This window comes from Lytechinus pictus, chromosome 4 (assembly GCF_037042905.1).
Source record: "Lytechinus pictus isolate F3 Inbred chromosome 4, Lp3.0, whole genome shotgun sequence".
Classification (NCBI taxonomy): domain Eukaryota; kingdom Metazoa; phylum Echinodermata; class Echinoidea; order Temnopleuroida; family Toxopneustidae; genus Lytechinus; species Lytechinus pictus.
In genome coordinates this window covers 28,560,163-28,704,341 of record NC_087248.1, presented here as the reverse complement: position 1 = coordinate 28,704,341, position 144,179 = coordinate 28,560,163, and the positions used below count along the sequence as shown (strand labels likewise).

Sequence of the window (144,179 nt, the reverse complement as noted above, 5' to 3'; positions counted from 1 at the left end):
ACATGTATCTTCAACTGACTAGTCCGTCGGAAAATTATTTTACAAGTAATCTCATGCTTGCCAGGTCTCATTTAAGTCCTACATAAAATGTACATAGTGTACAAAATATAAAGCCTGAAATCAGGAGAAAAAAACCCTGAAGACTGGCAACTCTGAAGAAAATTGATTTCTCTGTACTGCTCTTGGTGACTACCGTATACTTAACTGCAAGGTGAGGTACCACTGTACAGTGAAAAAAGGAAGGCATGCATGTCTAAATAGACCCCTAGTAATAAATCTGCTATTCTCTTCGCTCAAATCAATAGGCCTACCGTCTTCTACTTCTATCCCAACCCCGATTTTGAGGCAGACAATGTATACAAATCGTCTCGTGTTGACGCAAGAGCCGACCATGCTAGGACCGCAGGAGGACCCAATAAATTATCGGCCCACGCGATTCATTAAGAAAGAAGTGCTTCCGGATGCAGTTTAGGGGATGATGAGGCCGGAGCGCAATGAAGCAGTAGCACCGTTAAATAGGATCCTGTAATGGTTGATTGCTTGGCGATAGTTATTTGTAATAGAAGCACATATTGCATTACTTAATGGAAAAACAGTGGCGAGGCAGCAGCGGCCTGCCTTTAGAAACAAATCATGATGAAGGTTCGATTGGACTCTAGGTCAAAATCCAAGCAGCAGAAGCAAAGGAATCCTGCTTTGGAAAGGGTGAAATGTGCGATCACCTCCAGATACCGGCATAAACTTATTGTAGGTTTTGTTCTTGCTACTGACTGAAGTTGAGTGTCTCGAGATTATTTTGAATATTTACTATTAAAAATCTGTTAAATATTGTGAAGGGAAAATACATTAGAATTTGTCAATTAGTGTCATTGAAGATTTAGAAAAAAGATGACTTCTTTATTTTTCTTTTTCTAACACTCTGTTCTACTTACCTCCAAACATGTTTAGTGCTTAATAATTTCCAAAGGGTGGATATGCCCCAGCATTGTCTGTACTCTTTAGAACATTTTCATCCTAATGCATAATTACATTAAGGTTGTGTTCTTGTCAAGGAGATTGATTCGTGTACTAATAGATGTTCTCAACAGGCGCTCTTGGGCTATCTAATTTCTACATGCATAGCTACGTGTACATACATATTCGTACATGTAGGCCTAGATACATACTGCTGTACCAGGCCTGCCAACATTTGAATATGAAAAAAAAGGAGTCCTAATCGCACGGTACGAATTTTTCTGCTCGATATCGGGGGTTTCTCCCTGACTTTTTAAAATTTAAGACAGGTTTAGCATATATTTAAACATTTTGAAGTTACAAGGGTTGAAAAACTTTATTACTCTTACAACCATACGCAAACCCCACCGCACATGTATGGGCTGATTAATTTTTTATCAAAAATAACTGAAAAAACGGAGTGCTACTTTTTTTATTGATAAAAAATCCTTAAAATGGGGTAACTCTTGGAAAAAAAGGAGTAGTTTGCAGGCCTGCTGTACATATTAAAGTTTATCAATAATTCAAATTTACCAATATGCCATTAATTCAAAATATAAACCCTTCACCACTTCTGTAGGTTTCAACTTTTTCCAACTTTTTTTTTTTTTTTTTTTGGGGGGGGGGGCAGTGAGAAACCAAGTGCTTATAACATTTGGAAAGGTGGAATGCCCCAGCATTAACTGTAGAACTGTACGCGAACCCTTTACCATAAATCACAGCATAAGAAATTAATAACATATTCAACTTTGAATGGTGTGATCCAGTCACCTCAATAAAAACAATTAGGATTATTATGACCAACCGTTATTTGCTTGTGGAAAATTACCAGCCCGGCCCCTGGGTATATATATCGGGACCTGGATTGAGAGAGCCAGGAAGTTGTTTCCAATCCCTTCGCTCATTGTGGAAGCCAGAAAAATAAACAGGGACAGATGAGGAGTACTAGGTCTACTGGTAAACAAACTAAACAAAGTTGAATTCTAATAATTCAAGGCTTTACATAAATCTGCATTTAATTGTAGACAGGGATGTTTACAGTGTATGCATGTGCACATGTCAGGCTTTCTCCTTTCCAATACTGATGTTTAAAGAATTTCCAGAATTTGCAATTTAGGATTTTATACTTCAGTTTTGAAAGGAGGGGGGGGGGGGGGGGTTTAAGTGACTTATTAATTCATCATCATCAACCCCCCCCCCCCCCGTACTGACAGTTTAAAAATACAAATTCTGCATGCTTATTCAAGTTTCAGATTTGCGAAAAGAGATTTTCTATTTGCATGGAAAAAACAAAAAAAAAGTTTGTTGCCTTTTTGGAAGTACTTGTACATTTATAGGACGGTAGACCAAGGAGACCTCCTTGGGTCGACCAATGACAGAACTTTGACAGTACCATGATTATTAAGCATGACAAAGCAAGAAATGAGGCAAATAACTCCAACCAACATTGTCAAATACAAACATGAAAGCAACAAAGTAGACAAACTAATGACTATTGCAAATGGACTTTTCTTTCCTGTTTATAACAGGCATGCTTGGACCACCTGGCCAAGAAACCTTGGTTATTTTCCCCCCTTGGAAAACATAAAGACATCAGGACATTGTGATAAGAATGAAACAATAGCATCTTACATCCTCCAGTTGATATCTTGTCTCAGTGTTGCTATTGTTACACGTCACATGAGTGCAATATTCTGTTTATAGATCCATGGCCCTATTGGATAAAAGTCACTGATGTATAGTTACTTTGCCATCCAATGGTAACTCCGGAGATAATACACAGTGATTCTCAATAGCCAATCAAAATCAAGTACATGTATCCTTGAATGCACTGAGCACTGGAAAAATCTAGCTTCAGCTAGAGTCAGGGTAATAATAATAGCGAGTCCTGGAATAGGTTACTTCTACATAGATAGATGGCACTACAAGAAAAAAATGCCTACGATTGAAATTATTTCATGGAAGTCACCATTGAAGGGAAGGTTATCATTTTTAACCAACGGGGCAGGGTAGGTAATAATTTAATTTTTTTTAGGGGCTATCTTTATTTCACATTGGGGCGATTGCGAAATTTTTGTGGCTATTTCTATCAATACTTTGTAGGGGTAACAAGCAATTATTATTAACTATTCCGGTATGGATTTTTAATATTGATTTTTAATAATCTTGGGATATTTTTTGTCACAGATCTTGGGGCGGCTCTAGAAAGAAAGGTCGCCCCAAAGCATGCATTTTTGAGGAATTTTAGGGGCCAAATTATTTGAGCTGTTAAGAGGGCAAAATCGCACGTAGCCCCAATGTATTTCCTAGGGTGCATGGGCTAATAACGTTCACTGTACATTATATTTCTCTTATATTATGCCATACTGGGAAACAAAATTTCAGGTGATGTCACCCGTCATGGCTACCCTGCATGTCTTTGGAATCGTAGCCATATCATTAATGACATAATGTTGTTAATAATAGTTCAACCTATTTTGGTCAACATCATTTTTACTGATATGTTCAGACACATGCCTTTTATAATTCAGCAAATACATGTAGACACAACACATTTATTTCCTCACATTCTCTCAATATTAAAGATGTTAATTTTAATTGTATCCATGTATCTTTTATTCTGTCTTGCCAAATTTAGACACCTACATGTACTTTACTTCCAGGACACCATGGAAACGCACCCATCTCCCAAAAAATAATTGAATAACTCAGAATTTGTTCTTTGCTCAACTGAAGCAATCCAACATCGGCAGGCCTACTGGTCACAGCATAGGAGTCCATTCAGATTTCGAATGCATGAAGTCCTCAAATTTTTATACTGCATCACTTTATAAAACAGGTACAATACATGTGCAATATCACCCGCAAACGAAAACGAATTGCTGTTTTGATCATAAATTGTTTATGGCCCATCCCACTTCACCCACACATTTTTCCACATAAAATTACACATCTTTCCAGAATTCCAGGTACTCGACGCTTCTTTTCCATCGGGGGCCTACCGACTCGTAACATGAGGGATTGGTTAAGTGTCTCCTAAATCCGTCCCATTTCCAATAATATCCTGAATTGATTAGAGCATGCAAACAACATCCCTAACTAGCACAGGGCTTTCCGCATCAATATTTATGTTTCATCCCACTAAAAACTTCTTTATAAAGTGCATCCATACATGTATGTTGAAGAGCGATGTAGAACATTCAAATTTGACCCCCCCCCCCTCACCCCAAAAAAAATCTTTGGAGAGTTTAATATAGCAACTGTCAAGAGGAGTAAAATAAACTTGTTCTTTTCAGAATTCCCTTATTTTGGACATTTAATTTACATAATGTTGTTTTTCAAGATCTTTGGTTTTGATACCCAGTAAAACTCACAAACCTTTCAGCATTCATTATACACTTCTCATTCAAATAATTTCCTTCAATATTACTCCTGACTCAACTGAGCGAGTCTCGACAATAGGTGAGCGAAAATATATCAGTTACTTGGAGCAATTTTGATTGTACAAGACTGGCGCTTCATATGAAAGGAACTTTGTATTTCCTAGAATAATGTCAACTCATTATCACGTTTAGATTTGACATTTAAGGCTTTGCCTTTTAATAGTGGTTATTTTTTTATCGACTAATGAAGAGCTTGATTAAAAAAGGGCTATTTTTGACCAAACTTGATTTTTTTTCATATAAATATATGTATCTAAGAAGTGGGAATCAAATGCACCTATAATAAAGCATTTGAAAAAAAAATGGAAAGGTTGGTAAAAATTGATTGCAGATTTGAGTTTTATTCCAAAAGGAGCTAAATCAACTAATACAATTTTTTAAGTTTGCTACTTAAAGTTATGCATTCAATTTTTAGGTACCTGTTGTGGATACAAGTTCACACTTATCAGTGCAAAGTTTGAGGAAAATTACAGAATTTTACTATTCTAATGAATATTTTTTGGAATTAGATATCGAAAAGTCACTGACCTTTATAAGAAAGATGAAAAAATAGATATTTTTTTGTTGTTGTAATTTCCAAACATAAAAAAAAAGATGGGAAATGTACTCTTCTAGCAATATTTATGTTTTGTGTTCAATTTCCAATATCAAAAATATTTAAATTGGCAAAAATGAACATTCTACTCAGGTTTTGTTCTAAAAGGAGCTACATCCATGAAAAATAAAATTTTCAAAGATTCTTAGAAATTGATGATGAATGCTAGATTTTTGGAAACATCATTTAATTAAATCTAAAAGATGATAGCACTATCATATACTTGTACATGTATATCAAAATAAAACAGCAGTGGATAAAAAAGGTAAAGGAAAAGCTATATGCCCTTCTTCCCTTACCCCTTTTGCTCTTCCTTTTCTCTTTCCACCCTTCTTTTTCCTTTTTGAGGGCATTTATTGGAGGGAGGGCGACCGACCCCACCGCCCCATTTGCAATGCTCCTGCATAAGATCTGCATCCAAGTTCCCTTCCTTATTTGGACTGGCATCATTTAGGGAAAGGTTAAATTTATTTCCCCCTACCTCTCTCACTCCAGGAAATTCTGAAGAATTCAGGCTACTATTTGTGCCCTCATATTTATGAAATCCAGGATTAATGATACATTTCAGAGTTCAGTGAACCCTCGTCAAATCAAATCGGAAGTGGAATGTCATTTCATTCACAACCAATGTCACATGATGAATGTTTCTCGGAAAAATTGAATAGAGGATGCAGTGAATATGAGATGTTATTCGCTACCACACTAGAAAGTACAAGAGTTTTCCTGGAAGCACATCTTGTTTTGCTGTTCTATAATTCTATAATACTTGGTATGATTTTTTTACTACTGCATACATATCCTTTTTCAACATTAATTCATCTCCTGAATAAAATCATCATTAGAATTGGGGAGAAGTACCCCCAATAATTTGTATGCAGAATTGCCCTCCCCACCCCCCCCCTTCATTTTTAAAACATATACTTAAAACTGTAACGCATTTTGGATGGATTATGTTATTTGCCCACCTATTAAAAACTGTGATGGAAATATAGCACATTGGATATCAGCTGCAAATTGAATACGCATATCTAGTTATACAGTACCTTCATCCCCGAATTCACTTCAAAATTGTGGTATGCATATTTTCAGGTCAACCACTTCCAAAACCAATTGCATATTGCCTTCTCCTGAAATCATCAAATTTCCCATGTTACTGTGATAAGAGAAACTATTTCCAATACTTTTGCAACCATTTCCTGCTCCCTTTAAAAAGACAAGGGATTGGGTACAAACTCTTTGGGGAACTGGAAAGTTTGTTTGTATTTTTTTTTTTTTTTGAAGGACGAAAATAAAAGCTACATACCTCTGAGTTGGGAATGAATGCACTGGGCCCAGTACCACATTGTCTGGGAATCTTTCCTCCTTGTTCCTGTGAGGAGAGATAGAGAGGGAAAAAACATTACGTTTTATAGCATCAATCTTGAAAAAGTATCATACAGTGCATATCTCTTGGGAACAAATAAATCTGTTTGAATTTAGGCAAAATTCAACTTTATATTGGATAATACACATAATGCATATTCTGGTCTGAAATACATTATGCATAGAGCTATTACAGTATTATAGCTCTATGCATTATGTTTCAAGTTTCATACATGTAGGCGTTTTACTAGACTTGTAATGCATGGAAGGTCGACTATAAATATGCATTGCAACATGTTACATTTACTGGCAATTACATGTAAATGTACATACATGTAGGAGAACCTCTATCTGGGAAGAAATACATACAAGAAAGAAATTAAAGTAATAGATGATTTCAATCATTGATAGTAATCTTTGTAGTAAAAACGAGTTAAAATCCACTTTCAATTCAGAGGACACGCAGTTCGTGTGAATGTCACCACTCAATACTCATTGAGTAAAAATTAGACAAAACCCATTAACGTTTTGTTTTTGTTGTTTTTCAGGGAAAATCCACTTTCAATTCAGAGGACACTCAGTTCATAGGACTGTGAATGTCACCACTCATTAGTCAAAACATAACGTGTTTTTTTTTTTTCGGGGAGAGGTGGAGAGAATGGAATGGGGGAGATTGAACAATGAAGGGCGATTGAGGCTCGGGCCAGTTTTAGCAAAACCAACTCATAGCAGACCTAGAGGTATTTAAGGTTTTCAATCAAGTTTGCAAAAATCCATTCAAATGTAAACACCAAAAAAAGGGAGACCACATTTGTCAAGATTTTCCAATTTTAATATTCCATTGCAATGGACCCCATCGAGTCGAAAAAACGGTGCCTACTGCTCTGCTATGCGAGACAAAAATACAGCAAAGACTCACCGGAATGAAGCTGAAACACACACACAAAGAGTACATAAATATTAATAGTCAGTTTGAAAAGCAAATAAAGTTTATTTGGACTACATGTATATCATAATTGTGACATATCAAAATAGCATATTATTATTGACAGGGTATAATTTTCCTGGTATCACATCGCAATTTGCTCCACATTTTTGAAAGACTGCTATGCATTAGTCTTTTGTATAGCATATTTTTCCATACATGTAGGACTGTACAATACTTTATAGTTGAGACTGAAAGCTTTTCTCTTTATGACCAGAAATGCTATTCAAATTTGTAAAGCAAAATTATTCACTGATTGATGCATTTAATCAGCAATTTATATTAGTATAGCCTGTCTCCATGAATGTATTAAAGAATCTATCAATTTCAGCATGATAAGGATGTGAAATTGCGAAGGTTGCATTATCATGCTTGCAATGCAATGACAGGCATGATTACGTGATAGGGTCTCCATTCTAAATGGCGGAATGAACAAATTTAATAATGAATGACTTGTCTAGCTCATGTTTTAGTCTGTGATAACCAGACACAAACAATGTGTATTAATGTAAAGGTTATTTTCTTTGCTTCGTAAATTCGTTATTTGGGGAAACGGGCTGGATTACCAGTGCCCCCTCCCTACGTTTTTTAGAGCCTATGTACCAACCCCTTAAAAATAATTCTATCAAAAGGAATTGCATGGGGGTTGGGGGTGATTTAGCCCCCTAAAATGCTTGAACGCGCCCCAGAAACTCCCCCATTCACTAATAATAAAAAGCATGTAGGCAGCCAGTTGTGGAAAGCCCACAAAAATTAAAAATTGATTTTTTTTTTTTTGCCTGCATTCTATAGTTGTCAAGGATATTGCACATCTTTATTTTTGTATTCAATTTTGATAAATCTACCAAACCTGTCCATGGGGCAGATGAAAACCACAAAGTTTTGACAGTTGTGTGAAATGTTGACAATAGGAAACAGAGCCTAGAGGTGGCTCACCCCACACATCCTATGAATAATAACAATTTTGATTCCATAAACTTTGCATAACTGTCCAAGTTGGGAATTATTAGTGAGAGGATATTAAAGAGCAGATTATTGTCATCCTCTGATATTTTCTTATCAGTTTTCTTCAATTAGACTCCTTTATATTCAGTGAGAATCAAGACCACATCAGATCCAGCTAACCAAGATTACTTGATTATAATGGAGTGACATTGCCAAAAAAACAGAAAAGATTTACATCAAAGTTTTCCAAATTGCAAAACAGTGTGTACATGTAAATGAGGAAGCCAATGATGAAAAACTTTGCTCATTGCTGATAAGTATTTCTGCAATTAGCAGCACTCAAAGTGCTTTCAAGTTTCAAGTCACATTTCCAACACAGGGGCGGATCCAGGATTTTCCAAAAGGGGGGGGGCCGGGGGGGCAAATTCTTCGGAGGATATTTTTACAAGCCCCCCCCCAAAAAATAGTTTTTCAACCACAAATTAAGGATATTTCGTACCCAAAAAAATTTGAGAAGCAAAAAAAAAGAAAGGTCTTCAATTTCAAAAGAGGGGGCACACCTCGGTTTCAATGGCATGTTTACACATTTCTTACAGTCAAATGTATTGCTGTACACACGCGTGGCCAAATTATTTCCAAACACCCCCTAAACGAGTTTTTCTCTGTATGCAAAATAACCCCTATACAAGTTTTTCGCGGGCTTTATTTACACATTTTGGCCCCTAAAAAAGTTGTCGCCAGAATATGACCCCGGGGAAAAAGCTTGGGAAAAAAAACATGTATACCCCAAACATGTTTGGCTAGTCTTAAAAAAAAGCTTTGGAAAAAAAACCATACCCTAAAATACCTTTGGCCCTGCAATTGACCATCGACAAGTCTTTCAAAACTACCCCTTTTTTTTTAATTGGTGTCTTTGATACCCTTAACGAGCGCACGCGTGGCCCGCGTCGAAAACTGGGATGTAGGCCTAAACACCAACTATGTACAGGTTCAGGTATACTGCTATTACAGTAGGCCTACAGTAGTCTGCTATGCAGACTCTGAATGGCTCGTATGGTGGGATCTCAGCGCACGCTGATGCTGGTTTGCGAAACAAACCAGCCTGAAAGGGCGAGCAAAGCGAGCCATTTGCAGACTCGTTGAATCAGCTGTGGTACACTACACACACTGCAGATATGTGGGTCTACATTTGTAGACTAGGCCTACAGTACTTCAAGACATCTGAAAGAGATAAAGAACACAATACCAAAGATACATGTACATACACTGTACATGTACACAGTGTACAGTATAATCAATTCTCAACCACAGCCAAGGACCAAAGATCAGGGACATGGACAATGACCAAGGAACATGTGATAAGACCACATATCATGGTCAAGTCATAATGGACAAGAGTCCAGCTTGCACATCAGTCAATCAAGTCCTTGTTTTCACACTCAAGAAATGTCTAGGCCTTCATGAATTCATTACCTTTACCATTTCAAAGGGAATAGGATTATAATAACAAAACAAGAATTCATTCAAGGGGGATACACGTAGATCTACATGTACATGTACTGTAGTCCCGTTTATTTGTTGTTTTTATATGTACCGGTATTCATAAAAAAGCTATAAAAAACTCTGTCAATGGTGCACATGTACACATGTATAAAGCATACTCTATTGAACATGAATGAGCAATGCAAATGTTCATAAATAATTTGCAACAAATAATCACAAGGGGCCTTGCGGTCTGCACACCCCAACAGAGTTTAGAGTGAATGCTTTCAATACAAATAATTTTTCAAGAAAGTTTGATAGATAGGTGTACATGTACATGAAGATGTACATGAAGGCCTACATGTACATGTACATGTATTAGTACTGCACTACTGCAATCCGTAAAGATTTTAAACTCTCCAGAAAATAATGCTGTTCATGATGTGCATACAAACGTCAAACAGTCCATATCATAAATATGTACAAATCAATATTCAAACATCCAAATACTAGATCTAATCATTGAATTTGGTTTTGGCCTACAGTACTTGTTGACCAATGAAATAGGCATACATGTAACTCACAGCAGAGTTACAAGCCAAGGTTACACAGTGACCATCAAAAGTTTGCAATAGTGGGCTTCAAGCCAAGATTCTTCTCTGAGGGGAAAAGGCCTCTTTTTCTATACCCACTGACCTGTGAGGATGCCGATGATCTAACACGTTTTCCTGTCATTTTGGTTTCTGGCGCCGTTTCTTCCGTAACCAACTCCTCCCCAATTTTCCCCTCCATCTCCTGGACGGAGGAGTGCAATTCATTCCTCACACAGTCGAGACTGGCGTGTTTCCCCATCGTATCACCGTCACCAAATTCGGCAGGGGCACAGTAATTCAAGCCACAAGCATCCGCAGAGGAATTGTAACAGTTTGATACACCAAGCATTTGGGTGTTTTGTTTTGGTTCCATGGGCTAGAGAATGGCCTTGGTAGTTTAATGGCTTATGCAATACCAAATGGATATCAACACAAAATCGCAGCAATCATGCACCTATAGACACACTGCTGTAGTCCATGATCAAGTGTGCATGCAGCAACCTTTCCAGGATATTGCATCACACTGAACCAGCTGCTCTTTGTTATGAATATGCATGATCTTCATTCAAAGACACACACACAAAATACACAGTAGGATTCATGCATAGTGGAGCGCACAGCAAGCAAAGGCATGTAAGACACACAAGCACACACAAAGTCAGACCATGGCCAATCTTTGCCATGATTGGCTGAAGGCTGGGGGTAAGTTGGAGGTGTGTCCCATCATGAATATGTATAACATCTCCTTTCTCCAAGTGTAGTCTCCTCTCTCAGACAATGTTGGTTTATTGTAATGTTTTGTCTTTCATACTGTGCAAGCACTATCATCAACCCATATGAAAACAAAACCTCTCGGAGTGCATTATTTGCTACATGATACAGTGCACATGCAATTCAAGGAAGTGTATTCCTGTGAAATATACAAGTATATTCCCTGAATATTTATCAATTACAAGTAGTTTCATAGAATATTCATCAAATCATGGTAGGGTCCGGTCCATGATCAAATCAAATCTAAAGCACAGCAATTCATCTCAGGAGACTATCCCATTACCCTGAAAAGTCACCTTTGGTGGATGTAAACACTGGCTGGTTGGTGACGTCTTGTTGGCCAGAATCCCAACAACACAAGAGAGTTTTAATATGGGAGCATCACTTGAACTTGATCAATGATTTACATGTAAACATGTAGCACATACCAGGCCTGGTCACGAGCCGAGTGTTTGCGTCAGAGTGATTTCAGTATGAAGTATGGTACACACTTGAAACAGCAATTGACATACTGATAAACTTCAGCCATTGTCAGTTATTTCTAGCACATTCTCATTCCTCCCATACAAAGATAAATGATATCAAAGGAATTCAGTTAAAAACAAACATACTGCACAGCTGCACACTGTACATGTATAATACACGGAAATATACATCTACATGTAGGCCTACACTATTAAAGGTCAAGTCCACCTCAGAAAAATGTTGATTTGAATCAATAAAGAAAAATCAGACAAGCACAATGCTGAAAATTTCATCAAAATCGGATGTAAAATAAGAAAACTATGGCATTTCAAAGTTTCGCTATTTTTAACAAAATAGTTATATGAACGAGCCAGTTACATCCAAATGAGAGAGTCAATGATGTCAATCACTCACTATTTCTTTTGTGTTTTATTGTTTGAATTATATAATATTTCAATTTTTATGAATTTGATGATTAGGACCTCCTTGCCTGAAGCACAAAATGTTAAAATAATGGAATTCCACGTGTTCAGGGAGGAATGAAACTTCATTTCACATGAAAATGATGAGAAAATCAAAATATTTCATATTTCATATAATAAAATACAAACGAAATAGTGAGTGAGTGATGTCATCAGTTCCCTCATTTGCATATCGACCGAGATGTGCATATAACTGTTTTGTGAAATGAAGCAAAACTTTAAAATGTCATAACTTTCTTATTTTACATCCGATTTTGATGAAATTTTCAGTGTTATGCTTGTTGAATTTTTCTCTTTTTATTCAAATCAAGTTTTTGTTGGGGTGGACTTGTCCTTAGGGATCGCAAACTTATTATTTTTGGCGTCCCGACGCGGCGGGTCGACGTGTTGCGGGAGGGACGATCCGGTTTTTTTCCTGTTCAAAAGTTGACGAGGAAAAAAATTAATATCGCGTCCCGCCGCGGTTGGGGCGATTGACGGCCCGCCGCGGTTGGGATGATACTCGCGAGCTGCAGCTGCTGGCGCTGGCGCTGGCCGGTCCCTCGTCTGATTTGAGCTCACATGAAAGCAATGCCATACCACGCTCAGTCTCGCCACTGCCCGTGTGGAAAAGATGGTATCAGAAAAATTATTGTTCGATCTCTAATATTGATCGAACAACACCCTGACCTACAAAAATCCGCAGACTATCAAATTAAAATACGATAACGTCGCTTTACCTTTGAAATTGAGGTTAGAATCGCCCGATATTTTCCACTTGAAATACGTCTTGAAACCTGCCTGATAGCACGGTGCGCGCTGTCATTTTGAATTGTGGAAGCGAGGAAACTTCAACACAGCTGTCTGTACATACATGTACGTACTGCATGCTCGGCCGAGCAGTTCGCCCCTTTACAAATTCAGACTCAAGTTTTCGACTTCGACGACCACGAAAAAACTATCGGATGGTATAATACCACATGGTCTACTTATCAGTTCGCCCAACTTTACATAGATCTAGTCTAAACCCATTTCGTCTGCAACCAGTTCCTCTGAAGTAATATCCAATTCGTCTAATTCTCACTTGGTCTAATAACCAATTCGTCTAATTTCCACTTGGGCTAATCAAATTCATCTAATGAGCATTTGGCTGAAAGCCATTTAGTCTCATTTTCAGTTGGTCTAACACCACTTGGTCTAATTTCCACTTCAACTAACGTTCACTTGGTCTAATTGTCATATATGGTATTATGACCGTTTGGTCTAATTTCCACTTGGTCTAATATTCAATTGGTCTAATGACCACAATAGCCAATTGATCTAATGAACACTTGGTCTAATAGTCAGTCTAATGACCACTTGGTCTAATGCCCATTTGGGCAAATGTTGTCACTTGGTCTTTTTTTCATTTGGTCTAATTGCCATTTCGTCTCATGTATTTAATTGTCATTTGGTCTAATTGCATTTGGTCTAATACCAGTTTGTCTAAATAGTCGGTTGGTCTAATACTAGTTGTTCTAATCCTCACTTGGTCCATTATTTATTTGTCTATATTGCAGTTGTTCTAATGTGCAGTTGGTCTAATCCTCACTTGTATATCAACAAGTAGGTGTAGCCCGAATGTTGCTAGCCCATCTGATGATTAGACCACTAGCGTACCTATGGGGGGGGGGGCAGACTGCCCCCCCCCCCCCTGACGAGTCACAACCCATGCAAGGAATGTATACATGCCATCCAACCCTTACCAGCCGCCAATGGCCCCTCTGAAGTTTAATTTTTTTTCTGGTGCGAAATGTCCTTTATATCCTGTTGAGGACCTTTCATATATTTTTTTGATTTATTTTTTATTTTTTTTTATATTTTTGCTTGTCTATTTTTTTCCTGGTACGAAATCTTTATTTGTGGTTGAAGACTTTTTTTTTCCTCTTAAAATTTTTTGGCGGACGATTTTGCCCCCCCCCCCCCTGTGGAAAATCCTAGGTACGCTACTGGATTAGACCAAGTGATATTCGACCAACCGTCAGTAAACCCTTCTACATGGGTTCGCTTTGGTTTTATAAAGCGCTAATTTGGATTGTTGGATTACTTTCGCTCCTAAATTATGTCTCAGAATTTATTTAATTTTGTCTTTATTGTGAGATCATGATTCGTTGAGGTTTTTTTATTGTGAATTGTTGATATTGGAATGAATATACAATTTTGTATGTTGACCCTGTAGGCCTATACCACCACCCCCAAGAAAAAAACCCTCCTTACAGCCGACGTTAAGGGGACTTGAAATTTGTTCATTCTGGTAATTTAAGGGTCAAGCAAGAGGAATGCGAAGAGAGTAAGAATAAATGTGGCTTTACTTTTGGTAGAGAGGAATGGATCTTGCTTCCCAATTCTACAGTTTGCATGTCACGTTTGCGACATCCCCATCCTGATCTGACTGGCCCTCATTGTGAGCCCGCCATTTTTTGGTGGGGGGGGGGGTTCCTGTCCATGCTAACACACCCCCATCCTGATCTGACTGGCCCTCACCCGCTTTGGAGGGTCCCATTTTAAATATTCAAACCAGTTGGGACGGATCGAATAAAGTCTGTTCATACGAAACAGTCTGTACATCATTTAGATTTTAGTCATGCTTAAGGTTATTGTAACGAATCTATGTGGATTAGGCCTACAAATGACTTTTCTGTCTTTTTGGTTTTCTCTGTATTGTTTTCAAATACGTACCGATTGTATCTCCATGATTGCTCTTTATACTCAATTTCCTACCACTCTTTGTTTTTTGTAGAAAATACGGGATCAGCCTATATAGACTGGTCTTTGGCCCTTGTTTTCTCACATCCACTGCATTAATTCTGTGTGTTCATTTATCATTAATAGGACCAATATGTTTCAGTATGTGCACTTTATACATTTGGACACTTTTGCCTCTTTTACTGCATGTGAAGAAAATTGATTTTGAGTTTGAATTGATCGTTTATTAAATCAGGAATGTTGCATGAACATCAGCCATCTGCATTTTAAAAACGGATGTAAAATAAGAAAGTTGTCATTTTAAACTTTCGCTTATTTATCACAAAATATATGCACAACTCAGTGAGTCATGCGAATGAGACGGTGTTATATTGTTTAAATAATACACTATTTCATTTTTTTTTTACAAATAGGGATAAAAAATATTGACTGAACCATACAGTATTATCAATGTTCAGGGAGGAATTCATTGTTGTTTCACTTGATAATGAGGAGAAAATTAAACATTTCATATTTCATATAATAAAATATAAAAGAAATATTGATGTCATCAGTCTCCTCAATTTGCATACCGATCAGGATGTGGATATAACGGTTTTGTGCAAATCAAGCAAACTTATAAATGTCATGACTTTCTTATTGATTTTTATGAAATTTTCAGTGTTATGCTTGTTGGATTTTTCTCTTTTTATTCAAATCGATGTTTTTGTTGGGGTAGACTGTCTTGTCCATTGTCACTCCTATACTTCCTATACGTCAATGATGGTTACATGTAGTTGTCATTTTGATGGAACCTTTAAGGACAACCCATATAATAATAGATGGAGGCATCATTGGTCTGAAAAAGTCTGAACATTTTTATCTGTTCTATTATTCCATTAGTATTTACTTACCTTAACCTGTTTCTTGCTCGTATTGATTTTACTTTATTTTCGATTTTTGTGAGTTTTCATTTCATACCATTTTCAGTGTTGCATGCATTTTTGTTATTATGCACGATTTCATCATTGGTCTTCACTAAGACCCTACAATGGATCATCGGTCTGCACTCAGACCCTACGATGGATCTTTGGCCTCAACTATTGACCCGACGATCGAACATAGGCTTAACTAATCCCGCAGTAACATTTCCCTTACGGCGGCCGTAAGGCGAGTCTAAAAACAGTCGTTTTAACATTTTGAACCAGATTCTAGCTATCATGGTTTGAATAAAAATAAATAAACCTGCATGCTGTTGTCGACTAGCATTACGGCGCCATAGGGGGAATGTGACTGCGGCATGAGGCCAGACGAAGGATCAGATTTGCCTTGATAAGGTAAGGTATCCGATGACCGGGGTGTCAGATACATAATGAGACTTCAATTTCAAAGGGGAGCAGACCCCCCCCCCCCCCCTCCCCGGCAGCAGACATATGGCATTAAGGGCAAGATCTACAAAAAGCTTTGAGCGTGCGATAATCACGATCATCGCCCCTCCTCATCATGATCATATTTTATTGTGATTCATCATAAATAGGCCTAATATTACGACCGACCTTAAATTATTGGCTGGATATAACACAGACCACCCCCCACATAAGATTGGAGGGTCGCCAGTCATAAGATGGTCGCTATACGCGAGTCATTTAATATTATGTAAGACATGTATTAAGCTGAGGGTCGCTATAAAGTAGCAAAGGATTGTAAATATATATAGGCCTAGTCATAATAGAGAAAGAGGATCGCTATTCATAATCAAAGAGGGTTGCTAGCATGGTCAGTCCAATTATGTGGAAAAGCGTAGGGTTCAATATTCAGAAGGGTCGTCAGTAGTTGAAGAGGGTCGTTATTTATAATGAGAAGAGGCTATACTCATGACGGTTGCTCGTCAGGGTCGCTTGTCATAATAGCAGAAAAGTCGCTAATCATAAAAAATAGCAGATGGTCACAAAAGCAGAGGAGGGTCACAAGTCATATTCTGAGAGGGGGGGGGGGGGTAACGGAAAATATATTCATCCACATTTCCCCCAACAAGATATCTTTAAGTCTAATTTGATAATGCAAAGTCGAAGCTTGAGTTAAAATTTTTGATAAAATTTTCATGTATTTAAACCTGAAAATGTGAATATTCCAATTCTAATCCATACTGTTTTTTTTAAATGTATCTTACCTATTAATGCAAGGCGCGAGCTGCAAATTCTTATTCTCCCACATAAAAACTGATATTCTTTTGTAATCGTGAAGAGAATAAGGACAAGTCCACCCCAATGAAAAATTGATTAGAATAAAAGGAGAAAAATCCATTGAGGATATAACACTGAAAATTTCATCAAAATAGGATGTAAAATAAAAAAAGGTATGACATTTTAAAGTTTTTTTCTTTTCTCAAAACAGTTATAATTATGCACATCCCAGTCGGTATGCAAATGAGGAGAACGATGATATCATCCACTAATTATTATATGAAATATTCTAATTTTCTCATCGAGTGAAACAAAATTTAATTCCTCCCTGAACATGTGGAATTAGCATTATATGGTTCAGTAAGGTTGGCCCTTATTGTCAAATCTGTAAAATATGAAATATTGTATGATTCAAACAATAATATACAAAAGAAATAGTGAGGGACATCATACTGTCTCATTTGCCATTTGCAAGTTACTGAGTTGTGCATAACTGTTTTGTGAAAAATAGGCAAAACTTTAGAATGTCAACTTTCCAATTTTACATCCGATTTTGATGACATTTTTATAGCATTGTGGTAGTTTGATTTTTTCTCTCTATTTATTCAAATCAATTTTTTTTCTGGGGTGGACTCGACCTTTAATAATGAGCGCGAAGAATAATTAGAAGAATTAATTGCTCTTGATATTGCAACTTTCAAATCAGCATATTATTTTTTTTTTGGGGGGGGGGTGTTATAGTATGTTGTTTACTTAAAAATCTCAGTTTGTCATATCACAGAAAATACAAAAATCGGCTTGATCATTTACTTCGCACCTGCACAACAAGGGCCTTTTTATCATTGCAAAATAATGTGCATAGAATTTCCTGTTTCGGGGTCTAAATCTTAGAGAATGAGCTCCCGCTTCGCGCTCGTATTAATTAGATGCATGCCGTTCAGCATGTTCAGAATGTCCGGTTCTGTCAAGACATTAAATATGAAAAAACGAATAATTTCATGCTTCATTGCAATATTGTTTGATCGATCAGATACCCATCCTGTTCACAAAAAGGAATTAGTGTCCAGTTTTCAAATGGGGAAAATAAAATATATCCGCTCGCATCACTGTGAAGATATAGGCATACTTTACCTCCCTATTGGAAAAATTGGATCCGCCCATAGCGACCCTCTTCTTATAAGGTCATAATATAGGCCTACGTACCCTTATATTATGAATAGCGATACGACAAGCAGACCCCCCCCCCCGTATTAATAGCAGCTCTCTTTGTTGATTATTACTGGCAGGTCTTTTTTCACGATTGATGGCTATTGCCAATTGCGGTCGATGATATTGTGACTTTTGGTGCCGACTCGTGACCCCCTTTCCCTTTTATGACTAACGAACGTTTGCAACTTAGTGGTCCCTTTGACTAGCGGTCCTTATGACTAGTGGACCCCGTAATAGAGAGTTGAAAGTATAACCTTATGTGCACTCAGTGTACCCCCCCCCCCCCCTCCGGTCAGGATGAAACGAGTGTTATTGGGATGGTGAAAGCGGTAAACATTACGTGCGTCTCTTTTGGATTGTATCGCGAGTATTAAACTTGGAGAAGTTTCAAGGCGCTAGTTTTTATTTCATCTTCCAGTCGTATATAGAAAAAAAATCACAGAATCATTAATGACTTACAAGATGCTCAGTGTAAAAATTGAATAAATCCATTAAAGGTGAAGTCCACCCCAGGTAAATGTTGATTTGAATAAGAGAAAAGTCAAACTAGCATAAAAATTTCATCAAGATCGAATGTAAAATAAGTTAAGACATTTCAAATTTTCACTTATTTTTATGCGATATGCACAACTCGGTGACATGCAAATGAGACATTCGATGAGCTCCCCAACTCTCTAATTCTTTTGTTATTTATTGTTCGAATATAATACAATGTTTCTTTTTCAGGGTTCCCATAGTCATGGAAAATCCTGGAAAAATTTATGGTCATGGAAAATGTCGGGGAATTTGGAAAATTGTGAAAAGTCATGCCCTCTTGGCTATGGCAGCTTTCCAGTTTGTCGTGTCTCGCAACTCTCATTTCTCTGTCATGTCTGTGATCATACTCTGCTATTATAATATTGGTGTTCGTGATTCCCATTTTCTCCCAGTGTTGTGACATCTCAAATTCTACATAACTCCCGGGACGTCACTGGAAGCCATGGAAAGCAGCAATTTAGTCATGGAAAGTCATGGAATTCTGTTTTCAAATTTCTGTGGGAACCCTGTTTTTAACAAAATTTGATAAGGATCAACTTGACTGAGCCAAATGAAACAATGCTAATTCCACATATTCAGGGAGGAATAATTGTTCACTTAATGAGGAAATAATATTTCATATTTCATTTAATAAAATACAAAATATATAGTGGATGACGTCATCAGTCTCATTTGCACGCCGACCAGGATGTGCATATAACGGCATATAACCTTTTGTGAAGATAAGTGTAGCTTTGAAATGTCATAACTTATTTTGCTCCCGATTTGATGAAATTTTCAGTGTTATGCTTATTGTTTGATTTTTTTAATTCAACTTTTGGTTGGGTTAGACTTGTCCTTTAAGTTCTTTGTTTTCTGAAAGGGAATTTCATGAGAAATTCAAATATGACAAGTAAAAGCTTGAGGGGCAAATGAAAATTGATATTGACGTTTGAAATCAAGTATTCCGGGGGTCTTAAAATGCAAATAATTTCACTCACTATACATGTAAGATGTGAGCAGTTTATCCTACCCCTAGTGCCATTATTAGAATTCTCATAAACTTTCCTTGCAGAAAAGTAATTTGGTATGGATAGGGCTAACATCAAAGTAATGATCATTAACCGATATGTGCTCTATCATTAGATTTGGGAGACCTAACAAGAAACATGACAAGGAGCATGACCACAAGCTTCGATATATATTTTCTCATATGAATTAAGCTAATTAGAAGTGGCGAAATTGACGTCAAAACATGCCAAATGTAGACTCTATATGGTTTATCGAAATCCATTTTGCATCGATTTGGGTTGTTATATTTACACTGATTCTGAAGAGAAAGTTATAAAATATTCGGACAACGCAGATATTATGTAGTTTAAGGATTTTGAAGGAGTGGGTGCTCAATGTTGAATAAGGGCATTTCGTCTCCCGAAAACTTAACATGCAAATGAAAAAAAAAATGTTCAACAAAAATGAAGGGTTTGCCTGAATTTCGTTTCCTTAAAACAAAGCTGACAAGCAAAACATATAGGCGAGGGAGGGGGGGGGGCAACGTCATGAGTCCTAAGACAAAACAGTTCAGCACTTGAATGGGGAATACTTTTTTCTTCAAATTTAATTTGCCTGCAATGGCAAATAGGGAATTTGTTATCTGGGGCAAAAAAAAGAAATGTAGCCATAAGACCGAATAATAAAAAGTGCCCGTGTGAGCTGCTCAATATACCTATACGTGATGATTCCGATTTTATTTTAAATGTTTTTAATATATGGAAATGATGCACTTTGTTTTCCTTTTTTATGCCAAAAATTCCCTGTAAGCTTGCATGAAAAGTATCAGCGTGCATGGCCGCGGTAGGATTTTTAAAATTATTTTAGGGGGAACCTACCTTAGACTGTCCAATGGAGTCTGTTTGGAGGTGCAGTCATCATCGTCGAACTCTGGCTTAATGATCCATCGTTGGGCCCGAGTTCAAGCCATTTGTAGTTCATTTTATAGTTCATTCGCAAACTCTAAACACTGAAATGCTCCCCATATACGAAATTATTTTTCATTTGGCATACTCCTATTGTCTTGTACGGCAAATGGACTTTACAAAATGAACATTTTATTCACCAACAGTTAATCTAATATTGGCTAAGAGATGTGAAATTTTAGAAGAAAATTTGAAGGTATCCGACGAAATGGGTATACATGATTGTACATAATTATATGTAGCCTTAATTCTGCATGGATTTCAGTAATGATCAAAATGTGTTGTATTCAAAGTCCAAGATGTAAATAATTATTACCGAATACTACCGATTGTGGGCGAATTATGATTAGAATCTAAACCATACCAGGAACGGGAGGTTCTGATAGACAACGTTGGAGTACACCAAGTGGCAATTTCTCTTGAAAACCGCTTCTGGTAAAAAAAAAAACCAAGCATAAACTACATATATGTAGTTTATGCTTGGGGTTTTACCAGAAGCAGTTTTCAAGAGAAATTGCCACTTGGTGTACTCCAACGTGTAAAAAGAGACTGAGGGAAAGAGAGAGCTAGGGACCGGGTGGATGACTGAGGCAAATTAAATGAGGAACAACGCAATAGTTTTAGTATTTCATTTTCATTCACGAATAAAAAAAAAATCACGAGACCTGGCAGTTTGTTAAAGAAAAAAAAACAGCAGTCTTTAAAGCGACTACTTCAGTCCATTGATTACCTGATGCAATTGAGGGAACTTGTCATATAAATTGTACATTTGCGTGCAAATCTGCGAATCTTTTATCATACATTTTTTAAATATTTGTGTTGTTTTGTAATAGTATTTATCAAAATCATTCAGTTCAGAATCATACAAGTAATAGTACATCAACAAAACATTGTTCACAAAGTAATTATTCATAATACACAAAATTGTACCAAAAAATACAGAATATAACATTCAAATCATCTAGAACAAAGTAAATACTTATAGTCTGTAGACAAAAAAATACAAATATAAAAAAAAAATTATAAAGGCGCAATTGAACTGAATGAGAATTAGAAGTAAAACACCCTTCCATCCCTGTTATACATGTATTTATTAATGAATTATTGTTTCTTTATTTTCGAGGGAGGGATGTCGAAACCGGGGATCGAAAGAGGGAAAAGGGAAAATGCATATGATTTTTATAATCATATACGATAAATTCTTAATTGGTCTAAAACCAATCTAGTTGGTCAGTATACAGTCTCGACCCATTACCTAGCTAGGCCTAATAGCATTTTGTCTACCAAACAATGTATGAAATGGTGTCCCTGGACTGGAGCTCAGAATATTTTTGCTCCATCTTCATTACCACCACTACCATTACCTCTCGTTTATATTTTTTAAATCATGAATTATAAAGTTATGAAAATAATATAGTATTCTGCATATCAATCATATTCTCTGCTTATGATGATATTCCCACTAGCTTTGCTCAAAAACAGAACATGAAGATTGTTCGCAAAATCCAGATATCCTTTTAACGTTAGAAATAAAAGAACACACAAAACAGGCGTCAATTTGAATAAAGAAAAGATGAATTAGATATGAAAGTTGATAAACGCAATTCTGGGGAAAAGAAGAGATTGAGGTACAAACAACTTAAGAATCAACTTGACGTATTATCACTCAGTTTTATACCACTATCATGACTATAGCAAAAGTTAATTACGGCATCCCACCAAAAAAAAATTATAACGACGTAATTGAACTGAATGAGTATTACTCAAATAAAACACCCTCCCAATCTCCCATCCCAACTGCTCCCCCCCCCCCCCCCCCCCCCCCCCCATATCCCATCTAAGCCCAGGAAGCGCGGCCTAGCTGCTTCCCTCCCCTAAACCCCGGCTACCCTCCATCTGCCTTCTGTACGTGTACTGTAATATAATACCAGATCGCGGCGCGGCTATCGCATCAGGAAACTGTGCATGTGTACGTGTGTATTGTGTATGTTCGTACATGTGGTGTGTGCATGTGCTGCTCGATTTACTTATACGCGCTCGACCTATCATCTAAAAATAGAAAATATGAATACATAATTAGGTACAAGTCTAACGTAACCGAGTCTACATAATACACGTACTGTACTATAGCTAGCTCAGTAGCTGCGCGTGCATGCCGGTTTGGTATATAAAGCACAACGTGTGTATTGCATAGCCAGCTAGCTAGACCTATACTAGTACTTTGTCTTTATACATGTATGTATTAATGAATTATTGTTTCTTTCTTTTCGAGGGAGAGTGGTCGAAACCGGGGATAGAAAGAGGGAAAAGGAAAAATGCATATGATTTTTATAATCATATACGATAAATTCTTAATTGGTCTAAAACCAGTCTAGTTGGTCAGTACAGTCTCGACCCATTACCTAGGCCTAATAGCATTTTTTTCTACCAAACAATGTATGAAATGGTGTCCCTGGATTAAAGCTCAGAATATTTCTGCTCCATCGTCATTACCACCACTACCATTAACCTCTCTTTTATATTTTTTAAATCATGAATTATAAAGTTATGAAAATAATATTGTATTATGCATATCAATCATATTCTCTGCTTATGATATTCCCACTAGCTTTGCTCAAAAACAGAACATGAAGATTGTTCGCAAAATCAAAGTATCCTTTTTACGTACGTTAGAAATAAAAGAACACACAAAACAGGCGTCAATTTGAATAAAGAAAAGATGAATTAGATATGAAAGTTAATAAACGCAATTATGGGGAAGGAAAAGAAGAGAGGTACAAACAACTTAAGAATCAACTTGACGTATTATCACTCAGTTTTCTACCACTATCATGACTATAGCAAAAGTTAATTACGGCATCCCCCCCAAAAAAAATTAAATAAATAAATAATAGCACGGGCCGGGCGTACGTACGTGTGAGGAAATTGATACTGGCCCAAAATCACAAATTTTGAGGATAACCGGAGGATGGACACGGCCCGGGACACGGAGTGAAATACGGGTGTAGAGTAAGATATTAAGTTATTTATCTGTCTCGTTATATTTTTTTTCTTTAATTTTCACAATAAACATGATTTCCATCCCACCTTTGTGACTCGGAATATCCGATCGAGTTCACTGTCCCGAAGTTCGGGTAGGTGGAGTGTAGTGTAGCGGTAGTGAAGTGGAGTGGAGCCTGCACGAACTTCGCCCGATATATATCGAGGTAGGTAGCTGTGACGTAATTTCGTCCAACCTGCGGGTCGGACGAAGGGCCAGTGCTGGCCTCTGACGTAATTTCGTCCCACCGTACCCGCGGCGGGATGAATCTCGTATAAGGCTACGGCTGATATTGCAGAGCTCTTGGATCTGTCGTCCCGGGCGCGGCGGGATGAATAGCGGTGCGCCGCGTCCGGGGCGCGCTAGGAGAAAAAGGTGCTCGCTGAATAACCGAATCGTCCCGGACGGTGGGATTTCGTCCGAGGCGCGGCGACCCGCAACCGATAATAAGTTTGCTGCGCCTAAATACATGTACAAAAAAAAAACAATGTTGACTCCAATACTGACTGCTGAGTCCCATTTGCATGAACTTTCTGGATGTTTCACGTCATAACTGAAGAAAATATCATATTGAAACTGTACATTTTTAAATAACTTTGAATCAAAATCATACGTCTTCCAGTATGGAATTCTACAATGTACCAAGCAGGTTTTTATAATGAAACCCTCTGTTGAGTGTTAATATTACATGAACGACAACAAAGCTGAGATAAATCAGACAAGCACCCCCCACCAAAAAATAATAATAAAATAATAATGATAATAATATTAATAATAATAATGATGATAATAATCAATATTAAAGGTCAAGTCCACCCCAGCAAAATGTTGATTTGAATTAATAGAGAAAAATCAAGCTAGCATAACATTGAAAATTTCATCAAAATCGGATGTAAAATAAGAAAGTTATGGCATTTTAAAGTTTCGCTTATTTTTCACAAAACAGTGTTATGCACAACTCAGTGACATGCAAATGAGTCAGTCAATGGATCCATCACTCACTAGTCCTTTTGTTTTTTATTGTTTGAATTATACAATATTTCAATTTTTACTGATTTGACCATAGGGACAGACTCAACTGACTCATATACATGTAGTAGTAAACAATGCTAATTCCACATATTCAGGGAGGAATTAATCACTGTTTCACTTGACAATGAAGAGAAAATGAGAATATTTCATATTTCATATAATAAAATACAAAAGAAATAGTGAGTGGATGACGTCATCGGTCTCCTCATTTGCATACCAACCAGGATGTGCATACATGTATAACTGTTTTGTGAAATTAAGCGAAAATTCAAAATGTTAAAAACTTTCTTATTTTACATCCGATTTTGATGAAATTTTCAGCGTTATGCTTATTGGATTTTTTTCTTTTTATTCAAATCAATTTTTTGTTGAGGTGGACTTGTCCTTTAATAATAGTAATTATGTCATGTAAAAATATTAAGATAAAATAATATTTTTTTTAATGAGAAAGTTGAGTGGCGACATGTCACAAACTCATTATTTGGAATTTGCATTATAATAAAATACATGTACATGTACATGTGCTTCACTATACATGTAATCGCCACCAAATAGTTACATGTATGTTTAAATTTCCATAAGGAATCAAATTCTGAAGGTTGTAAAACACTGTCTGTCTACTTTATTATAAACCCTTCCAGTTCCACCTCATCCAGGATGCAACATACATCATGTAGGTCAGTACATGCCAACATGCTGTCTAATAATACAGTGTACATTGCAGCCCCCCCCCCCCAACATGATTGCAGAGCCTACATGGAAACCAAAGTGTGTGGGGTTTTTTTTAATGAAAATAAACTTCTTTAAAAAATAATGCTTGAATTCACCCTTATAAAGGAGAAGTTCACCCTCAAGAAGAAAAGTTAGTTTTAAAAATAGCAGATAAAATAAAAAAATATTGGTGACAGTTTGAGGAAAATAAAGATCATAAACTAAAAGAAAGTTATTACGATTTTAAATTTTGATTTGTGACCTAATATACAAGCAGCTGCCCCATATGTTATGTAATATAAAATGCACAAATAAAAAAAAAAAATGTCATCACAAACTATTAAAACATTGTTTTAATAGTTTGTGATGACTTTTTTTTTTCTTTTTAGGAACAGGTGTGAAATGACTTGTCTATTGATAATATACTGAAGGTACAATAAAAAACATTTTCATTTTTCTAAGAAAATGATAATTCATTGATGTTTATACTCATACAATATGTACGAAAGCTGCTTGCATACAACGTCACAAAACAAGGCAAACATTCTATAATAACTTTCTTTAATATTCTTTGATGGATTTTCCTCAAACCTTTGGCAATATTATTTTAATATTATTTTTCTATGTTTGCAATATCCATTTGTCAGGGTGAACTTCCCCTTTAAAATGGGGAGGTATATGCAGTGTACGCCTGCATAGTGTCCATCCATGGATTCGACATTGAAGACCTAGTGGGACGATCCAGTGTCTGGACACCACAGTAGATGGGTAGGCCTACATGTATATGGATTAAAGGACAGAAGTACAGATAGGGCATTTAACCTGATCTTCAGAGGAGCACAAGTTGCCAAAACTTGTTCCGAGAGACTGGTATTGCTATACATGTACACATGTACATGTAGGCATCATGTGTACGTTAGAAGGGCTATTAAAGGCTCTTCAACTTGCATGTAATTGATGGACCATAGTGATACACTGTATGTACATGTGTTCATGCATGCTTTCATCACATGACAAAAGCATGGAAGACTCAAAGTTGTCAAAAACTGTCAACATCACAAAGTTTTTTACCCCATTCCCTTTGTGGTAACTACAACACATTCCCTTTCATGTCACCTCCAGGCACAGACCCTAATTGAAACTTTGATCATCCAGTAGGTCTTCATACAAGCCTAGCAAAAATACGGTAAATTGCCAATTCGTCTACTGCCAACTCGTCCACTCACCACATGGTATACCTTCATTTAGTCTAAAATGCCATTCTGTCCATAAACATTTTGTGTAACAACCATTTGGTCCAATCATCACTTCATCTAATCACCAGTTCATCTATGACCATTTCGTCTAATAACCAGTTGGTCTGATACCCATTTTCTTTTTATTCATTAATAGCCCAAAACACTTTTCCAATTAGACCAAATGGTTTATGGACTAAAAATGGCTATTGGACCAACTGGTTATTAGACGAAAAAGGAATTAGACCATGTGGGCAATTGACGAATTGATGATAGACCAAATGATAGTAGATGAGTTGGTAATTGGACGAATTGGCATAATCGACCAATTGGAAATTAACCAAAATACAAATGGCTGATGAGGGGATGACACGACATGACGACATCTGCTCCGGTGACAATTGCTCCGGGCTTTATTTTGTCTAAAAATAAAGGGTTAGGGTTAAGAGTTGTAATAGGGTTTTACTGGTATGTACATGTATAATAGATTTAGGGTTGGGTTTGGGATAGGGCATAGAGTTAATTATCCAGGGTTAAAGTTGGCCATTCCTTCTTGTGTATGGAATTTTAACAGCGGAGCAAATGCCATGGAACTGATGAGCGGGACCTTCTGTATTTTTATGCCATACATGTACACTGTATTCAGACCACTTTTCTTGAGTGAATGAGTGAAGGTTTTGCACAGCAACCTACATCATCCATGTATGTACCTTGCATATGCACAGGAAGTGTTGTTGTTTTTTTTTCTTTTTACTTTACACTCTACAGTATCCTACTGTATCTCCCTAAAACAGTCGCTGCCTGACAAAATAAACCCAAGGGGTCAGGATGATATCATGGCCCTGGGAAGCGGGAGTACCCCAAGATTTTCCCAGGGGGTGCTGCGGGTATTATTTTCCGTAGGCAGCACCCCCTAAAATTCTGGTATACATGTACAGTGTGTAAAATTTGAGAAATGTATGTAAAAAGACAAACATTTTGTGTTGAAAACTTTTTTGGGGGGCTTGTTTAAAATTTTTGGGACCAAAACGACCTTCAATTTTTAGTGAAAATCTTTTTTTTTTTTTTTTGCTTGTCAAATAAACACCAATAAAATCATACCCAGACCCAGGGCCCTGGATGATATTAATAATTTAACCAATTCCTTTTGCTGCAACTACAAACCAAAGTTCTACTATTGATTATGGTTTGATAAGATATTGATTTCATTCTTTTGAATAAAACCTTCAATACCTGCACAGCTGATCCATCTATTCATAGGCTATATAGACATCTTTCCTCACTATCCCTTCCTTTATTCCTTTGTCTTCTATTGTGGAAAATCCTTTTATTTTGAGGAGCAAGAGCCTGGATTCATGTAGTCTTTCATCCAGGTAAAATACACATTTACAGGTCTGTACATGTATTGAGGCTGGAAATCTCACTACCAAGCAAAAAAAAAAAAAAAAAAAAAAAAAAACAGGCTTATTGCCTACTGTATGAATGCAGAGCAAATCCCAAGTTTAAGTTCATCACAGACTACATGAAGGTGTAAACTTCAGCAGCTTATGAAAATAAAAAAAATAGTATTTAAAAAAATCTTTTTTTTTTAATTTGCACATTGATGTACATGTGGGCTTTAATAATTCCCAAATTAATGGCTATTTATTGGGAAAATCATTTCTAATCATTCCTTTTTTTTTTAATTGTCTGGCTCACTTGTCACTTTTTTTCTTTCTTTTTTTAAACAAATTACCGCACACTTCATTTTCATTCCCATCCCAGTTCCTTGAAGGCCTACATGTACATGTACGTGGAAAGTGTATTGAACAGATAATACTACCATGTGACTTCAAAGTAAGACTACTGCTGACAATTGAACAGTGGAGCCTTTTGTGAAGTACCAGTAACGCTGTCAAGCAAATACATCATGTATTAATAGTTGATGGAATGATGATGCAATAATTATCCCCAAACGTCAACTGAAGCCCCACCTCCCCATGGATGGCTAGACCTTCACATGTACACATGTACATGTATGGAGCTCTACAAGTACATTTTTGTATGTACATGTACATGTAGACCCTACATTTGAAAGATTGAATGTTGTACATTACAGTGTACACTCTTAATTTTAAATATAGACCAAAATGCATGAATTTGGAAGAATTTAGGCCTACTATACTTACCAGGGAAATTGCTTGTCCAGATGTACATGTAGGCCTACATAATGTACATTGATATGGACAAGTTATAACAAACATGCCTTTGCGTATTTCCATTCAATAACTTTTTACTTAAAGGACAAGTCCACCCTAACAAAAAGTTAAATTGAGTAAAAAGAGAAAAATCTAACTAGCATGATGCTAAAAAATTTCATCAAAATCAATCTTTGGTGGATACAAAAACTCCGGTCAGCTGCATTACACCTTGTCCGGCACTAACAATTTTATATTACCCTTCCCGCAACTTCTATTTGAAAATTTTCTTCTGATATGATGTAAAATGATGAACTTCATATTATTCAATTGAAAATTTTACAATTCTTCCTAAATACATGTAAACAATAGTTTCAGTAAAAATGGAATAAAATAAAATATATGGTGCCATAAATATGTTTAAATGGTTTTGATTCTCCTATATAAAGGAGATGCATAAGAAAAAACATTGAGGCTAATTATGATATTTGTATTTATGAACTTCCAAATGAGTTTTTAAATTTTGATCCAGATTTGAAAAAGAGCCAATATAAATTTTTTGAAAATGTTCGGATTTGCTTGGAATCGCCCTTTAAAGGTCAAGTCCACCTCAGAAAAAAGTCGATTTGGATCCATAGGGAAAAATCAGACAAGCATAATGTTGAAAATTCCATCAAAATAGGATGTAAAATAGGAAAGTTATGACACTTAAAAGTTTCACTTATTTTTCACAAAATGGTTATATGCACAATTTTAGTCACATGCAAATGAAAGAATCGATGATGTCCCTCACTCACTATTTCTTTTGTTTTTTATTGTTTTCAGATTTGACAACAAGGACCAACTTGACTGAACCATAAAATGTTAAACAACATTTGGTAATTCTACAAGTTCAGGGAGAAACAAAACTTTGTTTCACAGGACAATGAGGAGAAAATTAGAATATTTCATATAATAAATATAATAAAATACAAAAGAAATAGTGAGTGATATTATCAGTTCCCTCATTCGCATACCGACCAGGATGTGCATATATATAAACTGTTAAAAACAGTGTTATGTGAAATTTAAAGCGAAACTTTAAAATGTCATAACTTTCTTATTATACATCCGATTTTAATGAAATTTTCAGTGTTATGTTTGTTGGATTTTTGCTCTTTATTTAAATCAACTTTTTTTTGGATGGACTTGTCCTTTAACATTATGATGAATCCTTTTCAGGGCTCCTTTTTCTAGTATCCATGGCTCTTTTGAGCATTCTGGGGGCTAAACTGCCCCCAATCCCCATTTTATTTTTTTCCCTGCAATACTTTGTATCATGATAAATCCCTTCAATTTCTTCTTTTTATTTCCTCTGATTTTTTTTTTTAAATAGGAACAAAGCTACAATGTATGCGGTGAGCAAGGCTCCATACTGACATACAAGAAAGCACCCCCGACATGAAATAATGGAAAATTCCACTGTGACACACCACTACATTTCAACCAATCAATGTACTGGATCGGAACAATGTACATGAACATGTGCATACGTGCCATTGAACATGGAGCAAATTTTACTGGGCAACTTTACAGACAAGAGAATGCAAGAGATGAAGGTGTATTCAGAACTGAGCTTGGTTCAATAAACTGGGGGGGGGGGGCAACAACAAGACCTGGACAGAGAAGGAAAGTAGAAGAGTCAAGAGACCCTGAAATGGATCAAACTTTTACAAACAGTATGATGGCCTACAGTAAAGTAGCTCATGAACTAAAAATAAAATATAATGATTAAAGATGTGCTGTACATACAATGTACATGCAAAGTTGTAGGCCTACATACTGTATACTATTGATGTCTTGACAAAATTTAAACCCCTTGGAAAGTACAGGTAGGCCTACATGTACATGTACATCTAATTTTTATTGAAAATCAACAACACTTTCATGATCTGTTGCTGAAAAGTCATTCCAGAGACATACCTGTACCTGTCACAGTATAGAAATGTACCTTGTAGAATATTATCCAAGTATCAAGCTTGTATTTGCCTGGCTACATCAACTACAATGTATCAGGGACTCAGTTTTATTTAAAAAATATGAGATGAGCAATAAAGAGCTCTCCTGAAACTTCTAAGAAGAGTCCTACATACATAGTACATGTAGGGGAGAGCTGAAAAAAGCTCTTCTTTGACATACAAAGGGAGCTTTTTGTTCCGATTACAAAATGGATGGGGGAATGTAAAGGTACAACTCACAACCAAAGGAGACAAAAAATCAGACGCCCTGAATATATGCAATATTTATCTCATTTTAAATGTGTGTTATTGCTTGTGTAATGTGTGTTATTTATAAAACCTTGACTGAGAATGAGATTTTCAAGGTTGGCCCTAACACTATGATCATTCATTGACTGACACTCGTTCTACGTTAAGTGATGTCAGAATAGAGATTACATGTATATACAAATACAATATAAAATGTTGTAGAAACAATACAAAAGTGTACGATGTTGCTTGATTTCTAGTTTTTCTGCATTCCAGTATTTATCATTTTATGTCACAAAAATCCATTTCGCGAATTAGGCAAGCGATAAATCGCTCTACCTGAAATGGATCAAGGCGAGCGGTAGCGAGTGATCACTCTCGCTCCCCTTAAAACCGAGTTCCTGCTGTACATCTACCCAACTCTCCCTGACATCGTATGCAATTAATTATTTTAATAGAACAGGGATAAATCACATCATCAGCTCTCATCTGGGACACTGTATTTTATATTACCCTTTTCTTAATATTGAAAAGAAAATATATATTACATGCCACTGTTTTTTAAAGTTGTATACATGTGTAGGCCTTTCATGTATCCACATTTCAAAACCAAATAATGTGATGGTGGACAGGACTTTTAATGAGTCGACTGAGTCCCACACCAGAATAACAGTGAAATCTACAGGTACCTGAACTTATTTACACTATGTACAACTACATACATGTACATGTATAGGCTACACACTACATGTATCCAGGCCCACTACAGGCTGCAACAATTTGAATGTGACTCAGCTCAACAGAGCAACAATGAAAATATTCCGGGCTCTCCACAACACCAATCCTGTTCAAATTTATTCAAAGCACTACCGGTAAATGAACATGTATTTATGGAAATGAAAAACACTGTACTTGTCAGCACATTTTGTAATGACTTCAAGCATGAATAAAATGACCTAAATGGGTGCTAAATGAATATCTTCTGCTCTATAAAATGCATTTGTGATACGAATGAGCGCACCTATTGTTGGGAACTACAATGTGTGTTCAAACGCTTTACGAGCCTGATCTGAAAGCAGTATTTTCATGGAAAAAAGTAGATCAGGTAAATTGCAAGATTTCAAAATTTAAAAATAAGTATAAAAAGTAAATTTGTTGATTACCAGTTGGTGTCTGGAGCTGATCAGACTGATCAACCTACCTTTAACACAAAACATTGGTTTATCAATGGTAAACCATTATTGCAATCTCAGTACCAGCATTTAGTTCATTGTCATGAATGTTTAGTGCTTAGATTTCCAAAAACAAATCTAAGAAGAAAAAAACACTAAATGACGATGTGGTAATAAAAAAGAAAAAAAAAGAATCTTTAAAACATACCTTCACTCCTTGCAGTACTGCTTTACATCGCTCCCTTACATCACTGAAAGGGCACTGGATAGCCAGCCTTAAGATATTAGCTAGAAAGCGGGTGGAAGTCACATTCTTGCCTAATGCCGATTCAATAATCGTCCCATCAGCACTGGGGTCATTGCTGCCAATTTGCATACCATCCCCCGTGCCATTGGGTGATCCGTTGGGCACAAGTTCGCTGCTTGTTATTTCAAGATCGGCCAAAGCAAGATTGCGTTCACTCGTATCACGCGTTGCTAAACGACTGAATAACCATCTCAGCTCTGCCTCGGAAGTACGACTCTCCTCCATTACCCGTATTGCTGGTCCGACGGGTTTGAAACCAAACTCTCTTTCACCTTCTATCAAGCCAAGATTTCATTGGTTTGAGACTAAAAGCACCAAACTCCGTAATGTAAGACTGGGGTCACTGGAAAGGAAACCAAAGAAGCAAATTCTAATACTGTAGATGAAAAAAGTAAATGAAAATAGTTCACCCTGATTATGAGAAATTGGTTTTGATAAAATTAAAAAGCAGAAAAATTCTGAAGAGAAAATAATAATTATTTAAAATATATTTATAATCAAGTTCCAAATTTTACTATTTTGTTAAATAATAATTTTTATCAATAAATTGTTCTTCAAAACGGCATTTTGTAACATCGCTTATCAAAGCTACGTACATGTACGTCATAACGAAGGGTCAAGCTAACCCAGGGAGCTCAGGCCCGCTTTGCGGGCCGGAGCCCAGGAGTCCACCGTGCATTTAGACATAGACACGGGACTGGGGTAGATTGGGGTCTCAATAACTTACTAAGAAAAATGTGAAAACAAAAATTTTGCACTTACCACGATTATATGGATGAAGGTCTATCGTGTGACAGCATCCTGACATCGAGGCACAGACTGGAACCTCAAAAAAACGAAAAGTTCTGTCGCAATACCTCTCCTTCTACCCCAGTCTCGATCGGCCATTTTGTTATGAATTTTGAAAGAATTAGGAGAGGTATCGCGACAGAACTTTTTGTTTTATTGAGGTTCCAGTCTGTGCCTCAATGTCAGGATGCTGTCACACGATAGACCTTCATCCATATATAATAAAGTGCATAATTTCTGTTTTCACATTTTTTTTAGTATTAAAGTTATTGAGACCCCAATCTACTCAAGTCCCGTGTCTATGTCTAAATGCACGGTGGACTCATGGGCTCCGGCCCGCTTTGCGGGCCGGAGCTCCCTGGGTTAGCTTGACCCTTGAACCGCTTCGTCCGGTCAAGCTCATTGTTCATGTATGTGCGGTGTATACGAATGGATCGAGGGATCTACACAAGATCGGTCTGGTAAGAATCCTCATAATTTTTCACCTTTTTGTTAACTGATTTTTGCACCTTCATACACATTAGGTGCAAGAAGGTGTATACATGTAGATAACTTAAAGGAGAATGAAACTCTTGGAGCAAGTTAGCTTTTGTGAAAGCAGAAAAATCAAAGAATAAGATCAACAAAAGTTCGAGTAAAATAGGACTAGCAATAGAAGAGTTATGAGCATTTGAATGTCGAGATCACTAATGCTATGGAGATCCTCCCATTGGCAATGCGACCAAGATCTATGATGTCACAGATGAACAACTCTCCCCTTTTGGACACTGAAAATATACCCCAAAACATCTCTTTTTGCGAATTCTAATCATATGACAAACGATTCATCAATGATATAATGTTGTGAAACCTCTGTACTTGTCCTCTCATAAAGAGAATACCTCACCTTGTGATAGACTCTATAAAAGTGAGAATATAAGTGAAATAAGTACTAAAGTAATGAGGGAGTTGTACGTGTGTGACATCACAGATCTTGGTCGCAGGCCAAAACAGAATAATAATCTTTATTTTGGTATAGTTTTTTATTATAGGTCTAGGTCTATTTATGAAATAAAGACAAAAATCAATGAGCCCCGTCGGGGGATTTTGCATTGTTAACCCCCTAATGGTGGCTGCAAGATAGCGAGCCGTCTGTGACTGTGTATCGTAGTGTGACCTTAATTCGCGCGTTACCTAATTTTGCGCACGGGCGAATACCTCAATATCTAATCAATATTTTGAAAAACTGATATTACCAAAAGAAAGAGCGACTTAAAATTACCCAGTATAGTAATTTTCTTGAAGGTAAGGTCTCTATTTATGAAAATATTGGCAAAACATTGGCAAATTTTGTTACCGTTTGCGTCCGCTCCGAGAAAACCGACCTTCTCGACAAGCATCAAGAATTCGCCAGTTTGCAAGCGGAGGTCTCCAAATAAGTAAGTAAAATGTGTTACCAACCGAATGTATGGCATTTTAACCTCCATCTGATACAATTTCATTATCTTACCTTTAAGTTTAGTTTGTTTGCTTGATTTCTTTTCTAAAGCCTTGCAAAACGATCATGCGCAAATTAAGGTCACACTTTTTTATGACAATTTTTCAGCCGAGCGCGCAGTATACAAATAGCGAATAGGCATGAGTGCGATGGTGCGAGATTTCGCATGAGGTGAAAGAAAGATGCTCTATTCAACGAGGCGTTTGCCGAGTTGAATAGAGTGTTTCTTTCTTTCACCGAATGCGAAATCTTGCACCATTGCACGAATAAGAATATTCGCTATTTGTGTTGTACAACGCCTCGGAGTTTAGCGAATTTATGAAAAAACAAAGAGTTTTTCCTGCAGTAATCTATGAAAAGGGAGCAAAAATATGGAAAGCGAAAAGCAAAATCCCACAAGCGAACACCTCGGGCAGCATTGCGCATTTAGCCAGCAGGCTATACGCGTATTGCACCTGCATTTTTACTGAGCGCAATGAATTGAATCGTATTGTGACGTCACCTCCTAAAGCCGTGCAACGGTACATTTTGGACGGTACATTTTGGATGGTACGTCTTTTGTGCAACGGTACGAATGTTTGACATTCAGCCTCCCATTTGCTCGCGTACAACAAGCTAAGTAGGCGTTGTACAATAGTCGATTGCCGTGGAATTTCGAGATCACGATACCAGCGAAACCCTGGCTTGACCTACTTTGTATTCCGTCAAGCGAATTCGACTTTAGTTTAGGATCTTGCCTTCCGTTTGGTATTCATGATTTTGATTAATTTTGTGTGAGCTGTGTCCCTGTGAGAAATTTTTGATTGAAATATGAAAATCAACTTCATGTTGATGTTTAAAATGTGGGCAAATTATTGTCACCCACTCACCCCATCATATTAGTACAACTACACAAGGAAAAATTTAAATAAAAAAAAATTTAAAATGTTTTAAAAAACTCCTCGGGCATGTCGGGGGCGAAGCCGAAAGTTTCAGGTTTTTTGGCGGTACGGTACCGTACCGTACACGCAGATGAATGGGAAGGAATCCCTGGCTTCATTGAGAGTAAGCATACGTTAGTACCTGTAAATGATTTTTACTCTCTAACTTAGACTAAGTCTTAGAATTGTTGTTGATGTTGTTGTTGTTAAGTCTTAGACTTAGAAGCCTTATTCCTGGCCCCTGGCCTGAACCGGCCGCCAGATTACTGAGCGAAACTTCGCGCGAGCGGTAACGGGACGAGAGGCGATGGATGGGCCGGGTAAACAAGGCGCAGCCGCTGACACGACGACCGCCGCGGACAGCGTGGTGTCATGTTAGTTGGTCAAAAAGTAAAGGGCAGTGTTAAAAGTCAAACGATTGTTCATAAGAAAATGATCAACAATTCCTCATAACAGCAGTAAAATGAAAAAAACTTCCATATATCTTGTTATACTTACAAATAAAGCATTTTTCCTCAGCTCAAGTTACACAAGCGTCGGAGAAATGTAAGAAGATTTTCGACTTACATCGATTATCGATAGCATGCAATAATCGATTAAGAATAACCTTAATCAGTATTTTTATAAAATAAAATAAATTTCAGAGGTAATTAATAAATCATCCAAGATCACTTTATAAATTAAGTCTAATTTAGGGGGAAAATAAACAAGAATTAATGCATATAAATTTAAATTATCACAATCTCCGCATGACCAGGCTTACTTTGATTTGGCATGATATCGCACAGACTGGTGTAAAGTCTAGCTACGAGTATGGCTATTTTTTATTATTAATTTTCCTTTTTTTCATTTTCAATTATTTACCTTTAAAATATCCATGAAAGAGTTTTATATCACGAACTTCGCTTGGTGTAAATAATGTTCAACACTTGATGTAGATGTTGTTTAACTCACAAACTAGATCTAATTGTAATTCAATAATATGCAATCGGGAACGGCCTGAATTCCCTATTGATTTTATGAATATTCATATTACCTACAGTTTTGACCAATCAATTCATCCTGTGGATTGTGGAAATTTCCACTCCAACAAGGGGCCAGGGTTATACGTGATTTTCGCGTTCATGTCAATCTTAAATCAATTTAAAAATATTTGAAAAAAGGCAAAAATAAAAGAAGAGGAAAAGTGAAGACAAAAAAAAAAATACAATGAGAAGGGGGAAAGGAAGAAACAATATTAAGGGCCGGCGGAACTTAATTGTTACAAAAATGCTTACAATGTCTAATTTTCTGGTTGAAATATCACAAATTTTCAGCTCGCGCATTGCGCTCAGGTTATTTCCTTAGTTAGATAGGCCTAGGCCTACATATCATTTTCATGATTAGCCTATTAATTTTCATGTCTTATTGACATTTCCAAAAGTAGTTGAGCTCGCAATTCGCGCTCGCAAGGATGCCCCTCTTAATATGAGCGGAATGAGCGCCATATTGACCAAAAAGCAAGTTTTACAACTACAGAATTGAAAATTTCCCAAACCTCTCGTTCACTATATGCTCTCGCGGAAAAAAATACCCAACAGTATATTATGTAGGCCTATCTTAAAACGAGTAGTAAACATATAAAAATGACAATAAAAAGATACAATATTGGAATTGGGTGGTCATAAAAACCTAACAGGGTTTGTCGAGATAACCACCCTTATAAAATAAAATAAGCCACACTGTGAAATTACAAATTTAGTAAAATGCTAATTTAAAATTAAATTCAATAATTGAAATCCTTTGATATTACATGTACAATTAATACTATAAACATATATAAGTTGAAACGTGATTACAAATAGTGCATACAACTTCCCTTTTTGGTTAAATTTGGTCTAAAAATTAAAAAACAGCTCTCGCTTCGCGCTCGCATAATTTATTGAGCATACCCTTCCTCTTATACAAAAAAAAATTAATTGAGATAGGCCTACATACGTATCTCCTTCTTTGTCTGAAAACACGTGCTTAGAATGACCAGTTGAAATACATCAACAAACGATACTCATAATAAACCCAAGCTTAACCTGTACGCCCAGATCGCCACTAAATGTTGATTTTTGTTGCTTTTTGAGGGGTTAGTCATAAATAAAGACAGAAGTTCTAAGTAGGCCTGCACCTTAACTTTAATCTTACAAACACAATAAGGTAAATAAATAAAACTAGCGCGAAACGCGAGCTCATTTTATTTTAACGTTTCATGTATTCAAACCTGAAATTGAACATTAATTCTGAGCATTCTTTGTGATCATGATCAATATCTAACGAGCGCGAAGCAAGAGCTGATTTTTTAAAAGTAAGCCTATACGGACCGAAAAAATTGATCTTTTAGGACAGTCATGACGACTCACCAATCGAAATAATCATGATGTGAGCGAAAAGCGCAAGCTGAAAATATGTTATTCCGACCTAAAAACCTGACATCGTAAGCACTTTTTGTAACCATGCTGGACATAATATTTTAATACTTAAAAAAAAGACAAGATAAGCATCTCAAGCATCAATAAACAATGAAACTTCTTGAGATTTAGACCTAAAAGTGGGACATTCCTTTCGCTTCTTCATGTTCTTGGAATCATGTAAACGATGGGTATCTTTCCCTCAATTATGTAAATGATGTGAGCGCGAGCAGGACATTTTGGATATTCTAATCTGAAAACTGAATATTTCAAGCACTTAGTTATTTTTAACAGGATGCGTATCTAATTTTACAATATTATTGATATTCCGAAAAAACCGGACCGTTTAAACACGCTCTAAGGAACGTACTCAATAAACAATTGAGTATATGAATATAAAAAAGGCCCAAGTCCATTCGCGGTCATTTCGCGAAAATCGAGAAAAAAATTGATATTTTTTAAATTTGGGCAATTAAGTATAAATGGCCAAGAGACATCAGAGAACATCATAAAACGAATTTAAGTGTAAATTTTAATGAACAGTAATATTCACATTACTTGTGGGCGGGGCCTTTTGTCAGGTGGACTTGGTTCGTTTTTAGAATCATATGGACTGTCATTCTTACATTCATATATATATATAATTATACATGGTTGGTAGAATTCTGTAGTAAGTAGTAGAAGTAAATGAGAGAGGGCGCTATGATATGAATGTAAGAAAAACCAATTTCTGAGATGATTCCAGATTTATCATTTATACACAAGATGAGTCATTGTATAAGGAACCATTTCCCTTATTTAACTCAATTTCGCCAAAAATTTGACTTGGGCCGTTTTTATGTACTCGGGCTCAATTTTTCATTTTTGTTTACTAGGAGGTTTTGGTAAAAAAAAAAGTGGGGGCCGCGGGGCTGAAACTTTGTTCCCCCCGCGGCCCCTGATAAGTGATGCGAGCTCGAAGCTCGAGCTGATTTTTTTTTTTGTGTGTGTGATTTAGACCTAAACACAAGATTAATCTAATTAAGTACCTATCCTGGAGAGGATGCGTATATAAACAATGATATTGGTGGGAATGTTAGACACTAGAAGTAATTGATATCTGCCTACTGACGTACCTTACGATGGGACATCTGAAGCCTTCAATGACTGTTTGTGGGAATTCATGATGAGTATTTGTCTGTCGCTTATAAAATAATGCGAGCGCGTAGCGCCAGCTGGATTTTTTTATTTTTATTTAGCGGGATTTTTGCACTCATGAACAGGATGCGTGGGATGCGTATAACTATATTTTCCCTGAAACAAAATTATAATCATAAGTTGAATAGCAAGCAGAATAATGAATGAAAATTACTTGAAAAAGAACTATTTTAGGGCCTATGTCTCATATAATTATCCTCAAGAGCAGATTCAAGGCAATACAAGCCTGGAGCGGGAGCAAAATATTTCCTTTTAGATTTATATCATGACATGAAAATTTGTTTTACTTTTCAATTATTCCCCTCCCCACGTTTTATTCACTCTTTTGTTCTCCCTTTCTTGTCTACTCTTTAATTAGAGGGCCCTATCCCCTCTACCGCCTGTCGACGTCAATGAGCAGATTGATAATTAAGCGCTGAATAATCTGTACATCACCTTAAGGGATGGTCCAGGCTGGAAATATTTTTTATCTCGATAAAAAGAGTAAAATTTACAGAGCAAAATGCTGAAAATTTGATCAAAATCGGATAACAAAGTGATTGAATTTAAAAGATTTGCATTATTCCGGTGGAACAATTCTAGGCATGTCTTTATGAATATTCATTAGGTGGGCTAATGATAACATGAAAATTTTCAGCATTTTGCTTTGTGAATTTTACTCTATTTATTTAGAACGATTCCAAAATAAACCTGAAATAGATTTGTGTTATTCACTGAACATTTCTTGACATTCCTGAATTGTCCATCGATCATGAATAATATTTTCATGACTCATTAATTTTCAATTTTTCAAATTGAACAAGATATTAAATGAATAAGGTGTGTGAAAAGTGAAAATTTATGAGCCGTCAAGTATTTGTTGCGATATAAATCACTTTGAAGTAAACAACAAAGGCACATGAGAAGCTTTATTTTCAATAATCACCTCAATCAAGGGCATGATTCATTTTGATTTGCCGAATGATTAAAAAAAAAATCTATTCCAAGAGAGTTGAGATAACATTTATTTTATTTTCTTTGTAAGAAGTTATTACAAATAATGAAAATTGATTTGATTAAATTTTCAATGGATTTTTTTTTCTCTGAAAAAGGGACTTTTGATAAAGAGGGAGATAGAGAGGGGGGGGGGGAGGGGTAGAAGAAAATGAAAGAGATAGGGAGAGAAAGAAATAGAAGAAATAAGTTTTAACAAAATGAGATAGAGTGCATTGGTGGGAGGACAAACAAATCCAGTACCAAGTCATTGGCATTGTATTCACCCGTTATATAAGCATAATTATTACCTCCTTTCTTTTTTTTTCTTACCAGAAATTTATTGAGAGAATTTGACCCATTTTTCTGGATATTTCTAATTTTTTTAAACTGAACATCCCCCTACTCCATGATCATGATTATCAGTAGAGGAAAATTTTCTAAATATTCATCAACAAAAAAGATAAGCACAATGAATTCATTTTTTTTTACTCCTGTTTGGACGGTACTTTATTTCACAAGAGATAAAGGTGACAAATATTTACATATTAGAAGCGACACATTTCTTTTTTTATTTTATAATACAAGTGGGCAAGCTCACACACACAACTTGATGATTTAAATACATTTATATTAAAGTTAGTTCTGCTACAATATAGTACTCAAAGCATTTCCATGTCAAGTAGTGAAAATGTAAATTTAAGGGATGGCGAAAGCCTAATCTTCTTTTTTTTTTTTTTTAAATAGACTTATAAGATTATTTTTGATAGGTCATGTGCTTTTAGATACGAAAACATGCATGTATTTGTAAGAGCAGCCATTGCATACAGTGCCACCTGTTTCAAGCCCACCCTAAGAAGATGAAAAAAAAGTGGTCTTCACGAGCGGGTGGCTTCTAAAGGAGGGTTCCTTAGTTTGCTGATGGCATTACTAAAGGAAAATTAGTCATTGTACTCTACTTTAGAGGACCAGGATTTAAGATTAAGAGGGATTATCCACCTATTAATCCTTATAACCCTATCTTTTGAAATGTAAACCTAAATTATCTTGTGTATCTTCCTTACATGGGTAATGGTCTAAGAGGGTCAACATGGCTTGTATATTAGCGAGGTGAGCTGGAGTAGACCATTATTGGCAATTGCTTGAAGGGAAAGTTCACCATGAAGAAAAGTTTTTTGCACAATGTCAAATATGTTCCATAAAAATGCATCCGTACACTGTTACCCAACAAGGCAACGACAATATTATCATCTCCCATTAACAAGAACTCTATTTGCAAAGAATTCATTTGTCTTTTCCGGGCCTGCCTACTGGAACTCTCTGCCTCAAGATTTTAAAGAATCCCCTAATATAAATATTTTTAAACGCAAACTGAAAAAAATGTTAATATTGCAATACTCGTTGCAAGCAGATCATGCTGAATAACTGAATATTATTTGTTATTACTGTTTTCTTCTTAAAATTGCAACTAGCCAAAGTACCTGCTCCTGCTGCCCGCTTTCTTTCTATGTTATGTACCCCGCACTTCTCTGTCCCTCCTCTCTTCTCCCCCTCTCTCCCTAATGCAATTTTTTTTTGTAATGTAACTAAGTTTATTTAGGGGCTTGCCTTTTGTACAAGCTTTGCTTTTTTCGGCAAGACCCTCCGTTTTACTTTAAAATACAATTGTCATACAAGGTAATTTTATTGATTGAATTGTGTTCCTTAAATCTAAGATTATGTTATGTATATTTTATTACGTCTTGCATTATTTTCGACCTTGTTTTGTTATACTTATCATGCTTATGTTGTGAAACGGAAATCAATAAATCAAATCAAATCAAATGTCCTTGGGAAACCAAGAGAAGCATACTGAATTTTTCAAGAAAACTATGAATGTATGAATATACATCCTACCTAGAAAATATTTTGAACAGGCATATTAAATGTTGACGTTGCTGGCTGTCCATAGTTGTGGTTGATTGGCCCGGGGGGGGGGGGGGGGGAGCCACTTACATTGACGAGTGGATACCATGCGCGACCAAAAAAACATGTAAAAACATGTTTCAAGATAGGGCACGTTACGTACGTAACGTAATAAGGGTGTCAAAAACACTAAAATAATGAAAAAAGGGTATCAAATTCGATAGAAAAGCTACGTTTTTAGGATCCAATTTTCGGGGGTATAAAAAATTAAGACTAAAATGTTTTATAAAGGATGTACTTTTTGCCCCAAGAGTCAACACTACGTGTTTAGAGTACAATTTGCGCGAGGTGTTGTGAGGTGGGGCTGTACTAAACCCAATGCCTGGTGTAGGCAAAACCGACGACCGACGTCGTCCGTGGCATAACAATTGAAATATCACTGTACTTGTTTAGCTCTAGGGGTTCAATTCAGGGAATAATTGCCAAGAGCATCGTTTTGTTTCCAATACTTTTCAAGGGTAGGGTTTCACACGCCAATACTTGTTAAGGGGTGCATTTTCAGAATATGGAAAATACGTGTTTAGGGTGCTTTTCGAGACCCCATGGTCGTGCATGGTATCCACACGTCAATGGAAGTGGCCCCCCCCCCCCGGGTTGATTGGATCAATAGTAACTCTTTGTAAGACAGGGCCCATGACATCTTTTCATATGAAACAGCAAGGCAGGGAAGAATCATCTCAGGAAGGAGCTGTATATAGTGGGTCAAGATGTACATCCTCATTTTGGAATTACAATAATAATATTATAATAATAATTGTACATTTATATTGCGCAATTTCTTCATGTATATTCTCTACTGCACATTACAATAATGTTATTATTATCATTATCCCGGGTATATAGCCGTGCTGCTTACAGGTGCTCTGGCATTTGAGGAATTTCTTCCTGCCGGGTACCCATTCACCTCACCTGGGTTGAGTGCAGCACAATATTGGCAAATTTCTTGCTGAAGGAAAACACGCCATGACTGGGAATCGAACCCACATCCCTCAGATTGAAAGACGAGGATCATAACCACTAGACCACGACATCCCCCCACCATTTGATTCTCCTCTACAGATGAGCTCAAACATTACATAGGGGCCTACGGATATTACAATGAAAAGACATTCCTACAGGTGTCTGAAGAAACTAAACTGCAATCAATTGTACAAATCAAATTTCATTTGCATATGACATATCAATAACTTTGATCACAATTCCATGTAATTTGAGACAACAGACCAGCGATCAACCAAATCAACCTCCACGTTTTCGGCTCGCTTGCTTCCCATCTATCATGTTTCAGAAAAAAAATCATTGTAGTTAATTTTCACCCTTATATGCCGCTGGTGACCGATTTATCAAGGTGATTGATTATAACACTGAGATAGTTCAATGTATCCAAACAGGAAAAAAAAAAAAACATTGGGGCGCAGGGTGATTTCGCCCCCCCCCCAATTTCCCATTCACTGCAATGTTTAAAGCTTATCCATCGGCTGTGAAAAGTAGCCCCTGAAAAAAAAATTGCCTGGTATCCAACAAGGTATTTCATCAAGTTAGTTCATCATATACTTAACAAGCTCTGAAGCAGAGACTAAAGCATTTGAAATGGATTCTAGAAATCTGTACAATAAATACGCTTGCAAGAATATCTTTTAGTTTTTCACTCTATCAAAACGTTTCATAAAATGTTAGAACAAACTGCTTTTATATATTTATCAAGCCATTGCACACCGTAATAAAATTCATATTCACAAGCCTTTATAACAGGTGGTCTATTAATATATACAAGCATGAATTTGGTAATCACGTACTTATCTGTGGGATCTACATGTACAGTAGATGAAATATACATCTAATATAATACTAAATTCTAATACCAAAGATACTACAAAGGGGAGATCGGACAGTGCACAGAGCGTGCAATGGAACGCTCCGGAAGAGCGCCCTACAGTGTTGAGTACTTGAGTAAATAACAACCTTTTTTTACCTTTGCATATCGCAATATGGTTGTGTACAAAACCTATGAGAGAAATGGTGGAGGGGTGAAGGAATAGACTATTTGTACATTTTAAGAATTTGTTTCTTCAATTTTTTTCCCCATAAAATTATAAATCAATATATTTGAGAGGTTTCTGGGATTGAAAAAGCTGAAATAATCCACATGCGTTGCCCATGAGCCCTCTCCCAAATCCACTCTCTCATTTCCCCCAAATGTTTTATACACAGCAGCGTGCCGATGTGCGATGGTTTACTTACTCAACGCTAGTGGGCACCCTTCCCCATGAGCATTAATCGAGCGTTTCAAAAAATTGCTGAAGTGTCCGATCTTCCCCTTGTAGTATCTTTGCTAATACCCAATGTGTGGCTTTCTAGGAACTTCAAATCACTTCCAATTAAAATTCATCATGGTGTGTGAAATGTGAGTGCACATCATTTGGATGATGTGAACATTTCAATAAAGCTTTAAGTAATTGACTAATATCAATTCAGAGACAATGCTACGTGACAAAAAGTGATGATACTAATGAATTTCAGGAAAGCTTACACAAGCATTTCAATCATATCTCTGTATCTTGACATGAGGGGGATTCACAATAATCAAGAGGACATTGTAAGTTTGTAAAGAGAATTGTCAAAAGCCATTTTCCTGTGCTTAATGGCTTCAAGTTATCACATGTGCTAATTCAACCAAATGCACTCAGAACCATACGTTATTTGTACGCTGTTGAAAAGAGCTAACCAGCAAATTACAGTAAATCAGCCATTAGCCGAGAGAGATAAGCTCTGATTATTGAACCCGATTTTATGGGGTTTTTTCTTTGCAATTTGAGAGGTCTACTTTTGGTATTTTGGAAGGCTATTATTTCTGGCGATGTCATATTTTTACCGTCAAAACGCTTTGGAATAACAATATATTTTTCGAGACTGGTAAATTCTGAGACCTCAAAATACAAGAATATCTGTAGAAGAGTGATAATGAAAAAAAAATCCAGCATATGTGATACAAAGAAAGCTCTTACATATCTTTGTATATCATTTTACGATAGGCAGGATATCAACACAAATCAGCATTTCATTCATGACAGATATCAAACAGACTTAATACTGCTAAGTCAAGACTTGGAAGGACACATTTTTTTAATGCCCGATATGATACCTTTTTTTTGCACTAAATAAACAAAGATATTGGAATAAATACCACTTCAATCAATCAATTTCTCTGAGGCAAATAAAATGAAAGAATCCTTCAAAAGATTTCACATAATGAGTATTTTCATGAAACAGGGAGAAGCGATGAAGATCACAGCCAGATCATAGCCATTATCTGTAGCCTCAACGACCCCCTGATGAGTTCTACATCCCCTAAATAGGAACTTTGCCCATACCCGAGTGAGTCAGCGACTGTCTCCCATTCCCAGACCCCCAAGCGACACATGCACCAAAGAGTCTGTGTGGGTCTGGAGACATCTGTATCAAGGCACATGGATCTTATTCTATTCAGAAAGCCTGCATTTGGCAATCAGCATCTCCTGGGCACTACTGGGTTCTTCTAACTTCCCGCAGACTTCATAAATTGTCCACCAAGTTTTTTTGGGGGTATATTCATGCAGTGTGAGTTCTTTCTGGGTGTTTCCTGATCAAAGACAGTTTGTGACGATCTTGAAAAAGGTTCCCCAACCTTGTACAGTCAAACCTGTCTTAGCGGCCACCTCTCTATAGCAGCCAACCTGTCTATAGTGGCCACTAAAATGATTCCCTCAGAGACAAATCATGTGTTAAACAACCTGTCCATAGCAGCCACCTGTCTACAAAGGTCACATTTTTCGTTTCCCTTGGGTGGCCACTATAGACAGGTTTTACTGTACTTTGACTTAACATGCAACTGTTGGATCTGCTGATGTGATTCTATGCCCTCTGTAAACACTATAGACAGTTTTTTTCGTTTCCCTTAGGTGGCCACTATAGACAGGTTTTACTGTACTTTGACTTAACATGCAACTGTTGGATCTGCTGATGTGATTCTATGCCCTCTGTAAACGTCAGGATTGGCTTGGTCAGCCATCTGTGGACCCTACAAGCTTAATTAATCCAAATCCCAGGATGATTAGACGGTCCTCGTCGCATGGACGGAAGAACAAGGACAATAGTCCTGGGTGCTGAGACTAGTAACAACTGATCTTGAGCTATCACCAACCGTAACAGGATAATTCACCAAGAAGACAAGCGCCCCTCATGCAATTCACACAGGACCATTCTTCTGGAACGCTTCTCTTGGAGAGGCTAGCTCTCCTGAAGTCAAATCTCCTTGAAGAACATCTTACCTAAATACCAATTCCTTCAAGGACATCTTGCAAAGCATCAGGGGAACTCTCCTAGAACCATCCATAACATGATTAGTATCATATTTATCAGAACCCATGCTGGGTATCCTAGTTCACACTATCAAGACCCAAACCAAAACCACACCTGAAATCATCAAACAAAGGACCCTCAAGATGAAGCCATAGTGACGTTGGTTGGTGAGTCTATCGTAACCAAGTCAGAGTGGTGGTGTTCTATCCGGTCCAGGAGCTGCGACGCTACGGGACAGAACTCTGTCTTCCAGTAGGACTTCATGAGCTGCTGGGTCTCTGCATCCCAGTCTGCATCCTCAGGAACCTCCAGGGCCACTTCCTCATCTGAAATTAAAGACAGATTTAGGAAACATAATGTTGGTGGGCTGTTAAAACCTCATATCTTAAGATTTACACATTTCAGTGTGAGAAAATACCACAGGACAACACATTAAACTGAAACTTATGAAAATCTGTATTTTTCATGAAACCATCAGTATTCTTCTAATTTTTATTGAGGATGATTTCCAACAATTTCAGTAAATCATTACTACTTAGCAGTTCTGGGGCCTGCGATCAAGAGTTGCGATCAAACGCAACTAATAAAATTCTTGCGCAACTTGATTTTCAGCCAATGAAGCACCAACATTCGGGACTTGCGCTTGATATTTAGACTTGCGTTTAAACGCAACTCTTTCTGCAGCGGTAGCAACCTCATATTGTCTGAAAACAGTCTCCCAGTTCCTGCGGAGATCTCGTTTTGGGCAAGTTAAAGAAGGTTTCCACTTTAAAATGTCACACCTCTAAAACAGAACTTTTTGTGAGATTTCCTTTAGAAAAATCCTAAGTTTTGAAATACAAGGCTTTCACTGTCTAAAGTCAAAGGTTCACCCCACCACTGCAAGATCTAAATATACAGTCAACTTCTTAAGTTGCAAACACTTTCATTTATACTCCCAATCAGATCATCTCTCCCATATCCATGAATCAAATTTTAAATCAATTCTTTTTCAATGACCAAGTAAGTTCTTGCAGAAATGGGTCAGTTTTTTTTATTGAACTCTCTCTATACCCTTTGACTTTTGTCAGAAAAATCTTACAAAGATTTGCACACTGCCACTGCATCATAAAACAAATTTGTACACTTTAAAACAGAGCCCATTTTTTAAGTTCATCAAATCTGAATTTGTAATAACATGTATCTTGCTAATATTTATCTCTCCTTTCAAACGGCCCATCTTATTATCAGAATGGACTTCTGGGCCCTGCAAGACACAAGCCTTCGCAATTAATTGCACAATAATCATCAATGTAATCAATTATAAATATATTGAGTGCTAAGGGCTCTGTCACGTTGTTCCGTGCAAGCCTTGCGGGTGACTTTTTAGGCTACCTCCAGGTTGCCCGCATTGACAGAACTCTGCATGTATCTTGCACGCAGCTGCCCAAAGGAGCGCATGCAAGTCTGATTTGCCCACAGAAAAGATCTAAACATGCTCAAAACTTGTTGCAGGTGAGTTGCGTGCGGGTGATTGCCCCGCATCTCACCAGCAATGCTTCTACGGAAAGATGTGACATGGCCTTGATAAGCTCGATGTAACAGGTCCCTGGTGCACATTTTATGAAGACTTATAACTAGAGCTACTATGTATGCCATTATTGCAAAAGACAAGAAAATCTTGGATTACGGTTGGCTGCAGAGCCCCGTTACCATAGCAGTTGTCAAACAGTACTTAATGAAACAGGCCCCTGGACTTCCCCTTCAAATGTAAACAGAACTGCCCAGGCTCGTGGTGACTCCCCCCCCCCCCCCCCCCAATGCTCGAAAGAGCTCTGGAAATTAATTTTAAAAAACCTCAGAAAATCCCCAATCAGTGGAGTGTTAAAGCTTATCAAATGTAGGAGATTCAGGGAGTTGGTTATGAAAATAGCCCCCCAAAATAAATATAAAATAACTTTTTTTTATTATCCTTTTTTGGCTAGTACTGTCTTACCCAGGTAGTCCACAAGCAGTTCTGTAAATTCGCCGGTCTCTTGCTCTCCAAAGGTCTCATTGGAGTTGACGATGTTCTCACTGTAGTTCCACAGCGTCATACAAACCATACCAGCAAGCTGCCAATCACTGCGTCCAAAGTCACGTAATACATCTATCAATCTGAAAAACAACAACATTTTGAAGATTTACATGTAACTCAAGTTATGGATATGATTACTATCATTTTCAAACAGAAAATGGTCAAGTGTTACATTTAATATTTGGTTCTTAGAAAATGCATATTATCATATAAATAATCTCCACTTTCCAGTAAGGCAAATACACATGCTTCTAGATGGATACGAATAAGAAGAATACCATGTGACGAATGCTTCGGATAGAGAGAATGAATAACCTAAAAATATGCTATTTGTAATATTCAGAATTGTGATGCACATAAAGCTACAACAGAGACGTGATTAAGCTGATCAACGTTGAATATGGAAATAAATCAATGTCAAAATTCTTCATAGAGGAAATGTTAATACCACATCTTTGGAAATAAAAGGAGCACATTTGTCAAGATAACGTTGCATGCAAGAATATAGATCATATTAAAAACAAGACAATTTGAATGGATGGATGCATTGCTGGCTTTCCATTTGTGCGATTGATCTGATCGATTGCAACTCATTTGTAGGGTGGGACCAAGGGTAAATTGCCAATTCGTCTATTGCCAACTGGTCCACTCATCACACGGTCTACCTTCATTTAGTCTAATGCCATTCCGTCCATCAACATTTCATCTAACAACCATTTTGGTCCAATCATCAGTTCGTCTAATCACCAATTCATCTATGATCATTTCGTCCCATAACCACTTGGTCTAATATCCACTTTATTTTCAATCATTTAGCCAAAATAACACGTAGTCCAATTAGACCAAATGGTATATGGACTAAATGGCTATTGGACAAACTGGTTATTAGATGAAATGGCAATTAGACCATGTGGATAGTGGACGAACTGATGGTAGACCAAATGATAGTAGACGAGTTGGTAATTAGACAAATTGGCATTGACCAAATGATAGTAGACGAGTTGGTAATTGGACCAACTGGCATATTGACCAAAAGATAGTAGACGAGTTGGTAATTGAACGAAATGGCATTGACCAAATGATAGTAGATGAGTTGGTAATTGGACGAAATGGCATTGACCAAATGATAGTAGACGAGTTGGTAATTGGACGAATTGGCATTGACCAAATGATAGTAGACGAGTTGGTAATTGGACGAATTGGCATTGACCAAATGATAGTAGACGAGTTGGTAATGGGACGAATTGGCATTGGACCAGTTGGAAATAATCTGGACCAAGGACTTACTTGCTGACACCACCCTCTCTCTTGAGCATTGGTCTCCTCTCCTGATCTGCCATCAGGTTTATAAGCACACCACAAGACGTATAGACAAACTCTCTATTACCAGAGTCCAGTAGAGTCACCATCATCTCATCCACTGTTTGAAAGAGATCATAGCAGATATAACCAATGACATATAATACAAATAATGCACAGGATTGGGGTCATTAGTGAGAATTATGCACATAAGGTACCGTGGTCCTGAAAAGTTAGTGAACCCCAACACAACATGAAGTTTATTTCAAGTGTTCAAGTTTTGTCATGTTTTTTTTAGATATTTAATTGTGAAGTCAGGTGATGAAACAAAATTACATTCAATAAAGTTTGTTTCTCTGGGCTCGCTGAACATTGTTGTCTACATTTAATGCATGTAGGAGTGCATTTTGTGGTGGGGTTCACAAACTTTACCTTCGGAAAATTGCCATCCACTGACAAAAGGAAGCAACTCTGTGGAATGAGTTTCTCAGTAAATGAGGCAAATGTGTCATCGTTTTATGTGGGATCATATAGAGTTACATGCTTCAGAAAGATCTGCATTTCAGAAATTGGAGGCTTAGTGAGTCAAATTCCTCAAACATCATGTAGAGCATACGGAAAACAGCCCAAAACACGAATAAAGTTAATTTTGTAAAAGAAAAAATCAAAGTTGCTTTCTTTTGTCAGTGGACAGCAGTTCTCACACACCAGGGGAATTAATGAGGTCATTTGGACTGTTCCCAAAGGAGTTTCAAATTGTAAAACAAGATATGGAGTTTCAAATTTTAAAGTGTATCTGACCGAGCAAGATTCAGAATGTTCCTCCAACTAAAAATACATCTCAGCACAATCCAGCACATGGATTCTTCAAACAGGTCTTAATAATCAATATCAATAAATACAGCTATAACATTCCAATTCATTCTCCCCCCCAGACCTGCCAGCCTCTGGGAATGAAAAACTGTATTCTGTGATTAAAAAAAATGTATTTTTCCAAAAAAAAGTGTATTTCCTAATAAAATGCTTGGCGCACTCGCTCATCGCGGCGCTCAAGCTGCATGCAAGCTAAAATGCGCACTGCTCTTGCAGATGAAAAAAAAAACATTAAAACATGTGTATATCTTCACCCTGGTTTGAACAAAATGAATGAAAAAAAAAACAAGTTACCTGAAATTATATTGATCTTATAACCATATTTGTGCACGTTTTATGAAATAGAGACATATAGAGATTTTTTTTCTCAATAAATTACGATTTAGTTTAAAAAAAAAAAATAATAATAAATTATTTTTTATTTTTTTTATTTTTATTTTCTTTTTTTTACAAAAAACATATTTTTCAAAGAAAAAACGTACTGCCGTATTTTGGTTACAAAAACGTACTAAATACGGCTAAAACGTACTGGTTGGCAGGTCTGCCCCCCCCCCCATTAGCTCACCAGACTACATCTGTTTTACAGATGTATGCCGGTTCCAAGGTGGCTGGGTAAACGAGATTAGATTATAGAAATAAGACATGCCTATATATCTACTTAACTTTTCATTCTGCAGGGTAAAAATTAACACTAGAAGTCGGGTTTAACTTAGACCATGGTCTAACTCTGTGCTAAAATTATGGGAAGCCAAACATTTCAAAATTTTGTTTACAGTGAATGCTTCTCATGTTTACTGTGCTCTTTCCTAATTCTTTAATGGTGAAGACAAACTATCATACTTATCCTTCGCGGGCATGTAATAATGTTTGGAGAGTCAAATGAGCTGATACATTGAACATCTACTGTTAGAAATTTATGAAACAACTTGCTTTCCATAGTTAAACCACAACTTAAAACCAGAGTTCAAATTAAACCGACTCCAGAATACGGGCCATTGGCTTCAGCCTGTGCCTAGATTACAGGCTACAATGGCACATACATGATCACTACTCACCCTTTTTGGCCGTCAAAAAGTTGCGTATATCGACTGATCTTGAGAGGTTTCCAAAGACCCTAGATGCTTCTATCATCCCTTCTTTATGATCAGTAACTAGTTGCTTCAGTAATACTGAAAACAAGATAGAATGCAAAAGAAATATCAAATTCAAAGTTTACATAATGTGCATAATTGTAAAATACCTTGTAATTGCATGATTTACAAATTGAAAAATCAGTGATATCGCGGAATGAAAATCAAAATATGATTCAATCCAAAAGCCATTTGATATAGCCCATTTTCCTTTTGATTACAACGAAAATGATGAAATGAAAATCCAGAATTTATTGTTCAAAATAGACATGAAATGAAATTTTCCGAAAATTTGCTTTGCCTAATTGATCGTGGGCCCGGCAGCTGCTGTGCAGCGCCAGATCAACAAGGCTCTATCCCTTTAAATCGTTGAACGCCAAACAGGGTAGCAGCAACTCCCATCTTTTAACGTCTTTTGGTCTGACGTGGCCGGGGTTTGAACCCCCGACCTCCCGGTTGTGAGACGGACGCTCTACCAACTGAACCAACACACTGAACACACACTACTCCATGCTTGGGACACTTTAATGATAATTCAACACTTAAGAATGATCAGCTTCGTCCAAGGAATTCATTGCTCTCTTCTTAAAATCGATGCACAAGTGTGCCAATTTACAGAATTATAAAGGTCGTACAGGGCATTTACATAACGATTTAGGCCCGACTCCCTACATATGGGTTCGTCCTACAGAGATTTGTCACTCTTGTCTAGTTCACATGAAAAGTTGTAATGCTTTAAAGTTAACATGGTTGGGGCAGTTCATGGTATGAAGTTAGAATGGAGTAAAAATTGGGGTTGGAGGTAAACAAATATGGTTGATTAATTACTACATTGCCCTATTTTATACATCCTACGAAACGGGATGTCCGACACTCAATTTCATAGCTGTACAGAATACCCCGAGGCCCGTTTCATGAAATGGTTTGTAAAGTTGCTCATGAATATATATCAGGGGTGTGAGTGGTCACAAATAAAAAGATCTGAAAAAAGCTGAAGAGTGTTGAAAAAGTCTGAAATAGAAAGAGCTCCCATACTTTTTGTACAGAGGAAAGCCACAAATAAGCTGCAATTAAGCTGAAAATCAAAACAAAAAAAAATCTGAAATCTGATAAAAATCTGAACTCTCACACCCTTGATATATATGACAGGAATACGAAGCGGCAAAATATGAGTCAAAAGTTTCCATGAAAATTTAGGAATTGTATTTCTAAAAATTGACTGAAATGATGGCAAATACATGTACGTCAAATGACATGGAGTAATTTGATATAGAAAAAGGAAAAATACTTTTAAAAAAGGGGGCAGTAGGCATCTCTGTGGAATGCTTTGGAATTTTTGACCTTATAATAATAATAAATAATATTAGATTTGTATTTGCACGTATCCACCTTGCTAGGTACTCAAGACGCTCCTATATTACCCCGGCTAAGCTAGTCTACCGATTCCAGTGCGCACAGCTTTTTGAGGAATTACTTCCTGCCAGTACCCATTCACCTCGCCTGGGTCGAGTGCAGCAGTGTGGATAAATTTTGTGCTGAAGGAAAACATGCCATGGCTAGGATTCGAACCCACGACCCTCTGTTTGAAAGGCGAGAGTCAGACCCACTAGACCACGACGTGCCCACATCTTATTACAAAATGCAGAATTTTGCCTCCGACGAAGATTCTGCTAGGATCGAAAGCTTAGGCCCCTTTTGACTTTCTAATAAATAAAAACAAAATAATGGATTGCTATACTCACATCTCGCTATCTGTACCTGCCTCTCCACAATTGCACTATTGATGATGTCATAGAAAGATAGATTATTGATGGTGATTAGAGCATTGAGGACCAGCTCTTCATTCTGACTAATATCTTTTGATTCTGTAGAAAGAAAAAAAAAGAAACAACTAAATGATATAGACCTTATACATGGACTTCATTGTGCTGCCATCCTAGAGGCTGAAGCCATTGCACTTGCATGCATTGGTGATCAACACACCTGGCGCATCTCTGACAACTCAATTTACACATATTCCTATATCCTCTGAGGGAGGGCGCTATGAGATTATGATGTCACATACATAAATTCTATTGAAGATAAGACAGGAAAACTCTGAAATTTGAAACATAACCCATAATGCAACAGCTAGAGATGTATTGTAATATAGGCCCAATGGAATGATAACGCACTAATTCTAAAGCTTGAGAAAAGATATTCATGTCTTGATGTGTATAAGTTTTTCTTTGCTAATTGAGTGATTTTCCAGTGTTTTCATGGAATTTTTTGCCACCCTCCCTGCCAACACAAGTAATGAATCTATGTAAATTTGTCTGAAGGAGAGCAGTAATGGACATCTCTACTTTGATCGATGAACAGGCTCATTGTTGGAGTATTGAAAGTAACGTAAAGTAAAGTTAGTTACTACTCAATACATTTGTAGCGACCTAAATAATTTGATTAACTTTATTTCTAGTTTTGTCTAATTAAAGACCCACTAGTTTATTTTGCCGCCGTTTTTTAGATACGTCACAGTCTTTACAAATCGTATTACTTATAATTTCCTCCGCTGACTAAGTAGTCCAGCAATAACATATTTCTTTTATTTCTTAAAAATAACAGTTAATAATTGTATATATTAAAAATAAGATTACATATAACAATTGTTTTAATATACTTATTTATTACCTTCCTTTTCATTCGGAAGTCCCGATTTATTTTTATTAAAATAGTTCGATAACTCATGTCGGGCAAGCCCTTACGGGAAGGCGCGTTTAGCGTCACTTGCGGGAAATAAGTCATCGAGAAAGGTGCCCAGACCGTACGTCTTCTTATAATCGATTTTCTGTGTATACGTGGCAAGGCAGTTTTTAATTACGTTAATCAGCCAAGGTACGTTATTTAATATTGAACGATTAAATGATGATCTTAATGTATGTTGAAGTATGATGTTTTATGGCAGTTAATTATTCAATTCCGAGTTATATTTGATTTACTTTGATTTACCTGATATGTGATCCATCGACCGTCTTTACATTTTAGGGCGTGGCACTGAGCTAGTGCCTGGTATTATTTATTGTCGATTATTATGTAACTGGAATCATTACTATCGATCGTAACGAAAATGAAAGTTGTACCGTAATGATGTTTAATTTACCTGTTGCATATATCGTAAAACTTTGATAAGATTGAGAAGATTTATAATTATGTCAATTTTGACCAAATCGAAGCGGCAGAACGATCAATTTATTGTCAGGCCGTACTCGGTATATTTAGGGTACTTTCAGATATCTGAACCTTTCTGAATTTGTTGATTTATAAAATAAAACTCGTGTATTTCATAATTCATGTAATTTATTTGTATTTTTAGCCACGTACTGCAAATGCGGTTCGCCACCCGGGTTTTGAGCTACCTTCTGCACCTTTCATGTAATTCATAATTTCACCGCCCCATGACCAGGGTGAGTGTAGCTTACTTAATTGATAAAGTGAAGTATTTTTTATGTGATTCAATTAAGACCCAAATAATCATATCGATAGTTATTTCATCTGTCATTATGATCGATTATATATATATTTTAATCGATTGGTATATCGATTCAGTTATGCTTAAAAAATATATTTATATAAAATATCGTTTCATTATAATATCAATTATACAATTTAATTGATTGATAATATTTGTTGCATATGGTGAAATTTTATATCCATGAACTAGTTATTCAATTCTGATTCATTAATTGAATATCAACTTCGAATTTATCTGTTGAACTGCATTCTCTACAGAAATATCTTACCTTTTTATAAATGCCATTCATACTGTTATTTAATTCAACATGTTAGTAATTATATGAATCGGTACTTATTGTATTTCTGTTTGTATTTCTTTACAATGCAGGGGTTTTCTTTCTCCTCCATTAAAAGCAGTCACCAATCTAAAACTTGACTACGGTATTGTTTTCTGTCGGGTGTACATCTCAAACGAGGAACCTGCCCGGTTCCTTCATTGGTGATCCCGACGTGATCTGCACCCGATGTGATCGATGCCAGCGAGATCGGACTCCGACCTTACCTAAGCCCCGCCGAAGCCAGAAGTGATACTTGGCCGATGTGATCTGAAGCCCGAGTGACCCGAAGTCCGACGCAACCAGAAACTTGCAATGACGCAGAGCCCGTCGTCGTCGTGACCTGCTGCTCAGCTCGACATAACTCAAGCACTGGCATTTTCTACCGTCGGACGTCGACCTTCTAATGGACATTTCAGATCCGACAGTCAATCGTCAAGTCGGGACGTGATCATTAAACGTCTCGGGACATTTTTAGGTTACTCAATAATTATTGAATGTAATTTATATTGTATTGAATGTATGTATAATTCGCTTCAATATGCTAAGTGATAATGAAGCTGGTCCTGATGGAGCACCACCCGTCCCCGCATTTGCAAACCATGTACAAGCGGTAGCGATTAAGCTCCCACCCTTTTGGAGAAGTGACCCTCTGGTCTGGTTCGCTCAAGCCGAGGCGCAGTTCGCGACACGCGCCATAACTCAAGAAGCGACGAAATATGCGCATGTCATCGCCGCTCTTCCGCAAGATGTAGCACAGGAAATCCGAGACATTTTGGTAAATCCTCCGGCAACTGACCAATATTCAACCTTAAAGAAAAGCCTAATAGCGCGTGTTAGTGCTTCTGAACAGCGTAGAGTTCAGCTTCTTCTAACTGAAGAAGAATTAGGTGATCGCAAGCCCTCGCAGCTTCTTAGACGCATGGAACAACTTCTAGGCGAGCAGAAGTTAGAGAAAGGAATATTCAAGCAACTATTCCTCCAAAGATTGCCCGTTAATGTCCGGCAGATTTTAGCATCTACTAGTGAAGCCTTACCGCTCAGCGAATTGGCTGCGTTGGCTGATCGTATTGTTGAGACACAGCCATACACGCCTGGCACTATTTCAGCCATTGCGCACGGAAATGCGGAAGCTACTCCGAAAGCTACTCCAAAAGCTAGTAGCGATCTCGAAAGTCAGGTTTCCGAACTCACCAGGCTGGTTCGCAATCTCACAACTGTTGTGGGAGATATCCAGCGCAGCCGTAGTCGAAGCCGTAGCAGGAAGCGTGATAATAGACAGGTCAGACGCGACACGTCAACAGATGCTTCGTCCGATGAGCTATGTTGGTACCATCACAAATTTGGTGACAACGCGCACCGTTGTCGACCACCGTGCGCACGACATAATGCTAGTCTTTCGGAAAACTAGCAGGCCAGCGGGTTAACGGGGCGACAAACCCTTCTGGTCAGCCCGAAAATATTGATAGTCGCCTATTCTATGTCAGAGACATAGAGACAAGAGCAAAATTTCTTGTCGACACCGGTGCGGCCGTTTCTGTATTTCCGCCTACTAAGCAGCAGCGGATGCGCAAGTCCGACATCACGCTTAGAGCTGCCAATGAGTCAATTATACATACTTACGGTCAACGCTCGCTTACATTGAATTTTGGTCTCCGGCGCACGTTTAGATGGCTATTCATTATCGCCGACGTATCTACTGGAATACTCGGTGCAGATTTCCTACACAATTTCCGTTTATTAGTAGATGTGAACAGACGTAAGCTACTGGACTGTTTGACAGGTCTCAGTGTAACGGGTAGTCCTGCGAACTGTCCACGCATTAGTCCTATGTTCAATACGACGGATAACCCTCATCCGGTTTACGAGATGTTGCGCGCGGAGTATGGTGAGATCACCGTACCCACATATAAAGCGCAAGCCTTGAAGCATAATGTGGTCCACTACATTGAGACTCGCGGTCCTCCGGTACACGCAAAACCTCGCAGGCTAGCGCCAGACAAGCTTAAGATTGCTCGCGACGAATTTCAGCACATGCTCGAACTCAAAATCATCCGTCCGTCCAATAGCCAATGGTCTTCCCCATTACATATGGTCCCGAAGAAGACAGCAGGAGATTGGCGACCCTGTGGCGATTACCGAGCTTTGAACCGTGCAACAATCCCAGATCGATATCCGGTCCCGCACATCCATGATTTTGCTGGTCACCTACATGGGATGAAGGTATTCTCAAAGATTGATCTGGTACGCGCTTACCATCAAATACCGGTTGCGCCTGAGGATATCGGAAAAACCGCCATTAGCACACCCTTTGGACTCTACGAGTTTGAAAGGATGCCGTTTGGTTTGAGAAACGCTGCCCAAACATTTCAAAGGTTTATCGATCAGGTGACTCGCGGACTTGATTTCGTTTATGCGTACATCGACGACCTCCTTGTGGCTAGCGCCACAAAGGAAAAACACGAGGAAGACCTTCGACTACTCTTCAGCCGGTTGCAAGAGTATGGCGTGGTGATAAATCCAAAAAAATGTGAGTTTGGAGTGCCCGAATTGGATTTCCTTGGTCACCGCATCACTAGTGAGGGAATCGGCCCTCTGCCAGATAAGGTCAGCGCGATCCGCGACGCCAAGGCGCCTACAACCCTCAAGAACTTGCGAAGTTTCTTAGGCCTCGTGAACTTTTACCGAAGGTTCATTCCGGGCTGCGCAAACATCCTGATGCCACTTACAGATTTGTTGGGGAATAAACGAGGCAAGCGCGGCAAGCGATCTCGCAAGGCGCTGGAGTGGACTCCGGCATGCGATATAGCTTTCCGTGAAATCAAGGAGGCACTGGCAAGAGTCGCTTTGCTCACCCACCCGGACGTGGATGCCCCATTGAGCCTCATGGTTGATGCGTCAAACCATGCCGTCGGCGGAGTTGTACAACAACTCAAAGGTGATGCTTGGCAACCGATTGCCTTCTTTTCGCACAAACTACAACCAGCGGAAACTCGTTACAGCACGTTTGGACGCGAGCTTTTGGCAGTGTTTTTGACAATCAAGCATTTCCGCTACATGCTTGATGGACGGCCATTTTGCGTTTTCACGGATCATAAGCCGTTGATCTATTCTTTCCATGCCAAACCTGATCGATATAATCCGAGAGAGATTAGACAGCTTGACTACATTGCTCAATTCACAACCGACTTGCGTCATGTGAAAGGAGATGACAATGCAGTCGCTGATGCGCTATCACGCCCCGAAGTCAATGCCTTGCACACTGACACACGCGTCGATTTTAAGCTCATTGCGCAGACTCAGAAGTCTGACCCCGAATTGCAAGCGATTCTGAACGCGGAAACCGAGAGCAGCATGGCACTTCAAAGCGTACCATTGATCGATACTGGAGAAAAGATCGTATGCGATATGTCACACAACCTTGTGCGCCCGTTCGTGCCGGAAGAACACAGGAGAGCTGTTTTCAATGCGATACACGGCCTGTCTCATCCTGGTGTTCGTGCGACTCAAAAAGCCCTTACTGCCCGTTTCGTTTGGCCAGGTGTCAATAAGACAGTTCGACATTGGGCACAATCATGTCTTCACTGCCAGCGGTCAAAGGTTAACCGGCACGTCAAAGCACCCTTCGGTACTTTCAGTGCACCGGATGCACGTTTCGGGCACGTGCATATTGATCTCGTTGGTCCGCTCCCTCCGTCTAATGGGAATACGTACCTCCTCACTTGCGTAGATAGGTACACCCGGTGGCCAGAGGCCATTCCGATTCCTGATATGACAGCAGAAACAGTCGCACGAGCTTTTATAGAGCGATGGATTTCGGTGTTCGGCGCACCAGACTGCATTACTACCGACCGCGGGAGGCAATTTGAGTCTCGTTTATTTGCGGAGCTATCCAAACTGCTCGGAACCACAAGAGTTCGTACGACGTCGTACCATCCGGCTGCTAACGGATTGGTCGAAAGATTTCACAGGCAGCTGAAGTCGGCTCTGAAAGCTCAGGACGACCCGCAACACTGGCACGAGTACTTGCCTATAGTACTCCTCGGCATACGCACTACCGTTAAAGAAGACCTAACATGCTCACCTGCCGAGCTGGTATTCGGTACCACTCTGCGTCTGCCAGGTCAGTTTATTGCTCCGGAACGCACCGTAGTTGATCCCAGCGATTATGTCTCGCGATTAAAGCAACACATGAGTGATTGCACCGTAACTCCTACGCGAGTTAAACAAGGAGCTACTTATGTTCCGAAGGATTTGTTTAACAGCTCATATGTATTCGTTAGGGTAGACGCTGTACGCAAGCCCTTGCAACAACCGTACAACGGTCCCTTCAAAGTCTTGAAGAAGAATAGCAAATTCTTCACCCTCGACATAGGGGGCAAGCGCGAAACGGTCAGTGTTAACCGGTTGAAAGTCGCGTATGTAGAAGAGCGAGCTGATGGCGATGCACTTATTTCTGAGAAAGCGCCAGCGAACTACGCCGCAGCTCCGAAAACCAGTCCGTCAACTGCTAAAACGTTGCCGGTACAGCGCACCAACACAACTCCACCCGTCAGGATTACTAGGTATGGTCGCCATGTTCATTGGCCTAAACGATACATGGCAGTTGGTTAGTTCACGATTTGTAATTGTGATAATATATCTACATGCAATGTGTACTTCATTGTGATTCGTAATGTAGTTGTAATTCGTAATTGTAACCTTTTTTTGTATATATATTCCCTGTGTGTGAAAACGTTTACAACTTCATTACTAAGGGGGGATTTTTTGTAGCGACCTAAATAATTTGATTAACTTTATTTCTAGTTTTGTCTAATTAAAGACCCACTAGTTTATTTTGCCGCCGTTTTTTAGATACGTCACAGTCTTTACAAATCGTATTACTTATAATTTCCTCCGCTGACTAAGTAGTCCAGCAATAACATATTTCTTTTATTTCTTAAAAATAACAGTTAATAATTGTATATATTAAAAATAAGATTACATATAACAATTGTTTTAATATACTTATTTATTACCTTCCTTTTCATTCGGAAGTCCCGATTTATTTTTATTAAAATAGTTCGATAACTCATGTCGGGCAAGCCCTTACGGGAAGGCGCGTTTAGCGTCACTTGCGGGAAATAAGTCATCGAGAAAGGTGCCCAGACCGTACGTCTTCTTATAATCGATTTTCTGTGTATACGTGGCAAGGCAGTTTTTAATTACGTTAATCAGCCAAGGTACGTTATTTAATATTGAACGATTAAATGATGATCTTAATGTATGTTGAAGTATGATGTTTTATGGCAGTTAATTATTCAATTCCGAGTTATATTTGATTTACTTTGATTTACCTGATATGTGATCCATCGACCGTCTTTACATTTTAGGGCGTGGCACTGAGCTAGTGCCTGGTATTATTTATTGTCGATTATTATGTAACTGGAATCATTACTATCGATCGTAACGAAAATGAAAGTTGTACCGTAATGATGTTTAATTTACCTGTTGCATATATCGTAAAACTTTGATAAGATTGAGAAGATTTATAATTATGTCAATTTTGACCAAATCGAAGCGGCAGAACGATCAATTTATTGTCAGGCCGTACTCGGTATATTTAGGGTACTTTCAGATATCTGAACCTTTCTGAATTTGTTGATTTATAAAATAAAACTCGTGTATTTCATAATTCATGTAATTTATTTGTATTTTTAGCCACGTACTGCAAATGCGGTTCGCCACCCGGGTTTTGAGCTACCTTCTGCACCTTTCATGTAATTCATAATTTCACCGCCCCATGACCAAGGTGAGTGTAGCTTACTTTAATAATTGATAAAGTGAAGTATTTTTTATGTGATTCAATTAAGACCCAAATAATCATATCGATAGTTATTTCATCTGTCATTATGATCGATTATATATATATTTTAATCGATTGGTATATCGATTCAGTTATGCTTAAAAAATATATTTATATAAAATATCGTTTCATTATAATATCAATTATACAATTTAATTGATTGATAATATTTGTTGCATATGGTGAAATTTTATATCCATGAACTAGTTATTCAATTCTGATTCATTAATTGAATATCAACTTCGAATTTATCTGTTGAACTGCATTCTCTACAGAAATATCTTACCTTTTTATAAATGCCATTCATACTGTTATTTAATTCAACATGTTAGTAATTATATGAATCGGTACTTATTGTATTTCTGTTTGTATTTCTTTACAATGCAGGGGTTTTCTTTCTCCTCCATTAAAAGCAGTCACCAATCTAAAACTTGACTACGGTATTGTTTTCTGTCGGGTGTACATCTCAAACGAGGAACCTGCCCGGTTCCTTCATTGGTGATCCCGACGTGATCTGCACCCGATGTGATCGATGCCAGCGAGATCGGACTCCGACCTTACCTAAGCCCCGCCGAAGCCAGAAGTGATACTTGGCCGATGTGATCTGAAGCCCGAGTGACCCGAAGTCCGACGCAACCAGAAACTTGCAATGACGCAGAGCCCGTCGTCGTCGTGACCTGCTGCTCAGCTCGACATAACTCAAGCACTGGCATTTTCTACCGTCGGACGTCGACCTTCTAATGGACATTTCAGATCCGACAGTCAATCGTCAAGTCGGGACGTGATCATTAAACGTCTCGGGACATTTTTAGGTTACTCAATAATTATTGAATGTAATTTATATTGTATTGAATGTATGTATAATTCGCTTCAATATGCTAAGTGATAATGAAGCTGGTCCTGATGGAGCACCACCCGTCCCCGCATTTGCAAACCATGTACAAGCGGTAGCGATTAAGCTCCCACCCTTTTGGAGAAGTGACCCTCTGGTCTGGTTCGCTCAAGCCGAGGCGCAGTTCGCGACACGCGCCATAACTCAAGAAGCGACGAAATATGCGCATGTCATCGCCGCTCTTCCGCAAGATGTAGCACAGGAAATCCGAGACATTTTGGTAAATCCTCCGGCAACTGACCAATATTCAACCTTAAAGAAAAGCCTAATAGCGCGTGTTAGTGCTTCTGAACAGCGTAGAGTTCAGCTTCTTCTAACTGAAGAAGAATTAGGTGATCGCAAGCCCTCGCAGCTTCTTAGACGCATGGAACAACTTCTAGGCGAGCAGAAGTTAGAGAAAGGAATATTCAAGCAACTATTCCTCCAAAGATTGCCCGTTAATGTCCGGCAGATTTTAGCATCTACTAGTGAAGCCTTACCGCTCAGCGAATTGGCTGCGTTGGCTGATCGTATTGTTGAGACACAGCCATACACGCCTGGCACTATTTCAGCCATTGCGCACGGAAATGCGGAAGCTACTCCGAAAGCTACTCCAAAAGCTAGTAGCGATCTCGAAAGTCAGGTTTCCGAACTCACCAGGCTGGTTCGCAATCTCACAACTGTTGTGGGAGATATCCAGCGCAGCCGTAGTCGAAGCCGTAGCAGGAAGCGTGATAATAGACAGGTCAGACGCGACACGTCAACAGATGCTTCGTCCGATGAGCTATGTTGGTACCATCACAAATTTGGTGACAACGCGCACCGTTGTCGACCACCGTGCGCACGACATAATGCTAGTCTTTCGGAAAACTAGCAGGCCAGCGGGTTAACGGGGCGACAAACCCTTCTGGTCAGCCCGAAAATATTGATAGTCGCCTATTCTATGTCAGAGACATAGAGACAAGAGCAAAATTTCTTGTCGACACCGGTGCGGCCGTTTCTGTATTTCCGCCTACTAAGCAGCAGCGGATGCGCAAGTCCGACATCACGCTTAGAGCTGCCAATGAGTCAATTATACATACTTACGGTCAACGCTCGCTTACATTGAATTTTGGTCTCCGGCGCACGTTTAGATGGCTATTCATTATCGCCGACGTATCTACTGGAATACTCGGTGCAGATTTCCTACACAATTTCCGTTTATTAGTAGATGTGAACAGACGTAAGCTACTGGACTGTTTGACAGGTCTCAGTGTAACGGGTAGTCCTGCGAACTGTCCACGCATTAGTCCTATGTTCAATACGACGGATAACCCTCATCCGGTTTACGAGATGTTGCGCGCGGAGTATGGTGAGATCACCGTACCCACATATAAAGCGCAAGCCTTGAAGCATAATGTGGTCCACTACATTGAGACTCGCGGTCCTCCGGTACACGCAAAACCTCGCAGGCTAGCGCCAGACAAGCTTAAGATTGCTCGCGACGAATTTCAGCACATGCTCGAACTCAAAATCATCCGTCCGTCCAATAGCCAATGGTCTTCCCCATTACATATGGTCCCGAAGAAGACAGCAGGAGATTGGCGACCCTGTGGCGATTACCGAGCTTTGAACCGTGCAACAATCCCAGATCGATATCCGGTCCCGCACATCCATGATTTTGCTGGTCACCTACATGGGATGAAGGTATTCTCAAAGATTGATCTGGTACGCGCTTACCATCAAATACCGGTTGCGCCTGAGGATATCGGAAAAACCGCCATTAGCACACCCTTTGGACTCTACGAGTTTGAAAGGATGCCGTTTGGTTTGAGAAACGCTGCCCAAACATTTCAAAGGTTTATCGATCAGGTGACTCGCGGACTTGATTTCGTTTATGCGTACATCGACGACCTCCTTGTGGCTAGCGCCACAAAGGAAAAACACGAGGAAGACCTTCGACTACTCTTCAGCCGGTTGCAAGAGTATGGCGTGGTGATAAATCCAAAAAAATGTGAGTTTGGAGTGCCCGAATTGGATTTCCTTGGTCACCGCATCACTAGTGAGGGAATCGGCCCTCTGCCAGATAAGGTCAGCGCGATCCGCGACGCCAAGGCGCCTACAACCCTCAAGAACTTGCGAAGTTTCTTAGGCCTCGTGAACTTTTACCGAAGGTTCATTCCGGGCTGCGCAAACATCCTGATGCCACTTACAGATTTGTTGGGGAATAAACGAGGCAAGCGCGGCAAGCGATCTCGCAAGGCGCTGGAGTGGACTCCGGCATGCGATATAGCTTTCCGTGAAATCAAGGAGGCACTGGCAAGAGTCGCTTTGCTCACCCACCCGGACGTGGATGCCCCATTGAGCCTCATGGTTGATGCGTCAAACCATGCCGTCGGCGGAGTTGTACAACAACTCAAAGGTGATGCTTGGCAACCAATTGCCTTCTTTTCGCACAAACTACAACCAGCGGAAACTCGTTACAGCACGTTTGGACGCGAGCTTTTGGCAGTGTTTTTGACAATCAAGCATTTCCGCTACATGCTTGATGGACGGCCATTTTGCGTTTTCACGGATCATAAGCCGTTGATCTATTCTTTCCATGCCAAACCTGATCGATATAATCCGAGAGAGATTAGACAGCTTGACTACATTGCTCAATTCACAACCGACTTGCGTCATGTGAAAGGAGATGACAATGCAGTCGCTGATGCGCTATCACGCCCCGAAGTCAATGCCTTGCACACTGACACACGCGTCGATTTTAAGCTCATTGCGCAGACTCAGAAGTCTGACCCCGAATTGCAAGCGATTCTGAACGCGGAAACCGAGAGCAGCATGGCACTTCAAAGCGTACCATTGATCGATACTGGAGAAAAGATCGTATGCGATATGTCACACAACCTTGTGCGCCCGTTCGTGCCGGAAGAACACAGGAGAGCTGTTTTCAATGCGATACACGGCCTGTCTCATCCTGGTGTTCGTGCGACTCAAAAAGCCCTTACTGCCCGTTTCGTTTGGCCAGGTGTCAATAAGACAGTTCGACATTGGGCACAATCATGTCTTCACTGCCAGCGGTCAAAGGTTAACCGGCACGTCAAAGCACCCTTCGGTACTTTCAGTGCACCGGATGCACGTTTCGGGCACGTGCATATTGATCTCGTTGGTCCGCTCCCTCCGTCTAATGGGAATACGTACCTCCTCACTTGCGTAGATAGGTACACCCGGTGGCCAGAGGCCATTCCGATTCCTGATATGACAGCAGAAACAGTCGCACGAGCTTTTATAGAGCGATGGATTTCGGTGTTCGGCGCACCAGACTGCATTACTACCGACCGCGGGAGGCAATTTGAGTCTCGTTTATTTGCGGAGCTATCCAAACTGCTCGGAACCACAAGAGTTCGTACGACGTCGTACCATCCGGCTGCTAACGGATTGGTCGAAAGATTTCACAGGCAGCTGAAGTCGGCTCTGAAAGCTCAGGACGACCCGCAACACTGGCACGAGTACTTGCCTATAGTACTCCTCGGCATACGCACTACCGTTAAAGAAGACCTAACATGCTCACCTGCCGAGCTGGTATTCGGTACCACTCTGCGTCTGCCAGGTCAGTTTATTGCTCCGGAACGCACCGTAGTTGATCCCAGCGATTATGTCTCGCGATTAAAGCAACACATGAGTGATTGCACCGTAACTCCTACGCGAGTTAAACAAGGAGCTACTTATGTTCCGAAGGATTTGTTTAACAGCTCATATGTATTCGTTAGGGTAGACGCTGTACGCAAGCCCTTGCAACAACCGTACAACGGTCCCTTCAAAGTCTTGAAGAAGAATAGCAAATTCTTCACCCTCGACATAGGGGGCAAGCGCGAAACGGTCAGTGTTAACCGGTTGAAAGTCGCGTATGTAGAAGAGCGAGCTGATGGCGATGCACTTATTTCTGAGAAAGCGCCAGCGAACTACGCCGCAGCTCCGAAAACCAGTCCGTCAACTGCTAAAACGTTGCCGGTACAGCGCACCAACACAACTCCACCCGTCAGGATTACTAGGTATGGTCGCCATGTTCATTGGCCTAAACGATACATGGCAGTTGGTTAGTTCACGATTTGTAATTGTGATAATATATCTACATGCAATGTGTACTTCATTGTGATTCGTAATGTAGTTGTAATTCGTAATTGTAACCTTTTTTTGTATATATATTCCCTGTGTGTGAAAACGTTTACAACTTCATTACTAAGGGGGGATTTTTTGTAGCGACCTAAATAATTTGATTAACTTTATTTCTAGTTTTGTCTAATTAAAGACCCACTAGTTTATTTTGCCGCCGTTTTTTAGATACGTCACAGTCTTTACAAATCGTATTACTTATAATTTCCTCCGCTGACTAAGTAGTCCAGCAATAACATATTTCTTTTATTTCTTAAAAATAACAGTTAATAATTGTATATATTAAAAATAAGATTACATATAACAATTGTTTTAATATACTTATTTATTACCTTCCTTTTCATTCGGAAGTCCCGATTTATTTTTATTAAAATAGTTCGATAACTCATGTCGGGCAAGCCCTTACGGGAAGGCGCGTTTAGCGTCACTTGCGGGAAATAAGTCATCGAGAAAGGTGCCCAGACCGTACGTCTTCTTATAATCGATTTTCTGTGTATACGTGGCAAGGCAGTTTTTAATTACGTTAATCAGCCAAGGTACGTTATTTAATATTGAACGATTAAATGATGATCTTAATGTATGTTGAAGTATGATGTTTTATGGCAGTTAATTATTCAATTCCGAGTTATATTTGATTTACTTTGATTTACCTGATATGTGATCCATCGACCGTCTTTACATTTTAGGGCGTGGCACTGAGCTAGTGCCTGGTATTATTTATTGTCGATTATTATGTAACTGGAATCATTACTATCGATCGTAACGAAAATGAAAGTTGTACCGTAATGATGTTTAATTTACCTGTTGCATATATCGTAAAACTTTGATAAGATTGAGAAGATTTATAATTATGTCAATTTTGACCAAATCGAAGCGGCAGAACGATCAATTTATTGTCAGGCCGTACTCGGTATATTTAGGGTACTTTCAGATATCTGAACCTTTCTGAATTTGTTGATTTATAAAATAAAACTCGTGTATTTCATAATTCATGTAATTTATTTGTATTTTTAGCCACGTACTGCAAATGCGGTTCGCCACCCGGGTTTTGAGCTACCTTCTGCACCTTTCATGTAATTCATAATTTCACCGCCCCATGACCAGGGTGAGTGTAGCTTACTTAATTGATAAAGTGAAGTATTTTTTATGTGATTCAATTAAGACCCAAATAATCATATCGATAGTTATTTCATCTGTCATTATGATCGATTATATATATATTTTAATCGATTGGTATATCGATTCAGTTATGCTTAAAAAATATATTTATATAAAATATCGTTTCATTATAATATCAATTATACAATTTAATTGATTGATAATATTTGTTGCATATGGTGAAATTTTATATCCATGAACTAGTTATTCAATTCTGATTCATTAATTGAATATCAACTTCGAATTTATCTGTTGAACTGCATTCTCTACAGAAATATCTTACCTTTTTATAAATGCCATTCATACTGTTATTTAATTCAACATGTTAGTAATTATATGAATCGGTACTTATTGTATTTCTGTTTGTATTTCTTTACAATGCAGGGGTTTTCTTTCTCCTCCATTAAAAGCAGTCACCAATCTAAAACTTGACTACGGTATTGTTTTCTGTCGGGTGTACATCTCAAACGAGGAACCTGCCCGGTTCCTTCACATTCATACCACAATAATTGTACTCCGAAATAGCAAAACAAGTATGTTTCACCTCAAAGCACTGTGAGAAATATGGCACCTATTGCAGAGCGGCCAACCTTAAAAAGTAAAAATTATTAATCCAGAAGCTCAAGTTATGCGCCACACAGTATTACAAATTTCTTTGAAGATTTCAAAGAAAGAACAGATTCCTTAAAAAGAAACAAATCCTCTTTCTTTTAAATGGCTCAGATTCAGAATCATTTCTGGTAAATCCATGATATATCCATGATAAATCCAAGAGGAAAAACCCCACAAGATCGAGTCAGTATTTAAGCATGTGATGATAACACTCAGAGCGATGTAAACAAAGATACCGATCATGCGAATAATGAGCATTATTCATTGGCCACCTTCAGATGAGTTTGCCACTGACCAAATGTATTACTATATAGTATTAAATGTTAACACACTTTATTTGTCCTCAAAAGTGTAATAATTAAGGTCAAGAGCATAATGGCATAATTTGACATGAAAATCGCAATAATGATTTTTTCTTAATAGTTGGCAGCTCTGCCTATGTCTTGCTTCTGCTATACTGGCGAGACGAGAAGAAAAAAAAATCTACTAGAATCTCACCTAGAACTTGCATAAGGAGATCCACACATGTCTCATTGGCTGCTATAAGAGGCCCAATGTCTGGATTGATGGAGAGGTTTGCTACGACACGGATCAGCTTGATCAATACATCCTCTATCGTGCCGTCTTGCTTTGCATCCCCAGAGTCTTTCATACTCTCCTAGAGATAATCGTATCATCAGAAAAATAATGGCACAAATGAAAGTTGTCGGATAGATGGAAGTAATCATTGTGAGCTTTTCAATTCTTTAGATGATATACAGCCTGCCCCAAAAATGAAAACCAGGATTCCCATGTCTTTTTTTCTTCAAAGACAAATGTGATATTTCATTTACATCACCACAAAATCCAGATATTTCTTTACATTTTGATACCTAAATGAGACAAACACTTCACACATTAATTAGCAAAACGAATGTGAAATTTTAAGGTAAAAATTAGGTTGCACAGAAAAATTGCACAAGATTGGTCAACGATACCTGACCGTGCTTATTCATCGACTGACTCACTAGCATTTTTTTTATAAGTTACTGTCACGGATCTCTAAAATGAGAGTAGATTCCGATTCAGACAGGAGTTTCTGCACAAATTGTTTCTGACATGCATCAATAATTATTGTTTGTTTATCTGAATAATTTGCTTAGCATTTGGTCTCAAATTCAAGAAGAAATTCCACTTTTAGCATAAGTGTCATATTTATCGTAAAAAGATATTTAACAATTGTGAAATCTATCTCTAAAAACAGGTTTCCTTTTCTGTGGGATGCACTGTATAAGAAGAATATAATGAAAGATGATCTTAACCTTAGGTTAAGATTTTGATGTTGATTCCCCCAACATGGTCTAAGTTCATTGACCCTAAATGACCTTTGACCTTGGTCATGTGACCTGAAACTTAGGCAGGATGTTAAAGGAGAATGAAACTCTTGGAGCAAGTTAGCTTTTGTGAAAGCAGAAAAATCAAAGAATAAGATCAACAAAACTTTGAGTAAAATAGGACTAGCAATAAAAGAGTTATGAGCATTTGAATGTCGAGATCACTAATGCTATGGAAATCCTCCCATTGGCAATGCGACCAAGATCTGTGATGTCACACACGTACAACTCTCCCATTTGGACACTGAAAATATACCCCAAAACATCTCTTTTTGCTCATTCTAATCATATGACAAACGATTCATCAATTATATAATGATGTGAAACCTCTGTACTTGTCATCTCATAAAGAGAACACCTCACCTTGTGATAGACTCTATAAAAGTGAGAATATAAGTGAAATAAGTACTAAAGTAATGAGGGAGTTGTACGTGTGTGATATCACAGATCTTGGTCGCATTGCCGTTGGGAGGATCTACATGGCACTAGTGATCTCAATTTTCGAATGCTCATAACTTTCTTATTATTCATTCAATCTTCCTCAAACTTTCAACAATATGTTTCTTTGATTTTTCTCTTTGATATGGATTCAGCTGGTTTCAAGGGTTTCATTCTCCTTTAAGTAATACTTGATTAACCTTATGGCTAAGTTTCATGAACTAGGTCCATATACTTTCTAAGTTATGCTATCATTTAAAAAAATTGAGCTTCGGTTAAGATTTGGTGTTGACGCCGCCGCAGTCGAAAAAGCGGCGCCTATAGTCTCACTCCGCTTCGCAGGTGAGACAAAAATGAAATATGGAATGGATTCTTTTATACTGAGTGTTTAACAATCCCTTTGGAGACACTTCCCTCCTTGCTGAAATCATGCGATACCTCTATCCAAAATATGTAAAACAGCAACACTGTGTCCCAGGTACATGCATTGCTAAAAAAAAATTGTGCTAGAATATCACTATGCCAAGATGACTACTCAGGAAGAAACACCTTGGCAGGTATCACCCAATGAAATGTTGGAATACATGTAAATCCATACAGGAAACTTAACATATTGGTTAAGTGTCCAAAGTACAACTTAATTGTTGTCGAAGCTGTGCTAGGATTACCAAAGAACAGTACTCACCCTGAGATCTTTAGCCATGTATCTCCTGATGGATCCCTGAAGGACCTCCATGGCTCCGTCCGTGTTGAAAAGGCAATAGCGACAGTCATCGTTCCTTGCCGTCAGGTTCCCTAAGACAAAGCCAACTCTGACGACCAGGTCATTCCTATCAGGGTGTTTGTTGATGAGGGCTAGGAGCGACTGGAAAGCGGTTGGGTGCTCAGCGAGGACTGCAGTACAGTCATTGTTCAGGGTCAGTTTGCTGTAATAATAATAATGTATAGTATTCATGAGGCACCGATTTATCTAGTTGCCTATTCAACGGCGCACTATATATTACCCTGTCAGTAGCTCTAGCTGCTAATGGCGCTCAGTGCATTCAAGGAATTCATCCTGCTGCGTACCCTTTCACCTCACCTAGGTCGAGTGCAGCAGTGTGGATTAATTTCTTGCTGAAGGAAAACACGCCATGGCTAGGATTCGAACCCACGACCCTTTGTTTGAAAGGCGAGAGTCAGAACCACTAGACCGTGACGCGCCCTGTACAGGATTAGGAACAAATGAGAATACGAAATACCATGAAGGTAGTTCTTTCATCCAAATGTTCAAATTTATAAATTAAAAATATTCAAATACTACTAATAGATATGATTCATAATGTGCAAAATCAACTTGGTAGAGTGCTCAAAGAACAATGAAAGGAAAAGAGTGAGAGTGAGAAAAAAAAGGAGAATTCAAAGACATCAATAAATCAAGGTAGGAGTCAATGACAATTAAAAATAGGAAGCATTGCAAGAGTGTGTGAACAAGAAATGCTTAATGTATTACCAGAAGTACATTATTGGATAACCAGAGAGAGAGAGACAGATCATTCCAGAGAACTGAACCAGTGTGTGCAAAAGTCTGTACATGTACCCCCCCCCCAAAAAAAAGACATTGTACACTTGGGAATTACTCTGAAACAAGAGTTTAATATAGTGCACGAGAACGTGGGCTGAGAGTGACTGGAAAGCTGCTGGTGTTCTACAATAACCGGGTACTTCAAGGAGCCATTATTCAAGGTTAGTTTACTGCAAAGGAACGGGAAAATTCTTATAATATCAATTTGGCAGAACACAACCTGCCAAGGTTGCCGATGAGTGAACATGCCACATTCAAAATCCTTTTTACTGGTATATCACTGAGTTCATTGCTCTGCTCCACAGTACAACTCTGCTCTCATTCACACCTACACACCATATAGGCTTCTACGCTCCAGTGACTCTGTTCTTCTTACTGTTCCAAAATGTAAAACAAAGTGGGGGGGGGGGGAAGGGCATTCATCCATGCAGGGCCCTTGCTATGGAATTCCCTCCAATGAGAGATCCGAGATAGCAAGAGTGTCAAAACATTTAAGATTAAGCTTAAAACATACCTTTTACACTCATCAATGATTTTCTGTTACTTTTAATTTTGTTTGCCCCCCCTTCACTTGTGCGCCATGAGCATCTCTTACGAGATGGATGCGGCGCCTAACAAATTGCATAAAAATATCATTACTATGGAAACCCTGATTGTGATCGGCTGCTGAGCCCTGGTACCATGGACTTTACCATATTTCAAACTCTTGACAAAACAGGACCCTTTCACACTCATTCCTACCTCAATATCCTTGATACGTGCATCATGAGATCACCGTCTGATGTGAACAGCTCCATGATACCACACAGATGGTTGATTACTTTGTTTGCTAAGAAGTCATGTCTGTTCTCACCCCTGTCGGCCAGGTGCCGAAGAGTGCCCACGATCTGGAGGAGTAGGTTGGACACATTCTTGCTCCGCGACTCTGACGATGTCTGCAAACAAGATATTTGACAAAGCCGATAAAAAGTATTACATGTAGGCCAGTATTCTGAGCTCAGGATGTCCTTAAAGGCAATATTCAGCATAATAAAATAATAATATAGGATTTGTATAGCGCACGTATCCACCTTGCTACGTGCTCAAGGCGCTCCTATATTACCCCAGCTAAGATAGTCTACCGATTATGGTGCGCACAGCTTTTTGAGGAATTTCTTCCTGCCTGTACCCATTTACCTCACCTGGGTAGAGTGCAGCACAGTGTGGATAAATTTCTTGCTGAAGGAAAACACGCCATGGCTAGGATTCGAACCCACGACCCTCTGTTTGAAAGGCGAGAGTCAGAACCACTAGACCACAACGCGCCCATTGATTTGACCTTTAGAAATCTGAGCTGCAAGGTCATTAATTTCCATCACCTGTGTCGCTGACGTGTTGAAAAAAAAAAGAAGTCCTATAAAAAAACAATGCACCTGAAAATCATTATTTAGTGCTTCAAATAAGTAAACATAAAGTGACCAGAAATACCATCCCAATTTTATTCTATATTCCACATGTGTTGCAAACAGACCTCTATTATTTAAGCAGATAAGTTAAATAATGAATTTTCAGTCACAGATATATCGAAAGTGTCTACACAAATTCAATTCATTTTTCATTGTAGAGGTTTTTTTTTTGGTCCATATGAACAATATTAAATAAAAAAACACATCAAAGTAGGGTAATTATTAAAATAAGATACATGCTCTACAAGTAGGGAGTATTAGTATTATTAACACTATACAAATATTGACTGCACATGAGGATGACAGTGTGTAAATTATCATTCCCAAGGTGGTTTTTTATGAGAGGGGTTGATAGAAGAAATTGAGAGTAAGTCAAACCCCTCAGATGATGATTGACAGAATAGCACCGTGTCACATGATGTAGTTTTGACCAATCAGTGATAATGATCTTAGTAGGAGGTATTTAATACTCACCGAGGCATTAACAGACTTGAGAATCCTACCAAGGGCTTCAATAAGCCCCTTCTCAGAAAGGGCTTTATTCAGTTCACTGTTGGCAGATAAACACTTCAATCCTCCTACACAGTATACTAGAGCCTCACAGTTTGTTATGTAGTCCGTCTTTGCAATCAATGTAACAATCAGGTCTGTGAAATACACGAAATTAAAATAATAATAATTTTATATACCGCAAATTCGTAAATTGCCTCTAAGCGATTAAGAGAAAGGAAATATGGAGTATAAAGGAAATAGAAATACTTTGCACAACAAAATGTATCAAAACTAATTATTACAATTTACAACTAGTTCTCACCAGATCATGAATAAATAAATACCATCAAATTGGCTAATAAACATCAGATATGATCAATTTAAGATTTAAAAAGATGAGTTTTAAGCATAACCTTAAAGGGGACATTTTGTTATCATCTCACTTACCTTACACATTCAAACAAATTCATTGATGGTGACCAATGTATGTAAAACACGCTGAGAGATAATTACCTAATAACTCCTTATCAAGGAACAGAGAATCGTTCTTCTCATCTCGGCTGAGTTTGAAGAGGAGTCGACAGAGAGCCTTGAGGTTACTACCTGTTACATCAAGCTGCAAACAAAACAAAGAGGTTAAATTTCATTCAAATCATAAAAAATACACACAAATTTATGAGGATCCAGCAACCACCTTAAAGATAGTTAGTAACTTTTTCATGTTAAGATATAAACCAGCAGCCATCTCAAGTCCAAATCTGGCCAAGTTGATAACCCATAATGCAACATTCTGAGCAGTGTAGTCTTGCAATCTCAGACTCATTGGAATGATAACACACAGATTCACTACTCAATACATTCACACCACAACAATTATGTATACAAGTACTTTTCCTCTCAAAACAATTTAGTTTCTCTATAAAAGTAAAATTGTAGTAGTCTAATCTATTCCCTGCATTATTGGTATTCATATCAAGAGGTATATTTTTAAGACTAGATATTTCCAACACAAAGTTAATGAGAGACCACACACAGATCACTCCATCTTTAGAGATAAATACCAGTAGTGGCAACGATCTAAAAATGAGTTCGAACAGAATCCATAAAAAATATGTGCCAAATAGCTCTGGAAGAAAATGCGTAATTGCTGAGAAATGAGCAAAATAAGCACAGAATTCCATCAAATGTCTGGTATTTTTCGAAGCAATACTGTCCCACACATGCCTTTCTGTTTGAGTGATCATCAGAATTATCAATTTTGAGCTAAGATTTCATGATTTTACAACTTAAGGACGTTCCACAGTTATATTTGTGCGCATTATGATCTGCGCATAGTTTACACTCTGCGCGCTGACGTCACAATGGATGAACAGGTATTAATTAGCTGCGGGTATGAGCTGATTTTTCTCATCTTCTGCACTTTAACTGCAGATCCGATGCGTTATTTCATGAAGCTAAAAAATTGAATTATTCCATGGACCATTCAAAAAAATATTCTCTACAATTTCAAAATACTTTACTCTGCATGGCTGCCAAGAATCACGAATATTAGCCCGAGTTTGAATAAATGGTAGAGTGGTTTTGATTTTTTCTTCACATAGATACTAAGCATTCGGCCCATTTTTGGTGTTTTAAAAAGCACATTTGCTCTAATAAAAATGCTGATAGTTTAAAAACAAGCACATGAACCCCTATTTTTTAATGTTTGTACCTCTCAGGTATACCTTCCTCTACAACTCTGCAAATTTTGGTGAAAATGACATGGATTTTGAATAAAGTGCAGCATTTATTGTACGTTTGTAGTTTGTTACTGAAATTTTACATTTTTCATATTGGGATTTTGTTATCTTTTACGCCATTTTTAAGAACTGACAGTGCTGTTAAACTTAAAATTGCAAACAAATAGCACTATTTATAGATTCTCCATTCTAACGATACAATTATTAACTCTTTTGCGAAATTTGATGACTTTTTCATGTATTTTGAATGAGTAATCTAGGTTTAAACTCATTGTAGTAATCTTGGGCGGTCTAAAAATGCCAAATTCTTTTGAATGCGCAATTCTTAAGAACATCAATTTGGGTGAACTTTGAAGCTCTATAGCAAAAAATCAAGCACATGGACCTATGTTAATTTTTGCATATTTCGAATATTAAGGTTCTAAAGTATCTATGTGCAAAGTTTGGTGAAAATGACATGGATTTCACTTTAACTGTGGAACGTCCTTAAGTTTACATTAATGTACCAGATCTAGATGCATTATAATATTTTGACAATTATTTTAAAGACTTTGTCATGAAAAAATTGTTTGCTGCAACTACTGTCTTCTACCTTCTACCTTCCTACAAATCCAACAGTACATAATGAAGAGTTCCATTGATTGGTGATAACTTCCAAACTATCAGTGAAGCTGCCAGATAGATATGGGCCGTTACTTACTGCAAGAACGATTTTGGATGCTTTTATGAGTAGCCTTGGATCTGTCTGATCTAGGAGTTTAAAGACGGCCTTTAGGGCCGATGATCTTCTCTTGGCCCCTCGGCCCAGCATGTCTCTCGCCCCTAAGGTGCTGTATAGGTCATTGCACAGAATGCAAGCTTCTTGAGCAGCATCTTCGTCTAGTTTGGCTGCAAGCCCAGAAACAAATTCATATTTTAATCTACATGTATTTATCTAATATCATTTCATTTTATTTGACAAATATTACAATATACACACTAAATATAGATACATATAGATGATCAAGGACTTCTTAAATGCTTTTGTTTGAAAATAAAATACAATACAAAAAGATTTTATTACTAAATTAACTTAAATTTAAATGCATTTGCTAAACGCTGTTATTATTAAAATGAATATAATAACAGACATACAGTACATCTAACAAAAAAGGAATTCTGGCTTTAGAGATATCACAATCATGAAATATGTTTTGATCATAATGGTGAATGGTTGCGGATTATAAAGAAAATGCTCGGGTGCAATTAAGAAATATGACATAGAGAAGCTCGCATGTGAACCTGAATCAACTCTCATTTAGCAATCAGTTCAAGAGACTCAACAAGGAATACAAAAGATATGCTACTGCAGTAAGATTATATCTTGCTCATCTAAGCTTGAAAATTTTCTATCATATTAGATATCAAAATGAAGAAGAGCTGAATTTTAATGATGAAACAAGAAAACACATCATTTGCCTATGTTGAAAAAAAAAATCACTTGGAATCACAGCTTCCCTTTATGTGGGATGCACTCTATTTCACAGTCTACTTAGAAATATCTCTCCTTCTATTTTTATGAAAAATAATGACATGGATGGACTTCCATATTTTAGAATGATTGAATCAATCACAACTGTAAGTAAGCAGAGGCCCTTGATTAATTTAATTACCAAAGACAAAACTCACTTTTAGATAATGATGCTAGTTTCTCTAAGATGGGACTGACCCTCTCGTTCCAATAGAGGGCCTCCTCTGGACTTTCATCTTCCCTTCTTCCACCGCTTCCTAGATAAGAGAAAAATGGGACAAAGAAATGAAAATAAAAATGTGGCAGGTGCAAAGAAGAACATCTAAATTTTCTGATTTTGAATTCTTTCATAAACTGGATTTTAACCCTAAAATTGCCGGGGGGGGGGTTGAATCGACCCCCCCTCAACATTTTCTGCGATCATTCTGCCGCGCGAAATTCTTTGACCGCGCCACTCACAGAGTCTATACTTTTAAGTCTCGCGCATCTTTTGAGACCAAATTTACGACACCCGGGTACGCAGTTCCGAAATTACGCAACATTTTGTAAGTGCATGTCAGACCAAAAATTGTTCCAAAACGTGATTTTGTGTACAAAGTCAATGCAAATTGAGTTTTCTCATCTTATTCATAAAGATATGATTATTTTTACTTTGAACAGCTGAAATCAATTGATTTTAGCATACTTATGCTTCAAAAAGGTTGTGCAATAAATCTGGTGAAAAAAACAAGGAAAAACAAAGAAATACATAAGAAATTCATAAAACAATAAAATACATAAGAAATTGATTTCAAAAACAAAGTTTTTTTCAATTGCGATTGTTAAGAATGCTAACAAGGAATATTTTAACCTAAAATTAGCATTCTAGGAGCTTTATTTAGTGAATTTGAGCAAAAAGTATGATTTATGCATAAATTAGCATAATTAATTCATATAAAATAAAATCTCATTATTTTGGAAAATTTTACCATACAGCCTTGTAGATTACATCGCACACTACCAGCGTGCAAATTTTTGCGGCGCTCGCGTGATCGGTGGCCAAGATCTCAGGGGGGGTTGAATCAACCCCCCCGGCCACAGAACAGCCAAAAAAGCCCGGCCTAGTTAGGGTTAAGACAAAAACAAACAACTGCAGTGTGGCAGTATCCATTGTAAGTAGATACTCATGGCATGAAAACAGAGGAAATAAAACATATCCTAAAAAAAGAGGGAGTGAGAATTATATTTACATGAATGCTTTTTGAACCAGCCACGTTTCTAGTGAGCTTTTGAAGGTGTGACGAAAAGAAATCCCCAAGATTCATGAGAAAGCGTTGACAATAATAATACTGATAATGATATTTTTACGTAACAAGTGACTTGGACTTACCAGACCTACTGCTTGCAGAATGCCTCTCACTAGAATAGCCACTCTCCGACCTCTCTGTGCTTATACTTCCACTTGAAGTTGAAGACCTGAAGAAAATAGATCAAAATATAAAGAATAAACTGGATATTGTGCACTCGGTCTTCTTTTCACCATACATTTTGAGATTTCATTCATAACCTCATGCTAGATAACTAGATGCAACTCTGACAGCTATCCACCAGGAATTAAAACTGTCAACTTTGACTGTACAACCAACAAATTGGTCATAAAAAAAATACTAAACAAAAAACAAAAGAAAACCAACTAATTTCAGCCCTCAAAATGTTCCCAATTGCCTGAGTAAATCAAAATTCAAACTCAAAGAAGCCCATTAGGAATCAATATAAGAGTTAATTTAGAAATAAATGAGGCAGGGAAAAAAAATAAACTAATACAGAAAGTACTAAAAAAAGTCCTGCAAAGTACATGACTTAATACATGTACATATTTTATTATCAAGATCCTGCTTCATTCAATTTTTACCTATCTGCTCTCCAAAATTCACAATAAAAAAATATACAAAGACACAAAAGTAGCAACATATACATATACATGTGGTCTAAGGTCATTATTGCATACTCCGAGTAAGAAATGCAATACGGGTGACCCAGACTATAAAGAATGATCGATACTATCGCAGAAATTGAGGGCGTCAAATGTTTAATTCCAGACTGCATCATTTCCTGTGAGCAGATTTCATGTATATGTATCAGGTGCGCACAGTGTCATATCAAACTGTAATTACTTTGTCTGTATTGATCCAGTGGTTCATCTTAACTTTGCTACTTCTCATCTTTTCCAGATGAGGCAAAATACAATTGATGACATTATACTTTCTTTTCTTGTGCAAATTTAGCGAGTTATCTGAAAAAAATCATGAATGGTATTGGTGACAAATATTGAATAAATTTTTGTGCTAAGAGTTTAGTGAGAAAAAGGCGACTGCATGGAAGCTGAACCAGAAAAGGCGTTGTCTATTGTGATGTATGCCAGGTAATTCAGCCTGCTGGCCATATAGAAGATCGCCCAAATTCAAATTAAGATTGGAATGCTTACCGACTGGTACTTGAACTACTGGTCTGGATGCTGTCGGCTGACCTAACCCTCGTGACCCCACTATCGGGGGAGGGGCGGGTCAACCTTTCGTCTTCGGCACCGGCATCAGCTTCTCCGTCATCAAGGAGTTGCTTGGTCCTTTCTTTTGGACCACTCTGTACCCTTCTTTCATTGCTCAGACTAGACACCTTTGGGGCCGAGTTCTTCCTCTCCATGGGCTTGGGTAGGACTTGGACTGTAAGGAGGGAGAACATGGATATGGTCCCGGTTTACCTTAGTCTTATCTAGGGCTGCATGGCAGTGTATACATTGGGGTATTTGTTTAGCGTCATTTCTACATGTACATATAATTGTCATGATACGATGGTGTTTCAAACGTTTCATGTGACCTTACGCACAACTCTGCATCTCTTTTTACGAGTCACTCTCTTTCTAATAAACCTGTCATATCAGAAAAAAATGCCTTGTCTACAAGATAAGTTAATACATGCGGATGAATTTTCAATTTCATTGTCGTAAAAACATCCCGCATCATAAAATAAAAGCTCCTTACCATAAGAACAATGTCACAAGACACTGTATACATCAGTTCAACCCTTTTCAATAGGTAAATTGCCAACTCGTCCACTCACCACATGGTCTACGTTCAATTAGTCTAATGCCATTCCGTCCATCAACATTTCGTCTAACGACCATTTGGTCCAATCATCAGTTCGCCTATGACCATTCGTCTCATAACCAGTTGGTTTAATATTTGTTTTATTTTCATTAATTTCGCACAATTAACACTTAGTCTAATTAGACCAAATGGTATATGGACTAAATGGCTATTGGACCAACTGGTTATTAGACGAAATAGTGAGTGGACTACATGGCAATTAGACCATGTGGATAGTGGACGAACTGATGGTAGACCATATGATAGTAGACGAGTTGGCATTTGGACCAATTGACATTGGACCAAATGAAAAAAAACACCTTTTTCAAAATACAAGGCATGAAACTCTACTTACTGGCACTTCCATCCTGACTCAGAGCACTCAGCAGCTTGGGACGTGCTCTCCTCTGACCTGAACCTCCCCGTTTGGGCTCAATAGAGGGCGGTTTGGGGAGCTTTGGACAATGGTCATCTATCGAGATCTGTTTGATCGGTGGAGGTGATGGTTTCTAGATTGAAACAACGGAAAATAAATTGTTTGGTGAATGTTGGCTTCAAAAATCTATCTTGGTTCATCCAAGACTACATCACTTATAACTGGTAGTTACATGTATATGTAATTAACTTTCAAACTTATTCTCCTTAATAATTCATCTACTACGATAATAATATTTTTATTAAGCTATGTTTTCAAACAAAATTTCACAAACCTTTACAGTGAGCTTTTACACATTGTATCTCAATTCTCAAAGTTTCAAAAATTTGATGACAGCTCACAAAAAAGAAATAGAGACAGTCTATAGTAAAATTCCTGTAGAGAAGTTCTGTTTATTTGTAAATGTAAGTTGCTGTGTATGTCAAAACTTAAAAACAGAACCTTTCTGAGCCATCCTCATATTTCTGAATTTTGAGATAAAAAGTCTTAAAGGGGGATCAAACTGACCAACACTTTCTGTGGTCTCTCATTGACTGTGTTATAATAACTAGTCTTAAATAATATTCTTTATGAGATAACCATCAATAATACAGAGAATGAATTAGCCTGTTCTGGTTTTATTCATACAGAGAAACTAAAATGTCTTTGAGAGGAAAGTACTGTTTTGCTACTAGGTAACATAATTAGTGCGGTATGAGTGTATTGAGTTTTGAATTTAGCATGTTATCATTAAAGTAGGTCTATATTACAAGACTACACAGCTTTGAATGCTGCATTATGTTGGCCAGACGTAAGTAGTTGAGACTTGAGGTGGCGCTCTTTAGAGTTGGTTGTTCAATGCTGCTTTAACATCCCGACGATGATACATACTAACGATGATACATACTGTATAAACATTCATAAGGTGAGGAGTTATCCTTGCTATTCATTCAGTTCAACCATGATGCAAGAAATTCATCAACAATTTATAGTGAAAACAAAATGCAATGATGGAGAGAGAGAAATGAACAAAAAAAAAATGGTAAGATTTCTTACATGGTCCAAAGGTGAGAGCCTGGATCCAGTTGGAGGTCTCGAATCAGGTCCATCAAAGTGCCTTGAACCCAAACTTGAAAAAAAAAAAGAAAAAGAAGAACATTCGTAAACCAATTTAAACCTTGATGCAACTATCAAGTAATATATTGAATTGAGAATTGAGAATTGATTTTATTCTGTCCATTTAGGAAAATATTCTTGTTGGCATTTACATATACACAGAAATATACAAAATCAAAGCTTTAATGGCTGTAAGATCATAAAATATTGTAAGTTCATGCTAATTAAACCTTGTGAAATAAGAAATCTTGGCTGAAAAGCCTGCACTGAGGATCGCCAACAAAAATATGCACATATGGGACCATGCATTAGTATTGCTTGGAAAATAGTCCTCTCATCAAGCAAGAATGTTTATTTTGCTAATTTCTACTATCGAAGTTTAAAAAAAATAGACCATGCATTTCCCATATGGGGAGGTTCAATGCAAACTTTAATATCAATTATCATATGAAGCAAATTTTAGTGGGGGAGATACCGTGCGCTAAAACAAGGGTAGCCTTTGAAGATTGCAGATCAATATTAACATGTTCATAGCATCGAACATCAGCACCAAGTGTCTTCAAGAAGCCAAATCTGGGGGGCGTTTCATGAAAGGACTTGTCGGACGTTTTATCCGACAAGTCCCATTTTATCCGACAAGTCCCATTTTATCCGACAGTTACCATAGGAACAGTGCCTCTCAGCCAATCAAAATCATGGAAAGATGTCAGATCTGACAACTTGTCAGACAAAAATGTTGATGAAACGGTCCCCAGGTATTCAAATTGTACTTCCCTTTTGTGTGAAACATAGGTTACATTTGCTCTGGCAACAATTGTTCAGCTGTTAATTCCATACACTAAAATGACTGACTTCAACCCTGGATTTAACACCAGTGATAACCCTAAACCTAAACCCTATTGCAATCCTAACCCTAATGAAATAAAGCCCAGAGCAATTGTCGGGGGAGTAAATATCGTGTCAACGAAAAATGATTAGAATGCCAAAGTTACAAAATATATATTTAGCCTCACATTCTACAGTTGGATCTGAAAAGTGCACAAACAATTGTTTTCCTTTTCTTTGATTCTCTTGCAATACAATTACCTTTAAAACCAGACTTTTCTTGATCAAAACGAATCAGACTGCATATGTCTGTCAATCAATCAAGTTCTTTGCATTATTATACTCAAGTGTGTGGAAGAGGGCATTCATCTTCAACATGAAGGAGTAATCTGTTCAATGAATAAAGTGTGTCTGTATTAAGGCATCTTTGAAGGAAAGGGATTAATGAGATTAATCTGGGCTATTCATTGCTTTTAATCCATTGATGACACAAGCCAATGAATTGATTTTTATTGACCTACTAATACAGGTAGCCCCAGTAAGCTGAGGGTCAGAGGGTTAATGAACAGCTGCAATGTGTCAATCACATTCCTGAACTAACAGGTAGGGACTGGAGATTGCACTTAATCCATTCAAAAGAATGAGAATTTGCATTATTTTAATAGTGCTTCAATTAATCCAAGGCTATTGAAATCCATGGCCATTGATGCCCTGTTAACAGGCCAAGATTAACATGGAAGTTCACCAGACAAAAAAAGTTTATTGTAAAAATAGCAGAAAAATAATATATTGGTGAAGGTTGGAGGAGAATCCAGATGTCACAGATTTGAAAAGTTATTAGAATTTTTTTTTTATATTCGTAATGCCATACATGGATGAGAGCAGCTACACGTGTCATGAATTAAAAAGAAAATCATGAAATGTAATTTTATCCATAAAATTAAAATGGGTTTTATTGTGCCTGTAGTAGATCAACAGACAAATTATTTCACACCCACTAAAAAAAAAGGCAATTTTTGTCATCATGAAACATGAAATTTTTGAAATTTATGCATTTTGTATATGGGGCAGCTGCTCCATGCTCATAAGTAATAACGTCACAAATTAACAACTTAAAATTGTATTTCTACAATTTTTCTCAATCTTTAATGGATTTTCCTCAAACCTTCCTATTTATCATTATTTCTTGTTTTTTTTTACATCAAACTTTTCGTCAGGGTGAACTTCCCCTTTAAATATTGAAATGCAATGGGGTATGCCTACTCCATGCACACCTGGGTCATAGTGTGTGCTAGCTGCAGGGAATAATTTTCCTGGTATCGCATCGCAATTTGCTCTGGCACATTTTTGAAAGACTGCTGTGCATAAAGTCTTTTGTATAGCATTTTTTTTTTTTTACATAGGACTGTACATTACTTAGTTGAGAGCTTTTCTCTTATGACCAAAAATGCTATTCAAATTTGTAAAGCAAAATTATTCTGAGCTAAGAGCTGAGGCCCGTTGCAGAGTTTCCTTTACAGTAGCTTTGATGCCCCTCTCATTGGTTGTGAAGGTTTGTTGTGCCCATTCCCCCCCCCCCCCCCCCATTTGAGTTGTAATATATAGAAATATGCCCCATGGAAAAGTGGCTTTGCCCTAAATATATAGCCTGTGACACACAGCATAGTGATTAATCATGATTTGTACCATTGATCTCACATGATGAATAAAGAAATCAATCTTATTTATAATCAGGGGAATATTCATGACACCCTAGTACATGTAGTTATCACCTATTTCCATATTCCGCAGAACAGAATTAAATGCAGATCCTATTACTATAGACTAATTGAGGTTAATGGGTTCATGCCTATTATTAAAGGGTTACTCCAGGCTGAAAAAAATATGATCTGAATAGATTAAAAAAAAAAAAAAAAAAAAATACTGAAAATTTCATCAAAATTGGACAAGGAAAAACAAAGCTATGGCATTTTAAAGATTTGCATTACTTCAAAAAAAAAAAAAAAACAGTTCTGCGCATGTCTAAAGCAAACAGATGACCATATCTTATCCCATTTTGTTCTTTTGTACTTTTTATTACAGTATGAAGTCATGCTTATTCAAACAATGAAAATTGGATTAACAACTGATTCTGTGAATTAGGTATTCAGTGCTGCAACTTATTTCATCGTAAGGAGAAATATCATACCCACATGCATGAAAAAATGAAATAATTATGATGTCAAGTAAATACTTAACAAAAAGAAAAAGGGGGGATGTGACATCAACAGCCCACCTACTGAATATTCATGACGAGCACATGCATAACTGTTTTCACAAAATACTGCAAAACTTTAAAATTCAATAACTTTATAATTTTATATTTGATGAAATTTTCAACATTATGCTTAGTGAATTTTTCTCTAGATGTATTATTATTTTTTAGCCAGGAATACCCCTCCAAGTGGCTCATGACTCATAGAGCCTCAAATTTCAATACCTGAATGCCGACGGAGGCCGCTCATTTGGTGCCCTGGATGTGCTCCCGCTAAACAATGTCCTCTTGTCCTCTCTAGGGGTGAAAGGTCGTGTGGTCGGAACAGTTCTCAAAGCGGCCCGGGCGTCGGCTATGATGTCGGCACTGGTTTCCTTATTGGCCGGTTTCTCATAGAACGCCTTGTCCTGGGCTTTCTTGCGAACACCCCTTCGGCTTCCGGTCACCCCTGCCATCGTCAGCACTCACTGGCATAGAGAACAAACCTTTGTTCTTTTGCACTGAAATGGTACTACTGCCCGAGGAGCGTGTTGCAGATCTAGGGTTCACCACTTGATAAATGTGAGAATGACACTAAGGTAATTGGCGGTGTCCAAGTCTTTTGTACCGTTTACCTTCAACTAAACCAGGTTGATATGCAAACCATTTGGACTTTAATCTGGAATTAATGGAATAAAACAAAGATTTATCAATCGATTCATCACCATAAACATACATTTGCAAATATTTACCAACTGACAAGCAAAAATTATACTGCAAATAGCATGATTGCAACATGTAGGAGTCCACTGGGCTGGCATCAGTGCAAAGCGGCTGTAGCACCTACATGTACATACAGTGTTGCCAATATGATACCTAGTGGTGTGCAGTGGCTCAATCTGCCTCCAACCTGACGCATGGTGGCGCCAAAAATTGATTTTCTCATGACGAAAAATTTCAAACATTTTGAAAATATGTAACATTTTGAAATTGTGATTTGGTAACCACTTGCTGATTTGTAAATGCGCACTTGTGTACAAAGTGAAGCTTGAAAGGAAGCAGTGCAACTTGCGTACATATGTACATTCATGTAGGATAGGTAAACAGGCATGACTCAATTGAAACTTTCACTGAAAGCAAAGCCGAGGCAAAGAAGCAGTGAAGAAGCCAGGCAAGGCAGCACTGCTAGGCACGGCCATAGGTACTCCCGCAGATGGCCACACAATTTGTATGTGCGCGTTGGTTCGCTTGTCAGTGCGTTGATGACGATATCGCAGCGTGTCGCTAATGCTAATGTCTATGGCAGGTGGAAGAATAATCCATTTCCCCCTCTGTGATTGTACCCCTGTAGAGTGTATATGGTGGCACCGTAACTGGCTGGATTTTAGCTAGATTTTGATACCAAATTAAGCTTTGAAATCCAACTAATACGCTCAAATTCATTGATGATTAAGAGAATCTGATGGCTCATTTCACGTTTTTTTCACATTCTATGAATTTGGGGTTCAAATGGGACTAAATATATGGATTGTTTTCGAAACTTGAATTGATAAAGTTTTGATGCGTGGCTGTACAAAACCTGTGCAGGACAGTGCTCAATGCATACTGAATAGGCTTGCCTGATGATTTTCATGGATTTTCGCTGGCGCGCAGGGATGTTTACGCATGAAATATGTAGACCTATAGATCTAGATCTACTACGCGCATGCGCAAATCCTTGCAATAATGCAACGTACAGCTGAGCAAGGTACCATTTCTTTTGGCATATTATAAACATGATCTATTTTTACTACTTTTTTCATAAGTTACATGTATTTGAAATTTCTGTAACTTTCAGATAATTTTTATGTTTTGGGACTTGAGGATTATTTTAGTGTAGACTAAAAATATTCTTTATGACAAATTAAAAGAGCTTTCTAAATTTTGTTGTCCTACATGAGCATAGACTAAAGCTTCGGTCTCTGTATGTTGGTTGTTCCGCTGAACTCCGTTGGCTCCACTCACCAATTAGTTTTTTACAGAGACCGAAGTTCTATTTTTCTAACTCGATCTGTACAGGGACTGAATGGCCATATGTTTATGTATTAAGTTTGGAAAAAACAAAGAAGTGGGAGTTGCACGACAGCCGAAGTAAGTCACTATTTTTGTCCTTTTATTTTAAGTTTATTTTTTTCCCAGTGAACTTTTGGTGCATTATTTTCATAATTTCAGGCCAAAACGGAATAACCAATATCAATAATCTTTATTTTGATCCAGTTCTTTTAAAATAAAGACAAAAATCGGTGAGCCCCATAACCGTAAGGGGGATTTTGCATTGTTAACCCCCTAATGGCGGCTGCACGATCGCGAGCCATCTGTGTGCGAGGAGAAATAAAACAAGTGGAATGCCTCTGGCCGTCTCACCTGCATCACGCGATTCAATATAGCAGCAGTGCTGATTTTGAAAACTACTATAACTCGCACAAGATGTTCAGTGATACTTGGTTACTCTTATTTCCATGTTTTATGAACTAGACCAATACACTTATAGAGATATGATGGCAATTCAACAAATACCCCCAACGTGGCCAAAGTTCTTCGACCTTACATGACCTATTATGTCCAAGTTTTATGAACTAGACCAACACACTTTCAAATTTATGGCTGTAATTCAACAAATACCCCAATTTGGCCAAAGTTCATTGACCTTAAATGACCTTTGACCTTGATCATGTGACCTGAAACTTGCACAGGATGTTCAGTAATACTTGATTACTATTATGTCCAAGTTTCATGAATCAGATCCATAAACTTTCAAAGTTATGATGGTAATTCAACAGATACCCCCAATTCGGCCAAAGTTCATTGACCCTAAATGACCTTTGACCTTGGTCATGTGATGTGAAACTCATGCAGGATGTTCAGTGATACTTGATTAACCTTATGTATAAGTTTCATGAACTAGGTCCATATATTTTCAAAGTTATGATGACATTTCAAAAACTTAACCTTAGGTTAAGATTTTGATGTTGATTCCCCCAACATGGTCTAAGTTCATTGACCCTAAATGACCTTTGACCTTGGTCATGTGACATGAAACTCAGGCAGGATGTTCAGTAATACTTGATTAACCTTATGGCCAAGTTTCATGAACTAGGTCCATATACTTTCTAAGTTATGCTGTCATTTCAAAAACTTAACCTCAGGTTAAGATTTGGTGTTGACGCCGCCGTCGCCGCCGCCGCCGCCGCCGCCGCCGCCGCCGCCGTCGCCGTCGGAAAAGCGGCGCCTATAGTCTCACTCTGCTATGCAGGTGAGACAAAAATTAAGAATAAGATTAAGAAATGTTAAAAAACTCCTTTCCTTGAAACAGACGGCTGCCAGCTAACCTAGCACTGCTGTACGAATTACAGTGGTTCCCGAATTCACTCGATACCTTTTTGCTGTTACGTCAGTTTGAGTGTAGGTCACTGTTTAATTTGCATTCTAGTTTACGAAATCTTAATTAACGTAAACAGACAATCCACCCTACACAATACCTCGCGCGCGGGACTGCACAATATTCCCCCATTGATAATGTACACAGAATTTTCTCAATTCAATTTCAACGTCGATTATGTCGATCTCATAAACAAGTTAATAAAAATGAATAACATTAGGGGTTTGCAATGTTGTAACGCCGTATTGAGAACCGAGAATACTGGCCACAAGTACATACCCATTTCAAAGAAAAATCCTTCAACAAATGCTGGACTAAAACAACATTTTCCAACTTGTTTTTACTCTAAAAAATGTAGCGTCCCTGTTCACCTTGACAGCAGTCTAGCTCAATTCAATTAATTTAGTATTCAACGGAGATGGCGCTCGACTTCTTTGGTCCGTAGCTGATTTTCTTAGTTAGGATTAAACTTCGCATTTTAATAAATTGGTCAACACTTTATTGAAACTTGTTATCTATTTATCTTTTTCAACATTTGTTTGGACTATTTTTAACTTTAAAAGAATATCCGTAAGTTCAGAAACCCATTGCATAAAATTGATACTGTTTTTCAATTTCGTTTTCATTGTAAAAAGACAGAAACACGAGGTCATAATATGAAAGATGCCAAGACAATTATTCTGGGCACCCCTCGTCCGTTTTCGTATAGGATAATGACCCCTAATTTATACGTAATTGAAATAAGAATACATTTTATAATAAGAAATAAAGGGAAGAGGAGGAAGGAAAAGAAAATCCCTGAATTATTATTAAAATCACCAGTTGATCTTAATGATGATGAATTTAGTGGGCAAATAACAGAAGACATTATAACATTGGTTGTAGGGACGCTTCCTGATAAATTTATAACTATATTACCAATATCGTACATGTAATTGCAACCATTTAATGAATGATTGATTAATTATTCACACACTGGGCCAAAAACGACCATCAAGATCTTTAGCTCATTAAAATCTGTCCCCATTAAATCTTTGTTCCAAAATCAAACAACCAAAACGCCGAACAATATGACAAAGGCGTCGATTAATAATGTAAACTTCTATTCTTTTTATTTTTATTTAGGTCTACACATTATAAAATCAATTATCTTCAATCTCCTATATATAACAAAACTATAAACACCTGATGTGAGCTAATAACATCATAAACTATATATATATACGGATTGGTGACAGACAAAGACGGTCAAGCAAAAACCATAATTTTACTAAGCTCAGGCATTAAAACAAAAGAGAGAGAGAGAAAAGATTTAATGGCGGAGTTAGCGAGCGAATCCAAATTTTACAATTTACCATTTTTATAATGTTGTAAAATAGGGATTGTAAATAATGCGTAAGATGCACTCAGACTTATTTTTAGGATATATCTGTATATACGCAATTGATATAAAGTTTATTTTATTGCGATATACATGCCGGCCTTATTTCATCATTAAGCGATTTTGCTAAAGACAAAGAACTTATAGAATGTTTTAATCTTCTGAGGCGTGTGAAAGTATATAGCAATTTCCAAAGTATTCCCCAAAAGCGCGCTTGGGAGTAGTTAAAATTGAGGTTACTTTGCGTTTGAATGTAACTATCTCTGTAAACAGCCTCTCTAAGGAAAAAACCCAGTATCTTTAATTTCAACATAAGACATTTTTTAAGTTTTCCGGTTTTACGGTTTCGCCATGTATACCCCCAAACTTAACAATACTTCGAAGATTATACAGGCATTGCTAGTAAAAATTAATAGCCTTTTGGGGGAAAAAACAGATCCCACTCACAGGCCAATTCCTGCCCAAGTCGGTTTGAATAAATTTACAATACCATTTAGCATTGAAAATTTCCACCATGGACATAAAGCTATAACGTTACGACATTTTAAGATTTCCTTTATTTCCATAAGACAGTGATGTACATATGTCGGAGTTTATGAAAATAACAATGATGTTATATGTTTTGTCTATTTATTTTTCTTTTTGGAAGTTTTAGCTTAATGCCTGTAACAATTTTTTCATTATTATTATTAAAATTTAGGCTTTAAGCTTTGGTTAAATATGGACTTTACGATTCTGTATGCACAAGTTTGGACTTAGTGGGGAATCTCGCCCTGACAAAAAGGGCGTATGCTGGGTGGGGGGGGGGGGGGGTGCAAGCAAAACGAAATTTGTACCCTAGTTCTGCTTTCAACTGCTGATTTTCCAAATTTAGTTGCACCTCCCCTGTATGTGCACCTCTCCATGATCAAACCAGCCTACGCCCTTGGACAATAAGTTATATAAAAAAAAAAATGAGTTATATGAAAAAAAAAACTCTTAGTGACGGTTTTATGAAAATACATCAAAAAACTAGTTTTTAATTTCAAAAGTGTTTAATTTATGACGTAATGTATGCGTGCATCTCCGCCATAACCATGTCATGTGATAAAATATCCATGAATTCTATATTTCATGAAAATGACAAATAAATATATTATATAAAAAAAAATGAGTTATGAAATGATGTGCCTCATGATTACGTTAAGCGTGCAAACCTTTTTGCCTTTTTTCTTTGAGAAAATGACATTCTAGGGAAAAATATAAAGGAGCTACTCGTCTGTGACTTCGCAAACCAAAACTTATACCCTAATAGCTAAGTTCGTCATTGATGGATTTACATCAAACCTTCACCAATATTTTCTCTAACTCTTATATAAAACCGAGTTATGTCCAGGGTGGACTCCCCCCTTAACTCCGACCGTGCCATGCGCATAAACAGTTCAAACTTAGAAATGGTTTTCATCTAATGATTTTAGATGGTCAGTATCAAAGTTAGAGTGAATATAATACCGAAACCTACAGCTTGCTAAGAAGTGAACATTTGCATACATCTTTTAATTTAGGCAAATGATTTATAGATGAAATTTTGAAAGTACTTGGAAAATCTTAATCAATCTCTCAAGTTAATAATAAAAACGGTTATACATGTATTATGTGTAGCAAAGAGCTTTGATGTAAGTCCACAACGGCACATAAGAAGCTTAATTTCTTATCCATTTTAATTACCAATAATAATCTTAAAAGCGGTGTTAAAGATTATTTCATGGGTGTGTGCGCTACCATCGTGAACTTTTACGACAAATGACGCACTTCATTGTATTAACAATTAAATTGTAAGTGAAGTTAAGAGGTTTTCTGATCAAAAAGTGGGCCATTGTTAGCATCAGTATAGCCTTGATAAATCGTACCTTCTTTGTAAATGGCTTTTATAGGATCAAATTCAATAAGAAAATGCACAATATAACTGCTTTTCAATCAATAATGTAATTTTTCATTTAAATCATTAAACAAATATTTTGCTCTGTAACTAGTTCAGTCACGTAGTACAATCACGTAAGCAAGATGAAAAGAGAGGAAAATAATAACAAAATATGAAAAAAGAAGAAGAAGAAACTAAAACTACTATGCACATATGAAATATATCGAAATCGGCTTTGAATAGTGACTTATTATTATTATTTTTGTTATTATCTCATTTATTTCTATTTTAATTTTTATTTCATTGTTATTATTATTATTATTATTTTTTTTTTGTGGGGTATGGTTCAAAATATTACAACTCTCATGAGCTTACTCGCCTTCCTCCCTTGCAATAATTACTATAAAGATCTCTAGGATCCCGTAAGAATTTCCAGCATTAGTAAAATTTAAGGCAACAAAATAAGACTTTAGTGTTAATGATTTCGTTAACTTTTAACCCAATCTTTAAAAATAATTAGAAGGGAAGATCTTTTTTACCGTTCAATGTAATTGTATTTCTTAGAAGCATGTGAAATTCGAAAAAAAAAAATCGGTTTTACAAGTAAAAATCTGGATTGAATTTGGAAAACTAGTCACTTTGTCCCTTCCTGTATACAAAATGAGGGATACGCTAACAGGGGCCGCGGAACGATTTTCAAAGTGGGGGGGGGGGGGGGCTGAGCCAAAAGTGGGGGGGGGGGCTGACCATGCTAAATATCACAATCACATGGTCATTTTTACGTTTTTGTACACGGTTTTGGAAAAAAAGTGGGGGGCTGAAGCCCCCCCCCCAGCCCCCCGCTTCCGCGGTCCCTGGCTAATATAGTCGGGCAATACCTAAACACGCCACTGGCCCCAACCTCTTTACCATGTTTACAAGTAACGTCACTGTCCACGATAGACCATGATCAATATAATTTTCATGATTAACACACATTGAATATTGAAAACTCAATTTGTCGTTTAAACTCTTCTTTAAACTGCTAACAATCTTTGTAGAATTCATAATAAACATCGTTAAAAATACTATTATTATTATTATTACTATTATTTTTTACTGTTTACCGGTTTTTGCCAATATTCCTCACGCTACAGACACGAGCATGTTACTACATGCGTTTCCATGGTGTCAGGGTAAAAGAGATGTTAAGAGGGAAGCATTTTTTTGTAAATACGTATCGTTGATTCAACCATTGGCGTACAGATGGCAGAGGTGTGACTACTAACTACGGGGGGGGGGGGGGGGGCAGGTGCCCCCATCGGCTGGTAAAAAGGAGGGGGTGAAAGAAAGAGAAGAAAAATATTGTATGTTATATTGCATCATGTTATAATATTATATTATATTATATTACATAAGAAATATTTTTTCCATAACTTTATAGAACATGATTTCTTTATAGGGCATATGTGTTCATTACTCCTGGTGCTCGCATTGTCTGTTTAATGAAATAAATATTCCTGATCAAGGAGATTAAATGGTATTAAAACATCCGATTTTTCAATTCAGTATACACCAATATAATATCCTTGCATTTCGAACTTTTATGTAGTGACATATGCCTTTTTTTCATGACTACTTAATGTGATTGCCCCCTGTTAAGGTCTGAAAATATAAAATATTTCCAGTCCGTGCTTACGATCACATTCGTGGATTGGTAAAATAAAATTATGTCTGCTTTTCATGTATTTCTAAAGATAGTCCTTAAAATGTCCCTTTTCTCTGTCTGAATATCAAACATTTTCAGCTCGCGCTTCGCGCTCGCACCATTTGGTTAGTGAAATAGGTATGGTCTTAATGACTTCCTTCAAACAAGCCTTAGCATGCCCATCTTCCCGTCTTAAAAAATAACAAATGATCAGTTCGCACTTTGCGCTCACAATATTTGATTATTGAGAAAGGCCTTCGTATATGGTTCATGATTACAATGACTACAAAAAGTGCTTTATTATTATGTTTAAGTGTAGTTCAAAAAAAAGGAAAATCAGCACGCACTTGGCGTTCGCATTACACGACTATGGTGAAATACGCATGCTCTTCATGAATTTCTATAATTTCCTAGTCCTTAAAATGTGCCAGTTTGAGGTTAATATATACAAAAATTTGGGCTCGCGCTTCGCGCTCGCATTGTTAGTTTATTGAGACAGTTACGTATCATGATTACACACATTTGCTTATAATTTCTCTTTTTTAGGTCTGAATATAAAAAAAAATCAGCTTGCGCTTCGCACTCGCATTATTGATCAGTGAGATACATATCATTTTAAATGCACAGTCCTTAAAATATCTCTGTTATGTCAGTACATTTGGCTATTAAGCGCTCTTCGCGCGCTCACTAAGTGACTCAACATTTTTGCTGGTGCCCCCTCCCCTATGCCGTGACACACGTTACGCCATTGACGCCATGGGGTTTGGGGCTTGGGAGCCATGGGCTCCCAAAATTTTCACCAAAACCAAGGAAAAAGAGAGGAAAATGAAGCGATAACTTAAAACATACAGAACTTGTATAGTGACTGTACTTCGGATTGCTCATTTTTGTAGTTCAAATTTGCAAAAGAAGAAAAAAAGCTCTCCAAATTGCAGTCATTATATTCAAGCTCCTTAAGTGCTACATTAGCACTTCCATTTTTTTAGTATATATCTATCATAATATCATTTTCTGAATATTTTGTCAAAATCTATCACAAAAATCAGATATTAGTATTAAATATGAAAAAAAATTGTTCTCTCGCTTGGCTCTCCCGCAGTTTTTCTATAACTATCTTTTCTTTAGTAATTTGGAAATTTGGCTACAGCGGCCGTTTCTCGCCCTTCAAAATCTCATTACGCCACTGGCTTATACATCAATAAACTTAAAATGACCCTAACTAAATTGTAATAAGACCAAAGCTACATCAGCAGGTAGTACGAAAACAGATGAATGATCGATATGGTAGCCCTGTGGGGTTGACCATAAACTGGGACAACAATGCAGTAACATGATAATTATGTTTTCGTTATCTAAATTGGAAAACACAAACAAGGTCACGATCAAGGGTAAAGTGACCAGGATCTGGCTCAAGATAACTTTAACACGATGATTTTTTTTTCTCAAGGCCTACATCATGTACATAATGAAAGAAAAAAAATAAAAGGTGCAATCGAGGTCAAGTTTTGTCAATTCAAATCATCCGCACAACAATCTGCCCTAGTTAAAGGTCAAGTCCACCTTAGAAAAATGTTTATTTGAATAAATAAAGAAAAATCAAACTAGCATAACAATGCAAATTTCATCAAAATCGGATGTAAAATAAGAAAGTTATTGCATTTTAAAGTTTTGCTTATTTTTCACGAAACAGTGATATGCATAAGTCAGTGACATGCAAATGAGTCAGTCGATGATGTCCATCACTCACTATTTCTTTTGTTTTTTACTGTTTGAATTATACAATATTTCATTTTTTACAGATTTGACAGTAAGGACCAACTTGAATGAACCATATAGCATTAAACAATGCTAATTCCACATGTTCAGAGAGGAATTAATCATTGTTTCACTTGACAATGAGGAGAAAATTAGAATATTTCATATTTCATATAATAAAATACAAAAAAATAATGAGTGGATGACGTCATCAGTCTCCTCATTTGCATACCGACCAGGATGTGCATATAACTGTTTTGTGAATTTAAGCAAAACTTTAAAATGCCATACCTTTCTTATTTTACATCGGATTTTGATGAAATTATCAGTGTTATGCTTGCTTGATTTTTCTCTTTTTATTCAAATCAACTTTTTGTTGGGGTGGACTTGTCCTTTAAGGAAAGCATATTCATGGCGAGATATGAGTTATGTTGCCAAGTCGACTTATAAAAAGTTATATGTGAACATGGTAAATTATTTTATCTTTCCAAGTTGACTTATAAAATAAGTTGTATGTAACCACGTCGAGATCTGTTATCTAATTGCCAAGTCGATGAAACTTTAAAAGCTCCGTAATTTTTCTATAAACAGCATACCAACCAGATGTTGGAGAAGACTGCAGACCGCAGCGTGGCTCGCTACAGATCAGTGGAGCGTCGCGGCCCAGTGGATTAGTCTCCAGACTTTGAAACAGAGGGTTGTGGGTTCAAATCCCAGCCATGGCGTAATTTCCTTCAGCAAGGAATTCATCCACAGTGTGCTGCACTCGACCCAGGTGAGGTAAATGGGCACCGGCAGGAAGTAATTCCTCAAAAATCTGTGTGCACCTGATAGGTAGCCTAGCTTAGCCGGGTAATAATAATAGCAGGGCCCGCCGGGAGAACAGTTTTCGGAACTTAAGTGGCTACCCTGGGTAAATATACCGTTATTATTATCATTATTATTATCAACATCTACGTGCGTGCACGCTGTGGATAAAAAATGCAATCTCGCCAATTACTTTTTATCTCACCATGTTAGCATACAACTTTTCATAAATCGACTTGGCGAGTTAACGTACCTCGCCATCACAAGTCGATGGTACTTAAGAACTAAAAAAAAAAAATTTGCCTCGTCTTTCACGAGAAGTGTCTATTTTGCTTTCTTATGTTTAGGAGCATACATTATATTTGCAATTTTATTTAGCTTTTCAGGAAATCAACCCACTTTTACTAGTTCCCCAAATTGAAAAAAAAATATGGATCCAATCTGGCAAATCGATCGCGAATTTTAAGGGAAGAAAAGGATTAACTTAAACTTGATGAAATTACCTTGCATTTCGAAATGACTTCAAACGACACCCCCCGCAAAAAAAAGAGAGAAAAAAATGTGTTCTACACCGGAAACGAATTGATAGGGCGCCTGGCATCAGGATGTGGTTTACATTACAAACTTTTACTCAAAAAGAATACTGATATTGGACTGTTAATAAACACATGCACCATCTGATAAATATGCATTGGTATTCAGTGTTTTGGTTGTTGACTTCCTTGCTGCATTTAGTTACATTATCAGTCTAAAAAGTTCAGGATGACAACGAGTTTTGTTACATGAAATTCAAGGACTAATAAGTTCAAAAGGACAACGGTTTTTTTTGTTATTACAGTACCTGTAACAAATACAAAATTGGCTCAGGCAAAAAACTGCATGTCATCATCGTTTTAATTAATTGTCACGAGCCTCATAATTTTGCATTATGGGGAAGCAGTGGCGTAATGAGCCAGAAATTTTCAGGAGGCCAGACATGGCACATTAAGCATTAATTTTTTGAACTTATATTGGGATAGATTTCAACATACCATTAAATAGATACGATAGGCTATTTTATTTCATCCTTTCCCTAACCCTTTTCTCCTTTTATCGTTTTTATCGTTTTTTTTTTTTTTTTTTTTTTTTTTTTTTTTTGGGGGGGGGGGGGGATATAGCTCCTAGGCCACCCCCATCTGTACGTCAAGTTTTCACAACGGGAAACGGGATAGGGGCGTCGAGTTGGGCTTGCAAGTTGCAATTTGTGAATGTAAACAACTCACAAAAAAGCATCAAAATTGAGACGTGGACATGAAACCCAATGTTCTTTGAGATGACCACCAAATGTAAAAAAAGAAAAATAAGAATAACAACTGAATTATTGGATAGGAAGTTCAATCTTCCACACACTGGGAATACTTTAAATTCCAAGGATTTAAAATAAATCCAGATCGGCTGTGAATAGTGACCAGCCGAATATAAGATTTAGTTTTAAGCCTTGTAGATTTAAATATAAATCTAAATGATTTGAATGTAAATCTTTTGAGATTTGAAAATAAAGATTTAAAATAAATCCAACAATCGGCTGGTCACTTTATTCACAGCCGATCTGGATTTATTTTAAATCCTTAGAATTTAGAGTGTATGAAAGGAGAGTCAGTAAAGAATGGGGGCATAGGCGGCGGAAGCGGGGGGGGGGGGGGGTCCTGTCCCCCTAAATTTGAGATGGGGGACGGACCCCCCTAAAATATTTGTTGATAACCTTTTTTATTTTTTGTTTTTTTTGTCCAATTTTTTACCTGTGTCTATTCCAAAATTTCAGGTGGACCCTCCTAAATTTTTTGACTTCCGCCGCCAATGGGGGGGGGGGGGGGGGGGGGCGTGTTTAAGCATTTCCCTTGATAACTGACCATGGATTTTGTCGTTTCCTATCCCATAGATCACCTTAGTAAGAGGAAATACTCATATTCGGATGATTTTAAAATACCCCCCCCCCGTTTTAAACTCTTCTCTCGAAAAAAGGTTTACAGTGCTGACCTAGTGCTGCTGCCAGGTCTGTCGTCTATCTCATATAATAACTCAGAACTTCCAACAATCTGTCATTGTCTGGTTGATGACAGGAGAGAGCAGTCTCTAGCTCGAGCTTAAACTAGACTGACTGTCTTGGCTGCGAGTATGTCTTATCAGGGATGCGATCTGAAGGCCTTTGTTGCCGCCTTAGCTTTTTGCGTCGTGACAAGCCAGACGACTGGTAAGAAAGACTATTTTGAACTTTCCTCCTTCACTTTTTCGGTTGTAGGGCCAAAGCTATTCAATCAACTAGGCCTATCTATCCAATGCTACCTTTAAAACTTCTTACTTTATTTTCTTCTCAGTCTCACTTACGATATAATAGTGCATTATGATTATGGAATCTTCAGTGTTGTGCTTGTTTTATATTTTCCGGGGGGGGGGGGGGGGTGGCACTTCCATTGACGAGTGGATACCATGCGCGACCATGCGGTCTCGAAAAGCACCCTAAACAAGTATTTTCCATATTCTGAAAATGCACCCCTTAACAAGTATTGGAGTGTGAAACCCTACCCTTAACAATTATTGGAAATCAAACGATACTCTTGGCAAGTATAACTTCCCTGAATTGAACCCCTAAAGAGGTACAGCGATATTTCAATTGTTATATGTCACGGACGTCGGTTTTACCTTTACCTACATCATTGGGCTTAGTATGGCCCCACCTCCCACACCTCGCACAAATCAGACTCTCATCACGGAGTGCTGACTGTTGGGGCAAAAAGTATATCCTTTATAAAAAATTGATGTCTTTTTTTGTACCGGTCCTCGCAAATTTGACTCTAAACACGAAGCTTTCCTAGGGAAAATAGATACCCTTTTTTCATTATTTTAGTGTTCTTGACACCCTTATTAGTACGTTACGTACGTAACGTGCCCTATCTTGAAAAATACATCCCTTTTACGTATTTTCTTGGTCGCGCATGGTATCCACTCGTCAATGCAAGTGACCCCCGAGGATATTTTCTCTTTTTATTCAATTCAACTTTTGTTCGAGTGGAGTTCCCCTTTAACATTTACTTGAAGCACTAGGACCAGATGAGAATCAAAAGTTTGGCCTGTGTGCTGTTGTTGATTGTTTCTTAATGACGGGGCTCTTATTAAAAAAGAATATATGCGCCAATCACAATTATGTTATAATTTCACTATTTTAAAAATTTTAATTGGATAAAAGAAATGCTATATAAGTTGCCAATTTTATTGTTACTTTCCGTGGGAATTGATGATTTAATTACATAGATTTGGCTCAGCAGGCATTGGAAAATTATGTATTAGAGGGGGAAGAGCGAATTGAAATACGCTGTATTTTTGTCTCTTAATTTTACTATTATTGACTGTGTTTTATAAATTGCTAGTCTTGAAATGTGTCTTTTGAGATAACTATTAGTAATTTAGAGGATGAATTAGCCGATGATTTTATTTGTGTACAGAAACTGTTTTTTTATTGGGTGGTTACACTGTTTATTTACTTGATAACATAAATATTGCGATAAGAATGTATTGAATAGTGAATTAGTGTATTATTATTCGAGTGGGGCTATACAGAGTGAGTCAGAAAAAATGTCCCCCTTTTGTAAAGTTGAATTGTTTAAAATATGAATATCTAATTATTAGTTTCATGATATGTCTTGATAGAGGTATCCTCCCAGTACATTCAGGTACCTTTTTCATTTGATCCCCTGCACGCATGACTGAACAGCGGACAATCTTTAGAAGACTGTCATATCTCACTTGCGCCAAGTTACAGGGTGGGGAATAAAACACTCTTTTGAACAAAGACAGTCCGACAGACTGAAACACACACACACACACACGTACGCACACACAAACACACCCGCACACACACATGCACACGCACTGGCAGACCCACTCAAACATGCACACACAAGCACACGCACACACACACACACAGACACACAATTACTGCAAACGTCGGTGAATAAAAACACAAACAATTAAAAGGCTCAAGTGACTGCTGCCAAATCAGGCAAGCCCTTTTATAGGCAAGTGCAACAAAAGCACATACATCCATTGTAAATTTTCATTGTTAACGAACAAAAGACATAACCAGCATATTGGATTTATGTGCACTTGATGATGATGATGAAGATGAAGATGAAGATCAAGATGATGACAATGAGGATGATGATATGATGGTGGTAGTGAATGTGTTTTAAGGGGAAAGATTGTCGGGAATTGCCACTTAAACATTCAGCGAATTTGCTAAAAATCAATGCTTAATCAGAAAAGAGAAAATTATGAACCAGTTATTACCATGTGTGTGTGTGTGAGGGTGTGTGTGTGTGTGTGAGCATGCCAGTCTGTCTGTCTGACTGTCTTTGTCTAAAGCACTGTTTTATTTATCACCCAGTAACTTGGCGCAAGTGAGATCTGACAGTCTTCTAAAGATTGTCCGATGTTCAGTCATGCGTGAACGGGATCAAATGAAAATGGTACCTGAATGTACTTGGAGGATACCTCTATCAAGACATATCATGAAACTAATGATTAAATATTCATATTTCAAACAATTCAACTTTACAAAAGTGGGACATTTTTTCTGACTCACTCTGTATATTACAAGACTACACAGCTGCGAATATTGCATTATGGGTAATGAATCTGGCCCAGTCGCGAGATATAAGTAGGCCTATATAGTTCAGGACTTGAGGGTGGGTCTTACCTAATATTAGTGTACAGTAGCTAAACCTAAGTGTATTTTGCATCTGGTCCCTCTTTCTTCCGACATCCTGGATCAACCACCGATAGTGAACATGGTGAATGTCGTTCAAATATCGAGGCAGGTCACGCGATCTTAGTACTACTAAGTATTCTAAAGGCCCTTTCACATATTGATCCACGATCAGTTTACGACCGCCTGCAATAGTTTTTACTTGGTGTAGCATGATCGATCGCTTGATATCTTGCGAGCACTCGCAGTCGTTGTAGGCGATCGCACGACCCGAGACGGCCGTGACTTGTCACATCTGAACACGTTTAAATCCAAACGCGATCGATTCAATCGTATGAGATCGTACGACCAGTACTACCTGTCGCAGCGGTTTCATTCAATCGTACGAGTGATCGCATTTACTTGTCTTTTTCTCCACCTTTATATTTTTACATGGCCTGTTTCTTCCAGTCATCATTTGTCTCGCCCTTATTTCATCTTTCTCTCTTCTCTCTCTCTCTCTCTCTCTTACCTTTTTCCAGAAAGGGGGGAGGGGGCAAGGCCCGCTCGGGCCATCAGGGCCGATGGGATATATCAAATTCGTTCCAACCGGGATGTTCAACACCTACGCAAATTTTCATCATACTCTTCTCTCGTCAACACGCATCTCTTTTTCATAGCAGCCGATTGGAGACTTATTTATGTAATGTCCTCTTCTCCTTTCTCCCCCCTCTCATTATCTCATATACTTGTTAGATGTCCCCATATCTCGCCTTCTCCATTCTGTCTGCCATGTCTGTATAAATTAGAAAGTCCCCTTTTCCGAATTCTCTCAACAGTGAAGTGAATATTTTTTTTATAGATTATTTTACTTTCCAGCCGGTGAATGAAATATATGCTTTTTACATTTTATTAATGTCCCTTCTTCTTATATCCATTTTTCATCTGGGTTGATGCCTAACTTTGGGTCTTTTCAGATAAACCAGTTGGTCATTAATTCCCGAGTGTCGTTTAATACATTGGCCCATGCGTTTTAGACTTATTGTGACATTAACATGATTAATCAACAGGAACGCCCGCCTGCAAGCTTGACCCGACTGGAATCAACTACAGGGGGAATGTATCTCAGACCATATCCGGTCACACCTGCCAGCAATGGACTTCACAGTACCCCCATCAACATGGGAGGACTCCTTCTGAGTACCCCAACAGAGGACTTGGAGAGCACAACTACTGCAGGAACCCAGACCATTCCTTCACTGCTTGGTGCTATACTACTGATCCAGAAGTTCGCTGGGGATACTGTCCTTTCGGCGACCTTGATCCCGAGTGTGCCATCATTCCTTTAGCTGGAGGTATTCATAATGTTCATAACTGTTTTATCCCCCATTTAATTTATCAGTAAGCGTTTGAATTTAACCAAAACGAGCCCATTTCAAGTGGCATTTATTATCAATATTACTAAGGTATAGACTTCGTCACTGCTATTGTTCAAAAGCGTAAAGAAGTCTTTTCCTATTATTTGCTCTATTCAGTGTCATATTAACTAACTGAGTTCATATTTTTAAAAATGCACATGTGAATACTACCATGCGAGAAGCAAACTCAATTGACCTGAAAAGACTGTTTCAACCATGAATTGGTCAACTATTGGTATTAGGGCATGATTGACAAGAAGATTAATTCTTAGACCTGTGCTGAAGCCACATTGAAAGGCAATGTTGTGACTATATTCAATAGGCTCATCAGGTACCTAGACCACTCCATCTACCTGTTTGCCAGCCTCTTGTGATATTGACGAAGAACGAAGATGCTGTGCAAAAGAAGAAATTAGTACTTAAGAAAAGATGTTAGTGTCTTGTTAATGCAATTAGGAAAATGTTACAAATGCTTTTACAATCTTACCCTTGCCCTCGCATTAGCTGAATAACAACCAAAACCTTTAATACAAAGACAAATGAATGTATTAATTCCCCCTCTTTCTACGGTTTCATCAAACTAGGGGTGTTTGGCAAAGAGTTAAGCATGAGTCTAAGTTACACTTAGCCCTTTATGAAACATCCCCCAGGTATCCAAGAGTGTTACACCCTGTCAAACGCATCAGACTACAGAGGAAATGTATCTGTTTCAAGGAACGGAAAACCTTGCCAGAGATGGACCAGCCAAGCACCCCATGAGCACCGTTACATCCTTTCTGACTATCCCGACGATGGTCTAGGTGACCACAACTACTGTCGCAATCCAGATGGAAGTGGAGACTTTGCCTGGTGTTATACCAACACTTCGACACGCTGGGAATACTGCAACATTGGGGTTCAGCAAGAAAGTTGTGTCCCCGAAGCTGAAGCAACTACACCTACTACATCTACTGCTGGAGGTAGGCAATGATAACAGATGACCTGAACATGGAACATACATTACCCTTTCATAATTTATCTAATGAAATTCGTAAACAACTCTTCTTCATTTTCTTCAATAGCAATCAAAGATGGCCAGCTGAGGCTTGGTAATGGGAACTCGCCGAATCAAGGCAGGATATAAATTTTCATTTGTAGTATAGGTGGGGAACAATCCGATGAACTCGTAATTAGCAACATGAACAGAACAACAGTCATTTGCATGATGCTTGGTTTTGATAGGGCAGTGAGACATCAATCTTGATAATGTAATCTGTGACTGGCTAGAGGGGAGTTTTCCTAGACTGTATAATCATGGGTTCATCGGCGGCCATAATTGTTTCCCCTGTGAGGACTTAGGAGTTATCTGCCAATAAAGCAATTAGTCAACATCTCCACGGTATAATCATGTACAAACGTAAAAAAATACAAGCTTTTAGTCAGAAGACTCTTTGTATCGCAATCCGAAAAAAAACAATAGAAGAGAGCTAATATAGAAAACTATGTTTCAGAATAAGAAAAATGGCAGCAACCTCATACTGTCTGAAAACAGCCTCGTATGTCCTGTAGAGAATTCCTTATGTTAAAGCAAGAATGTTGTCACTTATGTCATTGCTCAAAATAGTGCTTTTCTCAAAATCCTCAAACTTTGAGTCACAAGGTTTTAAAAACTCACTGATGATGATGTTTCTATCTATTCTAATTGCAAAAGCTACCACACAAGCACCCACTACCACCGTTCTTCCACTGTGTATGCAAGACCCCTCTGCGGTCACATACAGAGGAAATGTATCACACACCGTATCTGGACGCGCCTGTCAGCAGTGGAGCCTCCAAGCGCCCCACGAGCACACAAGGACTCCAGAGGAATATCCTTCCAGTGGACTAGGAGACCACAACTACTGCAGAAATGTGGCCGGTTCCGCCTTCACGGCATGGTGCTACACCACTGATCCCGACAAGAGATGGGAATACTGCCCCATTGGCTCCTTGGATTCCACATGCATGGCTGATATAGCATTGAGTGAGTGTCACAATGTCCTTCTTACTCAAGACCCTGTAAGTATCATTATCCAAGCCTCATGATATATCAAAATATGTTTGTTCAGGATTCTATGGGGAATGGTGGAGAAGGGGAAGAGTTGTTGATAGCAGAAACATATTAACCTCGTATTAAAATTCTAATCACCGATTAGTCAATAGCATATCATGTGATATCGATGCTGTGAAGTTCCGTCATTCATTGCCTCGGGATTTTGACCGGCTATCACTTTGTCCTGTCAAACCCTCACGTAGACAGTCGTACATGTACAGCGAGCTGGTGTTATACTTCACAAACGACACATTTATGAAAAAAAAATCAATCTTGTCACATACCAAACAAACAAACAAAACATGCGTATATCCTAATTAAGTGCGTCTAACTGGTAAACATATGTTTGATTCTTAGAGTTGCGTTTGATACCATCCCCATTTACTTATCTCCTTTTATCATACCCTCAATATCAGGTCCAAGTGACTGTTACACTAACCCATATGCGACAGACTACCGAGGGACTATCAACACGACACGGAGTGGTTATACATGCCAGGCTTGGACCTCCCAGTACCCCCATGAGCACCGTAGGACACCTTCAGACTACCCGGATACTGGTATTGGGGAACATAACTACTGCCGCAACCCCGACGCCTCAGACATGGCTTGGTGCTACACCACAGATCCTGATATGCGATGGGAGTATTGCAATCTTGGAATCCCACAAGAGGTAAAACCCCACCCCTGCCCCCTTTTCTACATATATAACAGGTTTTCTCCGTTCTTGACTATGAATTGTATATTTAGAGAGTGGGGTCTAGTACAAGCGAAAGAATTTGAAAACACCTTGGGGGGGGGGGGTGGGCACTTCCAATGACGAGTGGGTACCATGCGCGACCATGGGGTCTCAAAAAGCACCCTAAACAAGTATTTTCCATAATTATTCTGAAAATGCACCCCTTAACAAGTATTGGCGTGTGAAACCCTACCCTTAACAAGTATTGGAAACAAAACGATACCCTTGGCAAGTAGCCCCTTTATTGAACCCCTAAACAAGTACAGCGATATGTCATGGACGTCGGTTTAACCTGCATCATTGGGTTTAGTACGGCCCACCTCCAACACCTCGCGCAGATCGGACTCTAAACACGCAATGTTGACTGTTGGGGCAAAAAGTACATCCTTTATAGAACATTTTGGTCTTTTTTATACCCTCGCAAATTCGACCCTAAACACATAGCTTTCCTAGCGAAATAGATACAATTTTTTCAATATTTCAGTGTTTTTGACACCCTTATCATGCTTATTACGTTACGTACGTAACATTTCCTATCTTGAAAAAGACATCCTTTTTATGTGTTTTTTTGGGGGGTCGCGCCTGGTATCCACTCGTCAATGTAAGTGCCCCCCCCGGGGGGGGGGGGGGACACTCTGTTCTCCAGAGGCAATGAAAAGGAGTTTCCTTATATTCGATGTAGGCTCGTCTCTATTAGCTAATATCAAACAAATTGCGGTTTAAATTGTGCATATTCCAAATTATGCAAATGGGTTTTATCCGTGGGAATTACTTAATTGCTATTCTTCTAACCCCCCAATGTTATCTATATGGTCTATGGGGGCAAAACTATATAGTGAAGGCTTTATTGCTAGCAGTCGGGATTCGGTGGTTTACCGTAGTGTAGCGTTTCCCGTTTTCCAGGATAGGGAAGAAAAAAATGATTCTGTAAGAACACGAAATATACAGAATTTCACCAAACATTCGATTTACGAAAAAAAAACATACATAGGAATTTATGAAAAATCACTCAAGCCTTTTGCTGCTCTCGACATATCCAGTATTAGAATAATGAGCAAAATTCTGGGGAACGTTTTATGAAAAGGGTTGTCGGACATTTTCTCCGACAAGCCTTGTTTTATCCGACATCATGATTTTTTTTTTTGGTCAGGGGAGCGTTTCATGAAATGACTTGTCGGACGTTTTATCCGACAAGTCCCATTTTATCCGACAGTTACCATAGTAACAGTACCTCTCAGCCAATCAACATCAGAGAAAGATGTCAGATCTGACAACTTGTCGGATGAAAATGTTGATGAAACACTCCCCTGATCTGACATGTTGTCGGATGAAAATGTCGATAAAACGCTCACCTGTTTTTGTCAATAGGAATGTGAATGGGTTCAAACACCAAGTCCCACACCCACCAACATGGAAGGTAGTGTTCGCCTGAGAGACGGTCCAAACCCTTGGACAGGTCGCGTTGAGATCTACATTGCAGGTGAATGGGGGACTATCTGCGATGATCTGTGGGGTCTTGCCGAAGCCAGCACTGTGTGCAGAATGCTGGGGTACGAAGAGGGCGCTGTTCGAGCCAGCCTGAGAGCAGAGTTTGGGCCTGGCCTGCCTTCGGCACCAATCTGGCTGGATAATGTTCAGTGTTACCTGAGCGAAGATAACGTCCTTGATTGTGATCATAATGAAATTGGAGTTCACAACTGTCGGCACCACGAGGATGCTGGGGTCGAGTGCAAGCCAAATCAAGGTCTGTGGGTATAGCTTATAGTAGTACAAACTATAGCTAATTATCATTTACATTAGGCTGATGATTGCCATTTATCATTCAAAATTCAGCACATTAGCATCGCATGAAGATGAAAATGGCCCATTTATTGATGAATTCAACATATTATAGCTGATCAATATGGGTCAGTGGATGAGTATCCTGAATTTGAACCACAAGGTTTGAGATTCAAATACAACTGAAGCACTTGTGTTGTTTGGCAAGGTTGTTCAGCAATTTAATTCTCTCGCATTTTCCTACTGTATTTTTTATTGCCCTATGTTTCACCACATGCTTACAGAAATGAAAATAATTAACTTAATTGATTTATTATTTAATTTCAAACAAGCACCAGAAACACCCGATTTGGGCAGAACCCAGTTCTGCTATAAACTAGAAGTGCCTCTTCTGCTTCTGTCATTTTTATTACGCCTGTCATTTTAACTGATCCATGTTTGCCTGTGTCATATTTTGTGTTACCTTTGTCATTTGAACCTGGCACCGAGAATAATTTGAAAAAAAAAATTGGGTATGCCATGTACAAAAATAATTGCGTGAATTCGTGATCGATTACCTGGCGTCGCTAATTTGGTCACAAAAGTTGCACGATAAATATGTATATATTAATGAAACGACGGGGGTCTTTATCAGTCTAAACATGATTATGTTTGAAATATTCAGTTTAAGTTACCTATTCTAATATATTTGCTTAATAGTTATGTTAGAATACAAATATGGAAAACGGGACTTATGGATCACTTCATTTACTTAAGTTTTATTGTTGCTCTGTATGTATTCTGATACACCAGAATCTGTGAATCAAACACCAGAACTACCAACAACAACAGCAACAACAAGCACTACAACTTCAAGCACTGAACAAACTCATCCCGTCAATATCCAGGGTAAGATTTCCTCGTGCTTCTTTGTTTATTGTTCTTTTACTTTCTTTTATTTCTTGTTTTCATGCAATTTGCACAACATCAACTTCTCTGTTCATGACTTGGTATATCCATGACAAAGTATTATTTTCTGCTTCGCCAACTGCTACATTGTTTAAAAATTGTGTTTTGTACAGTGCGTCCAATAAGAAAAAAGAACGAAACCGCATTCATAGTAATTCAGTATATTTTTTGCTTTTTTAATCTCAATACTGCTTTTTGAGGTGTACAATAACCATGATAACGAAAAGATATGCTTCTCTTGTTTTACATTTTGAAGCCCATCTCACCGTTCAAGTAATGCAAAAATGATTATGTTAAAACGACGAAAAATTTTGCTCCAAAATTTTTATTTGTAATGAGCAAATTATGATTTTGAGCGATATTTTTTTCTGGCTTTTACTGCTATCTATTCGGAAAATAAAGTTCATCACTTAAATATTCATCCTTTTCCTTTCATATGAGACCTTATGCGTGTGGTCGAGAAGAAGTTGCATTAAGACTTGTCTAATTTCTACCCATTCGGCGGATCGTAGAAAAAAAACATTTCGCTTTATCCAACAAAGCAGTAGACAATGGGCTAACAGGCTAACAGTGAATGCTGCACGGACCAGGAAATTAAAGACCTTTACTGTTTATTGTTGCCAATTTGCTATTTTTTTTAAATTATTGTTAATAGTGTGGGGTCACCTGGCCTGGAATTATTTATTACTAATTCATATGGAATAAGTTATGTCACTTGGTTGATGTGAGTTGCCTTGATCTGGACTTTGACGGAAATTCAATGTTACGATGGTGATAAGTTTCATAATTGGTATAATTCGTCGAACATTCAAGTTAGAATGAATAAAAACTTATCATTTAAAGCAACCACAAGATCACACGCACCGCGCATTCACCGTTTATTTAGCAAATTGTTGGAAAAACGAAATAGTTTTTGATCAAGGATCCGTCATAAAGGCAGATATTAAGCATGTTTTCATCCAATATTTTCGCGACCATACGTATTCATAATTTTGTTATGCCTCATATGAAACTCTGCTTTCCGAATTGATAGCAGTGAAATCCAGTAAAACTCACTCAACTCGTAAATTGGTCAAGCAAATGAAAATTTGGTAGTGCCACTGTCCATTGTTCGTTGTCAGTCATGCGTGCATTATCATGATTATGGTCTTTCAGAAGGGGCTTCAAATTATAAAACAGGCATACCTTTTCATTTATCTACATCTCATGAAGCAGATTTTGATCATGATGGCAATACATTGCACTTAATCACGGTTTTTTTTTACTGCGACGCATTGTATGCAAATTGATGTAGGCCCATTTTGACTTTATTTAAAGGACAAGTCCACCCCAACAAAAAGTTAATTAGAATAAAAAGAGAAAAATCCAACAAGCATAACACTGAAAATTTCATCAAAATCGGATGTAAAATAAGAAAGTTATGATATTTTAAAGTTTCGCTTAATTTCACAAAACAGTTCTATGCACATCCTGGTCAGTATGCAAATGAGGGGACTGATGACATCACTCACTCACTATTTCTTTTGTATTTCATTATATGAAATATGATTTATTCCCATTTTCTCCTCATTGTCCTTGAAACAAAGTTTCATTCCTCCCTGAACACGTGGAATTACCATTGCCTTAACACTTTATGGTTAAGTCAAGTTGGTCCTTATTGTCAAATCTGTAAAAATTGAAACATTCTATATTTCAAACAATAAAAAACAAAAGAAATAGTGAGTGAGGGACATCATCGACTCTCTCATTTGCATGTCATTGAGTTGTGCATATAACTGTTTTGTAAAAAATAAGCGAAACTTTAAAATGTCATAACTTCCTTATTTTACATCCGATTTTGATGAAATTTTCAGCATTATGCTAGTTTGATTTTTCTCTATTTATTAAAATCAACATTTTTCTGAGGGGAACTTGACCTTTAAACATAATAGATGACATATCGTATTTGTCTAGAAAAAGTAATCCTTTAAACGCGCATGGTATACCATGGACCTATTTTGCAATAGGTCCATGTGTATACTCGCCATTGGAGTATGATTCTAAAGGAGTTGAATGAATTAATTGATATGAAACTTAGAACCAGCTCGTGAAAGTGTTACTATTTTGCCATAGAAATAGAAAGAAATGCTGGGAAACTCGAAAATATACTGATAAATAAAGAAAAATACCAAAGAGCGTTGGGAAAAATCTGCATAAATACTTTTAAATTAGATATATGACCCTATCCTGCTACATTCAGGCCTGGTGGTTAGATCTTTGTTATCGAGTAATTTGGCTATATCCCGTTTTCTGATTTGGTTAAAATGAATTAAATTCCCTACTTTTAAAATTGATCTCATATTAAACTATCTTTGACTCAAGGAGGTACCTTCACTCTTCAAGACGGAGACCATATGCACATCTCTTCGCCAAACTACCCTGCCTCCTATCCATCTCGCACCGGAGTAGAGTGGATCGTCAGCATACCTGAAAACTGCTCTTTGATTCTTAACGTCACCAGCTTTTTCACTGAGGGCTCATATGACACGCTTAAAATAGGCTGTGCATCGGAAGCGAACAACCCGGCTACTACCCTTGCAACATTTTCAGGTTCCCTACAGCCATTCATCCGAACTTATGCACCAAGCAGATTCATGAAGATCCGATTCAGTAGTGATAGTTCTGTGCAGTACAGTGGTTTTGAGGCGGAATTAAGTATTTCTTGCGAAACAGGTACCGTTTCCGATGTTGTACTTTTGTGATCTATAGTGAACAAACACAAATGGAATACAAAGATGCAAATATCACTGATTTATTTGTCTCAAACGGAACTTTGATAAGTTATTTAATTTCATTTCCTTTTTAGTAACGTGAAATAATTAAAGATTGTGAAGAGAGACTTGTTTATTGATCACTTCCTTTAATTAAAATACAAGTTTTAATGAATATCTATTGTATCTTTATGCATTTTAGAAATAGCAGAAGCCGTGACGCAATTCTCCGAAGTACCAACAACATCAAAAACATCAACAACCACCACAGCAATTTCAAGCATTGAGCATACACTCATCAGTCAGGGTAATTATCATTTATTATGGTTACCTCTATAGCGACTGACTGGAATACTCCCCAGGGAGTGGAGGATGTGCACACATTGTGTGCGGGAATGACTGATTGAATCCGAGGACCGGGGTAATAATATATCTGTAAAGCGCTTAGACACGTCGTTTCGATGTATTAAGCGCTATACAGTGCGTATCAAAAAAAAGTTTACACTTTGAAAAAATCCTGTAAAATTATACATTTGTAAAATCCTGTAGATTTTTCCACATTTTAACATTGGTACAGATCGATTTAAGCATATGAAGATATAACTATCGAAAACTATTTCCGCTTGAGTGAGCACCACTTACTTTTGAAAAGTTAGTGAAAAATGATTTGCGCAGAACTTTGAAATAGTTATGCGAATAAAAGTAGACCTTAATCATGAAGAACACGTGGAATTTAGCTAGTAAAATTGATTTGAAGATATCTTTTACCTTTTTTAACTTGTTTCCTTGCCCAAAACACTTTGAAGAGTGCATTGCGCCCCACCCCACTCCCCCACAATCCGAGGCCATCAAGACGATATTTGCTTTACACTGAGCTGTGATTTACATGAAATGGCTTAGGCTTGATTTTCATTTAGTTAATCATTGTTTAAGCTTGGGAAAAGTGTAGAGAAACAAGTATTATATAAAAAATGAAATGTAAACCCACTTTAAATGATAAAAACTTAGTGAAAAAATGCTGGAGATGTCTGATGTAAACTTTTGTTCAGATGCAGTTATGTCCTTAGATCCAGCTGGCACAAAAAGGGTAAAGGTTGTGCTTACTAAGTGTTGAAATCTCAATTTTGGTGGCAAAATTGTTACAAAATGCTTGAATGTATCCGTTTTATCTAAATTGATTAAAAGTGCAAGGGAAATGTATGAAAAATGTTTCGCAGGGTAAGTTTGATTTCGCCCGTTCCCCTTGACACAGCGTGGAAACGAGCATTTCTGCGCAAACAGATTTCTGCGAGCTTTACAAAAATGGACAGTGCTCACTCAAGTGTAACATTCTGTCAAAACTTTTACTTTCATTTGATAGATGAGACCCAAACCCAAGATTAAATGTGAAAAAATTACCCACATATTGTATATTTTTTAATCCCCAGGGCTTTTTCAAAGTGTAAACTTTTTTTTGATACGCACTGTATAAAAGCGGATTATTATTATAGCTTTTTCCTCATTTCGTAATTTTTATGAAGTGCACACTGCACCTAATCCCAGTTTCCTAATCCTAACATGCAAACTGCATAATGATCTTACTCCATTTTGTTTTGCTTTTTGTAAAAAGGTCTATGCCTTATAGTTATTTATTTAGAACGAAGTTATATTTTCAATAGCTGCTTTCTGGTAAGGTTTAAGTAAAATATTTCATATTTACCTGATTACTTCAATACTTCAGTCGTTTTAATCTCACAGGAGGTACTTTCACTCTTGAAGACGGAGACCATATGCACATCTCTTCGCCAAACTACCCTGCCTCCTATCCATCTCGCACCAATATAGAATGGATCGTTAGCATACCTGAAAACTGCTCTTTGATTCTTAACGTCACCAGCTTTTTCACTGAGGGCTCATATGACACGCTTAAAATAGGCTGTGCATCGGAAGCGAACAACCCGGCTACTACCCTTGCAACATTTTCAGGTTCCCTACAGCCATTCATCCGAACTTATGCACCATGCAGATTCATGAAGATCCGATTCAGTAGTGATAGTTCTGTGCAGTACAGTGGTTTTGAGGCAGAATTAAGAGCTTCCTATGGGGCAGGTACTGGTTCTATGTTGTATTATTTTGAATTACTTGTATATCATAAACATATTCGAACACATATTGAATACAACGATGCAAATCTCACTTATTTTTTTCTTAAATTATGTTTAGCAGGCTCTGAGAGATAGAGTATTTAATTTCATATTTTTGAAGAGAGACTTATTTATTTGATCGCTTCTTTTATTAAAAATGACAAGTTTTTATTAATGATTATTGCATCTTTATGCATTTTGATATAGAAGAAGCCGTGACGCAAATCACCGAAGTACCAACAACAACAAAAGCAGCAGCAACAACCACCACCACAGCAATTTCAAACACAGAACATCCAGTTAACAGTCAAGGTAGTTTTCATTGGGTTTCCTTCAAATCTTTCACTTCATTCCATACTTTTTATTCAATGCACGCTGCACCAAGGCTTTAAAATATCTTTGTAATATGATTTTTGGTTGTATTTTAATGAAAGAAAAATCAATATTAGATGGATAGTACTATTTCATCCTTTTATTTGATTACTTCAAAGAGGTTAAATTGTTAAGCGAAATTCTTACGAAAACAAAAACAGCATTCATATGAAAGACTATAGGCCTGCGGAATATTACACTAGGCATATCACAACGACGGAAAGGTAACCATGGTAACGGGCTAATTTTCCAAGGATCAACGAGTTGTTATGGGGTTCCGAGGGACTGGTCACTTGTCCTGCTAAGGATGATGGTGCTCTGTCTTCATTGACCAATCTTTGGGCTGTCGGGGCGCCAAAACCCATACATTGGATCTGTAATTTCCTCTTCGCCCCCATTTTGCATTCTGAAACGATGCGCTCTTGTCCATTCCTCCCATGTGGGTATATAAAAACAGATATAAGTTTCATAAAGAATTTTCATTTTAAGAACAATATCTTATCAGTTAATCCGCACGATTTAAAGTAAGCAAGCCTAAGTAGAACCATGTCTACAACAAAGTTTTCACATTAATACTTAGAAATATTTATCCTAAACCTGTCATTAAACATTTGAAAATGGGACAAAAGGATGCTAAATCAAAGCGCATTTTCACATTTAAAAATGAATTTAAAGGGGCATAACCATGGAGCGATAGTAACTTCATTGTATACAACCAGGTGTAAGTGAAAAGTGCGATGCCTTATAGATATTACTTTAGAACAAGTTTATTTGCCAATAGCTGTTTTTCTGGTTAGGTTAAAGTGAAATCTTGTACTATTTCCACACGTAATAGTTGATCACTTCAATAATTCTATCGTTTTTGATCTCACAGGAGGTAATTTCACTCTTCAAGACGGAGACCATATGCACATCTCTTCGCCAAACTACCCTGCCTCCTATCCATCTCACACCGTAGTAGAATGGATCTTCAGCATACCTGAAAACTGCTCTTTGATTCTTAACGTAACCAGCTTTTCCACCGAGAGCAATTTTGACAAGCTTGAAATAGGCTGTGCATCAGAAGCGAACAACCCGGCTACTACCCTTGCAACATTTTCAGGTTCCCTACAGCCATTCATCCGAACTTATGCACCATGCAGATTCATGAAGATCCGATTCAGTAGTGATAGTTCTCTGCAGTACCGTGGATTTGAGGCGAAATTAAGGGATTCTTGTGGGACAGGTACCGTTTCTGATGTTGTTTCATTGTGATCTACAGTAAACAAAAACCAATTGAATACAAAGATGCAAATACCACTGATTTATTTGTCTCAAACAGACTTTAGCTTATTTATACGATTTCATCTCTTTTTTAAACCTGAATAATTAGAGATTATGAAGAGAGACTTGTTTATTGACCTCTTCCTTTATTCAAATGACACGTTTTGATAAATATTTATATATTTGTGCATTTTGATAAAGCAGAAACCGTGACGCAAATCCACGAAATACGAACAGCAACAACGTCAACAACCACCACAGCAATTTCAAGCAATGAGCATCCGCTCAACAGTCAGGGTAATTATCATTTATTACGTTTACCTCCATATCTTTTTCATTTCATAATTTTTATGCAGTGCACACTGCACCAAATCCTAATATGCAAACTACATGACGTTCTTACCCCATTTTGTTTTGCTTTTTGTAAATAGGTCTATGCCTTATAGTTATTAAGAACCAAATTATATATTTCTGGTAAGGTTAAGTAAAATCTGTTTTCATATTTAGCTGATTACTTCAATATTTCAGTCGTTTTAATCTCACAGGAGGTAACTTCACTCTTGAAGATAGAAGCCATATGCACATCTCTTCGCCAAACTACCCTGCCTCCTATCCATCTCACACCGAAGTAGAATGGAACGTCAGCATACCTGAGAACTGCTCTTTGATTCTGAACGTCACCAACTTTTTCACTGAGGGCAATTATGACGAGCTTGAAATAGGCTGTGCATCCGAAGCGGATAGCCCGGCTAACATGGCTAGTACACTTGCAACATTTTCAGGTTCCCTACAGCCATTCGTCCGAACTTATGCACCATGCAGATTCATGAAGATCCGATTCAGTAGTGATTTGTCTGCGCAGTACCGTGGATTTGAGGCAGAAATAAGGGCTTCTTGCGAAACAGGTACCGGTTCTGATGTCGTATTGTTGATGTGTCGTGTCGAGTCGTGTCGAGGTTTTTACCTGACTGCTAAGAAAGCACGAATGCCTGTGATATTGTTGTGATCTACAGTACACAAACACAAGTTGAATACAAAGGTGCAAATATCACTTATTCATTTCGTCTCAAACATAACTTTGATAAGTTATTAAATTTCATCTTTTTTTTATTAACGTGAAATAATGCAATATTGCGAAGAGAGTCGGACTTGTTTATTGATCACTTCCTTTATTCAAATGTCAAGTTTTAATAAAAAAATTATATATTTGTGTATTTTGATAAAACAGAAGCCGTGTCGCCAATCCACGAAGAACCAACAACAACATCAACAACGGCAACAAGCACCACATCAGTCAACAGCCAGGGTATTGGGTTTCCATCATCTTTCACTTCAATTCATACTTTTTTATGCAATGTACACTGCAACAAATGTATTTTAATACACTTTTTGTTTTGATTTTGATGAAAACAAATATTTGGTGAATACTGCAATTTCTTCATTTTATTTAACTGATTGAGAGACTATTGCTAAACATCTTTTTTACGAAAACAAAATCAGTAGCATTGATATGTAAAACTCTGTTAACGATGTCTAAAATTGGAGCCATAAGGAAAAGATTCAAACGCATGGCCGTATTATACAAAATGATTTCAAAGGGGTAGGGCTATACCATGGGACTTGTAACTTCATGGTATAACCGTGTGTAAGAGACTGTATAAGTGACAAGTGAAACGTGCAGCAAGTTTACAGGGACTTTCTACATCCATATGGTGACGCTCATTGAGAAACACCATATATCGCCTGACATAATTAAGTCTGGAATAGTCGGGTATGCAGGTATGTGTATACACAAGACCGACAACATTTCCTGAGCAATATTTTATCACGGGGGGGGGGGGGGGGCTGTGTACCTATCAAGACAGAGACCATGCCCCGAGAGAATTCACCCAGAAAAAAACTCGAAAATGAAAACTATCCTCTCAATATACAATATACATATACTTTGATATTTTAAAATCCTTAAATGACTACAAGTAGAAACTAAGCTAAAAATGCCAAAATGTTTACATTTTCCATAGAGAACGAAGTTGTAGTGAATAGTGGACTCATCTAATCCTCACATCATGCACTCTAATATTAAATCAGTAAAAAATGACTAGTTAATACGGTCAGCTGAGTGCAACTGTTATTCTTGTCATAATTTACTATTTTCTAGTCGTATTTTCCTAGAGAAATTTTCCTAGAGAGACAGAGAAATGTGACAATCAGTGATTGCCATATCAGTTGCACCCAGCTGACTACTGGTCTATTCAATTTGACTGATTCGTTTTTAGAGTGTGTGGTATCTACGTAATATCCTCCCTTCAGTTTTGATTGTGTATTTTCTCTTTCAATGTTTACTGACAGATGTGACTACTCCACTTCCGTGGGCTGTAGGTGGGAACGTGGACTCTACAGGTATGATCATTTTGTTGATTTTATTGGGTATTAGAGATAAATGCTCATCCTAAGATTAAGCAAATTACATATTGATCGGAAACCAAATCTATAGAATCAGATTGTCTGCCGTGAAAATAGTAATAATAATATTAATGATGATAATAATAATAATGATGAAATCAACGATAATAGTAATAACAATAATGATAATAATCAATATACGTATAGCGCTTATAAAAAACATGTCTCTAAGAAAAAGAAGAGGAAGAGAGAAGGAATTTCTGCTCAAAATTAAGTAATGCATGTATAGTTTACATTGGACGGTAAACAGTTGAGACAGTTTTTTAGATCATCTGAAAAGTCTTCATGATTTCCAGTAAAATTTTACTCTTTAGATGAAATGATACTATATTTTTTGACATACTCTACATGCTCTACAGCAGATCAACCGAGCCTTCCAAATGTGTGATCCCGAGCCAATTTGTTGTCCGGGTAATTTAGAGATACCTCATTTGAGTTACACATGACTGAACAACAAGGGCTTAAGTATCTGACACATGTTAGCTACTTAGCTTGTACAGTAGACCTGATTTAAGTATTAATACTTTGTCTTGACACAACTGGAATTGGTATTTTGATGAGGGTGCAATATTATCGTTCCAATTTTAAACCATTATCAGCCTTTTAATTCGCGACTATTTAAAAAACATCGTTTCATCCTTTCTCATTTCCATTCATCAGTTGATCTTAAACTCCACAATCGTGTGTTGCCGATTGGCATTTCAAAAAAAAAGACGGCTTCTGGGGAAGCATAATCACTGCAACAGTTCTAAACAGGTTGAATGCGTTGCGGGTTGATCGAAATCGCAACATCCATGTTAACAACATCGTACGCTTTTCATATTACAAAGGCCCAAGTTTGGTATTGAGTGAAAAATAAGTTAACATTGTATGCGTGTGCGTGCTTTTTTTTCTCAAGATGTACATGTATTAAAATTTCACATAGAAACACTCATATCAATATGTGACATGGGTGGGAGCATCATTCTAATGCACTGGCATCTACATGTGACTGACAGAGTTGTCTGTTTTAAAGGAGGTACTTGTTTCCTTTCGTCAAAGGCAAAGGTGGACAGCAAAGTGCGTTCCGACAACATTAAACCCCATTCATCTTGATCGAACATTTCTTAACCATCAACACAGGTGGGTCGATCACTCTCGGGGAAGGAGAAGATTATTACATTGGAACTCCTAACTATCCAAGCAACTATCCAGGAGATACGAGCGTCTTATGGCAGGTAAACACCCCTGATGTTTGCTCCATTAACATCACATTCCTTGCCTTCAACACGGAGCCCTTGTACGACTATCTGGTGCTTGGCTCGCAGGAAGTGAAACCTAAGAACTTGGTGCAGCGTTGGACCGGAGGGGAGGTTCCCGTTTCGTTCCATGTGAATTCTAACAAGGCATGGCTGCTCTTCGTGTCTGATGCTGACATTGAAGAGCAGGGATTCGTGGCCAAGTTGCAGACTGTGTGTTCAAACGTACCAGGTGAATATACGGGGGGGGGGGGGGGGAGGTGGTGGCTGGGTGAACTTCAGCCCCCCTCTTTTTTTCAAAACGGTGTACAAAAACGTAGAAATTACCATCTGATTGTGATATTTTGCATGGACAGCCACACCCCCTCTACTTTCAACACCGTTCCGCGACCCCTGTAATATATGAATGTCTGAGCTCTTGCTGTAAATTCAAGAAGGCGTACCTATTGTTCAGGGAGAATAAACTATCCCCCCTTTCAATGGCATGAAGTCATGTAATACTCCAAAACCATTCCTGAAAAGACACATCTTTTTTTGTTGTATAGTTCATGAAAGTTTCGTGACACTCCCAAATTCTTGACTTAATTGAGCAGTTCATGAAATAATGTAAAATCAAATGAAAATTAGGATAGGAGGGGAGGGGGGGGGGGGGGTCAGAAGTAAAAAAAAAAAAGGTTGATCATTTTATGGAAATGCCCTATTTAAGAAATTGTTAAAAGGGGGATGTGCAAGGCTGGTCTACATCTCATATAGTACCACATGAACTAATCTTTTTGGACTCACTGTTATCAATTTGGTCTTATTACACTCTAAAAAAGGTTTACCCAATATTGGGTAAAATGGGAACATGCATGTTTAGTCGGGTAAAAAGATACCAAATATTTTGTAAATTTAACGCAATGTTGCGTTGAAATACCCCAATAATTATGGGGTTAAAAAATACCCAGCAAACATGGATGTTCCCTTTCTACCCAATATTTGGGTTTTTTTTTTTTAGTGTACTATGCGGTATACAAATTAATTGCGGTGTTTAATACCCATAGTGTAATTTCATATTATTCTAATGCCCAGATACGCAGATGGTCCAATTTCCACTTCGTCTATTTATCACTTTACACTTTATCAAATGAAAACCTGGTTCATAAGTAGTTCAAGATTCAATAGATATTGATTGGTGCGAGATAAAGTGCATATTAGACGAATTTGGCATAGTCTAACTGAATTTAGACGGAATTGTAATGTTCTAAATGGCATTTACATGTATACCAAATGTTAAGTAGACGAACTAGAATAAGACCAAGTTCAAGGGTTCAATGAAATGTAGATGGTGTGGTATAGACCAAATCACAATTTACCAAGCCCCAGTGATTTGTAGTGTGGATTGGCCGTAGGTAGATAATATATAAAAGTTACATAACAGGGAATGTTAATGCAATCTGCAAGAAACCAATACAACAATGTAAAATATTGAGTGATTTTTTTGCAGGATTTTTTGCATTTAGTGAATAGGCAAAATGAATTTACAATACATGAACGTAATCATACTGCAACATAATAAAGTACATAGCCATGTGACAATGAAAGAATATTGTAATCATAATAGATCTTGAACATAAATACAATCTCAAGCCAGAACATGTGTTTCTCTGGGTCTTTTTAGAAAACTTGTATAGGACAAAATACTGATTGAACTTCGGGGAAGGTTAAAAACATATTGTAAATGGTAAATGGTGATTTTATTTTTACCTGATTGCTAAGGAAGCATGAATGCTTGTAAGCAAGCAACCAGATGACTGACTGCTTAAGGTCCTGTCCGAGGGATCTGGTAAGGAGGATAAATGCCTTACCAAAGAGCAATAGAGCACCAAGTAGGAATCGAACCCCGGTCATCGGAATCCGAAACCCCCTCTCAACCGACTGAGCAATAATCAAGAACATTTCATTAAAACAAAAAGACGATTTGATAATAATAAAAAAAAAAAACAAGTTATGTAATGTTGAAGCAATTTTTATCTTTTTCCCAATTCTATTCAGCCTACTTGGAGGATGTGCGCTTGGCCGGTGGCTTTGGACCACACGAAGGGAGGGTCGAAGTCCTTCACAATGGCCAATGGGGAACTGTCTGCGAAGACCTCTGGGAGCAGACGAATGCTGACGTAGTTTGTAGGATGCTGGGCTACGAAGGGGCCGACGCGCAGTACTCGACCCGTGACATGTGGTGGATTTCCGGAGGCTCAGGACCTATCCTGATGGACAATGTGATCTGCCAAGGCAATGAGACCAGTCTCGATGAATGTAGCCATCTTGGATTTGGAGTGCACAACTGTGACCACTCCAAAGATGTTCATGTGAACTGCAGAACAGATGGTGGGTGTCGCTAGTATTCAATTTCTATTTTGATTTCCATTTCAGCTTCAATTCACAAGGAAAATACAACATATGCATTGCAAAAGACATAACAATAGCTCAATACAAGCTAATAGATTACAACATTGTCCAGAATAAAAATGGCTTGTGGGTCGTATAGGATCACATGAAAAGGGATGAACATTTTGAGCAATATCAATAGGATGATTGACAGGGACTAAGATCCAATACATGCATCTATCAACTCCAATAACATTAGATTCCTTAGCCGTCTTTCATATGTCCGTCCCGTTTTCCCTTTTCGCGATAAATAAAGACCCGTTTGACATACCTCAAACTCCTAAATTGGTCAAAGAAATGTGTCTCATGTACAAGTGGTTTTGCCTTAACAATATTTTGTAATCTAAGGCCTGCTCTACACAATGCACTCACGAGTGTACCCTCACAGTGGTTATGCGAAGAAACCCTTGATAAGTTATCTATGCTGATATAACTTAATGAGCTATTCTGTGAAATATATTCGCCGCCGCCCCCATGTTAAATGATACTTCCCGATATGATTGTCTCTGCGTACTAATTCACATGGAAAGTTGTACAACTCTTTATTATCATTTTAAGTGCTGGAGTGAAATTGACGACCCCCCAAAAAAGAAACAGAAAAAAGGGGTTTCATTGCAGAAGGGAGGTGCTTTCGGCCCCGAGAAATTTGACAAGCAAAAGGGGAGGGGGTGGTTTCAATCCAAAATGGAAGGTGGTTTCGATCGGTCCAGAGAAATGTGCCAAGCAACCCCCCCAAAAAAAAAAAAAACGCCAATGGGTTTTCTTTCAAAATATCGTTCATTTTCACTACATTTCTGCCATTTATCATACGTACCAGATTTCCAGGGGGTGCAGCCTATGGAAAATAACACACATAGCACCCCCAATGAGAATTTTGGAGGTGCTTCAGCACCCCTGTTTCCCATGGCCATGTCAGACGTACAAATATAATTTTTTTATGGCTTATATGATTATTTTATGAAAGAGAATATATTTATATAATGTGATAATGAATACCCCCAAAATAGTTTCAATGATAATCAACAGTAAATCTACCAACCTTCACCAACACGAAAATAGTGAATGGATGAAGACATTCATTTGGCTTTACCACGTTCCAGTCATTCATGTTGACGTAGACATGTTGACATAGCTGAGTCTTTTTGAAAAGTTTCAGGAAACAGTCCTCCTACACTTTATTTTGTGTTTAGCTCATCTTTATTTTGTGTTTAGCTCATCCATCCAGCGAGGATCCATCCATGATCCGCCTCGTCAACGGCAGCCGACCAAACGAGGGCCGGGTTGAAGTATTCGACGGCAAAAGCTGGAGTACGGTCTGTGACGACTACTGGGGGATAGACGATGCACACGTGGCCTGTCGGATGCTGGGGTACGAACGGGCCGAGGTGGCTTACGGAGAGGCCAAGTTCGGCCAGGGAACCGGTAGCATTTTTCTAGATGATCTCTTTTGCGTCGGGACAGAGACCAGCCTACTTGCGTGCGATCGCGGCCATGGTTCCGATTGTTCACATGCAGAAGATGCAGGTGTGCGGTGCTACGTAACAGCATAAACTTGAGACATCTTTGATTATAGCCAAAGGGCGGAAATGCAAGGTCATCTCGTCCAAAATACATGTTTTATTTCGATTTTGAATGATGTATTTCTTTCCATCATAAAAGACCAAAAATAGGGGGACATTTGATATTGTGTCCCCCTGTCCCCCCCCCCCCTGGGATTTCCGCCCATGTTATAGCCATATTACCTCATGGCAAATGAGTAGGCCTAAAAATCATATCGAATGACATATAGGAATAGTGGTTTGCGTTTAAGTGGTGGTTTAAGGAGCTATGCCTGTCATTAAATCTCGTCTGAAGCTTTGGTAAAGGGATCAGTCAAATGTGAATTGAAATAGAACAAAGGTAAAGCGATCGCTACATTTCTTTATCCATTAGAATTAGAATATGTCACTTTTTACCCCTGAGATTTTAAATTTGGCATCTCGCGCCATCTCTCGGTAACTGTTTTTTTTTCATTAAAAATATCAATTTGAACACATGCTTAGGTTGTTGGATATGAGTGGGCTGCAGCCAGAGATTATATCAGAGATTACATGAATGTGTAATTTTTATGCAATTCGTTTCATAACCTGTAAACATGTGGATATTTTTGGTAAATAAACAAATCACATCATATATCCTGAAATTTTCAGTCCATTCAATGCTCTCTACACAGGACAAAAGTGCGCAGATTGTTTTTTGTTTTTGAACGGGCACCCGATGAACGTAACCATCCGATGTAAAATCGGTAAATTTAACTGATAAAACGTATTTTTATTTTATTTTCTCAAGATCAGACCTGTTTTAGGGCAACCCCATTCATAATATCAAGGAATGCATCGGAGTTGTGGCATGTATTTTGGGGATTTGAAGGCTGCCACGTCTTGTATTGTCTCGAGAGAGTAAATGCTGTAAAAATATTGGGTAAAATTTTAACCAGCACGAGGGTTTGTATGTGTCCAACCAAATTGGGGCAATATTTTATCAAATGCGGGAAGCATATTGCCCAGTAAGGTAAAAAAACAGCAGCAATTACTTTAGAAAAGGCAACATTTCCATCTCACTGGATGAATAAAAATGCCAAATATTGATTGGACATAATTTATAAATACTCTCATGGATCATTTTTACCCAATATTTTTTTAGAGTGTATGCAGACCATATTGTTAAAAACCCTGATTTTACAGGAAAAAAAAGATTTTGCAGAAAACAAGAACAGAATCATTCTGTAAATTCATAAAACAGGAGTTTTTGTACAATTTAGCAGAATAGGTCTGTTTAAATAGGGGAAAATGGTGTTTTATTTAAGGAGATTTGTAAGGTTCCATACGCCAAATACCAATTTCCTGTAATGGTACATATATAATGTAAGATTACGTAAGATTACGCATATTGTCCAGTAAGGTTAAAAAAAAACCCAGCAGCAATTACTTTAGAAAAGGCAAAATTTCCATCTCACTGGATGAATAAAAATGCCAAATATTGATTGGATATATAATTACTCTCATGGAGCAATTTTACCCAATATTTTTTTAGAGTGTATGCAGACCACATTGTTAAAAAACCCTGATTTTACAGGAAAAAAAAGATTTTGCAGAAAACAAGAACAGAATCATTCTGTAAATTCATAAAACAGGAGTTTTTGTACAATTTAACAAAATAGGTCAAATGGTGTTTTATTTTGGGAGATTTGTAAGGTTCCATACGCCAAATACCAATTTCCTGTAATTTTACATGAAATAATGTAAGATTACGCAATCTGGTAAGATGACAGGTGTTCTCGAGACTCTGCTGCAGGAACTGCTTTTATTTTAATGATAAATTTTCTAACAGTGAACTACAACTATACTATAACTATAATAACTGTACTTTGTAAACTTTGATCACGTATTTCAGGGTTGCTAGCACTCACTTTGTAACTTATTGGGCTTTTTAGTTATTTTTTGTTCTTCATTGCAACCAGATAATTTATTTTGATTTGGTACATTCCACATTAAACATAAACAGGACGGTTTACCATGGGCTCTGTACTCTTTAATTAAAGGGATGGTCCAGACTGGAGATATTCATACCTCAATAAACATTGAAAAAGAGTAAAATTCACAAAGCAAAAATTTGATCAAAATTGGATAACAAAGTTATTAAATTTTAAAGATTTGCATGATTCCGGTGAAACAGTTCTAGGCATGTCTTTATGAATATTCAGTAGGTGGGATGATGTCATATCCCCACTTGTTTTTTTGTATTTTATTATATGAAATTATGTTTATCAAAAATTTTCAACCAAGAACAATTGGATTGACAACTGATTAAGTGCATTAGTTATTTATTGCCGCTGCTTATTTCATCCTAATGGAGACACATTATTTACATGTGTATGAAAAATGAAACAATTATGATTTCATGTAATAACATAAGAAAAAGGAAGTGGGGATATGGCATCATCACCCCACCTACTGAATGTTTATGACGATGTGCATATAACTGTTTTCACAAAAATACTGATGAACTTTAAAATTCAATAGTTTCATTATTTGTTATCCGATTTAGATGAAATTTTCAGCATTTTGCTTTGTGAATTTGACCTCATTTATTTAGATACACATATTTTTAGCCCGGACCATCCCTTTAAATTATCCGCATAAACATACATATATCTAGTTTTTATCGGCTGTGTTGGCCCCTTTTGCTAGAAGCTTTCAAAATTGATTTATTTGGAGAAAAAAATATTGCTAGAAACACCGAATGGCATTAATGTTTTAAAGATGTGTTTTAAGGAATCCGGAAATCGATAAATCACCCCCAAAGACTTGTATACTATGACTACAGTTGCTGCTTTTTAGATACTAAAATCAACTTTAAAATATGAACTTTCTAATACTACTAGTTGTTGTGAATTATGTAATGTAGGTGGGGAAATGTGTATATAGAAGTGCACATTATATACATCTGGTTCGACCTTTTCAGTTTAATTTTTTATTCATATGAGTGACGTCACAGAAAACGACGTTTGTGTCTTGTGCACATACAAGCGAGACAAAACTTAAAATATTTCTCTCTAATATCGAAAGAAGCACATCTTACTAGAGTCTTTGTGCAGTTGTGGGTGACATCTTTAGTTTTCATTTCCAACTTGGAAACCACATCTTGCGATTTAGCTCTATTTAAGAATATTTTTATTTCAAAATGCCATTACACTTGTGTTACATCAATGTAGATGGAAGTCTCAATAGTTTGACTTGTTTAGTTTTCTCTGTTATCATAATCACGTTTGAAGGTTTAAGGTTTTATTAGAATATCCACATATCGCAGCCATTTAGACTGAATTGCATTGGATTTACAAAATATAACAATAAAATGATAACATGATATATAGCAATCGAACATTATAAATATATTATTTACAAATAAAAAACAAACACTTTGGATAACTTGACAGATTAAGGAAAGGGTGACCAGAGTGTATAGAGATAATGGGAAAAGGAGATACAATAGAGTAGGGAAAGAGGGTTGGGGAAGATGAGGACAGAAGAGATGAGTATGAGAGTAGTAATACACAGATGTAGTTCTGATTAAACCAAGTGAGAAACTGAAGAGTAAGAAACATAGTTGGTAAATTAAGAAGAGTACATTTATATCAAAATATAAATATAATTATGGTAATGATATGTAAATTAAAAGTGTCAGCGAACCCCCCTTATATGAGTGTATTGAAAAGTATATGGTATACGGGATTTTAGTGATAATTGACTAAGAACATTAATACAGCAAATAGGATGATAAAACATACTAGTAATCAAACAAAACATTACTGAAGAATTTGAGTGCTAGGGGTGTGAAGTTTACATGAAATAATAAAAGCAAAAATCTTGAAAAATGTACCGCATATTAAGCTTAAACAAGGAAAAGAACATATACAGTTGAAGTTTGGAATGAAAAAGAATAAATGCAATCAATCAATCAATCAATCAAAAGAACATATCAACTGAACAAAGAGGCGGATATGGAAGAAAATATCATAAATGGACCATTCTGTAGACAATGATAAACATAAATTAAGTTTATGTTAAGGTTTGGACTTGACATTCAGTTGCACAATATTGTACTTTTACATTCCATTTTTATACTTAAATATAGGAAAATAGAATAGTGTTCCATGTGCATGTTTGAATTAATTGTTATATACATTCAGCTGGACAATTGTACTTTTACATTCCGATTTTATACGCAAATATAGGAAAATAGAATAGCGTTCCATGTGCATGTTTGAATGAATTGTTATATATATATATATATATATATATATATATATATATACATATATATATATATATATATATATATGTAAATATATATATATCCTATTAAAATAATTTGTTGTTATTACAATCATCATTATTACTGTTATTATTATTATTATCTGACTTAAAGCTGCTTTTACATTGGTCATTTACATATATCAATCATGTTAAATAGTGAGATGACTATACATGATAATATCCTAGTAGTGAATATCATGCTGATGTACGTCTTTGAGTAAAGTTCCTAGATTTAGACTGCAAACGGGGAATCTATTAATTCCGTAGAATTTTTATAAAGAACACTGAATTTTACAATAAAAAAATTCCCATTAATAAACTTCGTAGATAAATGTTTGGCCTCGAAAATGGAAATTGTATTGCACATGAATGGAGTGTAAGGACATAAACCCTGGTATTGCCATATTCAATTCAATGCTTGAGGAATAACAATTTATGAGAAAATCTGAAATAAGTAACGTATTGCAAAGTCACATAGAGATTAATAATAAAAAAATCACACACCAGCTTATAAAGTGCGTCCCAGAATGAAACGAAAGCGCGAGAAATATCGCAGACTTATTGTAACTAATACATCAGTTACATTCCCCCTACGGTACCGCACGGCGAGCCGAAAACAGCCGTTTCAACATTCTTGTACCAGCCACATGTAGGTGGTTTGAATAGAAAAAATAAACAAAACGGCTGTATTCGATTCGCCGTACGGCAACAGTAGGGGAACTATGACTGCAGCATCCCTATACAATAACCTTATACAATAGACAAATCATATATCATTGTAAAGCTATTTTGGCCAGTTTTACTCAGGCCATAGTCAAACTCTGTGCTAGAGTTATGGCGAGCCGAAAATGTCAAAATTACATTATAATGCTTCCTACCTTTATCCTCCTCAAGTCATTAATGGTGAAGACAAATTTCTGATCTATCCTTCGCAGACAATTAAGAATGATTGGTGAGCAACTTGAGCTGGTACATTGAATCTCTACTGTTACAGGTTTATGTTACAATTGGCTATACATAGTTAAACCACAACTTTAGACCAGAGTTGGAATTGAACTCGACTTCAGAAAACGGGTCTCAACATTCTTGACGCGATGTAACTGAAATGCTTCATTCATTTGCTTCAAGAGAAGCAAAACAAACAGACCAAAAAAGGAGAACAAATTCTCAATGTGCACAAAATATTTCAAAATGAAATTTGGTGAGTTCCAAACATTTTTTTTTTCAAGTTGTATTCTTAAACACAATGGAATTATTAAAAAAAAACGTCTGTTCGCAGCAACAAACAAGCCCTACCCTAAAAAAAGAAGATTTTTTAAAAATTAATATCCTACTGTTTCTAGTTTTTGCCCTTCCGTTTTCATATAAGACACTTTTTTTTCAATATGTTTTTATTAAGGATTTCATTCAAATGAATTACATAAACTGCAGATAAATACAAAAAAAAATACAAATCTTCATTTCATATCAACAAGGATATGCAAAAAAGTACATATATATTTACCAAAAACTGAAGCAAATAAGGACGGAATGAAACTCCTTAAAATGATACTTTTATATCTGAAAAAAAAAATAACTCAACTGAGTCCCCAACCCTCTATGTATTTCAATTATAATTAATGTTAAATGGCTATATAAATGATTTGCAGGAAAACAGAAATCAACCTAAATGTATTATCATTGCATCCCATTTTAAATCAAGCTTCAACATAAATTTACATAATTATACACACATACACACACCCACCTTAACACCCATACACACATGCACATACCACGCATACGTAAACAAACATAATATATACAAATCTGCATAATGAACGTTTAACATTTTGGCGCAATAGGATACAGAAAGAAAAAAAACCTGCAAATCATATTGATACAAGAGAAGGGGAAATTGAAAAGAACTAGTAAAAAGAAAAAAACATCAACATTCACACCAGGATTCACACTCGCACCACACTAGACACATCCCACCTGTTCACATTGAAATCCCTTTTCACCTTCAGTTCATCCCATTTCTGCAAATGTAAACTTAACTTGCCTGACTTCGTTGCCAGGCGTCTTTCTTCTTCTATACAACCCGTTATAGTAGAGCGGATTAGCTCCAAAAATCACAACAATTGTGCAAATTTTGACTAAAGCATAAAACTTTCACAAGTATTAGTATATGCCATAAGATTTATTTTAAAGATGGGAGGTAAATTTATAAATGCCATTTTCGGCCGTTGCCATGGCAACGGATTAATTTCTCCAAAATAACATACATTCCCATATAAATGGTAAATAAACATGATATAGATGACCAAAATGATAATTTTCAGGCTCCCGATTGAAAACATACGAAATTTAAAAATATTCAAGATCATCAAGATAGTTCCAATTGGTCCGTTGCCATGGTAACGGCTTGTTTTTCCCCAGAAAAATAAAAATTTTAATTAAAAAAAGTTGCTAAATGTGTAAATTACATTTCAAGCCATTGCCATGGCAACCAAATAACATCTAATTTACAAAAATAACATGGTTGTCAAGACAATGGATAGGTGGAAAATACAATTGGAATTGACTTAATCTGTATGCTTTCGACCCCCTCATTTGAACAAAAAATACAAAATTGTTCTTCAGGAGTTCTTTATAAAGATAAAATATTATGTTGCTTTGAAAATGCTTGAATCAAATTTAAAAAGGAACAATTTTACAAAGGGCCCGTTGCCATGACAACAGCTTATTTCCCTCTAGAAAGGTAAAAATATTGATAAAAATGTAGAATACATGTACGGTATGATCATCATTCCATTTTCCCTAATTTAAAGGTACTAATCGAGATATGTTTGTGACTAAATTTATAAATATCACATCTTAAGCCATTGCCATGGCAACCAAATAACATCTAATTTTTTAAAAAAGTGGATGATAAGGTTAAAAACAGGTGAAAGATACAATGAATATTAACTTAATGTGCATTCGTAAGGTCTGACCTACTCAACTAATTTAGGGGAAAATAATACAGTCAGTGTTCTGCATGAACTAATTAAAATGATAAACATTGATGTTGCCTTGGTATTACTTGAATTCAACGATAAATATAAATGTTCCAAATGGCCTGTTGCCATAGCAACGGATCATTTACCCAAGAACATAAGCAGTTTTGATTTTAAAAAAGGACTGTATAATCTGATTTTTCATTCATTTCCCTTAACTTTAGGGTAAGAATAGATATGTTTGCTGTTAACATGCAAATAACATATAAATCCATTGTCATGGCAACCAAATAACATCTAATTTGAAAAAATATAACATGGTTGACATGATAATGGACAGGTGGAAAATGCAATTTATATCAATTAACTCAAGGTTTGACCCAGTCATTTAATTTTGAACAAAGATTACAGTGTTTCGCATTAGTTCATTAGAATGATGAAATTTGAGGTTGCCTTGGTAATGCTTGAAGTTAATGATAAATATCAATGTTGCCAATGGGCCGTTGCCATGGCAACGACTCTTTTTTCCCAAGGAAAGCACCAAATTTGATCGAAAAACAGTTTAAAATCTGCATTTTGTCATAAATTTCCCCTAATTTTAGGGTGCAAAGCATAGATATGTTTGCTGTTGATGTACAAATAACTTAAGCCATTGCCATGACAACCAAATAACATCTAATTTCAGTGGCTTAATTTGGTTTCTATGCGATGGTTTTAAGGGTGAAGTAGTACATTGGGACTAGTTACAAGGACAGCCAGTGGTCTGACGTGTCCAGAACCCTAAGACGGCTTCCAAAAATGGAGTTTGAAGTGGCTGTTGATATATAAATGGACATATAGGTAATTTCCTATCAATCTGAGATATATGATTTTGGTGTCTAGACCCCATTTTGTAGCCATCTTGCGTTTTTTAACATACCAAACCACCGACTGTCCTTGTAAGTTGTCCTAATGCATTACTTGACCCTTTAAAATATGGTTTAGACACCAAAATCATATTCCCCAGACAGATATTCAACAAACTATGTTTATTTGTAAGCAACATTAGACATTGTTTTATATCTTTTTTGGAAGCCATCTTGGAATTTTGGACATACAAGACCACCGACTGTCCGTGTAGCTTGTCCTAATGTATTATTCGCCTTTGAAATCATAGTTTAGACACCAAAATCATATCTCACAGGTGAATATAAAATGAGCTATTCCTTTTTTAAGTACCAGCAGCCATTTTATAATTATTTTCGGAAGCCATATTGGATTTTCGGACATACTTGACTGTCGTTGTAACTTGTCCTAATATTATTAGACTCTTGAAACCAATGATTTAAAGTCAAAATCACTTCCCCTAGGCCAAATTGAAATGAGCTACGTCCGCTTTAGGTATCAGCAACCTTTTTAGATTCATTTTTTTGAAGCCATCTTATGTTTTTGGACATTCCAGACCACTGGCTGTCCCTGTAACTTGGCCCTATGTACTATTGATCCTTGATAATAACCAATGAATAAAAAACAAATTAAAGCCATTTTATCAAGTAATGGATGAGTTGTGGATTTTTAGCCTACGGCAGCCAGTGAGGGCACCATCTTGGATTTTCCTGTTACCCTGGAGTACTTAATTTTTCTTTTCAACCTTTCAACCAGTAAGGGTATTTTAAAAAATTTAGATATTTTGATAAGTCTACTTATTATGTAAAATTAGCAGTGAATAGATTATACTTCATGTTGATTAGATTCATAATTATGTTAATTTAAAAATTATCACAGTATTTCAAAATCTCCTTTGTCAAAATCTGTAGTGTAATTTTGAGGGGTCCAGATATGATGTATTGAGTAAAATTTAGTTTTAAAAGTTGTCAGCTAGCCCAGCGAAAGAGTAAAACTTTCGAAATTTTTCATTTTTTTTTAACAAAAATAAAATTTTGTAAAAGATTTTGGGTATAGTATTCGTAAAATAATCATATCTTATCCATCTCTCTTTCACTTTCTCTTTATTTTTTTCTTGGTAATGATTTTTTTTTGGGGGGAGTAGGGTTGCAGAATTTCCGGGAATTTCTTGATGGAATCTTTTCATGGGAATAAACGGGAATATGGTGGGAATTTTTTGAATTTTTAGCAATTTTCAAGAAATGATGGGAATTTTCAAAAAGTAACAATTTTCTGATATATGCAGTAATTAAAATGCGTACTAGCAGATGATATTTGATAATTCTTTGCCATCAAATTTCGAGCCAAGTATTATGCTAAAACAGTCAGACAAAGCAAAATTTTAATGATTTCCATGTAAAAGTTGATTTACTGTATTTACATTGATTAGGAGCTCAAGACCATGTCAACTCCTCAGATAGACTTTTGATTTTGATTTATCAACGCCTATAATCCCCTTATATATTGATATGATGAACGGCCTTAAAGCACAAATCACACCAAGACGCTTTTTTCAAAATGGCAGCCTGCGAATACTTTGAACGAAATTGACCAGCCTCAAAATTAGAGTTTCGGGAATTTATTTGAGCCCCAAAAAGTCTGATATGATTTTTGTAGGTCTTATTTCGATGCCATGTATATATAATGAAATAAGATTGTGCTTATAATTTAGCATATTTATGTTCAGCACCCTCAAACAATGGAAAAGGAAATAAAATAAACATTTTATTTTTATCAAAATTTGTACTTTTAAGGGCGATTAGCAACAATGATATTTATCATTATGTTCAAGCATTACCAAATCAACATATCGTTAGAAATCATGCATAACACTTAATGTGATTTTAAAATTAAAAGAGGTCAAACCTTACGCATATTAATTTCATTGTATTTTCCACCTGTCCATTATCTTGTCAGCCATGTTATTTTTTGGTAAATTAAATGTTATTTTATTGCCATGGTAATGTCTTAAGATGTTATTTATACATTAAACAACATAGATGTACGTGTATGTTTGGCACCCAAAGCTTAGTAGAATTGAATGGAAAATAAAATTCTACAAGGTATTTTTTATCAAAGATGGTATTTTAGGGGGAATAAAATGACCCTTGCCATGGGAATAGAACATACATTTGTAAACATTGATATCAATAAATTCAAGCATTACCAAGGCAACATCAGTTTTTATCATGCTAATGAACTCATGCGGAATACTTACTGTATTTTTTGTTCAAAACTTAATGACTGGTCAAAGTCAAACCTTATGTAGATTAAGTAAATCTTTACTTTACACTCCACCTGTCCATTATCATTACAACTGTGTTAGTTTGTTTTAAAAATTATATCTTAATTGGTTGCCATGGCAATGGCTGAAGATGTTATTTATTTATTTACAGCAAGCATATATATGCTTAGCTCCCTAAAATTGGGGCAAATGAAATAAAAATCAGATTTTACAATTTTTTTTGTTTATCAAAGATGATACTTTTCTGGGGGGAATGAGCTGTTGCCATGGCAACGGGACATTTGAAACACTAATATTTATCATTAAATTCAAGTATTACCAAGGCAACATAATTTTATTATTCTGATGAACTCATACAGAACTATTACTGAAATTTTTGTTCAAAATTAAATGACCGGCCAAACCTTTCGCATATTGAGTTATTTGTAATTGTATTTTCCACCTGTCCAAAATCTTGTCATCCAAATCACTATTTTTTTGTATTAGATATTATCTGGTTGCCATGGCAATAGCTTCAGATGTTATTTATACATTTTGCATCAAACATATCGATGTTTAGCACACAAAGATTAGGGGAAATGCAAGAAAAATCAGATTCTACAGTCCCTTTTTTTAATCAAAACTGGTACTAAATGATCTGTTGCTATGGCAACAGGCCATTTTGAATATTGATATTTATTGTTGAATTCAAGTATTACCAAGGCAACATCAATGTTTATCATTCTAATTTAGTTCATGCAGAACACTGACTGTATTATTTTCCCCTAAATTAATTGAGGTGGTCAAACGTTACGCATATGTACATGTTAATTTTTATTGTATTGTTCACCTGTTCATAAGCTTATCATCTATGTTTTTTTTTTTTTTAATTAGATGTTATCTGGTTGCCATGGCAATGGCTTAAGATGTTATATTTATAAAATTTAGTCACAAACATATCTCGATTAGTACCTTGAAATTAGGGAAAATGGAATGATGATGATACTGTACATGTATTTTACATTTTTAGCAATATTTTTACTTTTCTAGAGGGAAATAAGATGTTGCCATGGCAACGGGTCCTTTGCAAAATTGTTTCTTTTTAAATTTAATTCAAGCTTTACCAAGGCAACATTAATTTTTATCTTTATAAAGAACTCCTGCAGAACACTTTCTGTATTTTTTGTTCAAATGAGGGGGTCAAATCTTAAGCATACAGATTAAGTTAATTACATTTGTATTTTCCACCTGTCCATTGTCTTGTCAAACATGTTATTTTTGTAAATTAGATGTTATTTGGTTGCCATGGCAATGGCTTGAGATGTAATTTACACATTTAGCAACCAAAATATCTTCGATAAGCACAGTAAAGTTAGGGGAAATTAAAGATAAATCATATTCTACAACGTTTTTTTAATAAAATTTTTTATTTTTCTGGGGAAAAACAAGCCGTTGCCATGGCAACGGACCAATTGGAACTTTCTTGATGATCTTGAATATTTCTAAATTTCATATGTATTCAATTGGGAGCCTGAAAATTATCATTTTGGTCATCTATATCATGTTTATTTACCATTTACATGGGAATGCATGTTATTTTGGAGAAATTAATCCGTTGCCATGGCAACGGCCGAAAATGGCATTTATAAATTTACCTCCCATCTTTAAAATAAATCTTACGGCATATACTAATACTTGTGAAAGTTTCATGCTTTAGTCATAATTTGCACAATTGTTCGGCTAATCCGCTCTACTCTTATATATTTGTGTATTTTAATAAATGACTGTACCCGGCCTTCAGCTCTGGAATTAAAAATTGCATATTTAATAACAAGAATAACAGAATTGACACATTTAATTCTACAAGAATTTCCAGGTAACCCTAAGAATATTTCCCTCCAATTCAAAGTTCTTAATTCAGCTAAACAAAAATGATCAATACAAAATTGCCAAAGAGGTTTAACTTTTATGCAATCCATGAGTATATGAAAGTACGATTCAGTTTTTGTCTCGCCTGCATAGCAGAGCGAGACTATAGGCGCCGCTTTTCCGACGGCGACGGCGGCGGCGTCAACATCAAATCTTAACCTAAGGTTAAGTTTTTGAAATGACATCATAACTTAGAAAGTATATGGACCTAGTTCATGAAACCTGGACATAAGGTTAATCAAGTATTACTGAACATCCTGCCTGAGTTTCAGGTCACATGACCAAGGTCAAAGGTCATTTAGGGTCAATGAACTTAGACCATGTTGGGAAAATTATTTTCAAAATCTTAACCGAAGGTTAAGTTTTTGAAATGACATCATAACTTAGAAAGTATATGGACCTAGTTCATGAAACTTGGGCATAAGGTTAATCAAGTATTAGTGAACATCCTGCTCGAGTTTCAGGTCACGTGACCAAGGTCAAAGGTCATTTAGGGTCAATGAACTTTGGACAAGTTTGGGGTATTTGTTGAATTACCATCATAACTTTGAAAATTTATGGATCTAGTTTAAGAAACTTGGACATTAGGTTAATCAAGTACCACTGAATATCCTGTGCGAGTTTCAGGTCACATGACCATGGTCAATGGTCATTTAAGGTAAATGAACTTTGGCCGTGTTGGGGGTATTTGTTAAATTACCATCCTAACTCTGAAAGTTTATGGATCTAGTTCATAAAACTTGGACATAAGAGTAATCAAGTATCACTGAACATCCTGTACGAGTTTCAGGTCACATGACCATGGTCAAAGGTCATTAAAGGTCAATGAACTTTGGCCGTGTTGGGGGTATTTGTTGAATTACCATCCTAACTCTGAAAGTTTATGGATCTAGTTCATAAAACTTGGGATATAAGAGTAATCAAGCATCACTGAACATCCCCTGTGAGTTTCAGGTCACAAAACCAAGTCAAAGGTCAGTTAAGGTCAATAAACTTAGGCCATGTTGGGGTAATTGTTGAAGTGCCATCATAACTTTGAAAGTTTATGGATAGAGTGAATGAAATGTGGACATGGGTGTAGTTGACAGTCTTAAGTCTCCGTTCAAATGTCATTTATGGTCAATGAACGTGGTATTATGTCATTATATGAATGATGTTTTTGTAAATGATTATTTTATAGTAGTTTTCAAAGTTAGCACTGCTGCTATATTAAATTGCGTAATGCAGGCGAGACTGCCAGAGGCGTTCCACTTGTTGTACAACCAAACGAACAATAATTATCTCCCACGAAACCAAATCTCATCAAATGTTCTTTTGTATATATTGCTCCATGTAAACGCATAAACTGAAATTCCCTTTGTTTTCTTATAAGAGTTGTACTCCTGATATATTCAAATAATTTACAAATTTCTACATCAGTAAAATCAAAATCACTGTGACCATCCTTAAGTGTTGACTTGTATAGCTCTTGTAGCTTAGTAATAAACAAGTTATAAATTGTTTTTGATTTAATTACTTCAAAAGCTGTTTCCTGTTTTCCAATATTCATACTTATCCCAAAGTCTACCAAATCAATTTTTTTAAGACACACACCCACACACAATTTTTTTTCTTTTGCATTTGAACCGATAAAGCGCCTCATCAGAGGTGGTGCTAACATTTCAAGATAAAAACAGCAAAGTCTGTCCCAAATTACATTATAGGTTGTACACGATATATCACAACAGTGAAGTATTTTTCATCTTCACATCAAAGAGACATTAAAAAAAAACATTAAAGCAAGTAAGTCTAAAATTGAGAAGCGTTGTGGCCCAAGTAGATTAGTCTTCTGGCTTTGAAACAGAGGGTCGTATAGTCCAGGATAGAAGAGGCATAACCTTGTTTTTTTATATATACAATTTTTATTTATGTTTTCTTGTCAATCCGAGGGTGCTGATTACGAATCTGAATGATGCCACTCTTGTAACCTTGAGCATTTTCCGCAAATTGGCAAAATCCAATATGGCCGCCAAAATATTCAAATTACCCATGAAAATCATAAAATTGGGCCGCACATTGGCTATGAAATGCATGAAATTGTGTGGCAGGAGTGAAATACTCTCTGAAAAAATAATTTTTGACAAAATATTTATTTTCCCGATATTCAAAATGGCCGCCATAGGCCCTTTTATACTCCATTATGTACAATATGAATAGGGAAAACCAATTTTCACAAAAATGAGCACTAAACTGCAAAAAATCGTGATGTATGAACGAAGTAATATATGCAAATCATCATTACTAACGAGATATATCATTTCTTATGTCATATATGGGAACATTGCTGTATTTTGATATCTAAAATAGCCGCCATTGGCCCAAACGGTATTGCGTACAATGGCAATGCGGGCCAAAAAATTCGCAAGAGTGATCACTAAAATGCATTTTATTAAGATTAAACGAGTGGAATACTGACTAAAAACATAATTGTTAACGAAATATATTATTAATATGCCATGTATGTGATAAATGTTGTATTTTGATTTTCAAAATGGCTGCCAAAGGCCCTAAAAGTATTATGCACAATTAGAAAGAGGAGCAGAGAAATCACAAGAGTGAGCACTAAAATGCATATATATGTGATAAATTAATGGGATACTGTCTAAAAACGTATTTTCTAACGAAATATATCATTCAGGTTTCAAGTTTGTGTTAAATACTGTATTTTGACTTTCAAAATGGCCGCCATAGACATTAACATGTACAATGCAAAGTGGGAAACCAATATTCACAGGCTTTGCTTGGCCAAATGGTGATGCATGAGTGAAATATTGTCTGAAAACATGATCTATAACAAAATATATCATATCTTATGTAATTTAGGTGATAAATACTGTATCTCAACATTCAAAATGGCTGCCATATGCACTTTTTGTGAACATTATTTGTCTCCACTAAAATTGTATATTATACGATAAGGGCCTATGGTGGCCATTTTCAATTTAAAAGTACAGCATTTAAACATTATTTTCACAACATTATGATATATCTAGTTAGAAACCGTGGTTTTAGACAATATTTCACCCTTACATCACAATTCACAATTATATACTATATTTAGAGTCAAGCAAAGCCAAATTCTGTCAAAATTATTTGTCCCATGTTACAATGTACACAATACTTTTAGGACCTATGGCAGCCAAAGTACAGCATTTATTACCTCCACGACCAATATGTGATGTATTTAGTTAGAAATCATGTTTAAGACAATATTTTTACTCGTACATCACAGTTATATGAATTTTGAATGTCAAATACAGTATTTATCACCCATATGGCAGAAGAAATGCTATAATTTAATAATATATATATGTTTTCAACAAAAATTTTACTCATACAACAGGATTATATGGATCTCATAGTCAAGCAAATCCAAATTCTTACAAAATTATATGTCCCCATTCACATTGTAGATAATAATGTTAGGACCTATAGGGACCATTTTGAATTTCATAATAAAGCATTTATCTCATGCATGACAAAAGAAATGATATGTTATGCTATATATAAAACATGTTGTCAGACAATATTTTACTCGTAGATCACAATTACATGCATTTTATGTTTCTTACTCGTGTGAAAATTAGTTTCTCCATTCGCATTGTACATGATAAATATAGGGCCTATGGCGGCCATTTTCAATGTCAAAATACAGCATTTATCACATAAATGGCATATTAACAATGATGTCTTTAGTCAGTATTCCACTCGTTTATCTTAATAATATGCATTTTAGTGCTCACTCTTGCGAATTTTTTTGGCCCCGGCCATTGCCATTATTATTAATACTCTTTGGGCCAGTGGCGGCTATTTTAGATATCAAAATACAGCAATGTTCCCATATATGACATAATATATGATATATCTCGTTAGTAATGATGATTTGCATATATCACTTCGTTCATACATCGCGATTTTTTTGCAGTTTAGTGCTCATTTTGTGAAAATTAGTTTTCCCTATTCATATTGTACAAAATGGAGTATACACTGGCCTATGGCGGCCATTTTGAATATCAGGAAAATAAATATTTTGTCAAAAATTATTTTTTCAGAGAGTATTTCACTCCTGCCACACGATTTCATGCATTTCAAAGCCAATGTGCGGACAATTTTATGATTTTCATGGGTAATTTGCATATTTTGGCGGCCATATTGGATTTTGCCAATTTGCGGAAAATGCTCAAGGTTACACGAGTGGCATCATCCAGATTCGTTATCAGCACCCTCGAATTGACAAGAAACCATTAATAAATATTGTATATATAAAAAAACACGGTTTGGTCAAGTTTCTATGGGGCCTATCCTGGACTAGTAGGTTAGAATCCCAGCCATGGCGTAATTTCCTTCATCAAGAAATTCATCCACGTTGTGCTGCACTCAACCCAGGTGAGATGAATGGGTACCTGGCAGGAATTTATTCCTTGAAATGCCACCGCGCTGTAAAAGGCTGCGGGGCTAAACCCAAGGTAATAATATCCAAGTCCTCTGGAAGCGCAGAGGGACGTTATGACATAATGTGATATGCGCTTTACGTTATTATGCGTTATTACCGTTATTATAAAATTTCAATAAAACGATAACCACTCTGATTCGGCAATTAGATGTTACCCACGAGTCATATACAGCTCAACAAACAAATCAAAATGAAACAAAACAAAAAGATACAGTTATTGATACACTGCTGGTGAGTCGATGCTGATAGTGGTTACACTCCAAGATTTTTTCCCCTCTCTAATATAATTTCGTACAATTTCGTCCTTGATAATTCTGGCCGATAGAGGGAGTAATTTCCATAAACCCTTTATTAGACGATGAGTTTCAATCCGTCATGTATCTGTGTGAGTGTACAGTTGTACTCTAAAGTTAGTCGATCCCACCACAAAATGCACTCATTCATGCTGAGTGTTGAATGTAGATAACAGCACTACAATGTTCGGCAAGTCCAGAGAAACAAACTTTATTGAATGTGATATTTTATCAAATTAATTCACAGTGAAAATCTAAAACATGGCAGAACTTGAACACTTTAAATGTGTTCATTTTCTGGTGGGGTTCACTAATTTTTGAGCACCACTCTATCGTTTCATAGGGAAAAAATAACAAAACTGCGATAAACGTAAGTTGAAATCAAGATAAAACTCTTTTGAAATTGCTTGACAAACAAGTTGAAAGGGAAAACCTGTGAAATGAGAAAATAATATTACATTCATAATGGATTTTAAAATCTTTCTTTGCTCTGAATCTTGTTTAGTCTATTGAAGAAAAAAAAACACTACAAAAATAACCATAGAGAAGGGGCATGTCATCTATATCGTTTGAAATGAATAGTTGTTAGTATAAGAAAATCATAAGATTTCTTAGTAGTTTTCCATAACAATCCGTTGAAAATCACATCAAATTCGAATTTGAATCAAGTAATGTTTTTTTTCCAATAAGCTATGAATGGGGTAATTTCACCCTTACGATAAGTTCGTCTCAATAAAGGCAAATCATTCTTTGCTTATTCCCTGATATCTGAAATCCAATAGTGTGAGCAACACATGAGGGTTGCTCATGTAACCTTATAAACTAGAGACAAATTTGTATTTTGCCTTTTTAATTATTGTTTAATGTATATGATCCACCAAATTATGTGTACATGTAAGTATTATAATTCAAAATAGTGTTTTCTTAATAAAACACAGAAACACATTATATTGAAAATCAATCTTAGAACGATATTGGTAAAACCTTGATGTAAACCCTGCAGGAAATAAAGAGTTGTGATATTGTTTATTTGTGACGTCATGCGAGCAGCAGCCTGTGGTCCTATATTATGAATTCAAATCTTTTTAAGAATTTATGATGAACAAAAAATATTTTTCGTCCAGAAGGTGGTATGGAATGTTGTATCTGATGATTTATTGAGAGCTTAAAGTAAATAGAATAAATAATTCATTTTTTAAAAGGAAATGGTATAGGAAGGTGCTCGTATGAGATGGATTTATAACAAACCTACACCTTCTTCTTCTTCTTCTGTTGATTTCCTCCAGTCCTGGAGAACTACGAGATCCAGTGGATACGCAGAAAAAGTGGTTTGATAAATATGTATAGAAACAAAAGAGCAAGGCTCAGGAGGAGATTGGAATAAAGTGTATCACCAGACTGTCTAGTTGTTGTTCACCAACAGAGAACGTTTGACATGAAGCTCATGCAAGAAATGAAGAGTAGTATTTTCTTTATTTTTTCTTTATTTTATATCTACTTTTATTCAAACCAACTTATCATCAGCGTGAATATCCCCTATAAGTGACATAACGATAGCTTGTCTTTATATGTTGACTAGTTTATGGTAAAAATATTGAAGGCGTTTTCTCCCTTGAAGCATTGAAAAATATTATATTATGATGATCTGATTCCCAAGATCATCAGTAAACTGTTACGCCTACAAAAAACGTGTATCTAACTCGTTAACGTCTTGAATAAATCCCATGTGATTGACAATAATGTAAAATGCTGTGCAATTATTGTTGAGATCCTATTCGAATACGTGGAGATCTATCTCAACAATGAAATTAGAGTTAGAGTACAAAGTAAAATTACAAGAGCAGTTTTTGAGGTCAAAGCTGTTTAATTTGCGACGACAAACACAATACCAAATATACTACAACGATACCTTAATTAATATTCGAGTGCCTCTGAACAGAGTAAGTGCCAATGCAAGATGTACAAATATAAAGAGATTGTTATGGAATTATTTGATAGTTCAGTTTTTACCAGGGCCGAACGACTCGTGAAAAGACTTAGTTAATTTCAGTCATCAAAGATGCCGTATATAAGGTATGCAAGGAGCAGGAAAGAGAGTGAGAGGTAGAGGCGGGGAGGGAGAGAGAAAAAAAAGGGAGAAGGAAAAAAAAAATAGTGAAAAGAAAAAATATATAGAAGAGAGACTGAAATGGAGAGATAGAGAGTGCATGGGGTATATAGGGGAGATAAAATAGTGGAAAGAAAAACAAAATGGAATAGAGGCTTAAATGGGGGGAGAGAGAGGGGATAAGAGAGTCGAAAGAAACAAAATCGAAGAGAGACTGAAATGGAGAGAGAGAGAGGGGGGGGGGTTAAGAGATTCGAAAGAAAAAAACAATAGAAGAGATATCGAAATGAAGAGAGAGAGAGAGAGATGGAGATAGAGGTAGGCAGGGGATAAAACTCCTTGGTGGTAAACAGATTGAACACATACTATAGTGTGAGAAATTGATTTTCTTGCCCTCTTTCTTCTGCCCAATTAGCCACTCAATTGGTGATATAATTATAAGACGTGTTTTTTCTTCTTCGTCTCATCGTCTCTCATCTCTCTCTCTCTCACTCTCTGCCATTCTCTTTTCACCCAGTTAAAATGATTTCAGTTTTTCTCTTGAAAGGCGAGTGCTTCACCATACGTTGGCTTAAAATGCTGCAAGTGATTTGTGTAAAGTTGAATTGCTCAGCGTGGATTGCAAGAACATTAAAAAGGGAGAAACAAAGATGTAAACATATGTTGTTGTTGTTGTTGTTTTTTAGCTTATACGGCGCGGATCACTTAGCAGTGAATATTTACAACCATGGAAATATTCTCCGTATAACGCACATAAAATACTTTTTGTTCAATAAGCAGTTATTTCCATGGTTGCCATTAGAATGTAGAATGGAAAATAATGAGTGTGTATTATTTTTGCCAACGAAGATGGACAAGATCATACACGGCCGACAAAAAAAAAGGAAAGAAAAGAAAGGGGGAAAAACACCAACACTATGCGGTTACACTTCGTAATTCCGAAGGTTCGTAATTCCGAAGGTTCTTTATTCCGACGGTTCGTAATTCCGAAACACGTAAATTGCCTCTACCTAGATGTTCGTTAATCCGAAAACGTAAAAGGGTTCGTTAATCCGAACATTTGTGGCGTTATTCCGAAGGTTCGTTATTCCGAAGATTCGATAATCCGAAAACGAAATAAGGTTCGATGTTCCGAAGGTTCGTCATTCCGAAAACGAAATAAGGTTCGTTGTTCCGAAGGTTCGTTAATCCGAAAACGAAATAAGGTTCGTTAGTCCGAAAACGAAATAAGGTTCGTTAATTATTAGTTTTCTGACTAACAAACCTTCGGAATTACGAACCTCATTTCGTTTTCGGATTAACGAACTTCCGGAATTACGAACCTCACTTCGTTTTCGGACTAACGAACCTTCGGAATTACGAACCTCATTTTGTTTTCGGACTAACGAACCTTCGGAATTACGAACCTTCGGAAATACGAACCTTCGGAATAACGAACCTTCGGAATATCCGAACCTTCGGAATAACGAACCTTCGGAATTACGAATGCATGCCCACTATGCGGAGGATACAATGGATGATTCTAAAGGAAAAGACCTCGTCGTAAATTTAACGTGGCAAATGATTCTTAAAAGCGTGCAGGGAAACGGCGCCAATGGCTAGTGGGTTTTGCTTTTCAAGGGGAACTTCATCCTGACAAAAAGTTGTAAAAATAGCAAAAAGAACAATATAAAAATATCGCTGAAAGTTTGAGGGAAATTAATCAGAGAGGCTATTAGAATTTTTTGATTTTTCTTATTTGTGACGTCACATGCTTGCAGCTTTATACCCAAAACAATGAAATCCAAACTGCAAAAACTCTGGTGTTGATTTATCACTAGCCTGGAATTTATATGTCCACACCAGAGAAGTGTTAAACAACACCAATTTCGTTTTGGTCTAACACCAGAAAGGGGTTTATACAACACCAATTAGTATTAAAACAGCATCGGTTTGATTCCAAACTGGTGTTGTCTCAATACTTCTCTGGTGTGGACATTTATAGATTCCGGGCTGGTGTTAAATCAGCACCGGAGTTTTTGCAGTGCATTTACTCAAAACATTGAAGAAGGGTTTTATTGCACCTTAAGTTCAATACAACATATCAACAGACAAATTACTTCGCACCCGCTCCTGAAAGAAAAAAAATAATCACCATGAACCATTAAAAATTGAATTTTAGGCATTTTATATTACATAACATATGGTGCAGCTGCTCGTATCTGACGTCACGAATTAAAAACCTAAAATTCTAATAACTTTCTCAATCTTCCATTGGTTTTCAAAAACCTTCACTAATATTTCTATTATTTTTTCTGCAATGAAATTTCAGGACGAACTTCCCCTTTAAGTAACTGGAGGTAAATGAACTTCATATCCGGGACTGTGTGGTGAGGGAATACAAGGTGTATTTTACGAACACTTGCAATTTTTGGCGCCCGATTTGTCTGCAGTCGCGCATTGGCTGTGAATTGGGACACGCACCTATCCCGATCACGTGACCGAGACACCCCGCAAAAAAAGAAAGAACAAGCCGCAGTGCAATGTGCGTGCCCATATTGACGCCCAGCCTGGTCATTACATGAAATGACAGGAAAATATGAGGCGCCGAATGTACCAATATCATATAGAACAATTATTTGTTATATAATCATTATTTATTAAATAATAACTACTATTTATATATAATTTACATTTTATTTGTAAATAACTACTATTATATAAAATAGCATTTCTAATTATTTATATATAATTCCAAGTAATACTTCATTATTTGTAAATAATAATAGTTCGACATTCCATTATTTATAAATAATGATTATTTTTTTTTCATTATATATAAATAATGATTATTTGTTTTTCATTATTTATGAATAATGATTATTTGTTTTTTATTATTTATAAATAATGACAGTAAATTAACAGCTTACAAATGTTGTGCTACTCCCAAGCCTGACCTCGATTTGATCAATGGAAAGATCCAATTAGAATGTATGAAGCACAACTTGAAGATGCTTTAATGCTTTATACTAAATAGGCCCAACTAACATTTTTTTTCTCGCTCTAAAAAGTTTAGATGTTACCAATACCCTAAACTGCTAAAGCAAAATAAACATAAAAAAATACCAGGACATACTACTTGGGATTGTTTCTAACTTTTGGCGGAATATTTTGATTCAGCAGAAAGCTTTCGTTGGAGTATGCATTGCCATAAGCTAAAATAATTTTGAAACAATATTAATTTCAGTTATTGCGTATTATGCCCGTCCAAGCCGCATTTTGACATGGAGATGAGTCAAATATAACCAATGCTAAACTTTTCATC

The 144,179-nt window shown here is 37.1% G+C and overlaps 3 protein-coding genes and 1 long non-coding RNA gene across 7 annotated transcripts; 1 reads left to right on the top strand and 3 right to left on the bottom strand.

The window, feature by feature from the left end:
- Window positions 1-32,523: 32,523 nt before the first annotated feature.
- On the bottom strand, window positions 32,524-36,388 carry LOC129258238 (uncharacterized). Its single transcript, XR_008584235.2, has 2 exons — window positions 36,308-36,388; window positions 32,524-32,966 (listed from the first exon to the last, which is right to left on the bottom strand). It is a non-coding gene; the product is annotated as an uncharacterized LOC129258238 (long non-coding RNA).
- Window positions 36,389-44,102: 7,714 nt separating this feature from the next.
- Window positions 44,103-56,318, bottom strand: LOC135153838 (armadillo repeat-containing protein 2-like). The gene is made up of 6 exons (XM_064098013.1): window positions 56,132-56,318; window positions 53,820-53,942; window positions 52,003-52,116; window positions 50,063-50,195; window positions 48,695-48,855; window positions 44,103-47,045 (listed from the first exon to the last, which is right to left on the bottom strand). The coding sequence occupies exons 1-6, from the start codon at window positions 56,316-56,318 to the stop codon at window positions 46,858-46,860; spliced, it is 906 nt and encodes a 301-aa protein (XP_063954083.1). The 3' UTR covers window positions 44,103-46,857.
- Window positions 56,319-68,975: 12,657 nt separating this feature from the next.
- LOC129258742 (armadillo repeat-containing protein 2-like) lies at window positions 68,976-88,640 on the bottom strand. Its single transcript, XM_064098012.1, has 13 exons — window positions 88,509-88,640; window positions 85,058-85,490; window positions 81,694-81,766; window positions 80,578-80,731; window positions 79,565-79,799; window positions 78,470-78,555; window positions 77,259-77,357; window positions 76,291-76,478; window positions 74,365-74,467; window positions 73,834-74,006; window positions 72,656-72,849; window positions 71,036-71,276; window positions 68,976-69,197 (listed from the first exon to the last, which is right to left on the bottom strand). The coding sequence occupies exons 2-13, from the start codon at window positions 85,285-85,287 to the stop codon at window positions 68,976-68,978; spliced, it is 1,998 nt and encodes a 665-aa protein (XP_063954082.1). The 5' UTR covers window positions 85,288-85,490; window positions 88,509-88,640.
- A 9,196-nt stretch (window positions 88,641-97,836) lies between these two features.
- LOC129258682 (deleted in malignant brain tumors 1 protein-like) lies at window positions 97,837-123,620 on the top strand. Of its 4 annotated transcripts, none has more exons than XM_064098774.1 (19): window positions 97,837-97,989; window positions 101,550-101,834; window positions 102,548-102,856; window positions 103,588-103,899; window positions 104,385-104,641; window positions 106,076-106,451; window positions 107,279-107,374; window positions 109,796-110,146; window positions 110,387-110,491; window positions 111,922-112,272; window positions 112,515-112,619; window positions 113,554-113,904; window positions 114,147-114,239; window positions 114,488-114,847; window positions 115,171-115,248; window positions 116,292-116,342; window positions 117,528-117,875; window positions 119,678-120,010; window positions 121,283-123,620. In XM_064098774.1, the coding sequence occupies exons 1-19, from the start codon at window positions 97,914-97,916 to the stop codon at window positions 121,618-121,620; spliced, it is 4,575 nt and encodes a 1,524-aa protein (XP_063954844.1). In that variant the 5' UTR covers window positions 97,837-97,913; the 3' UTR covers window positions 121,621-123,620. The 4 variants fall into 4 exon arrangements, with proteins under 4 accessions (XP_063954844.1, XP_063954846.1, XP_063954845.1 ...); XM_064098776.1 differs by having other exon boundaries at window positions 112,518-112,619; window positions 121,283-123,614; XM_064098775.1 differs by having other exon boundaries at window positions 112,518-112,619; window positions 114,144-114,239; window positions 121,283-123,614.
- Window positions 123,621-144,179: the final 20,559 nt, after the last annotated feature.

Bases quoted from the DNA above. Each gene is read 5' to 3' on its own strand.
- LOC135153838 (XM_064098013.1), bottom strand. From the start codon at position 56,318: ATGTCCATTAGAAGGTCGACGTCCGACGGTAGAAAATGCCAGTGCTTG. The intron at 53,943-56,131 runs GTAAGGTCGGAG...TTCTTTCTACAG, and splicing joins CTGGCTTCGGCGGGGCTTAG to AATCAAAAGATATTAGTCAG. The intron at 52,117-53,819 runs GTGAGTATAGCA...TCTTGTTTTCAG, and splicing joins GCAGGTACAGATAGCGAGAT to TATTACTGAAGCAACTAGTT.
- LOC129258742 (XM_064098012.1), bottom strand. From the start codon at position 85,287: ATGGCAGGGGTGACCGGAAGCCGAAGGGGTGTTCGCAAGAAAGCCCAG. The intron at 81,767-85,057 runs GTATTGAAATTT...TTTTTTTTCAAG, and splicing joins CGGCCTCCGTCGGCATTCAG to TTTGGGTTCAAGGCACTTTG. The intron at 74,468-76,290 runs GTAAGTAACGGC...TTTTGTTTGCAG, and splicing joins CATCCAAAATCGTTCTTGCA to CTTGATGTAACAGGTAGTAA.
- LOC129258682 (XM_064098772.1), top strand. From the start codon at position 97,914: ATGTCTTATCAGGGATGCGATCTGAAGGCCTTTGTTGCCGCCTTAGCT. The intron at 97,990-101,549 runs GTAAGAAAGACT...ATTAATCAACAG, and splicing joins CGTGACAAGCCAGACGACTG to GAACGCCCGCCTGCAAGCTT. The intron at 120,011-121,282 runs GTGGGTGTCGCT...TTTTGTGTTTAG, and splicing joins TGTGAACTGCAGAACAGATG to CTCATCCATCCAGCGAGGAT.